The sequence below is a fragment of the Thalassophryne amazonica genome, chromosome 4 (genome assembly GCF_902500255.1).
Source record: "Thalassophryne amazonica chromosome 4, fThaAma1.1, whole genome shotgun sequence".
Classification (NCBI taxonomy): domain Eukaryota; kingdom Metazoa; phylum Chordata; class Actinopteri; order Batrachoidiformes; family Batrachoididae; genus Thalassophryne; species Thalassophryne amazonica.
The window spans coordinates 73,120,693-73,262,733 of record NC_047106.1 but is presented as its reverse complement, the minus strand read 5'-3'; the positions used below and the strand labels follow the sequence as shown (position 1 = coordinate 73,262,733).

At 42.3% G+C, this 142,041-nt stretch overlaps 2 protein-coding genes across 3 annotated transcripts; both read left to right on the top strand.

Annotated features, from left to right (window-relative positions):
- Positions 1 to 32,531: 32,531 nt before the first annotated feature.
- Positions 32,532 to 108,656, top strand: serpini1 (serpin peptidase inhibitor, clade I (neuroserpin), member 1). 2 transcript variants are annotated; one of them, XM_034168120.1, is made up of 9 exons: positions 32,532 to 32,629; positions 76,349 to 76,637; positions 88,558 to 88,788; positions 88,940 to 89,134; positions 100,296 to 100,500; positions 103,291 to 103,388; positions 103,880 to 103,966; positions 107,675 to 107,764; positions 107,856 to 107,932. In XM_034168120.1, the coding sequence occupies exons 2-9, from the start codon at positions 76,370 to 76,372 to the stop codon at positions 107,930 to 107,932; spliced, it is 1,251 nt and encodes a 416-aa protein (XP_034024011.1). In that variant the 5' UTR covers positions 32,532 to 32,629; positions 76,349 to 76,369. The 2 variants fall into 2 exon arrangements, with proteins under 2 accessions (XP_034024011.1, XP_034024010.1); XM_034168119.1 differs by lacking the exon at positions 32,532 to 32,629 and having other exon boundaries at positions 76,315 to 76,637; positions 107,856 to 108,656.
- A 3,083-nt stretch (positions 108,657 to 111,739) lies between these two features.
- On the top strand, positions 111,740 to 132,875 carry LOC117508367. Its single transcript, XM_034168117.1, has 7 exons — positions 111,740 to 111,831; positions 112,205 to 112,334; positions 114,734 to 114,827; positions 128,747 to 128,877; positions 129,850 to 129,992; positions 132,398 to 132,595; positions 132,684 to 132,875. Exons 1-7 carry the CDS (start codon positions 111,821 to 111,823, stop codon positions 132,799 to 132,801), a joined length of 825 nt encoding a protein of 274 aa, XP_034024008.1. The 5' UTR covers positions 111,740 to 111,820; the 3' UTR covers positions 132,802 to 132,875.
- The last annotated feature ends 9,166 nt before the right edge of the window (positions 132,876 to 142,041 follow it).

The following is a 142,041-nucleotide window of genomic DNA, read 5'->3' as shown; positions in this document are numbered from 1 at the left end:
GGAAATGTATTACACTGTCTGCCGGTTTGCTGGCTAACAGCCAACTTTTACGTGTCAAGACAATACTGAGTAATTGAGTGCATGTTTTACAAATTGTGGCCACGTTTAAGTAGATCGTGCCCTTGTTTTACTCAAACGATGCTTAAAACATGCACACAATATAATAAAACATGCGCACAATATAATAAAATGTACACACATTCTCTCCACATGCAAAACATTTTGCGATGACACTTCCAGGGCTCTGTACATTATCTTGTCCTAAAAGGTATAAAAATCAAAGCGATTTGAGAAGATAAAAAAAAATTCAATTTCATAACCCCTTACGTTTTCCAACACCTTGATTTGTTGACAGGATTTTGCAGGATCAGATTTCACCTTGGCACTTTGGGAAATCAACAGCTTTTCTGTTCATTCAGATTTTTCAAACTAAGTGTATGAATAATGACCACATACCTTTTTCCTGCACAGCAGTGAACAGAAGGGAATAAAGAAATGAAGAAATATCGACTCAAGTCTCTGATAAAAGAACATAAAAGAGAGTTTAAAATCACTACCAATTACTGTCACGCTGATTTGCTTTGAACCTCAAACTACCTGATCTTCCCTTAAAGCCAAAGACGCACAGTATGAATAATACAGCCCCAAATAATGAATTGTCTGTACAGTCTCAGATCACCTCTCCTCTATTAAAACCGTCTTCTTTCGCCATCCGCAGCATGCATTTGAACGCCTGTAATATCGTGTTGCTTTGGCGGGGGAGACGCTTGGCACTGACAAACTAGTTTATCGCTCTGGAAACAACCGTGACAACGACACAAGGACACAAATGCCAATCATGCAGCAAAGAAACCAAGGCAACAATATTCAGATTGATCCAGGAAACACATTGATCTGCTTGGAAGGAAGAATGTCGGTCTGCTGAGAACACAAGCAGCCTGTTCCAAGGCAAATGGGTCAAGAGAATTATGTGGTAACAGTGGATTTGCTAGAAGAGGATCAACCACAGCCATGTATGCAAATGCATGTGTGTGGATTTGTCACGGCATAGTTGTTGAACGTGCGAGTGGGTGCAAAAGAGCAGATTTTAAAAAATCAGGTGAAGAAACATACAACATGAATCAGCATAAAAACACTGGGCTGCATGCAAGAACAACTTCTCACTGATTAGTTCATACAGTTGTATGTAAAGGTTGGGAACACCTGATGATTTCCGTGATTTTCCTTTATAAATCATTGGTTGGATCAGCAATTTCAGTTAAATATATCATATAGCAGATGAACACAGTGATATTTGAGAAGTGAAATGAAGTTCATAGGATTTACAGAAAGTGGGCAATAGTCTTTAAACAAAATTAGGCAGGTGCATAAATTTGGGCACCCCAACAGAAAAATACATCAATATTTATCCTCCTTTTGCAGAAATAACAGCCTCTAAATGCTTCCTATAGCTTCCAGTGAGGTCTGGATTCTGGTTGAAGGTATTTTTGGACCATTCTTCTTGACAAAATATCTCAGGTTTCTTGGTTTCCAAGCATGGACAGCCCGCTTAAAATCACACCACAGATTTTCATAATATTCAGGTCTGGGGACTGAGATGGCCATTCCAGAACATTGTACTTGTTCCTCTGCAAGAATGCCTTATGCTGCATTTCCACATAACGACGGCACGTCAAGAATGCACGAAGTATACATTCTTGGCCGCTGATCACGAATGTGATGATTTGAGGCAGAGGCGTCAGATGTCGTCAGGAACTGCTGCAACCTGTTACCACTCGTTATGATTAATGGCACGTGTTGCTGGAGAATTAGCAAGAACCATTACACACGGTCAAAAATTAATGTTCCGCGTTGTTGTGCGCTCGTAACATCGCATCGTTAAGTTCTGTCACATTGTGAATGAGGCGAATTGTCTCCACACACACCCATATTCATCCAACCATCAGCTGCTGAACAATTCAGATCGCTCCAGGTTTTCCTCAACAGCCACAGCAGAAGAACTTTGTGACTGCATGCTTCATTGGGGTTTGTGCCATGGAGTGGCACAGAGAGGAGGAGGAGACTGAGAGCCACATGCAGCAGGTGGAAGACCAGCAGGAGCACGCTGAGGAGCACTGGAACGAGACTTTTAGCTGACTTGGCGTCACTGTCCTTCTGCATACTGCAGCAATGAAACTGAATGTGGTGCAGCAGAGTTTAATTGTGCACACACCAGATAGAATGCTGTCACACTCTATTAAGGATCACCATTAATCAAGATGGAACAATGCGTCCTCCACGACATGAGGCAAAATGAGGGTGGTGCGTGACATTTGTGGAAGATTTTTTGACAGCCCAAATACATGCTCCACGAAAATCACAAATACACATTAAGTCACATTAAGAATGTCAGGAATGTGCCAAGAATGATGCAAATATGACATTCGGAACGCGTCTTGCTTATGTGTAAATGCAGCTTTAGTAAATTTTGAGCAGTGTTTAAGGTCGTTGTCTTGTTGAAAGATCCAGCCCCGGCGCAACTTCAACTTTGTCCCTGATTCATGAACATTGTTCTCAAGAATCTGCTGATATTGACTGGAATCCATGTGACCCTCAACTTTAACAAGATTCCCAGTACCTGCACTGGCCACACAGCCCCATAGCATGATGGAACCACCTCCAAATTTTACTGTAGGTAGCAAGTGTTTTTCTTGGATAATTCTTCAGCCGTGCATACCGCCCCTTGTTATGTCCAAATAACTCCATTTTAGTTTCATCAGTCCACTGTTGTATGGCTGGGGGGGCCTGGCTGCCTTTTTGTTTCTGTCTTTTGGTTTTCCTTCCAGGTGGCTTGCATTTGGGACTGAGTGGCTGTGTTGCTGAGGTTATCAGGACCTCACCCTGATCACCTGCGGCTCGTCAGGACTCACAGCTGTGGTGCATCTATATGGATTGGAACATGGTGGCATTTAAGACTGGAGTATACAGTGTGTATTTGCCAGAGACTCGACCTTGTGACCAGACGGGTGAGATCGTCGTCTCGGGAGCCATCTCATCATCAGTGGATGCAGAGAACGTCCAGGATTTGATGCACGGTCTGTGAAAGAGGAGGGGGTGAGGTCTCACGCTCGTCAGCACACTTCCTGAGGTACGTTAGATTTTGTGACTAACGTTTATACAGTCAGTAAATGTGGTGTCCCTCACACCTTATTATATTGAGCTGTACGTTAGTCATGTATCGGCTTCCACTGCAGTGGAGTTTTGTGAACTGGATGTTCCATGACTGCAGGTTGGGAAGCTGATTAGTAATTAAGCCAGGAAGTGTTTGCTGTTTATGTACACCTTTGAGTGGTCTCTCTGTGTGTAGAGTGTGGACTCACATAATGGTTCCTTCTTTCACAGACTCGGTTTGTTGCGGCCACCTGGGGGGTGTCGGCGGGGTCCTTGGGTCCGAACGGCTTCTGGCTCCGGACCGTTAGCGCTGCTGGGAGCGGACCGTATCACCACCACGCCAGACCGCACACTCTTTTGTTGTTTTGTATCACATCACTGTTATGTATTAAATTCAGTAGCCTTTGTACCGTGCTCTGCTTATTTCATACTGGGTCCTTCAACGCTGGTCGGTTCTCCGAGCTGCGTCCGACACATAACATCCACAGCACCTTATTCCAAACTGAAACTGGCTTGTCCAAATGTGTTTAGCATACCTCAAGCAACTCTGTTTGTGGCATGTAGACAGAAAAGGCTTCTTCTGCATTACAGCATCTCCTTGTGCAAAGTGCGCTGTATAGTTGAATGATGCACAGAGACACTATCTGCAACAAGATCATGTTGTAGGTCTTTGGAGCGGGTCTGTGGGTTGACTATGACTGTTCTCACCATCCTTCGCTTCAGCTTATCTGAGATTTTTCTCAGATAAGCTATTAACTAGTACAATGCCTGTGGTCTTCCATTTCCTCACTATGTTCCTCACAGTGGAAACTGACAGCTGAAATCTCTGAGATAGCTTTTTGTATCCTTCCCCTAAAGCATGATGTTGAACAGTCTTTGTTTTCAGGTCATTTGAAAGTTGTTAGAGGCTACCATGTTGCCACTCATTAGAACTGATGCAAAGAGGAGAAACATTTGCAAATGTCCACTTTAAAAGCCCTTTCGCATGGTTGGATTCACGTGTGTAAGGAGGTCAAGGGTCAATGGCACCAAATCCAATCAATTTTGTGTACCAAATCAATTTTGTGTTCCAATAATTAGTGCTAAATGTACTCAAATCAATAAAGTGACAAATTTATGCACCTGCCCGATTTTGTTTAAATGATTATTGCACACTTTCTGTAAATACTAGAAACTTCATTTCACTTCTCAAATATCAGTGTGTTTGTCTGATATATGATATTTTAACTTAAATTTCTGATCCAGACAACCAATTATTTATAAAGGAAAATCATGAAAATTATTAGGAGGGCCCAAACTTTTGCATACAACTGTAAATGGTGTGTTTGAGTTCATTAAGAGAATGTTAGGCAATCACAAATTTTCCTGGATTTTGCCAACAAAATTGATAAGTGGTCTAGACTGGTCATAGGAGTTGTGCAATTATGCTGTCATCCAAACCAATGTTTTCAGCAACTGCAGTTTGAACATCACACATAAATTACCCATCATAATTCATTTAGTATTCATCAGTATGTCTGGTATTTATATTGCAAAGTGTTTTTCTTTTTTGATACTGTGTGTGCTTCTTACCCTGTGTGCTGCTATACAATGCTGCTGGAACCCCAATTTCCAATTTTTAGGGATCAATAAAGTTCTATCTAATCTAATCTTTAATTATACCTCCGCCAAGGAGGTTATGTTTTCGGTCGTGTCCATTTGTTTGTTGGTTGGTTGGTTGGTTGGTTGGTTGGTTTGTTAGCAGGATACTCAAAAATCCTCAACGGATTTCAATGAAATTTTTACCAGGGGTGTATCTTGGCCTAACTTAGAAGTCATTAAATTGTGGTAATGATCTGGAACACGATCCGGATCCAGTAATGTTTTTAAGGATTCTTTATCATTGCAGGATAAGTCCAATTTCAACATTTTTGCATCTATCTTCATGAGGACAGGTCACAAAGGCTGAACAAAAATTAAGTTACGACACAACAATAATTTAGCATTTGTTTCTCCTCATCGAATAAACTTGTTATTATAAAATTAAAAAAAACTTGTGTAGTTCATGCAGTTTCTCTTTATAAATACATTTGCTGAAGAACTAAGGGTTGAACCACTGAATCTGAAACATGACGGTAGATGCATGAAACGACGTGGAATAAGTCTCTTTGCCAAAGGGTATTCCATACGACATTAGTGACCCTATGGCCTTGGCGGAGGTTTGCGCTCTCCGAGTGCTTCTAGTTATAATTTAACATACGATATTCCTTTAATAGTCTCACAAAAAACAACAATGGGTAAGCGGCCAAAGCCCAGGACATGGCTGGAAGGGCAGGTGTGTGTGTGGGGGGGGGCTGTCATGCACATACATTAAAATAACTCCTTGCCTCCCAAAGGTGTCCAAGAATGAACAGGTTGTAGTCCAATCCATCCCAGAAGGAAGAGTAACACACCAAAGTTTTTATCTGGGTTACTTCAAATAAATATGAACATCTCAAATCACAAAATCACTTATGACACATACATCCATGGTGGAGACTTACCTTCCTGGCTCCTATATCAGGCCCAGGACACTTTACTCTCTCAAGATTTTTTTTTTGTTATTTTTTAAGTCACTTGCATGTCGAACCACATATGCCACAATATGCCACTCTGTGTACTCCTGAGCCAATTACATCTCAGAAGTGAAACAGAGTAGTTCCTGATTAGTACTTGTCTGGGAGACCACTTCTGAAGACCAGGGGCTGTGTGTGTTTCTCCACGCGGAACTGGACTTGCGTCAGGAAAGTCATCTGGTTCTAAACCTAGGTTAAACCTTTGCCAAACCCCAAAGGAGATCTGTGCTGGATTTGCTGTGGGGACCCTGAGAAACTGGGAGCAGCTGAGGGACAAACATCAGCATGTCAAACCACATTACTTCCTAATTTCAGTGACTGATTCCGACCCAAAATGATGAAACAGTGTGAAAGTCCACCATTACTTATTTCCATTCTCTGGCTTCAGCCTGTGCACTGTCTATGATGTTCAGCATAACAGACTTTTTGTGTGTGAATGCATGCGTGCGTGCGTGTGTGCGTGGAAGATGTCAGTCTTCAAACTTGTGACGTTTTCTTGTTGCTGGTCTGCGCATCATGTTATTTTTCATTTTTACAGCATGTTTTTTGATTGAGGGAGAAAACCGGAGTTCCCTGAAGAAACCCACACAGATATAGGAAGAACACACAGCCAGGAAGTGATCCCAGGACCTTCTTGCTGTGAAGCAACAGAACTAACCACTAAGCCACTGTGCCGCCCATGTTATATTTCTTTAATGGAATTATTATTCAGTATCTGTGTGAAGTCAAGGAAGTAGCTTAGTGGAATAAGGACTTGGGCTACTGTAGTCCTGGATTTGATTCCAGGCCTACCTATCTGTGTCCTTGGACAAGACACTTCATCTACATTGCTCCAATTCACCCTGCTGTAAATAGGTACCAACCTTGGCTAGAGAGGTAACTGGTGAACCCAGCAGGAGAAGGCGTCGACCATAGAATCAGAGAATTAGCTCTGACACTGTTGGCTTCGGGACCTATAGACTTATGATTTGTGTGAACACTCCTCGGGTTTACACAGAAATGGAATTCAAGAATTACACACATTAATTCCACAATAGTCTGGACTACATGAATATTTCCTGAATATGGCATTGCTTCTTGTTGTTGTTCTTCCACCCATAACACGGAACGGAATCATCGGCACGCCGAACTGAAAAAATGTTAACTACTCCATTCCTTGTGGTTGTGAGCTAATGCCTGGGTTTCCATTTAACACTTTCATATGAGGTTCAAGAAATTTCAAAGAAGTCTATGAAAATATACATGGACCACAATGAAACAACAATGTTCACATCTTTCAAGCTCTTGTGATTAAATAAGTCCTATATAGGCCTTGGGGGCTCATTGGTGTCAGTGCTTATTGCTAAATTCCACAACGTGAAGCAAGCGAGAGTCTATACTCTCTCTGGACAGTACACCAGTCTGAGGTAGGTTACTTCCCCAGGCAAGGCCGGTGTCGCTGACCGAACGGTCCCCTCTAAAAATTGGTCCGCCCTGCCTTCACTGCGCATGCGTCATTTTGGAGTGTCGGCAGCAATTCACAGATTATCCCCTTATCCAGTGTACTACCTGCTCTGCACTTAACCTGTCCTAAACTCTTCCTGCACCCAAACAATAAATACACCAACTGGCTCCACATACTTTAGACAAACAGTCTTTTTGTTGTTTTTTTGATCCTGTCTGTGTTTCAGCCAAGCTGCTGTATTTGGAGACAGTACGGCCTGATTAGTACACTGTGCATTTATAACACTAAATAACAAAGACAGTTCTGGTCTAAACAGCGTTCTCATCATTCGCCTGTAATCGAATGAAGCTCATGATTCTCTCATCCTGCTCGTCTCTCTCAGTCTTTTCTTTGGCAAACGTCATTTCACCTTCAGCCACCCAGCCCCCCACTCTTGAAATCTGCTGTCTCATAACTTCTTTTTTTATTCCGTGGGTAAAGAAAACCGAACAGCTTTCACTTTCTTTCTTGAATGTGTGCAATTCAGTGGCCATGAATAGAAAATGGACCATACTTGTCTGCAGCATCAAAATCACCATCTGTGTCTGTGACGCAGGTTTTTTTCTTCAGATTTTTAAAAACTCCACCCAGGAGTTATGCTTTCCATATTTTTACTCTGTCAAACATTCATTTCCAAAAATCAAAAGGTTAAAAAGTTTACTTTTTCTATCTCAATATAAGCTCCAGCAAATTACTTGTAAACAAAACAGTGTTGTTTTTGTTGTATATAGCTACTCTAACAAACAGCAACTAATTATTAATTGATAATGAGTTATTTGCACCAAACAGATTAACTGAACAATCTGATTTTCTAAGAAAGGAATTACAGGACTTAGTGACTGAAATTAATGCAGTTTTACATGTGATAAATCGCACAACACACTGATTTCAATCTTTAATGAGATTTTCATTTATGTTTATAGGTTTGGTTGTAGAATTAGACAAAAACTAATGAACCACTTTAGCAATAATAATAATAATAAATTATTATTGTCCACTTCTCTAACATTTTCATCATTGTTTCAAAGGTTACTGAATATTTTCATTATTTTTGAAAGTTTATTTGAAAGTGATTATTTTCAGGTAGCTAGTTAGTGCACAGTACATTATTACCAATCAAAGACTGAAGTGTAAAACATGGATGCACCAGTCCAGTAGTACTGATACAAAAATCAAGGCATTTTTAACTTGGCTAAATAGTGTTTCTTTAAGCCTTTATAACTACATATGTGAGGTGTAACCATAAACCAGTTCTTAATGCCTTAACTCTTACTTTTTTTAATGAAAAATGTATATATTTGGGCATGAAATAGAGATAATTGCATCTATAAACAACATTATTCTGTTTAGTAACATTTCTTTCCCAATAGCCACCTAATTTTTGTATGTACAATGCATTCGGAAAGTATTCACAGCCTTCACTTTTCCCACATTTTGTTGTGTTACAGCCTTATTCCAAAAATGGGTGAATTTTTTTCCCTCAAAATTCTAAGACCAACACCCCATAATGACATTCTGATTTTTTTTTTTTTTTTTTTTTTTGCAAATTTATTAAAAAAATTTAAAAAGCCTAAGAAATCACACATACATAAATATTCACAGTCTTTGCCATGAAGCTCAAAATTGAGTTCAGCTGCATCCTGTTTCCACTGATCATCCTTGAGATGTTTCTACAGCTTAATTGGAGTCCACCTGGGGTAAATTTAGCTGATTGGACATGAATTTGAAAGACACACACCTGTTACATATAAGGTCCCACAGTTGACAGTGCATGTCAGAGCACAAACCAAGTATGAAGTCAAAGGAATTGTCTGTAGACCTCTGAGACAGGATTGTCTCAAGGCACAAATCTGGGGAAGGGTACAGAAACATTTCTGCTGCTTTGAAGGTCCTAATGAGCACAGTGGACAACATCATCCTTAATGGAAGACATTCAGATCCACCAGGACTCTTCCTAGAGTTGGCCACCAGTCAAAACTGAGTCATCAGGGAAGAACGGCCTGAGTCAGGGAGGCGACAAAGAACACAATGGTCACTCTGTCAGAGCTCCAGCAAGAGGAGAACCTTCTAGTGTTGTGAAGGTGTAGTGACACGGACCCACAACAGGGGGCGGTAATGAACGGACAATGGATGAGCCAAAAAGTAACAATTTAATGTTGTGAATTGCACAACGGAATACAGACAATTGCAGTTGAGGAGTACAGTCAATCATACACAAGGTGACATGTGGGCAGGCTCGAGGATAGAAGACGTCTGTCCAGAGAAGAGCCGGATCCCACACGGCTTCCACTGCCAATGGATCTGAAGAACACCGGAGCCGCCAAGTCCTGGGTCCCAGGTGGCCACCGTCTTCAGCTGTCAGACCAGGTACTGCTGGCAGAAACAGAAACAGTTAATGGTGGGTGTGTGAAGATACACCCAGTAATTGTGCAGGAACACGGCTGCACACAGACCACTGTTAAGGTACAATAATAATCACCGCAGAGAAAAATTACCTTGTTCGGTAGCTGATTTCTCGGCGAGGAGGTGGAGTTGCAGTCCGGCCTTTAAAGTGATGGTGATGAGTGACAGCTGGTGCTGATAAGTGACAGCTGTTACTTCCAGCAGCTCCAACGCCCTCTTGTGCTTGGAGCCCGCACTCCAAGCAGGGCGCCATCTGGTGGTGGTGGGCCAGCAGTACCTCCTCTTCAGCGGCCCACACAACATCTAGAAGGACAACAATCTCTACAGCAATCCATCAATCAGGCCTTTATGGTAGACTGACCAGACAGAAGCCACTCCTTAGTAAACAGCCCATGGTAGCCCAGCTGGAGTTTGCCAAAAGGTACCTGAAAGCCTCTCAGACCATGAGAAACAAAATTCTCTGGCCTGATGAGGAAAAAAATTCTTTTGCATGAATGCCAGGCATCATGTTTGGAAGAAACCAGGCACCATCCCTACAGTGAAGCATGGTGGTGTCAGCATCATGCTACGGGGATGAACAGAGACATCCTGGTTGAAAACCTGCTCCAGAGTGCTCCTGACCTCAGATTAGGGCGACGGTTCATCTTTCAGCAGGGCAATGACCCTAAGCACACAGCCAAGACATCAAAGGAGTGGTTTCAGGACAACTCTGTGAATGTCCTTGAGTGGCCCAGCCAGAGCCCAGACCTGAATCTGATTGAACATTTCAGGAGAGATCTGAAAATGCCTGTGCATTGACACTCCCCATCCAACCTGATGGAGCTTCAGAGGTGCTGCAAAGAGGAATGGGCAAACTGCCCAAAGATAGGTGCACCAAACTTGTGGCATCATATTCAAGAAGACTTGAGATTGTAATTGCTGCCAAAGGTGCATCAACAAAGTATTGAGCAAAGGGTGTGAATGATATAGTACATGTGATTTCTTAGGTTTTTATATTTTTAATAAATTTGCAGAAAATTCAAAATAAAACTTCTTTCATGTTGTCATTATGGGGTGTTGTGAGTAGAATTTTTAGGGGAAAATGAATTTACTTGATTTTGGAATAAGGCTGTAAACTAACAAAATGTGGAAAAGTGAATTTCTGTGAATACTGTATAGATGCACTATCAATAAACCCCCCCCCCCCCAAAAAAAAACCAATAGAACGCACCAGTTACATTCTCCACACATTTCTAGAACATCTCATTAATGAAGAGTACTCCTTTGACAAATGTGCACTATTGTAGTTACATAGAAACATAATATCAATGAAGAGAAATACAACAAAATCATGAAAACAACAAAAAGAGTTGTGAGGGAAGATCAGGTCCAGATGTCATCCTCATTAATGAGACGGCAGGCATATCCAGTTCCTGAAGATGAAGGACCTGAGTGAGAGTCAGCAACCCGTGCTTTGCGTCACTGACCTAACATGCCACAAATCTCACGGTCAAGAGACAAAGCGAGGAGGATGGAGAGAGAGTGTGGGTGGTTTGGGAAATGACACTGTTTGGTAGAAGAGAAAAAGAACAAAAAGTGGTTGTGCAACAGCATTAAGCATTTTAATAGCCTCATCTGCAAGACACTGTTCTTTAGTAATACATCTTAAAAACAGGATAATATTCTTATTAATAAACAAGAAGTGGTGGATTGTTGGCCACCAGACGTTTTGGAAATGAAAGGAAACTGACAATCAAGCGCATGTCAAACTATATGTAACTTCAAAACCACACGAGTCTAAAAAGACAGAGAGAGAAAGAATAAGTACATTTGTAAAAACCTTTCTTCTGGATTTTGTGGAGGTATGACTGTTATCTAAATTTGAGAACACTGCCGCTATCAATCATTTCTATGTTTAAACAGTTTGTCCGTGTCATAACCAGGCCTGCTCTTGCTGGACCATCTCCTTTGACGTCTTTCTCTTGCAGCTAAATTCACACACCTGCTTTCTTTTAAACATCGTTTCTGTAGAGTAGATAGCTCAGTGGGATAAGGAGTTGGGCTACCAATATGTGGACATGAGTTTGATTTGTTGTTTGTGTTGGGAAGGTGTCGTAGCACGGACCCACAACAGGGGGCGCAAATGAACGGACAGTGAATAAGCCAAAAAGGTAACAATTTAATGTTGTGATAATACACAACGAAACGTACAGTAATTTGCACAGTTAAAGTAACTCCAGGTGACGTGTGGACAGGCTCGAAGATAGGAGACCCCCGACGAGAGAGAAGCCGCGTCCCACACGGCTTCCACCACCAACGGTCTGAAGAACACCGGAGCCGCCAAGTCCCGAATCCCCAGGTGGCCTCTGTCTTCGGCTGTCGACCCTGGTACTGCTGGCAGAAAGCAGAAATATGATGAGTGAGTGTGAGTCCGCACACTCAGTAATTCTCAGTCCGAACACAGTTAGGAGGGAGCACCTCCACCTCCAAATCACACACACTTGTGCAGCTCCTGGTCAACCACTTATCTGAGATGGGGTGTGAGGCGAAGCCGTCGCTGTCACACCAAACGCCAATCCTCTAGATAAGGCAACACTCCAGGAAAACGGCTGCAATAGAAGTTCAAGTTATTACACACACAGTGTTAGTCAGCAGAGAAATTACCTTGGTAATGGTAGTCGATTTCTCGGCGGGGAGGTGGAGTTGCAGTCCGGCTTTTATGGTGGTGATGATGAACGAGTGACAGCTGGTGCAGAGGATGAGTGACAGCTGTCACTTCTTCTGGGTCTGGTGCCCTCTCGTGCTTGGAGCCCGCACTCCAGCAGGGCGCCCTCTGGTGGTGGTGGGCCAGCAGTACCTCCTCTTCAGCGGCCCACACAACAGTTTTTCTTTTCTTGTGTTCTTCAACAAGACACTTAAGTTTGATTTGTTGTTTGATTTCTTTTCTTGTGTTCTTCAACAAGACAATTTACATTGGCCCAGTCCACCCAGCTATAAGTGGGTTCCACCCTCTGCTGGAGAAGTAACCTGTGATGGACTGGCATCCCCTCTGGAGGAAGTGGTGGACCCTTATGTGCTTCACTCTACAAAAATTAGGAGATAAGCACCAGCACCATCAAGCTTCCGGACATATAGGATTTCTTCTTCCTTCTTTTAATAAACTGGACGGGATAGACTCATCTATGTATCGAGCTAGATAGATGGATAAGGTGCATGCCTAGGCTGCATAGCTATGATTCACAGGTAACTCCTTCAGTTACGTCAAGGAAAACATTCTTTTTCACCAAGCTGCAAACTATGCTTTTTATTTTTTCATTTTAATTTAGCATTAGAGTCTGACACTAATCATCATTCCATTCCTGCTATTTCAAATAACAACTGAGCAAGATTGCAGAAGCCATCTATGAGGCTGGAAGTTACATCAGGAGGGAAAATATTGACTTTGATGAGGATAGTGACTGTTGTTTCATGTGAACCAATTCTCTGTCTTTTGGTTCTCTAGTTTTTGTTCATCCGATCAGTGTATTCCTGCTTGAAAATGTGAGTGTATGGAGTGTATCTGCTGATACACTCCCAAAAAAATAACATAAAATGAATCACTACCTTTCATCTGACTTTACAATTTGTGCATCTGCGATTAAAAAAAAAAAGGGGGTTGGCAAAAGAATAATAGCCACAGCTTTGCATGAACTAATGTAAAATCAGTGCCACGACTGCAGAACTAAGACAGAGGAATGCAAGAATGCCCTTTATTTCAAGTTTATTTCAGAATTTTCTTTGCAAAGTTTAGCATCCGACTACGTGTTCCACTGGACTTGAAGCCCATGTTTCTGGGACTTCCCAACACTGCCACCTAGTGGTCACATCGATGCCTACACTATGATACGAATTGCAGAAGCATTTAAAGTCATTTAGAAATGCATGGGTGCTCTTTGCTGAATGAAGTTGAACATTATCATCCAGAAGGAAGCTTTGTGTCTTTAATTTGAATTTGTACTGTTTCATGTTTGACGCATCGTGATCCATAAACACATCCCCTTTCATGTCAAGTTAAAATAGCTGTATCTCCACTGAGGGTGCCTTTCCTGTCACTGATCTCATCTGGTATGGAGCTGAGACTGTCACAGAGACTGCAGCCTATCATTCAGCTCCTGCACCACTGCTTCTCGCTTGTCAATCAAGAGCTCTGAAAGCGTCATGATGAAGAGAAAAGCACACGTCCCACGCTTAGTGACAGGCACGTCAACACACGTGCAAATAGCTGCACGGGACACCGGACAGGAGCAATTAATAATAGTATCACGTCTACAAAACTCATCTGCACATTTACAGTGCACATGCATGTGTGCAAGTGTGGCAAGTGGGTGCACGGCCATCAAAGTGACAGCAATGTTTGTTATGTGAAGACAGGATTAAGGTAGAAGTTGGGTCTTGCCATGCAGGAGGTCCATTTAAAATTCATCCAAAGAGTACGTATGCATGTATGAATTCATTACCACCATCAATCACTGTACTAGGCGCAAGGAATTCAATTACACACCAAAATGAAGGAACCTTCCCAACAAGATGGAAAGCACAGAGTATTTGTGGATGAACAGCGCCCCCCAGTGATCAACTGGGCTGGTTGGAGCATCACAGTATAAATCGATCTGTTGATCATCCAGTAGGCTGAAGTGTCCTTGAGCAATGCAATTAGGGTTGTAAATGTCCTTCATTCTGGAGGACAGAAGGTAAAATAATTCATTCATGCTCAAGTTTAACTGAAAGTGAATTTAAAAATGGGCAGTTTAATGTTGCTTTTTTTCTACTACTGTAATAAAATATCATATATATATATATATGTTATCTGGATTTGGCAGACGTTTAAGGCAGACAGAGGTGGTGTCTGACGAGACACTGCTGGCCCGCCCTCACCATGAAGGTCGTATTAGAGGTAAAGGGCCGAAACGACCTGGTGAGGTACTCTACACTGACGATCTGTCTGCGCGCTAAGCATTTCGTTTCTTCTATATGTGTGTGTGTTGCTTTTTTTCTGATACTAGTCTTTGGATGTAATAATATGAGATGAGATATACTTTATTGATCTCAAAATATATATTATTATTATAAGATTTTCCAAAAATGCACCATTTCTTTGGAATAATCTGTCTGCTGCATGATAGTTATGCAATTAGACAAATAATATGTTGTATTTTGCTTTGTATTGGGTTCAACAAATTAAAAATGTCATTATTTTTTCTTCTGGTTTATGCTTTGAAGTAGCATTTGTATATCCTATAGAATGTGGCTGAAGCAAATGTGAAGATTATACATTGACCAATAATAACAATAATAATAATAATAGTATTTTTATATGTGGTGGGTATGAGTTAGACACTTGTCTCTGCTTCTCTGAACAAAAAAATGCAACTGCACCTCCACCCACTGAGGAAACGGCACTTTTTTTTTTAGCCTTTTATGACTGTTGCTCGTTGCCTTTTATTTTGAAAGCGTCGGTCGGGGGCGAGCTTATGCTGCTGCTTCCTGCTGATAGCTGAGTTCACACAGAAAATGACACGAGGATCGAGAAAAGTACAGGCTATGCAATGCACAACAAAACAAAATGCAGAAAGACGCCAAACTTTTGAATGGACATTTTCGGTACAAAGTTCTACAGGATCAGGCCCGGATTCAGACCGGTTTGGACCGATGCAGCTGCATCGGTCAATTTTTTTTTTTTTTTTTACGCATCGTTGGTCATCAGTAAAAAAAAAAAATCTTGAATAATCTCGAATAGCCGAACGTGTCCCCACGGTGAACACAGCTTTTCGGTGGTTTTCATGTCAACCTATAGTCCGTAAATTATACGGATTTTTCCGAGTTTCAGAGTCATACGGACGTACAAATAAAGTCGGATATTCAGGGTTTGGTCTGTAATAAACTACTTCTGCAGCGCGGCTCCACTTTGAAACCATGAACCATTGAAGCACACAGTTCGAAACACTGCGCGGCTGAGACAGAGTCCGGTCGGAATTAATAACTTCAAAATGAATCGCCGCTTTAAATAAAATGACACCTCTTTCCAATTGTAATACAGACAAGAAACTACAATCGACTAAAACGTTTTTTTTTCCTCCCAAAATGAAACGTGCTGTGTTTTCTTTTCAAATTACATCCTGAAGTGAAGCACAGCAGCTCTAAGCTCAGCTCAGATATATGGAAACACATTCATGCCAATGTCTGAAAGGAAATGCTTTTGACAAAAACTACAGATTTTGTTTATTCCTATTTATGTCCAGAGATCAAGGATTCACCATGTAGAGTTCATTATGTACAAAGTTTAAGGATCCAGTGACCAAATTCTTATTTATTTACTTTAAGACTCAATAAAATGTTCAATTTCAATTCAATTTAATCGGCTTATAAAGTGCCAAATCACAACAAAATCTAAATATACTAAAACAAATACATCACAATTGTACACATATCAAATTGTGGTATGTGTACAACTGTGACGTATTTGTTTTAGTACATTTAGTCATGGACATGAATATTGTTATTTTGATATGAAACAGGATAACAAATGACCTGCCAGTGGTTTTATATTTGATTTCATTAGTGTGTTTCAGTTGAAATTTACATTTTCAAATATATGCAATGTTCATTTACATTTTCAAATAAAACTGTGCTTTTAAGCGGCTTTTGAATTCATTTTTGGGTTTCACATATACCATGCAATTAATCATGATTAATCACAGAAAGTCATTGAGTTAATGCGATTAAGATTTTTTTATGTTTGCCCACCCCTACCATAAACACATTCTAACAAACAGTTATATACCTAAAGTGTTTGTATTCAATCATGGCATTCATTTACTTCTGAAGTAGCACACTTTTGACATGTTTATTATTGTATGCATTTCTTTAACACATATAAAATCTTTTTTAAGATGAGATGTTTCACCGCAAAATCAACTAGGGTTGTGAAACTGTGGCTTTTTTTTTTTCTATTATATCATCCTTAACCAGTCAGCGTTTCTTCTTATGTACACATTTGTCCATTAATGTCAGTTTTGTCACTTTGAATCACTCACAAGGACCCAATGCAAAGAACCACAACAATGGTCAGTAAAAACTGGTTAATTTATAGCAGGCTCTAACTGGCAACATTACTTAAACAGCAGAGAAAGGGTCAGTTGCTAATACAAGCTAAGGTCAGGCACACAGGTGATCATTCCAACAGGCAACAGTCTTTCTCAGGGAGTAGCAGAAGAGTTAGCAAATCTACAAGCAGAAAGTCAATGTACAGAGTTCAATCATGACAACCAAATTAAAAAACAACAGTACTGCGCTCATAGAGTGCAAACCTCCTCCAACACTTGTTTCTAATTCCACAAATTTTACCTTGGAAGAAATTTTCAAGGTCAAAGTCCTGTTAGCAGTGGCTTTTCATAAGCTAAAACATAATACAAAATATTGATATTTTCAATGCTAAAGCTCCTTTCACACCAGGCCAACGTAGAATTGCATAATGCAGTGTACCAACTACACCGAGCTTATGCTGCCCCACACTGAGCTTATACAGCCCTATGTGGCAATACACTGAGGGATGCAAAGGGGTCTGCGAAATGGACGCAAAAAAAAATTCACCACACTGCTGCGCAGTGTTCTACGTAAGGCTACTCAACACTACACTTCTGTAACAACACTATGCTACTTTACCCCATGCCTACGCAATTGTACACTACCCTATGCCAGACCGGCAAAAAATCCTTTTAGGTTTTTTTTTTTTAGCAGTATATACTTGCATGCTAGGTTTTATTCATCCCACTGAACCTTGCTGGCAGTGAAGCTTCAAAATCACGGAAGAAGAAGAGACAGGCCAAGCTTCCCCCTGCACGCAACATTTTTTTCATGACACAGCCATTCCAGCGTACGCGATACGCGGCACAGTGCAACTCTACGGAGGCCCGGTGTGAAAGGGGCTTAAAATCAAATATCCACTCAACCCGCAATATGGATCTTACTTAGTCTATTCATTGAAAGTGCCGATGTGAGTGATTGGGGCACTTTTGATTCAGATATAATTTATATATATATTATATAATGTAATTTCAATTTATTTTCATTTATATAGTGTCAAATCACAACAGAGTTGCCTCAAAGCGCTTCACACAGGTAAGGTCTAACCTTACCAACCCCCAGAGCAACAGTGGTAAAGAAAAACTCCCTCTGAGGAAGAAACCTCAAGCAGACCAGACTCAAAGGGGTGACCCTCTGCTTGGGCCATGCTACAAACATAAATTACAGAACAATTCACAGAACAATTCATGGACAAATATACAAGAAATTCACAACAGGACTGTTGTTAAATAATGTTCAGAGTAGATACAATTAATAACCAGAAAAGTGCTAAACAGAAATAAAAGAAACATATACAACCGTGTGAAGTTCAGAGTGACGTCACAGCAACAAACAATCCGTCAGAAGCAAGTTGCCAGATCTGTGAAAATCCATTTTGTGTAATGTACACAAAATGGGCCTTTCACCTATGACCTTGAAAACTGAGGGCTGGAGCCTATCCCAGCAGTCATAGAGCGTGAGGCGGGGTACACCCAGGACAGGATGCCAGTCTGTCGCAGGGCCACAAACAGACAAACAAACACATCCACACACACACCTACAGACAATTTAAAGACTCCAATCCACCTAACCCACATGTCTTTGGATGTGGGAGGAAAGCGAAGCACCCTGAGGAAACCCACGCAAACACGGTGAGAACATGCAAACTCCACACAGAAAGGCCACGGGAATTGAACCCACGACCTTCTCGCTGTGAGGCAACAGTGCTAACCACTAATCCACCGTGCTGCCCCAGGATATGAATCTTCAGTAAAAATTTCATAACAATATATGAAAAATTGTGGGCTCAAGGCTGTTCACAAACAAACAAACAGGGGTGAAACATAACCTCCTCCAACTTCACTGTTGGAGGTAAACATGAGGAAAACACTGGTGATGCAATGCAAGAGCACAGGAACAAACTGAGACAAAGTGGGAATGAGGGAACGCTGTAAGTGTTGTGCTGCCTTTGTGTTTGCTCCCCTTCTGTTTCTGCAGGCGCCACGTCATGGAGCAGATTATCTTCACCTGTCCAGTACCTGTATAAATGCCCTGGTTCTTCTACTCCAAAATTCGTCAGAAACTCTGTATTCTCTTTCTGGTACCTGGAGCCTTGTCTAAGATTAATTGTAAGATTAATCTCTGTACTATTCTTGTGTTTTTGACTCCATTTTTGTGTACTTTGTCCCCAGCGTCACCATCCACCTGTCAGACCCATGGGAGACCACCTGTTTCCGGTTACCTGTCGTCACGCTGTTCTGGTACAGCCTATGCAAGAATAATATTAATACATGGAGAGTAATATCTGAAACAGAAAAGCTCAGGGAATGCCAAAATGTAACCCAGTGGTGTATTTAAAATGAATAAATAAATAAAAAACAATGTCAAATATTTCAGTACATTTTTATCATAAGGCCAGAAGAGGGGAAATAGAAATGTAGTGTTGGTGCATGTGTCCATACCTTTCTTTCTTTAATATTTATTTCATTCATTTAAAAGAAAAAACAAACAAACAGAAAAACAGAAACAAAGCACCACAACAATAGAATGAAAATGAGCAGAACGAAGAACAAGTCTTATGTATCTTATGTACCTGTATCAATCAAAATTGTACACATAATAACTTACAACATTTTATGAGATTTTCACCAAATTTGAAGTGGACACCCCAAAACGGTGTATCTCAAATACATTTGAAATAGAGCATAATCATGTTTCACCTAGAGCCTCTAAGGACCGCCTATTAGTGCACATGATAACAACATTCATGAGTTTTTTCCATCATATTTGAACTGGACAGCTCAAATGAATGTATCTGATATGAGTTTGAATTTATTAAGTATTGTGTTCAATTCAGTTTTATGGGCATATGCACTATTACACGTCATGTGTGTTGTGAACCCTCTTATGTTAAGTGGGCTTGAGTGTTGTGCTCTTTATCCAGTGTTCAGCAGTGCAGGAGTTTAGACTTGGTTTTTAGTAGTCAGAGGCACAAATGCTTTCTTGTGACAGACGCTATCAGTGCACCAGCTGTGTGCTCAGCCACACTGCATTTTTCATCCAAAAAGCCCAGCAAGCTGTATTATGAGTTAGAAGTGGGTGTAGTGTGTACACATGACAACAGCATGAGGAGGACACCACCATGACATTTGAGTTATGTCCTGTGCACTGGCAACATTTCCCCTTCACTCTTGGTGATATTCTTCGGTAGCAAATCACTCCTGCCACCTTTCTCCACCCACTCCACCCTGCCTGCACTCTCTTCTTCACCTCTCTACCACACTCTCCATTACTTTGAACAGTTGACCCCAAATATTTAAACTCATCTTCTTTCACCACTTCTACTCCTTGTAACTGCACTATTCCACTGGGCTCCCTCCCATTCACACACATGTACTCAGTCTTGCTTCCACTGACTTTCATTCCCCTTCTCTAGAAAGCATATCTCCACCTCTCCAGACTAGACTCAACTTGCTCTCTACTCTCACTACAGATCACAGTGTCATCTGCAAACATCATAGTCGATGGGGACTCCTGTCTGATCTCATCCGTCAACCTGTCCATAACCACTGCAAACAAGGAAGGACTCAGAGCTGATCCTTGGTGTAATCCCACCTCCACCTTGAATGAGTCTGTTATTCCGACTGCGCATCGCACCGCTGTCACACTATTCTTGTACATGTCCTGCACTATCCTAACATACTTCTCTGCCACTCCAGACTTCCTCATACAATACCACAGCTCTTCTCTTGGCACCCTGTCATAAGCTTTTTCTAAGTCCACAAACACACAATGTAACTCTTTCTGGCCTTCTCTGTACTTCTCCAACAGTATTCTCAGAGCAAACATTGCATCTGTAGTGCTCTTTCTCGGCATGAAACCATATTGCTGCTCACAGATCTTCACCAGTTTTCTAAGCCTAACTTCTACTACTCTTTCCCATAACTTCATGCTGTGGCTGATCAACTTTATGCCTCTGTAGTTACTGCAGCTCTGCACATCACCCTTGTTCTTGAAAATAGGAACCAGCACACTTTGTCTCCACTCCTCAGGCATCTTCTCACTTTCCAAGATTTTATTAAACAATCTGGTTAGAAACTCTACTGCCATCTCTCCTAGACATTTCCATGCCTCCACTGGAGTGTCATCTGGACCAACTGCCTTTCCACTTTTCATCCTCTTCATAGCAGCCCTCACTTCTTCCTTACTAATCTCTTGTACTTCCTGATTTACTCTCACCACATCATCCAGCCTTTTCTCTTGCTCATTTTCTTTATTCATCAGCTCTTCAAAGTATTCCCTCCACCTTCTCAGCACACACTCCTCACTTGTCAGCACATTACCATGTGTATCTTTTACCACCCTAACCTGCTGCACATCCTTTCCAGCTCTGTCCCTTTGTCTGGCCAATCGGTACAAGTCCTTTTCTCCTTCCTTACTACAACGATATGGAAATTCGATTCTTAGTCTGCATAGTTGGGTTGGCTTGTTTTACGCCGGATGCCCTTCCTGATGCAACCCTCCTCATTTATCCGGGCTGGGGACCGGCACTCAGAATGTACTGGCTGCACACCCCATGTGGCTGACTTTTTTATATATGTATATATATAGATAGATAGATAGATACAACCCCTGGCAAAAATTATGGGATCACCAGCATCGGAGGATGTTCATTCAGTTGTTTAATTTTGTAGAAAAAAAGCAGATCACAGACATGACACAAAACTAAAGTCATTTCAAGTGGCATTTCTGGCTTTAAGAAACACTATAAGAAATCAGGAAAAAAAATTGTGGCAGTCAGTAATGGTTACTTTTTTACACCAAGCAGAGGGGAAAAAAATATGGAATCACTCAATTCTGAGGAAAAATATGGAATCATGAAAAACAAAAGAACGCTCCAACACATCACTAGTATTTTGTTGCACCACCTCAGGCTTTTATAACAACTTGCAGTCTCTGAGGCATGGACTTAATGAGTGACAAACAGTATTCTTCATCAATCTGGCTCCAACTTTCTCTGATTGCTGTTGCCAGATCAGCTTTGCAGGTTGGAGCCTTGTCATGGACCATTTTCTTCAACTTCCACCAAAGATTTTCAACTGGATTAAGATCTATTTGCAGGCCATGACATTGACCCTATGTGTCTTTTTGCAAGGAATGTTTTCACAGTTTTTGCTCTATGGCAAGATGCATTATCATCTTGAAAAATGATTTCATCATCCCCAAACATCCTCTCAATTGATGGGATAAGAAAAGTGTCCAAAATATCAACGTAAACGTGTGCATTTATTGATGATGTAATGACAGCCATCTCCCCAGTGCCTTTACCTGACATGCAGCCCCATATCATCAATGACTGTGGAAATTTACATGTTCTCTTCAGGCAGTCATCTTTATAAATCTCATTGGAACGGCACCAAACAAACGTTCCAGCATCATCACCTTGCCCAATGCAGAGTCGAGATTCATCACTGAATATGACTTTCATCCAGTCATCCACAGTCCACGATTGCTTTTCCTTAGCCCATTGTAACCTTGTTTTTTTCTGTTTAGGTGTTAATGATGGCTATCGTTTAGCTTTTCTGTATGTAAATCCCATTTCCTTTAGGCGGTTTCTTACAGTTCGGTCACAGACGTTGACTCCAGTTTCCTCCCATTTGTTCCTCATTTGTTTTGTTGTGCATTTTCGATTTTTGAGACATATTGCTTTAGGTTTTCTTGACGCTTTGATGTCTTCCTTGGTCTACCAGTATGTTTGCCTTTAACAACCTTCCCATGTTGTTTGTATTTGGTCCAGAGTTTAGACACAGCTGACTGTGAACAACCAACATCTTTTGCAACATTGTGTGATGATTTACCCTCTTTTAAGAGTTTGATAATCCTCTCCTTTGTTTCAATTGACATCTCTTGTGTTGGAGCCATGATTCATGTCAGTCCACTTGGTGTACTTTTTAGATGCAGACTAACGAGCAGATCTGATTTGATGCAGGTGTTAGTTTTGGGGATGAAAATTTACAGGGTGATTCCATAATTTATTCCTCAGAATTGAGTGAGTCCATATTTTTTTCCCTTTGCTTGGTCAAAAAAGTAACCGTTACTGACTGCCACAATTTTTTTTCTTGATTTCTTATAGTGTTTCTTAAAGCCAGAAAGTTGCCATTTGAAATGACTTTAGTTTTGTGTCATGCCTGTGATCTGCTTTTTTTTTTTTTTTAGAAAATTAAACAACTGATTGAACATCCTCCGAGGCCGGTGATTCCATAATTATTGCCAGGGGTTGTTGTATATAAAACACCACATAAAAATATTCACAATAATAAATACAATCATTAATTGTTTTACCAGTATGTTAATTTTAATTACCTTTTGCTTGAAATATATTAAATAGGCAAAACTAACCAGCTTTTCCACTAATCCGATGCACAAACATTAACCATATTTTAACCACTTTATCCAAGTTATATGATCATTTGATATGGAAAGTAAGAAGGTGGTGGTATTTATTGTTTTTGAGTTATCACCCTAACAAGCTGAATAATTTTATTTCATTAATAGGTTTATCTCAGAATTTTCCCCTTAAAGAATTTTTCTTTTCACCCTGGACACTCGCACACATACGACAACAACAGACATCCGCCGTACATTTATCAAAGTCGTTAGTAATAATGCAGATTCTTAAAGAGCCAGTGTTACAGTCTTTCCTTATAAACAGCTGTTTGTCCGTCACACTGAGTTAGTCAATTTCACACTAAAACCCCACAATGCACAATATCCATAGGGTCCCTGACCCCTAGACCAGGCAGAATCTTAATTCTTCCTTTTTAATTCTCTCTTTTATTTTCAACACCATAAAATCACACAATTATATTTACAGCAATTACAGATGATAATATTTTTGTTAGATTATAAAGTTTAATAGTTTGCCTTTTTAAATGTAATTCCTGTACAACACACACTCAGAGATAATGAAATTTTGCCTTTATTATATTTTAAAACCATATATTTACACCTAGCGGGGCAGATTCTAAGTCTTCCTCCCCAATTTAGGAGGCTCTAACCTCAAAGGGACTGAAATCCCTGACTTCACGGCCCCAGGCCACGGTGGGATATTTTGCCTAATATCCTCAGGATCCCTTTTTATACCAGTATTTTTCTCTTCTCAAAATAGGAAAATACGATATACGCATATAAACCCTCCGATTTACGCCATAAACCCTGTGGTCCCAGACTGCTGTGGAACTTCGAAACAGAACTCAGTTTTTCTATTCTACAAGTATACCGCCTACTGCGGTGTGGTCCTAGACCACAGTGGAACTTATAAAATAAGAACTCAGTACTCCTTTTTATCACTCTTTTATCGTTAAATTCCTTAAACTTCTCTTAATTTGTCTCCCCACTTATTCTATTTTAACGCCATGACATTTGCCTAACTTTCAGACATCAGTTTTTTTTTTTTTTTTTGAATGTCCAAAATGCATGATTTTATTTAAAAGGCTTGTGCTTGCCTTTTACAGATAGGGTCCTTTTGATGTCTGGAAGGACTCAATGTCTTTTCCCGTGGCTGAATTGCCGTCGTCAATACTGTCCGTATTGATCCGTCAGAGGTCTCCTCACGAACTGGGAAAAAGACAAAATTTCATTAAATAATGTTTCAAATTAGTTTTCATTAGCTGCTTTTAATCACGTCGGGGTCACCAATTGTTGTGATTTGGGGGACTCCTGTGACCTTACCTTGCCCCGTAACCTTATCTTGCGCATCCATTTGATTAAAAGAAGGATTTGACCAGTTATTTAAAATTACACACAATTGCCCTGGTAGATAGAGCTCTCCACGGAGATTTATTAAACAGAATTTAAATATAACAGAATGAGTAGGGTGAGTTTACCATACACAAAGCTTTGCAGGTCTGTTCAGCAGTCTGTCCCTGAAGTAGCCTTAGCAGGTCATCAGCGAAAGATTATCAGCCGAAGAGACTGAAACTGTCTTTCCCAGGACCCCATTTTTATACACATCTGACTCCTATGCTAATGTAATGATTTATGCTAAGCTTGGGTGCTGTACTTATTTGGCCACTTCTCCCTCTACTCTGGTATAGGGCCGACCCACAGGCACAGTGCAGTCTTCTTACTTCCTCTTTTTCCTGAAATGACACCTGTGCCTAGACTGATGAGGAATTGTTTGGGAAAAAAAAAACTGCTAACTGAAGGTCTGTCAGCAAGTCTTATCACCACGGTTACACCACACGAGATATTTTGACATTTCAAGGTTGCACATCATTCTGACAAACAAGTCTAATCATACCCACGTAACGAGTTTAATCTCCTTGTCTTGCTGACAGAGGTCCTGTACTGAGTGACATCCTGTTGCATGTTGCATGATGCATGTTTCTCAACATATCTTACTGGGCCTCAGCAAAAGGTCACCCGCGTAAAAGGTCACATCAAGTTTACAGCACCTTGAAAATGATTATATGAGTAAAACATTTTAAAACAGCATATCAAGAAAATAAACCAATAGTTTTAGCAGAAGCAAATATAATCATAAACATAACGTGCCTTCAGTTTGGCGTTCACAAGACACAGTTCAAAAGTATACAGGCATACAATTCAAAAGTATTTGAACATATAGATATCATGTTGTTAACCTTAGCTATTGATTACATGATTAATAAACACTGATAAATGTCAATTACTATGCGCATATAAGTAATATATCCGTCATTGGACATCATTTACGAGTACATCACCCATACAAGCCACTTAAATATGATACTAGTTCCCTAAAACTATCACACAGCTGTGTCGTCAGCGCTCTGCACAAGTGGAGCAGTGCGCTCACTCTAATTCAATTAATCATCAGTATTGTTGAACACTTTGATGAAAAAGTCATGACCAATAAAGTAGGAAATATTGCAGTCACAATATGATAAATGTATGATTTTATAATTGTATTTCTGTAGTTAGCAAAGGTTATTGAACAAACGCATTGCAAAGTGTATTTAAGATGTATTAGCAGTTCAAATAAGTATAAAATATAAAGGTGGTGTAGCCCTCTGATGTAGCCCCTGATGATGAACAATTTTCATTTTATATACTGTTTCCATTAATTTGCATCATTGGAACTCTCCTGTTCTTGACATTTTACTTCATTCACAGGCCACGAATCAGTATTTGAAGAAATGCAGTGAAATCTGGGAAGCTCTAAAAGAATAGTTTATGCATGTATTCATAAACCATGAATCATAATTTATAAAATAATGTTTTTATGATTTTTTTTTTTAAGAAATTACTTTTGGGGATGCTCCTTTTATACCCAATCATGAGTGTCCTCAGTTCCCAAACATTCATTGATTGTTGTTAGAAGGATAGGTGATGTAACACAGTGGTAAACATATGACTGTCCCAGCTTTTTTGAAGCATATTGCAGGCATCTATTTCAAAATGAGCAAATATTTGCACAAAAACAATAAAGTTCATCAGTTTGAACATTAAATATCTTGTCTTTGTGGTGTATTCAATTGGATATAGGTTGAAGAGGATTTGCAAATCATTGTATTCTGTTTTTATTTACATTATACACGTCCCAACGTTCCACTTCACCTCCACCTCTCAATCACAGTCACACAGGAACCAAAACGTGCAGCGTCTGAAAGACTACTTATCCGAGGAGCGAAGACGTTGCCTCCTCCCAGCCTCCAGCTGCTGACCAGTCAAACAGGTACGTCTGCAAATGTTCAGAAAATTGTATGACACCAAAACCACGGCTGACTGTTTACCTGATAGGTAGACGATTTCTCGGCAGTGAGGTGAAGATGCTGCCCGGCCTTTATGGAGATGTGGATAGTGGTGATGATGAGTGACAGCTGGTGCTTGTTGATGAGTGACAGCTGCCACTCCCGGTTGCTCCGGCGCCCTCTCGTGCCTGAAGCCCGCACTTCAGGCAGGGCGCCCTCTGGTGGTGGGCCAGCAGTACATCCTCTTCAGCGGCCCACACAACAGACTGTTAGAGCTGAACTTTAATTTGTACTTCTGCACATCTGACTGCTCTGGGTTTTTAATGGAAATACATTGCAGTCGGACAGGACAGTATATCTGATGTGAGCGATATGTATGTAATGGATTAGTTACAGTTAGGAGGCGCTGAACATCTACAGGGAATCCTGAATTGGGACATGCACCTCATTTAATGACTGAGTCAGAATTTCCTCTGAAAATTTTTTTCTGCCAAGTGTATTTGATCCATTATCAAAATGTAATCAGTGTGCGCACTGGAAAAAACTATTATAATATGTTGGCAGATGAAGCAGTGAAAGCGGCAAAGTGTCAAATCACAGCCTTATTGCTGTGTCTGATTTAACAGGTGCACGTCACGCTACAGCTCCAAATCTGAGCACGGCGTGAAAAAAAAAAATGGTCAGGCTTTTAATCACGGAAATGACTCCGGTCCCACATGGGAGGGGTTTAATATAAATACATTGGAATTGGACAGGACATTTTATCCGATGTGAGCGAAAATCTGTTGTCCAAAATCTGTTATATATGGTGTTTATAACATGGAAAACAATACAAAAACTTTGGGACTTTTTTGTCCGGTGCCTATGAATATCTGACAGTTTAGCTGAGTTTTATTGTACATGGCACTGACCAATAAATTTACCTCTCAAAGCTTTGACGATGATGTCGCTTCCATCCCACACAGCTGACTTCATTTTCCCAAATTTTTCTTCTATTCGGATCTGAAGGGAACCTGTACATCTTGAAGCCCTTGCTTTGTCAATAATAAGGCAACAGCCACGTAAAAAGAAATGCTGTTGTCCTCGCTTCATTATACTGCAACACACCTCCCAGAGACAAATCTTACATCTTCTGAATGTGGTCCATTATCATTACACCAAATTAATCAAACTTTCTTTCTCTTGCAGCATTATCCATACTTGCTACACGTGCATCCAAATGCACAGCAACCCGTCATTTTCAGCAAGTAATTAAATAAAATAGCTGGATTTACATGCAGAGAGATTACAGCGAACGCCATTTTGAACCCAAAATGGCACCATGAGTCACATGACCGATTTTTTCGACTCGTCATGTCGCCACTCTCTCAATAAGGCACACTAGATGATTTTCCTTTAGAAATCATTGGTTGTTTGGATCAGCAATTTCAGTTAAATATATTATATCCTCCTGAGAACCGAGGCTTAAACAGTATCTTTTGTCCACTGCAGAGGACATAATGAATGGGATGGGTCTCAGGAGGATATAGCAGACAAACACAGTGATATTTGAGAAGTGAAATTAAGTTTATAGGATTTACAGAAAATGTGCAATAATTCTTTAAACAAAATTCGGCAGGCACATAAATTTGGGCACCCCAACAGAAAAAATACAGCTCATCAGTATTTAGTAGATCCTCCTTTTGCAGAAATAACAGCCTCTAAATGCCTCCTATAGCTTCCAATCAGAATCTGGATTCTGGTTGAAGGTATTTTGGACGATTCTTCTTTACAAAACATCGCAGGTTTGTTGGTTTCTGAGCATGGACAGCCCACTTAAAAATTACACCACAGATTTTCAATAATATTCAGGTCTGGGGACTGAGATGGTCATTCCAGAATGTTCTCCTTGTTCCTCTGCATGAATGCTTCAGTAGATTTTGAGCAGTGTTTAGGGTCATTGTCTTGTTCAAAGATCCAGCCCCGGCGCAACTTCAACTTTGTCACTGATTCATGAACATTGTTCTCATGAATCTGTTGATATTGACTGGAATCCATGTGACCCTCAACTTCAACAAGATTCCCAGTACCTGCACTGGCCACACAGCCACACAGCATGATGGAACCACCTCCAAATTTTACTGTAGGTAGCAAGTGTTTTTCTTGGAATGCTGTGTTCTTTTTCAGCCATGCATACCACCCCTTCTTATGCCCAAATAACTCAGTTTCATCAGTCCAGAGCACCTTATTCCAAATGAAGCTGGCTTGTCCAAATGTGCTTTAGCATACCTCAAGCGACTCTGTTTGTGGCATGTATGTAGAAAAGGTTTCCTCTGCATTACAGCATTGCAGCATCATACAGCATTTCTTTGTGCAAAGTGTGCTGTGTAGTTGAACGATGCACAGAGACACTATCTGCAGCAAGATCATGCTGTAGGTCTTTGGAGCAGGTCTGTGAGTTGACTATGACTGTTCTCACCATCCTTCGCTTCAGCTTATCTGAGATTTTTCTTGGCCTGCCACTTCGGGCCTTAACTAGGACTGTGCCTCTGGTCTTCCATTTCCTCACTATGTTCTTCACAGTGGAAACTGACAGCTGAAATCTCTGAGATAGCTTTTTATATCCTTCACCTAAACCACGATGTTGAACAATCTTTCTTTTCAGGTAATTTGAGAGTTGTTCAGAGGCTCCCATGTTGCCACTCATTAGAAGAGATGCAAAGAGGGGAAACATTTGCAAATGGACACCTTAAATGCCCTTTCTCATGATTGGATTCACCTGTGTAAGGAGGTCAAGGGTCATTGAGCTTACCAAACCAATTCTGTGTTCCAGTAATTTGTGCTAAATAATAAAATGACAAGGGTGCCCAAATTTATACATCTGCCTAATTTTTGTTTAAATAAGTATTGCACACTTTCTGTAAATACTAGAAACTTAATTTCACTTCTCAAATATCAGTGTGTTTGTCTGCTATATGATATATTTAACTGACACTTCTGATCCAGACAACCAATTATTTATAAAGGAAAATCATGAAAATTATCAGGGGTGCCCAAACTTTTGCATACAACTGTATGTGCTGTTATCACCAAAAGTAAAACCTGTATATGTATTCTTAGTAACCCTCACAAGTGTCTGTGCATGTGTCAGTCACATCAGCTTGAGCATATGATAATTTTAATAATATAATTTTGGAATTTTCACCAAATTTTAACTGGGCATCCTAAATCAGTATATCTCAGACAAGTTCAAATTTTGGACAGCCAACTTTAGTGAACAGAGTATTGATTAGTTGATTCTTGTGTGTGTGTGTGTGTGTGTGTGTGTGTGTGTGTGTGTGTGTGTGTGTGTGTGTGTGTGTGTGTGTGTGTGTGTGTGTGTGTGTGTGTGTCAGTATCAGTTGCCTATTTTTTTATACCCTTTCCAAACAAATCACCCACAAAAGATATCAGTATTTGGTCTGCATAAATTATGAACATTTCTGCTTGAAATATTGAAAGCAGAACTGCAAGTATTCCACTTTCTCTCCTCCTGATGTGATAGTGTGGTAAGGTCAGCAATACAGCTGGCTGTTTTTAATTTTCATGCATTTCCAAAATTTTATTTTCCTCATGTTTGCATGCCAACTAAGAAAGATTGTCAAGGCAGGCAATAAATCCTCTGGAGAGCAGTAGCTTTAATGACTGTCATATTTAATCAGTCCAACGCTGCACAGAAACAACGGTTCAGTGACTCCGAAATTATTCAGTCTATCAGAAGACTCGATGGGTTAAAGAAAATACTTTATTACAGAAGAGATCAGATACAACTTTATTAATCCCTTGGGAAGACTCCTTCAGGGAAATTGAGGTTCCAGTAGTATTGTATAGAAGCACACAGGGTAAGAAACACACAGAGTATCAAATGTCAAAGCAAAAAAAACAAAAAAACAATTTGGAAATGTAAATATAAATACCAGACATACTGATCGCTGCTGGTTTACTGACTACTACTGTTGCTCTCATTCCCATCCTCTGTCTTCCTGTTACTCCCCCCCCCCCCCCCCCCCCCCCAGTGAGGAGTTTTACAGTCTGATGGCCTGAAGGACAAAGGAGTTTTTCAGTCTCTTGGTCCTGCACTTGGAAAGGAGCCATCTGTGGCTGAAGAGGCTCCTCTGGTTCCTGATGACGGTGTGCAGAGGATGACTGCCATCGTCCATAATGTCCAGCAGTTTGTCCAGTGTTCTCTTCTCTGCTACCGTCACCAGAGAGTCCAGTTTCATGCCAAACATGGAGCCAGCCCACCTGATCAGTTTGTCCAGTCTGGAGGTGTCCTTCTTGGATGCAATGCTCCCCCCAGCACACCACGGTGTAAAAGGCGTCACTGGCTACTGGGGACTGGTAGAACATCCACATAAGTTTCCTGCAGATGTTAAATGACCGCAACCTCCTCAGGAAGTACAGCCTGCTCTGTTCCTTCCTGTACAGGTGGTTGGGGTGGATTGTCCAGTCCAGTTTGTTGCCCAGCCACAGCCTGAGGTATTTGTAGGAATCCACAGCCTCCACCTCAGCTCTCTCGATCAGAACTGATCGCAGTCTTGGTCTGGACATTCCAAAGTCAATGACCAGCTCCTTAGTCTTCGAGGTGTTGAGCTGTAGATGGTTTGTGTCACGCAAGGCAGCAAAGTCCTTCACTCGGCTCCTGTACTCCTCCTCTCTATCATCTGTGATACATTCAACAATGGCTGTGTCATCTGTGAACTTCTGGATGTGACACAGCTCAGAGTTGTAGCAGAAGTCAGAGGTGTACAGGGTGAAGAGAAGAGGGTCTAGCACCATGCCCTGTGGTGCTCCAGTGCTGCTGATCACAGTGTCAGACATGGTGTCACTCAGCTTGACATACTACGGCTTGTTCATAAGGTAGCTGGAGATCCAAGTGACCAGACAGAGGTCCACTAGCATCTTGTTCAGTTTGTCCTGAAGCACAAGGGGCTGGATGGTGTTGAAGGCACTCAAGAAGTCCAGGAAGAGAATCCTCACTATGGCGTTTCCTTTATCTAGTTGTGAGTGGATTCGGTGTAGCAGGCAGAGGATGGCATCCTCTACACCAGCACCTGCCCGATATGCAAACTGCAGAGTGTTCTGGGCGTGTTGCACCTGGGGTTTGAGGAAGAGCCGCACCAACGTCTTCATCAGGTGTGAAGTGAGCATCAAGTGGAGAACTGAAGAGCAGCAAGATGTGACTGGGCAGTGAAGCTTTTAAAGGATGTGCACGTGTCCTCTTGGCTTCTGGTGATAATTAATGGTGGCATCTGTTTTGGATTATGTACATGGCTGGAGTCAATTAGCTGACTGTGAGAGATGCTGAATTGTGGGTCTTCTGGCAGCATTTACACTGCTCTACGTTTCCCAACAGCAGAACGCAGAATACATGTTTCAGTCTATATTCCCTTAATTCATCTGCCATAGTGATTATGTCAACAAATATCAAAATGGCTGTATTTCCCGCATTTTCAATCCAATATTTTTATTTATCCCCACCACAGGCCACACTACAAACACATCTTGATTGTTTTGTTTGAATGTCATTTGAATGTTTTGTTTGAATTGTGGTGTTGCTCAGAGTTGAAAAAAAAAAAATTGTGTCACTGCCCAAATAATTATGGACTTGACTGTAGCTGTCTTAAAACATGTATTGACATTTGTTTCAAAAGATGTTTTAAAAAAGTATATAGCCATTGTGTTCTTTCTGTATCTTTTGCATTAAACAGATTGGGGCTGTTGCTTGGCACGCTCCTTCTCTCTGGTCATTTCTGTTACATATGTCACAAAAGTACAAAAACAAGGTCTTTCAGGCGTAAATTGTGTTTGACAGTACAGTAAATAACTAATAGGATGTTGAAAAAAATATGACCCCTTTAAGCATAAAATGGTCTGAAGTCAGCAAAGTGTTTCTGTGTAACGTGTGGACTGACAAAGTATGACAGTTTTTAAAGCGACTGCTCTCCAGAGAAATTCAATTTGATATAATGTGCATTCTTTACAAAAGCAATATTCACATACATTTTACCAACAGTGAGTTTATTCCCACACTGACACTCTGTGTCCGGCGTTCATTGGACCAATAGAGGTGGAGGGGGCGTGGTCTGAGGCTGATGAACAGGCAGTGAGCTGCAGAGCAGCAGATACACACACGGCACACAATTATCCACAACACCTTTTAAACGGTAAGAGCCTCTTTACTCCGTCATTAAAACCCTCTACTCGTGAAAAAAAAAAAACTATACAAACAATAATTTTTCAACAGTAACATTTTTTTCATCTCCATATAAGGATTTGCAGGCTGTTTTCATGAAGCTGTTTTAAGAAACGGTATTTTTGATGCGACGCTGAGCGTGTGTAGGATTTTTAACACTAAAGTGGGCTGGGTGTGGATGCACATTGCTCACATATGTCGGTATTCATTCCATCCGCGTGCATCAACCAGTGCTCTTTGATTTTGTTTGCTGTTGGCTTGTATGTTGCTGTTGTTTCACTTAAAGATCGCTTGCATTGTGGCTCTTGTCCTTGAAATAACGACAAAGGCGCAGTGAGTCAGTGGTCTTCTCCACCACCAACCCCACCACACACACACACACACACACACACACACACACACACACACACACACACACACACACACACACACACACACACACACACACACACACACACACACACACCCCACTTGTTATTTCTTCATGTCTGTGTGTGGTCATGCTGGAGATGAATAGTCCTATCAGGTTCGGCATGTTCTGTCAGCAGGAACAAGGAAGGGAGCTGAATTAAATTTTCCTGCAGTTATAAATATATTAATTCCATGTATTTGTCTTTGATACCTACCTATATAAAGTGGGTTGCACACTGACCCCGAAGGGCTATGGAAGTAATTTTACTCATGAGTAAGTTGTTTCAGCTTCTCTGTTTTTTTGCCATAGGAGATCAGATACGGATATGCATGTTGATTTGGCACACGTTTTTCACCAAATGCCCTTCCTGATGCAACTCCACATTACATGGAGAATAGCCATAGGTAGTCTTGACCTGGGAATCTCCTGTTTTGGAAGGAAGTGCACTAACCATGCTTACCAACTAGTTTTACTCATTAAAACAATAAAACTGTTCCTTAGTTCATCTTTTTCCAACCTTGGTCATATCACATCTTTGGCACACTCAGCCACGTTTCCACAACTTCTGCAAAAAACAAAGCTCAGACTGTGAAGAACCTGCACAACCTGTTACGAAGGCAATAGAAATTGTTGAGTATGGAGCATGAAAAATGAATTAAATCTAAATAAGTACATGAATGTATAAACACATTTGTTTTTAACATTTATTTGTATATCCATTTGTACTTTAATACATGTGTTTATACATTTAAATATTTATTTATACTTATATGATTAGATTTAGGCATTTTTTTAAACTTTAATACATATATCAGGGTTCTAGCTAGCACAAACTTGCGTTACGACCCATTATGCTATAATTTTGGACCGTTACGCTTATTTTCTATACAGCGTCTGTAATCAGCCGTTTCTGCAGCACGACTCCAGTTTGAAACGTGAATCGAAGCAATGCTTCTCTGCTTCTCTGCTCTCTGCTGAGACAGAGTCCGCTTGGAATTAATAACTTTAAAATGAATTGCCACTTTAAATAAAATGACACCTCTTACAATTGTTGCAATACAGACAAACTACAATCGATGAAAACGTTTTTTTCTCCCAAAATGAGACATCCTGCATTCTTTATAAACCTGACCTGCAGCAGAGCTGCAAGAGCTCAGCTCAGAGGTATGGAAAGACATTCATGCCAATAATAATGTCTGAAAGGAAATGCTTTTGACAAAAACTGACAGATTTTATTTCTGTTTATGTCCAGAGATCAAGGATCCACCATGTAGAGTTTATTAGGTCCAGAGTTTAAGGATCCAGTAACCAATTTCATATTTATTTATTTTAAGACTCAATAAAATGTTGTTCAATTTCAATTTAATCAGCTTATAAAGAGCCAAATTACAACAAAAGCTGTCTCAAGGTGCCTCACACACAACAGTTCAACATAAAAAAAATCAAAATAAATAAAAATAAAAATTTCAAATACCTAATTAAAAACAGAAGTAAAAGAATAAAACATAACAAAGGAAAAACTCCTCATAAGAAAGAGAATAAAAATAGGCTTTAAGTCTTGACTTAAAAATGTCCACGGACTCCGACTGCCTCACTGAGGGCCATGTACTGGCAAACCCAGAATGAGATTGCCTACTCAACAAACTTCCCCAGCCTTCTGGACATGATAAAGGGACTTGGGCTATCGTACCTGGCTTTTCCCCTTTGGGTACCCCTAGAATGGCCAATTTTTAGCTTCAATTTTCAAAAGCTTCCCCCCTTCCGCACCATTACCCCCCTCGGTCGCTTCGCTCCTCGACATTACCACTATGCTAAAATTTTATCCTAGCTAGAACCCTGTATATTCGTGCATTTATTTGTACTTTATGACCCCTATATATGCATTTAGACATTTATTTACACTTTCATACAACCCGAATTCCAATGAAGTTGGGACGTTGTGCAAAATGTAAATAAAAACAGAATACAATGATTTACAATTCCTCTTCAACCTATATTCAATTGAATACACCACAAAGACAAGATGTTTATTGTTCAAACTGATAAACTTTATTGTTTTTGTGCAATTATTTGCTCATTTTGAAATGGATGTCTGCAACACATTTCAAAAAAGCTGGGACAGTGGAATGTTTACCACCGTGTTACATCACCTTTCCTTCGAACAACACTCAATAAGCATTTGGGAACTTCATAATGCGCCACACATTTTCAATGGGTGACAGGTCTGGACTGCAGGCAGGCCAGTCTAGTACCTGCACTCTTTTACTACGAAGTCACACTGTTGTAACACGTGCAGAATGTGGCTTGGCATTGTCTTGCTGAAATAAGCAGGGATGTCTTTGAAAAAGACATTGCTTGGATGGCAGCATGTGTTGCTCCAAAACCTGGATGTACCTTTCAGCATTGATGGTGCATCACAGATGTGTAAGTTGCCCATGCCATGGGCACTAACACACCCCCATACCTTCACAGATGCTGGTTTTTGAACTTTGCACTTGTAACAATATGGATGGCCTTTTTCCTCTTTTGTCCGGAGAACATGATGTCTGTGATTTCCAAAAACAATGTGAAATGTGGGCTCATCAGACCACAGCACACGTTTCCCCTTTGCATCTGTACATTTCAAATGAGCTTGGGCCCAGAGAAGGTGGTGGCCTTTCTGGATGTTGTTGATGTATGGCTTTCGCTTTGCATCTAAGAGTTTTAACTTGTACTTGTAGATGTAGCGATGAACTATGTTAACTGACAATGGTTTTCTGAAGTGTTCCTGAGCTCATGCGGTAAGATCTTTACAAATTGATGTCGGTTTTTAATGCAGTGCCTGAGGGATCGAAGGTCACCGGCCTTCAGTGTTGTTTTTGGCCTTGCCGCTTACGTGTAGAACATTCTTCAGATTCTCTGAAGCTTCTGATTATATTATGGACTGTAGATGATGGAATCCCTAAATTCTTTGCAGTTGAATGTTGAGAAACATTGTTCTTAAACTGTTGGACTATTTTTTTCACACAGTTGTTCACAAAGTGGTGATCCTCACTCCAACTTTGCTTGTGAACGGCTGAGACTTTTGAGGATACTCATTTTACTTGTATACCCATTCATAACACTCACAGTTAGTGTCCTCAGTTCCCAAAAGCTTATTGAGTGTTGTTAGAAGGAAAGGTGATGTAACACAGTGGTAAACATACCACTGTCCCAACTTTTTTTTGAAACGTGTTGCAGGCATCCATTTCAAAATGAGCAAATATTTGCACAAAAACAAAGTTTATCAGTTTGAACATTAAATATCTTGTCTTTGTGGTGTATTCAGTTGAACATAGGTTGAAGAGGATTTGCAAATCATTATATTCTGTTTTTATTTACATTTTACACAATGTCCCAACTTCATTGGAACTGGGCTTGTACTTGTATCCATTTATTTATTCACACATTTATCCTTTTGTTTAGTCTTAATTCATGTTTGGTCGCCGAAGGATAAGTAAAATAAATAAATAAATACATAAATGTACAAAGTGGGCTGTCCATTTTTTTTCTCAGACAGTGGGATAATTAACAAAAAAGTGGCATTTTTATGCACTTCCTGCTCCCCATGGAAAATACATTTCAGTTAAACGTGCTATATATACACTCAACAAAAATATAAACGCAACACTTTTGGTTTTGCTCCCATTTTGTATGAGATTAACTCAACGATCTAAAACTTTTTCCACATACACAATATCACCATTTCCCTTAAATACTGTGCACAAACCAGTCTAAATCTGTGATAGTGAGCACTTCTCCTTTGCTGAGATAATCCATCCCACCTCACAGGTGTGCCATATCAAGATGCTGATTAGACACCATGATTAGTGCACAGGTGTGCCTTAGACTGCCCACAATAAAAGGCCACTCTGAAAGGTGCAGTTTTATCACACAGCACAATGCCACAGATGTCGCAAGATTTGAGGGAGCGTGCAATTGGCATGCTGACAGCAGGAATGTCAACCAGAACTGTTGCTCGTGTATTGAATGTTCATTTCTCTACCATAAGCCGTCTCCAAAGGCGTTTCAGAGAATTTGGCAGTACATCCAACCAGCCTCACAACCGCAGACCACGTGTAACCACACCAGCCCAGGACCTCCACATCCAGCATGTTCACCTCCAAGATCGTCTTAGACCAGCCACTCGGACAGCTGCTGGAACAATCGGTTTGCATAACCAAAGAATTTCTGCACAAACTGTCAGAAACTGTCTCAGGGAAGCTCATCTGCATGCTCGTCGTCCTCATCGGGGTCTCGACCTGACTCCAGTTCGTCGTCGTAACCGATTTGAGTGGGCAAATGCTCACATTCGCTGCTGTTTGGCACTTTGGAGAGGTGTTCTCTTCACGGATGATGCGAAGGAGATGTGTTGCACTGCATGAGGCAAATGGTGGTCACACCAGATACTGACTGGTATCCCCCCCAATAAAACAAAACTGCACCTTTCAGAGTGGCCTTTTATTGTGGGCAGTCTAAGGCACACCTGTGCACTAATCATGGTGTCTAATCAGCATCTTGGTATGGCACACCTGTGAGGTGGGATGGATTATCTCAGCAAAGGAGAAGTGCTCACTATCACAGATTTAGACTGGTTTGTGCACAGTATTTGAGGGAAATGGTGATATTGTGTATGTGGAAAAAGTTTTAGATCGTTGAGTTAATCTCATACAAAATGGGAGCAAAACCAAAAGTGTTGCGTTTATATTTTTGTTGAGTGTATATATATATATATATATATATATATATATATATATATATATATATATATATATATATATATATAATATTTAAAGACAGTAACACACACCTGTGTGTTAAAATGTTCTTAACTGATTAAAACAGCCTACAAATGAACCTGAAATGTCACTCTGGCTATGGAAAGATGGAATGCTGTACATATGATAGCCCCAGCTTTGCGGTAATGTGTCTGTTCCATAATATAGACATTGTTATTTTAATACTACACTCTATTTTGATTTTCCACATAGCACAATAATTGAATTAGTCATCCAGTTTTTACATGGATCAAAGCTGGGAATCAGATTTTTTTTGGAATCAATAATTTTATCTCATTATCAGCTTGGGACTCCGAGGGCGGTCGCATCTCCTCCACTCTCCCTTATCTCTGCTCTCTGCTTTAACCTTCAAGTCCCTACTTCACCAGACTGTGAATTCCTCAAATTATGTTGGATACTGGATCTATTGGACTACTATTGAATTAACCATGGAATTGATCAGCTGGTCTCTGAACACTATTGACACCATCTTTTCTAGAAGAAGGTCAGGACCGGGGGATCCTACCTGCCCAGATGGAACGTATCCTGCGGGCTATGTTCTCGACTCCTGGGGGTCGTGGCATGTGGCATGCTTTGCGCCTGTCTCTGTTGAGGACGTTGAGGATTTATTCATATTTGGTCTTATGGTAGCAGGGCTGGTACTTTGTGGCTTATGTGCTGCCCTGATCAAAAACCACGGACCCTCGCTTGTCCGTCATGAGGAACAAGGTGGGCAAGGCTGTGCATTCTCAGACTGCGATGACGCTTGAACTTAGACGCAAATTTGATGACATCTTGGAGCAGATGCGCGCCTTGCAGATGAAGGTGAAGATTTCGAAGGCCGGGGAATATTCTTAATTCATAATTGGGAGTATTCTTAATTCATAATTGAGATTTGGTTGTTCAAGGGAAGCTGTAAAAAGTGTTTTTCACTGCTCAACCACAACACGGCAGGCTTATCAGGCCTGAAGGACAAATTGCCTTACTGTTTTCCTCCAGAGGAATGTCTGGCCTTAGTGAACATTCGGCTGTTTTCTTATCTCAACTCACAAAGGGATTAAACTGTTTCACAGGACTGAAGCATGTTCCATTCCCTCTCCCCACCCCATCACACACCTCCTACTCCGGCTTCTGCTCACGTCATCCCTTCCCTTCTGAGGGGGCGGCGTGGTTTTAGCTGCAGCTGCCCCCCCCCCCCCCAAGCTGACGGTGACGCAACTCGGGGCTGCTGCGTGACCTTCACCCACTTGCCTCAATTCGGATAACAGACTTCTTTAAATCTTGTGCACATAAACAATGTCAAATGTGTATGTGCTGTCTTTAATTCTGATGTGTGCCATTATTACAGTAAACAAGTAATAATTGTAGACTAATTGCTGTCTGAGGTAACTGGAGTGTAAACATAATTTCTCCACTGTGAGATCTATAAAATATATCTCATCTCTCATCTCAAAAATGATCAATAAATGAGAAAAATGCAGTATTTCTATATCCACCCCGCAAAAGTCAAAATAATGGGCGCAGGTTAAATAGTAAGTCCATCAGCTTCTCCCTATTTTCACTTGGGGTAGCAACAACAGATCCAAGATGGATCTACTTGTTGTTTTACATCAGATACACTTCCTGTCACAACCTCATATTACATAGAGAATGGTCAGGGGTGACTTTGAGCTGGGAACCTTCTGATCTCGACAGAAGCACTTGACCACCACACTGCCCTAATGTCAGGCATCTGGTAAGGATGCTTCCCGGGCGCCTCCCTAGGGAGGTGTTCCAGGCATGTCCAGCTGGGAGACCCCAGGGGAGACACAGAACTAGGTGAAGAGATTATATCTCCACACTGGTTTGGGAACGCCTCAGATCCCCCTAGTCAAAGGTGGTAAATGTGTCCCGGGAAGGGGAAGTTTGGGGTCCCCTACTGGAGCTGTTGCCCCTGTGACCCAATCCGGGATAAGCGGATGAAGGTGAGTGAGTGACCATATGGCAAAGAGGGGAAAATAGACTCTGATGGGATGCAGACAACAAAAAATGGGAATTCCAACAATTTACACCGACTTTAATATTAAAAGAATAGAATAGTCTTTATTGTTATTGTATGGGGTGGAGGGGGGTACAACAAAATTGGGGGTCCTCCAACAGAGCTACTGTATACCACAAAAAAACAAGATATCTTATGCACCACAAAAATTGTTTAAATGTAAAATATGTACTGTATACTAATATCAATAGAGAGAGATTGGGTTGTTTTGTTGTCTGGGGGCATATGGGAGTGTGTGTGCGCATGTGTGCGTGCGTGCGTGCGCGTCCATGGGTATTTGCAGTATGTAACCAGACAGCAAATAGATCCGGGAGCTCCTACAGCTCCAGTTATTTGCTGCAGCTCCTGCAGCAAATAATGAAACTCCCCAAATTGGAAACGTCTCATGAAGATGTTGTGAACCCAGGGACGGCGCCGCTGGTGACGTTTGTCAGCTTTCCACAACAAATAGAGCACATCAACTCGCTCCGTGTGTGAGAGTCATAAAATGCAGGGAAGACGAAGACAACACACTGGAAATTGTTTTTTTCCTTATTTATTCCTTTATTGGTTCATTCACACAAACATCGTAAAACATTGTTTTACAATGCTTATAGCTGATAAAACTTGGATAAAGTTACTTGCACCAGTGCTAGTGCAGTATAAAAGTATGTGCACCGCTCGAATAATACGTGCACAAACTAGCACATGCATGTACTAATTCGACCCCTGCAAGGACAAGGAAAAAGCACCAACACCAATAGAGTGGACATTCATGGTGAGGGTACATTCCGTGTTCAGTCACTGTGAGTGCACCAGTAGGGGAGCAGTGCAAAGGGTGGGTCAATGTGTCCATACTATAGGTCTATAGGGATGAATCTTTGAAACACTAATTGCAACGCAAAATGGTAAATGGACTGCATTTATATAGCACTTTTCCATCTGCTTCAGACGCTCAAAGCACTTTACAATTATGCCTCACATTCACCCCGATGTCAGGGTGCTGCCATACAAGGTGCTCACTACACACTGGGAGCAATAGGGGATTAAAGGCCTTGCCCAAGGGCCCTTAGTGATTTTCCAGTCAGGCAGGGATTTGAACCCATGACCTTCTGGACTCAAGCCAAACACCTTAACCACTAGACCATTACCTCCCCCCCAAAATTTAAAATTCTAATAAATAAATAAATATAAAAAAGTCAGGAACTAAAACCCAATAATCCATGTTTCCCTGCCCCTTCAGGGAAAAGTTAAAAAGCTAAATGGCCCAGGGAACCAAGGATTTCCTCAGCCTGTCTGTTGAACATAACAGAGAGCCCAGTCTACCACTGAACAGGCTTCTCTGCTTGTTTAGTGTGCTGTGTAAGGGGTGGCGCTTATTGTCCATGATTGACAGGAGTTTGCTGAGGGTCCTTTTCTCAGCTACCAATGTTAAGGACTCCAGCTCAGTGCCAACCACAGAGCCAGCTTTTCTCACCAGTCTGTCAATATGTCCAGTGTCCCTCTTCTTGGCATTGCCGCCCCAGCATACCACAGCATAAAAGAGAACTCTGGTGATGATAGGCTGATAAAACATCAGTAGGAGTTTACTGCAGATGTTAAAGGACCCCAGCCTTCTCAGAAAATACATTTGATTCTGCCCTTTTTTGTAGAGTGCATCTGTGTTAGCTGTCCAGTCCAGTTTATTGTCCAAGTGCAGCCCCAGGTACTTATAGGTCTGAACAACTTGCACATTGACCCCCTCAATGGAGACTGGGAGTGAAGGGGATCTAGACTGCCTATAATCCACCACCATCTCCTTGGTCTTAGAAGTGTTAAATTGCAGGTGGTTTGCCCTGCACCACTCAACAAAGTCCTTCACCAGATTCCTATACTCCCCTTCCTGTCCATCCCTAATACATGCCACATAATACATTGGTGTGTGCACTGCAAAAACTTTTAAAATATGATGGGAGAGGAAGGAGTGAAAATGTAAAAGTGACAAATCACAGCCTTTTGCGGTCTGAGTCCTGTATATTTGTCTAGTGTGTCGGTAGCATGGCCTAAGCAGAGGGTCACCCCTTTCAGTCTGGTCTGCTTGAGGTTTCTTCCTCAATATCATCAGAGGGAATTTTTCCTTACCACTGTTGCCTGTGTGCTTGCTCTAGAGTCTAGGGTTTGGTAAGGTTAGATCTTACTTAAGCATTGCGCCTGAGGCAGCTTTGTTGTGATTTGGCGCTCTGTAAATAAAATAAATTCAATCAAATTAAATTATTTCCTACTACTTTTTACTCTTTATTTTACTTTGTCTTTTATCTGTTTTATTGCCTGTTGTAATTTTATTGTTATTTCTAATTCATTTATTTACAATTGGGGGTAACTTGGTTCCCAATTTTTTTAATTATGTACGAGGTCTGTCCAAAAAGTAACAGACCTTTTTATTTTTTTCAAAAACTATATGGATTTGAATCACGTGTGATTGCATCAGCCAAGCTTGAACCTTCGTGCGCATGCGTGAGTTTTTTCACGCCTGTCGGTTGCGTCATTCACATGTGGGCAGGCTTTGAGTGAGCACTGGTCCACCCCCCTCGTCGGATTTTCATTGTCAGGGAAATGTCTGAATGATTTGGAGCTTTGCTGCATCAAATTTTTCCAGAAACTGTGAGACAGCCAGGTGGACACCATTCGCTAAATTCAGATGGCTTTCAGGGACGATTTTATGGGGATCACACAGATTGAGGAGTGTTACAGCCGGTTTAAAGACCGCCCACAGCGGCTGAGAGCGCGCCGCGTTCCGAGCGGCGATCGACAGGCTCAAACGACCAGATCATTTCCAAACTGAACGCTGTGTCGATCCGGGACGTTGTCTGACTACCACAGAAATGGCAGAAGACGTGGACATCAAGACTTTTTCGGCACATTCCACTGTTACAGGAGTTTTTGTCATGGAAAGAGGAGCGGAGGAATGCGCCATCGTGCCGCGAATGGCACGGGACAAAACCACAGGAATTCGCGCGTCGGGACGGAGCCGCATGGCGCAAAGCAATGCCGTGATGAAGCCTCACAGGACATGTTCTGGCATGTCCAGCTAATGCACAATTTCTCGGATAGTCACACGACTGAAAAGCCACCGAAAGCCGTCTGAAAGCCATCCTGTGAGACCAACACGGAGGTGGTTTTGTGCCGCGCCATTCGCGGCACGATGGCGCATTCCTCCGCTCCTCTTTCCATGACAAAAACTCCTGTAACAGTGGAATGTGCCGAAAAAGTCTTGATGTCCACGTCTTCTGCCATTTCTGTGGTAGTCAGACGACGTCCCGGATCAACATAGCATTCAGTATGGAAATTATCTGGTCATTTGAGCCTGTCGATCGCCGCTCGGAACGCGGCGTGCTCTCAGCCGCTGTGGGCGGTCTTTAAACTGGCTGTAACACTCCTCAATCTGTGTGATCCCAATAAAATCGTCCCTAAAAGCCATCTCAATTTAGCGTATGGTGTCCACCTGGCTGTCTCTCACAGTTTCTGGAAAAATTTGATGCAGCAAAGCTCCAAATCATTGACATTTCCCTGACAATGAAAATCCAACGAGGGGGGTGGACCAGTGCTCACTCAAAGCCTGCCCATAGGCGAATGACGCAACCGACAGGCGTGAAAAAACTCATGCATGCGCACGAAGGTTCAAGCTTGGCTGATGCAATCACACGTGATTCAAATCATATAGTTTTTGAAAAAAATAAAAAGGTCCGTTACTTTTTGGACAGACCTCGTACAGCACCTTGGTCGACTGCTATGTTTTAAACATGCTTTAGAAATAAAGGTTGAGTTGAGTCATTTAGCAGGTGCACATCATGCTGCGGGAGAGGGTTCGCAGCCCTGCAGAGGGCTCTGATCTAAAGCATTTTGGTTCATTACACCCAGGGATTTGTGTAAAACCTAACACCAAATTACAGTGCAGGGAACAAGCAGCATTTTGCTAATTACACTATGTAACAATTTTTTATTTTTGTTTTGTTCCTGGGTACACAGTGTGTTTTCCTAACCTGTTATGCCTTAAATAAATAGAAAATAGCTGTTATTCCACAGAAACTTTGCTTCTGTGATCAGGACAATGATATTTTGAAATTTGTCTGTTTTCAAGAATATTCTCGATTCACCTTCACTACTACTGAGTAGTCTTCTAGAATATTCTTTAACTGCTAGAACTGTCCAGAATTTTCTAGAAGTTTCCAGAATTATCTAGAAATTTCAAGAAACTTTTAGAACTTTCTAGAACGTAAAAAAAAATAAAATCAAAGTTTGTGCTGAATGTAGTCATTGTTCCATAGACTTTAGACATAAGCAGTTGAAATATAACACTTAGAAGCCAGGAACAAAAATTGTGTTACATAGTGTAATCACCAGCCTTGAATTATGCCCTGCTCCATTTATGTCCCATGTCTGAGCACGGTTTGAAAAAATAAACAGCCAGGCCTTTAATCAAGGAAATGCAGTACCAACTTTCCTCGAATCAGTGAGTGTCAGTGCAGAACTTCATTTCATACCTCTGTTACTGGACATGTTCAGAATGTTTTGACCGGTATATGTGAGGGGTTTTTAATAGAAATGCATTGCGATCAGATGGAATGTTTTTCCAATGTGAGCTAAAACCCATTATGCAAAATTTTTTAAATCGATCTTTGGATGTGTGCATCGATCTGTGGGAATTAAAATGAGAAGGAATTTAAAATCAGAGAATCGATCTTTTCAACCGAGCACTATAATACACAGTGTCACATGCATTGTGAATCCAAACTGCCCTATAGTTTCTTTCGTTTTGTAGTTTTATTAAAGTTCTTAGATTAGTATATAGAGGCAAGCTGGGAGAAATGCTTATCTAAACTACTCTCACCTGTCTGGTAGTGGCTTTAATCAGTATTCCTGCATCAGTGGAAGAAGAGTATGCACTCTTCTCTGCCTCATTTTAAAGTGTGTCAAACATATTTAAGTCTGTTTAAAACTTGTTTTTAAGTGATTTTTTTTAAATGTCTTTAAATGATTAAGAGCTAAGTGCCTTAGTTGAAACTAAATTTCAATTCTACATAAGATATGGACATTAACAGAATAGCACTGAATTTTTGGAAAAGGCATTTTAAGCTGCTTTAAGCTCTGGGAAACTTCCTTTTCACTCAATCAATCAATCAATTTTTTTTATATAGCGCCAAATCACAACAAACAGTTGCCCCAAGGCGCTTTATATTGTAAGGCAAGGCCATACAATAATTATGTAAAACCCCAACGGTCAAAACGACCCCCTGTGAGCAAGCACTTGGCTACAGTGGGAAGGAAAAACTCCCTTTTAACAGGAAGAAACCTCCAGCAGAACCAGGCTCAGGGAGGGGCAGTCTTCTGCTGGGACTGGTTGGGGCTGAGGGAGAGAACCAGGAAAAAGACATGCTGTGGAGGGGAGCAGAGATCGATCACTAATGATTAAATGCAGAGTGGTGCATACAGAGCAAAAAGAGAAACAAACAGTGCATCATGGGAACCCCCCAGCAGTCTACGTCTATAGCAGCATAACTAAGGGATGGTTCAGGGTCACCTGATCCAGCCCTAACTATAAGCTTTAGCAAAAAGGAAAGTTTTAAGCCTAATCTTAAAAGTAGAGAGGGTGTCTGTCTCCCTGATCTGAATTGGGAGCTGGTTCCACAGGAGAGGAGCCTGAAAGCTGAAGGCTCTGCCTCCCATTCTACTCTTACAAACCCTAGGAACTACAAGTAAGCCTGCAGTCTGAGAGCGAAGCGCTCTATTGGGGTGATATGGTACTACGAGGTCCCTAAGATAAGATGGGACCTGATTATTCAAAACCTTATAAGTAAGAAGAAGAATTTTAAATTCTATTCTAGAATTAACAGGAAGCCAACGAAGAGAGGCCAATATGGGTGAGATATGCTCTCTCCTTCTAGTCCCCGTCAGTACTCTAGCTGCAGCATTTTGAATTAACTGAAGGCTTTTTAGGGAACTTTTAGGACAACCTGATAATAATGAATTACAATAGTCCAGCCTAGAGGAAATAAATGCATGAATTAGTTTTTCAGCATCACTCTGAGACAAGACCTTTCTGATTTTAGAGATATTGCGTAAATGCAAAAAAGCAGTCCTACATATTTGTTTAATATGCGCTTTGAATGACATATCCTGATCAAAAATGACTCCAAGATTTCTCACAGTATTACTAGAGGTCAGGGTAATGCCATCCAGAGTAAGGATCTGGTTAGACACCATGTTTCTAAGATTTGTGGGGCCAAGTACAATAACTTCAGTTTTATCTGAGTTTAAAAGCAGGAAATTAGAGGTCATCCATGTCTTTATGTCTGTAAGACAATCCTGCAGTTTAGCTAATTGGTGTGTGTCCTCTGGCTTCATGGATAGATAAAGCTGGGAATCATCTGCGTAACAATGAAAATTTAAGCAATACCGTCTAATAATACTGCCTAAGGGAAGCATGTATAAAGTGAATAAAATTGGTCCTAGCACAGAACCTTGTGGAACTCCATAATTAACTTTAGTCTGTGAAGAAGATTCCCCATTTACATGAACAAATTGTAATCTATTAGACAAATATGATTCAAACCACCGCAGCGCAGTGCCTTTAATACCTATGGCATGCTCTAATCTCTGTAATAAAATTTTATGGTCAACAGTATCAAAAGCAGCACTGAGGTCCAACAGAACAAGCACAGAGACGAGTCCACTGTCCGAGGCCATAAGAAGATCATTTGTAACCTTCACTAATGCTGTTTCTGTACTAGGATGAATTCTAAAACCTGACTGAAACTCTTCAAATAGACCATTCCTCTGCAGATGATCAGTTAGCTGTTTTACAACTACCCTTTCAAGAATTTTTGAGAGAAAAAAACTCTGATGAAACTTCTTTTCTGATGTTTTTGTAAACTAAACAAGTTGATTAATACAAATAAAATAGATGATAAATATAATTAGTGGGGCTGGGATGATAGACTTATCTCTGGATATGATGCATATCACAATATTTGGATACCAGTTCAATACATATCGTAATTCTTAAGAAATCGGTTCTATAAGTATTGTAGTTTGGAAAAATGTCATGAAAAAGTTTGGAGAATTTTTCATTGTTAAATTTTCAATAGTATCATTGTTATGACCTTTTTCTAGCCTGAGTGCTGTAGTATAGCCAGCAGGAGACATTCATGTGTGCGGTGAATTTTGTGTAACAATGACGCTATTGAAGATTGAAAAATTTTCCACAATTTTCACACTGACCTTTTTCCAAATTGAGAGCTGTAGTACAACCAGAAGGAGTTCATTGATGTGTGATTTGAGTTTGGTGGCATTACAGGCTATGAATAAAAAGTTATTGAGATTTTATTCAAATTTATTACAACAGAAAGTCTTCAAAATGATATAATGCTACATTTTTCCAATCTAAATGCTGTAGTACAACCAGAAGGAGCTCAGTGATGTGTGATGTGAGTTTGGTGGCACTACAAACCATAACTGTGATATTGAGTATTTATCAAAGTATTTCCTTTCACCGTAGTAATTTGCTGACGATTCCTAAACTTCCGTCTCGCAGCCAGCTGCACATCAAGATCAATGTAATTCACAAAAAACGGAGGACGTCTCATTTGGTGAGATGCCCTGTGCCCCTCCCTGGGGTAATTTCATATTCTTTCTGGGTGTGCAGTATATGGTTCTGAGCAAAGCAGTGGTCATTGTGGCACCTATCATAATCAGGGACAAAGAGGTGCTAACCCCCTGCTGGGCACATGAACATTCAGTAAGGTATGTCTTCTATAATACATTCCAGTTGTAAGGTAGAACTCTACTAGTGTATACTAAGGTATATCTAAAAAAAAAAAGAAGCGTAGAATACAGTAGAGCCACTTAGGTGCCTGGTCTTGGGAACCAGGGATGGTAGGCTGAAAAGCTTTTTTTATACAAATGTCAGTCTGGGTGCCCGTGCCCCTCCCTGGAGGAATTTAATTCATCCAGGAACACCTTAGGGGGAAATCCACACTTTGTGTGCAATCACAGTACACTGTCAGCGTTTACAAATCGGCTGATTTTCAGTTATGACGGGGAATTCTCATGCTTGTCTTCACTGAGGGATTGGAAGTACAAAAGCACATGAAGCTGAATTTTAAAAAAGTTAGACACCTAATCTCATAATTATGATATCAGGAGATGCCTGATCTTGCAATAACAAGATCTTGTCTCATCATTTAGGGAATAACCCTGTTGTGTCTAATGATTTGCGGACGTTCATGCTGGTTATATGGTCGCAAATTGAGCTTTTTGACTGCTGGGATAGGCTCCAGCCCCTCACGACTCTTAATTGGACTGAGCGGTTGAAGGTGTGTGTGTGTGTGTGTGTGTGTGTGTGTGTGTGTGTGTGTGTGTGTGTGTGTGTGTGTGTGTGTGTGTGTGTGTGTGTGTGTGTGTGTGTGTGTGTGTGTGATACAGGCAGTCCCTTGAGACTCAACGCCGCATTTGCAAGAGAGACCTGTGTCACATATACAAATTACATTTCCAAAAAACAGTATTACAACATTAGATAAAATATCACAAATACAACAGCATTAAATAAAATATCTAACTAAAACAACAGTTTCCTATAGACACATTCTCTAAATGTTTTAATAAAACTCTAAATTATCCCAATGCAGCCAGATTGGACAGTTTCAGGTCCTGCTGAAGTGTATTCCAGGTGGACGGGCCTGAGAAGGAAAAATCCTTTTCCCCCAGCTCTGTGCACACTGCAGGGACATTAAAAGAAACTGGGAGCAAAGGCTGCGATAGTTTGTCCTGCGTATAAAATAACATGACAAGTAAAATGGCACCAGATGGAGTATTTATAAATGAATAAATACCAGTGTAAAAGCCTGCGCATGTGCAGTGAGAGCCACTTTACCAATGAATACAGGGTGCAGCGGTGAGTAGAGAATTTTCTGTCGATGATGAATCTGAGAGCTCCATGATACACAGCATCTAACATGCACAGAGAGCTGTCAGAGGCATCCGTGTAGACAATGTCTCCATAGTCCAAAACACTCATAAAAGTAGCAGACACCAGCTGCTTTCTGGCCTGATGCGAGAAACGTAACTTGTTTCAATTAAAAAAAAATCCTAGTTTAATTTTTAACTTTTTCAAAAGGTTTTCAGTATGTCCCTTGAAGGTCAAAGCATCATCAAGGTGTACCCCTAGGTATATATAAGTTGTTACAAATTCGATGACCTGTCCTTGTTTAGATTTACAGTGGGGGAAATAAGTATTTGATCCCCTGTCTGTTTTGCAGGTTTTCCCACCTACAAAGAATAGAGAGGTCTGTAATTTTTATCGTAGATACACTTCAACTGTGAGAGACAGAATCTAAAAAAAAAAAAATCCATAAAATCACATTGTATGATTTTTAAATAATTAATTTGCATTTTATTGCATAAAATAAGTATTTGATCCCCTACCAACCAGGAAGAATTCTGGCTCTCAGACCTGTTAATTTTTCTTTAAGAAGCCCTCTTATTCTGCACTCTTTACCTGTATTAATTGCACCTGTTTGAACTTTTTACCTGTATAAAATACACCTGTTCACACACTCAATCAATCACACTCCAACCTGTCCACTATAGCCAAGGCCAAAGAGCTGTCCAAGGACACCAGGGACAGAACTGTAGACCTGCACATGGCTGGGATGGACTACAGGACAACAGGCAAGCAGCTTGGTAGAAGACAACAACTGTTATGATTATTTATTAGAAAGTGGAAGAAACACAAGATGACTGTCAATCTCCCTCAGTCTGGGATTCCATGCAAGATCTCACTTTGTGGGGTAAAGATGATTCTGAGAAAGCTCAGAACTACACAGGAGGACCTGGTCAATGACCTGAAGAGAGCTGGGCCACAGTCACAAAGATTACATTAGTAACACATGATGCTGTCATGGTTTAAAATCCTGCGGGGCAGCAAGGTCCCCCTGCACAAGAAAACCATCCCAACCGTGAAGCATGGAGGTGGAAACATCATACTCTGGGGGTGCTCTTCTGCAAAGGGGACAGGACGACTGCATCGTATTGAAGGGAGGATGGATGGGGTCATGTATTGTGAGATTTTGGCAAACAACCTCCTTCCCTCAGTAAGAGCATTGAAGGTGGGTCATGGCTGGGTCTTCCAGCATGACAGTGACCCCAAACACACAGCCAGGGCAACTAAGGAGGGGCTCCGTAAGAAGCATTTCAAGGTCCTGGAGTGGCCTCTCCAGACCTGAACTCAATAGAAAATCTTTGGAGGGAGCTGAAACTCCAAACCTGAAAGATTTGGAGAAGATCTGTATGGAGGAGTGGACCAAAATCCCTGTTGCAGTGTGTGAAAACTTGGTCAAGAACTACAGGAAATGTCTGACCTCTGTAATGGCAGACAAATGTTTCTGTACCAATTGTTAAGCTCTAATTTGGAATGACAGTATATCACAGAATCATCAGAATAAAGATGCATAGCTGCATCTTTAAGATCATGACTCAGGTTGTTTATGTAAATGTTGAACAAATTAGTTCCTAAAATTGATCCTTGGGGGACTCCTTTTGTTATATCCATATAACACAATGTATGGCCATTGTTTTCGACCAGTCAAATAGTTTAAAAACCAAAAGAAACCAATGTCCTTAAGCCTTTGACACAACTTTCCATGGATGACTGTGTCAAAAGCTCTGGACAGATCCAAAAAAGCGCTGCACAGTATTGTTCTGAATCAAGCTCTTCAACAACATAGTGTAAGCGGAGCTTTACTGGCTCCGCTTATGCGTCGCTGGCAAAAAAAATATTTGTGACTATATAACAGCATGAACATCTGCAAATCATCAGACACAAGGGGGTTATTCCCATTCTACAACCCCTGGCAAAAATTATGGAATCACCGGCATCGGAGGATGTTCATTCAGTTGTTTAATTTTGTAGAAAAAAAGCAGATCACAGACATGACACAAAACTAAAGTCATTTCAAATGGCAACTTTCTGGCTTTAAGAAACACTATAAGAAATCAAGAAAAAAAGGTTGTGGCAGTCAGTAACAGTTACTTTTTTAGACCAAGCAGAGGAAAAAAATATGGACTCACTCAATTCTGAGGAAATAATTATGGAATCGCCCTGTAAATTTTCATCCCCAAAACTAACACCTGCATCATATCAGATCTGCTCGTTAGTCTGCATCTAAAAAGGAGTGAACACACCTTGGAGAGCTGTTGCACCAAGTGGACTGACATGAATCATGGCTCCAACACGAGAGATGACAATTGAAACAAAGGAGAGGATTATCAAACTCTTAAAAGAGGGTAAATCATCACGCAATGTTGCAAAAGATGTTGGTTGTTCACAGTCAGCTCTGTCTAAACTCTGGACCAAATGCAAACATGGGAAGGTTGTTAAAGGCAAACATACTGGTAGATCAAGGAAGACATCAAAGCGTCAAGACAGAAAACTTAAAGCAATATGTCTCAAAAATCGAAAATGCACAACAAAACAAATGAGGAACGTATGGGAGGAAACTGGAGTCAACGTCTGTGACCGAACTGTAAGAAACTGCCTAAAGGAAATGGGATTTACATACAGAAAAGCTAAACGAAAGGCATCATTAACACCTAAACAGAAAAAAAACAAGGTTACAATGGGCTAAGGAAAAGCAATTGTGGACTGTGGATGACTGGATGAAAGTCATACTCAGTGATGAATCTCGAATCTGCATTGGGCAAGGTGATGATGCTGGAACGTTTGTTTGGTGCCTTTCCAATGAGATTTATAAAGATGACTGCCTGAAGAGAACATGTAAATTTCCACAGTCATTGATGATATGGGGCTGCATGTCAGGTAAAGGCACTGGGGAGATGGTTGTCATTACATCATCAATAAATGCACAAGTTTATGTTGATATTTTGGACAATTGAAAGGATGTTTGGGGATGATGAAATCATTTTTCAAGATGATAATGCATCTTGCCATAGAGCAAAAACTGCAAAAACATTCCTTGCAAAAAGACACATAGGGTCAATGTCATGGCATAGGGTCAATGTCAATGAGCAGATCTGATTTGATGCAGGTGTTAATTTGGGGGATGAAAATTTACAGGGTGATTCCATAATTTTTTCCTCAGAATTGAGTGATTCCATATTTTTTTCCTTTGCATGGTCTAAAAAAGTAACCGTTACTGACTGCCACAATCTTTTTTTCTTGATTTCTTATAGTGTTTCTTAAAGCCAGAAAGTTGCCATTTGAAATGACTTTAGTTTTGTTGTCATTTCTGTGATCTGCTTTTTTTCTACAAAATTAAACAACTGAATGAACATCCTCTGAGGCCGGTGATTCCATAATTTTTGCCAGGGGTTGTAATCCAATTCCATCATTTGCACTGTTTATTTTTCTGTAGGTAATTCAGTCAGCAAGGCTTACCATGAGGCGGCGTTGCTCCAACAGCGGTCAGGATGCGGAGTAATCTATTAAATGTGAAAAGCCATTAAATCCATCAAATGTGAAACAGTAATTCTGTATCAGAATCCACATCAATACTTTCATATGGTAGCTTAAATTCACCCATTTTGGCGGCAGCGGTATGCGACTTTCTCTTGCTCTCATCTAACAGCTAGCAGCAATTCTGCCGAATTGTGCATATCATCGCATAAATCCACAGTTCCATGTCCTGACAATATTGCACATGCAAGGACAGGAAAGGAATGACATTCGACAGGAATGACATCTTGTCAGAACACCAGTCAGGGCACAGAGTAATACATCCAAATGTGAAACGGTCGAATATTTTGCCACAGTCTGAAATCTCACACACTTAACCAGTTAGATTTCCGAAAAAATTTAATTGGATTAGAATACGAGATCAGGGGTCTTATTATTATTTTTTTTTTATTCCAGTGAAAGCAATGCAATTCCGTAAGCTGCATTTTCTTCTTTTTTTTCTTTCCTTTTCTTTGGTAAGGGGGAGGGAGGGGTGGAGCATAAGTGGTGGTGTTTGGTGAAGGAAACGTCAAATTTCATGGTTAGCTAACCAGGTGCAGAGGTGGCAGGAGTTCACGCACAAATACAAAACCACACACTCTCGCTCACACACAAACAACAGAGACACACATGCAACATTGGTGTTTTTCAGCTGTAGACATTACTTTCCCCTCATTGAGATAAAAGGCAAGAATGTACATGTGAATGATTTTTTTTGATGGCCAGTCGTGTCGTATTATCAAAAATGTCTATCTATTATGTTTGATTGTTCTACTGTTATAAACATAGTAATGATAATATTTACAGTAATATATTAAATTTGATAGGTGTCTTGTCTCACATTGTCCCACAGCAATACAAAATAGTGTAGATTAGTGTACATTCTTTTCTGTTAATTATGAATTCTATTAAGTGTACATTTAATGCATTAAACTTATTTAATAGTCAGTTTTATTACAATTAATTGAACATACAGTTGAATTTAAAGTTCTATTAAAGAGGGTTGGGGCAGTGAGTTTAATTGTGCATAAATAATCAAACACTTAAAAAGCGATAGATACTTTTCCTAGTAACTACTTAATTACATAATGCTGTAACTAACTGACTAACCCAGTTATGTTTTGGGAGAAGTAACTAGCAACTATAACTAATTACTTTGTAAATTAACTTGCCCAACACTGATAATACACTTCTAAAGATTGTACATTATAAATCATATTTACAAAAAAGTTGTACATCAAATTACTTTTTTTTTTTCTTTTTTTTTTTTTTTTGAGTCCTCCCAGGACAACCGTATTGCAGATTTGGTAATTGAATAAAATATTTTTTGAATTATATCACTTCCTACATAATATCTGTTACAATAGAGACAAAAAAAAGAGCCTCATCAATGGTATTGTGAACACACTGTGGAGGAAGTTGGATATCTGGGACACTGGCCATGTAACCTGCATAGCAACGCAATTTTTATTTTGTAGTTGGTGAAAACTCAGCGAACTTTTCTGTTTCAGTTCAAGTGATATTGGAGCTTTGTCGCTGACTGTACAACCAATTTAATAAAAACAAGCAGTATTTTTCTGTTGATCACAAAGTAAAAGTGTCACCTGTTTTTAACTCCACTCGCATTTAATAGGTAAGACACTCTCACTCATAAAACACATGTAGCATAGCGCAAGTTCTACCAGGAAGACTCAGATTTCAAGCTTTCATTCAGATTTTCCGAATCAGGAGCAGCTGGATCTCTAATCAAAAGCACTGGATCCACAATTTATTTATCAGCCTTCCTCAAAGCCAATTAAAGATGTTGAACCTGACTCACCTATCTGATGATTAAAGTTGCTAACTGGGACGCTTGTCTTTTGTTGTGGGTTAGAAACAAGAATCGTCAGCTATTTTACATTGGGCAGTTTTTATTCATTCCTCGTTGACGTACTTTATTCCACCAAAGCGGCCCTCAACATTTCTCTGCCGTGGACTGGACCATTAATAACTCCTGTTTTGCCGGTTTGTCAGCTGAAGCTGTGTTGCCTCATGCAAAAGGAAAAATAATGATATCCTTCATGTGTTATTGTGAGACTTGACTGATTAAACTGCTCTCTGCCCCTTTTACCAGCGCCGCTCCTGTTGGGGCAATGACCTCCTCTGCATCACCTGTACGCCCGAACAATGAGACGCACGCTCTTCGCTTGAATCACTCCTTCTGCTCTTCTGGCCCGGTGTTCTGTTGAGATGAGCTGCACCATCAAGATGAGCTCCTCGTAGCGTAAATCGACAGTTACATGTGTCGAGATGACCTCCCCGACGAGTTGAGCTCCCTATCACGTTTCACTTTCATTCACTGAATATATGATACTTAACAAAGTTAGTTTATTTTGATGGGCAAATAAACATATAAATTGTTAATCCAAATGCAGTAATGTGTAAAATGTGCTCACTATAAAAAGATAAGTATTCTTAACCTGGAGGCTATTTTTTTATTGCGATAATCGTTCATCACAATAAAAATATTAGTTTTAGCCCACAGTAAAATGTACTGTTGTACTATTGTCATCTAATGACAATATTCTGCTTTAAAGACAGTGTGTACATGCAAATCTTTACTTTTTAAGATTGATAAGACGCTTATTGCTGTATTTTTATGGAAAGACAAAACTTGCATGGGTTTTCTTCGGTGGGGGAGCTCAACTCTATGGGTGAGTTGTTAAATTCCAGAGTAGAAAGAGTTGCGCATGCGCAGGAGTGCGGTAAAGAGAGATGGCTAAACCCGACGGGGGAGGTGTTAATGTCCGGGGTAGAGAGAACTGTGCATGCGTGCGCATGCACAACTGTGCGGTGGAGCTCCTCTTGACGTGTAGCTCATCTCGTTGAGACACCGGTTCCAAATATCCAGGTGTTTGCTTGTTTCAGGCTGTCTGTTGGGCATGTTTGAAGCCCAGTCACCTTAGAAACTCATGAACAAATACAAGCTCTCTTACTGTGAGAAAACAACAGTAATGTGATTGTGATGACATGTCTATTGCTAACTCCTCACCACTGAAATTATCCTGGTACTGGTAGCCAGTGATGCCGGTAATGCGTTACTTACTAACGCGTTACTCTAATCTGACCACTTTTTTTAGTAACGAGTAATCTAACGCGTTAATCTTTCCAAATCAGTAATCAGATTAAAGTTACTTCTCCATGTCACTGTGCGTTACTATTATTTTTCATTGTGGGTCGACAGCAGCATTAAACTTGGTCTGTGGGCAGGAGGTCGGGGTTCGACTGAACTGCACACTTTCAGCGAGCTGTGAGCTTTTCATCCACGGTTTTTTGCAGCTGCTCGACTCGTCCTCACCTCTTAAAGCGCGGTGATCAGCACACCTGCACTGAGCTTTACAAAGACATTTTTATACTTTTTCCCCTCCTTTATTTAGAATTCTGAGCTGAGCCGCTCCGTATCGTCTCGTTAAAAACAGCTGATACTTCGCGACGCGTCAACAACTAACACTATTTTCCACTCAAATGCACCTAAACTCTCTTTCTGAGGACCACATGATGTGAAAACGCAATAAAACTTTCTTACCTGTAAATCTGGTCCTGTTTTCTGCATAAATAAATGTTATCCATTCTTTGTGCTCAAACGCCAAAGCAGGGGCGAATCCAGATGGAATGGGGGCGTGGGGCAGGGATGTGCCCCCCTCCCCCACAACACCCCTAGATTAAAGGTCCAGTTTTGAAGCTGTTTTTTACTACAACTACTAATATTGCTTAAAATAATAATAATTTCGACAAGTAAAATGTTTAGAGAGTTAGAATTTAATAGTTACATTTCTTAACAATGTAGGTTTGAAATTGCAAGTTTTACTGTTACAGTGCTGTCAACAGTTAAATATGAGGTCAAGAAAGAGGTCTTTATTTTACTTTTTATAAAACAAGTATTTATTTTCATTGAAGTCAAGAAAGGGTGACTATAAAGTGAGTTGTTGTCGGCAGCTGTGGAAAGTAACTAAAAAAGTAACTAGTAATCTAACTTAGTTACTTTTACAATTGAGTAATCAGTAAAGTAACTAAGTTACTTTTTCAAGGAGTAATCAGTAAATGGATTACTTTTTCAAAGTAACTGTGGCGACACTGCTGGTAGCTGATTTTACAAGTGAAAACTCTCTATTTCTGTTGAAATTTGCAACCTCTCTTACCATGTGATAGCATGTGTGAAACACACATTTTCAGCAACTGGGAAATGGTGCCATCACACAACGATGACATTACGCCATCTTCCCCCATATTCCTGCTGAAGGTGTGTGCATTTTATTGCCGTATATTGTAAGGTACTCATTAGCTATATAGGGTTCTCATAGAAGCCAGTCCCACAAGGACCACATTCCAGTTTTAAGGAAGGGATTAAGTATTTCTAGGTGCCTTCTCTCAGTACTTTTCTGCCAGAAAAAAAAATGCTACATGGACACAGGGCCTTATCCTTACTTTTTGCACTCTGACTGCCACACCTTAACATACATTTTTATTAATGCTCAATTTTATATGCGGGGAAAGTGCAATCTCTCACTGTCTCTCATTATTTAATTTTTCTCATCTGTTTAAAACAGAGGTGACATCATTACTCAGACAAGCTCAACAACATACGTTTCACTCTCTGATGAGTGAAAGTGGTCTTGCACTAGTTCGACCACTTCTAAAAACAGAAGAATTTGAATTGCATTGACTCTGGCCCTGAAAAACCAATTCTCATATATTAAAAATAGATATTGTGATAGTGTATCTTTTTTTCACCACTAGCCAAAAAAATGCAGTAATATGTCCTGTTTCCTTCATTATTCCATCACATTGAATTCACATCATTGAATGCTGCATCTCCGTCTGTTTCTCTGACTCCCATTCTTCCCAAAAATACACACACACACACACACACACACAAACGACCAAACCACCCCCCATGGGACTAGTCGATGGTGACCTTTCTTGTGCTTTGGTGTCTCCTTGGTCTTTAGTCCAATGGAAAAAGCCTTCAGTCTTTTCACTTTTACCATTGTCCCTAAATAGAGGCCGATCCAATTACAGCACAAACCTCCTACGTTTGCTCCCACAGTGCCATGTCCTTGTGTGTATTTCAGCAATACTGTGTGTGTGTGTGTGTGTGTGTGTGTGTGTGTTACCAGATTGTGGGGTGCAGTAAACCATCTTACTATCCTATGCAGGGATCTATTAGATATCTTTTGCTTGACGTTAAGGCTCTTTCGTGCTGCAGGGGTGGATTGGCCATTGGGAGTACCGGGACTTTTCCCGGTGGTCCGATCAGTAAAGGGCCAATGGCTGCACTTTTTTGTTGTTGTTGTTGATTTTTTTTTGCTGTGCCTTGCCATGGTAACTCTCCCAGCCCAGAGAGATAAACGTGCACCAGCACCCCCCCCCCCCCCCATCCAATCACTTTTAATGATGAGCAATGGGGAGCATAGATAGTGAATGTAACATCCCCAGAGGTTTTCTCACACACCTCATTCCCGTCGCCCGGATCAGCATGGTATGTTGATGCTTTGCTTTGGTCACTAATTACATTTAGTAATTTATATAAAATATGATGTTAATGCACACTGTTTTATGAACATGGGTTTTGTTTTTGTTTAGCGCATCAGTGTGAAGTTCTGTTTGTGAAAGAAGTGTCCATTCACAAGTTGTGTGTGTGTGTGTGTGTGTTTATTACCAGATTGTGGGGTTGGGCTGTGGGTTGTAAACACATTGTTGTTGTAAAATGCTACTTACTGTTTGTAGCACTTGGTGTTATTCTCTGCTGTCATGGAGGAAAATGCAAACGCCCCTTCCCCTTTTCCAGTTGCACCTATGGGTCTAAAAGATATTGTTCACTGAGGGCTTGTGTGTTTATATACACTTCAGTGGAGGTCAGTTGGCACAGTATCTGCATGTGGATAGGGCAGCACAGTCTCGTTTGAACCCTGCATGATATCACGGGGGCCACTTATGGGGACAGCCACTTCCGCTGTGCAATATATACACAACATAACTTCACACGGGAAAATGGTGTACTGTTTTGTTTTTGGCTGCAGTCACCGAAGCAGTTGTGAAAAGTGCAGGGGTTTTTTTAGTTCCCAATGGAGAAGGGAAGATGAGGTCCTGTCGGTAAATGCTAGTCTACACAGCTAACCAAACAATTGCCTCCACAAGTTTGAGCTCCGGGTCATAAACAAACCACAACACATCCACTTTCCACTGCATCGTCACTTTTTCTTTGCATTTTTGCTTTGTTTGCATGTAATTTGCCCAAGAACTCAGAGAAAGTGCTGTGTTTCTGTCCCCGGAAGTAGAAAAATACATCATATGCGTCATATTTTACCCCTTTACCGCCCACCCTCAAACAAGTCTGCACTGGCCAATATTTATGGCACATAATCTGGGTGCAATTTGTCGTGCAGGGCCGAATTTTTGTCCCAGTCCAGCCCTGGGTGTATGTGTGCTTCGACCATCTTTTGAAACGTTTGTACAGATTTGTGTCACATCTTTTCTTCCGTATACTGACTTCTGCATCTTTCTGTGTCTCTTTGTATTAGGTTTCTGTTGTCATTGCTGGTGGCAGAAAGCCTGCCTCTGCTCTGTGTAACCACTGTTGTTGTAAGTACAGGTTAATATCAGGCTGTTAACCTGAGTTTGCTCTCTGTGGACATCAGGCAGGTTGCACAGTACATTGTCTTTTCCTAACAAGGGGTGAATGAGGATTTAGCTGTGCTGAAGCTGGGCAGCAGACAGGTAATTTTGTCTGGTACTGGACCAGAAATGATCTACTCTGCAGAAGAATTTGCAGGGGTGGTTCAACCAAATTACAAAGTAGAAGGGCGGTCTATGGGCTTGGCTAATGTTTTACAGAGAGGGAGGCAACACTTGCAAGTAGGGATGCACCAATACTGCTTTTTTCCAGACTGAGTACAAGTACGAGTACATACATTTGTGTACTCGTCGATACAGAGTACCGATACGAATAATTGATTGATACCATTACAGTTTTATGATGACTTTGAAAACATGTTTTATTCATCAGTTGTTCCTTACTTTTTGACTGTAAAGCCCGGTCACAACCCACAATGCGTTTTTTTTCGCCGTACGTTTTCTGCAGATGCCACGGCCACTACGTTTTTGTGAAAACGTACAGAGGCAGTAGTAAGTGGAGGGAGGGAGTACGTTCAGCACATCTCTAGGAGTGTAACGATAAAGAGAGTTGACAGTAAAGCAGTGTGTGTGTGTGGGGTCGCGTTTCTTTTTTATGAGCGGGACCGGAGCGGCAGGCGTTTTTCGGCGACGGCGATGCATGAGCATGTCCAGCCTGCAGCGGTCAGTTGTACGAGTGTTTACTTGCCTCGAAAAGTTACAGCTAGTTAACAGACTGAAGCTGTGGAGTGTGTGTTGCTGACATTTGGAAATAAAGTCCAAGTTCAAGTGAGAAGCTGCGTTGTGCATGCAAGTCTGTCGGCCTCCATAGTATGTGGTGAGTGCCGTAATCCGTACTGCCTACGTACGGATTTGGTTAATTCAATAGTAATTGAATGAAAATGTGCTGCTTTGAATCCGTACTGAGGCAGTACTCACAGCGTGCGTCATCTGTACTGCTGGTGATTCCGCAGCCTGACCACAGTGAAAGTTCTGCATGCACTAAAACCTCTACAGCGTTTCTGCTTTTGTCTGCGTGCTCCTAAATTCGTACTGAGGCAGTACTTACGACGTACGGATCTCCAAATTTAGCCCACGTTTTTGCAAGTAGACTGCACACACGTGCAAGTACGGCAGGTTGTGACCACGGCTTAACTGCTGCCAATATCATTAGCTTAGTTTTTATTTACAAACATTTCACTTAAATCTTGTAACATCACTTTTTGACTACAACAAATTGTCCTTTAACATTAATTGTGTGTTTCTTAACAAACATGACACTGCAGAGGTAGAGAAATCCACTGGTCCAAGGTCGTGGACCCGTAATTTTTGGCCTGTGTCTAGTAGATATTTTCCTCTGCTAGACCGATGTCTAGTTAAAAATTTTGTTGGTCTTGTCATTAAAAGTCTTCGACAAGTCCAACAATTTTTTTTTTTTTCAAACTTGTGCCTTAAATAACTGAGCCTTTCAGAGATTACAACACAGTTTTGGATAGTGTGCTGTCACCCACGTGAGCTCTGTTCCACATGACACTGTGTCTGTGCTGCGGTGTGCTGTCCAGAAGACATGCGTGTCGGGCCGGACACGACGCCAGCAGATGTGGACATAAGAGCGCCCTGCTTCTCATTCATGTCATTTCATGACTGTACATCTGTGACCGTGGGTCACAGAGGAACAGACGGTTCATACTTGTATTGCCCGCTTGATAAGAGGGATTCGATAAAATACAGTGTTTTTATATGGTGTGTGGTTGTATTTTTTTAAATACGTCCATGTCCTTATTTATATCAGGCATTTTCCCTGCACCTTTTACAGGACAGCGATGATAGCTCAGTGGTAATGTTTCTGGCTGGTAATCAGCGCTTTTGGAAATTGCAGATTCAAATCCTGTGGGTGGCATGTATTTTTTAATTTTTTTTTCACAGTAGCTGTGTGATGTGGTTACACATGTTGCAGCTGCTCGCACTGTGTTCCCACGTGCATGAAACCGTCGTAGCGGCGTCGTTCATGCCTGCCCGTTGGCTCGATGTTTCCGTGGTTCGCTCATACGAGCTCTTCCGCTGTGATTCGCCCTGAATCACGGCCCTTCTGTTGTTAGGACCCCTTCACACATAGTACAAATAAGTACTATGTGTGAAGGTGTCCTAACAACAGAAGTACACCCCAAATGTTCATACTTATTTTCATACAATAAAATATTTCTGTAATTGTTTTGCTTTCTTCTTTTGAATTTCTGAGCTTTTGAGTAGTATCACCAGGCGTAAAAAAAATTCCAGGAGGGGGCCTGGGTTTGTGTGCACTTTTATTAATTTTAGTGTATTTGTGATTGTGCAAAGATTGTGTTTTACACGTCAATGCAGTGATAATCATCTGACTAAATTTCAAATTATCTGCTGTTGCCATGGTAACCTTTGAAAAGAGTGTGTGTGTGTGTGTGTGTGTGTGTGTGTGTGTGTGTGTGTGTGTGTGTGTGTGTGTGTGTGTGTGTGTGTGTGTGTGTGTGTGTGTGTGTGTGTGTGTGTGTGTGTGTGTGTGTCTGAACCATGAATGAAAATGCCCATCTATAAAAAAAATTCCTGTGGCCTGCAAAGAATGCTGATTGAGGTGTTGGGTTTAAATGGCAGTAAGGATTACCATTTGCAGTGTGGATTTTGGTGACGTATGTTGTTAATTGTTGAAATGTCAACTGCCGATCTATTCTCTCTGAGAATTAGGATTACATAGCGAGATTAAAGGCTGGTTTTTAAAGGCCAGTGAGTTTAATTGTGCAGAATTAATCAAATTGTCAGGATTAAACTCCAGCAGCTTGAACCATATGACACAATTTGTTCTTGTAGTTATACAAGAAGACTTAATAGTTGGGCGTTGGGTTTCCCCTTTTGCGTGGGGCATGCTGAGAGCCCCAGAGAGACCAAGTTTGGCTCATACATCAAACTGGAAAACTGAAGGATCCTCTTGCAGACAGACCGGTACAACTGAAAAGGTCGGAATGGTGTCAGCATTGCACATAACATCCAGCCACCCATGGTATTACTATGACATGTGCACAAGTGTCCACACAGTGATGCAGCACACTATCTGCCTGGCTTAGCTGCATGACTGAGCTTTCCTTACAGAAGTCAGGGCGGTCTGACTCAGAAAAAGTTCAGCTCCCACAGCTCAGAAGGTCAGGAACATTACCTTCATTTACATCTCTGCCAAACACCCTCTCCTTACTCTAGACCTTTCTTTTTTGGCCTTCTCTGTCTGTGTTTTTCTCGCTCTTCGAACAATATCTGACTCACAGTGTGACACAGGAGTGAAGGGTAAAACTTTAGAAACATACCAGGCTTGATGTACATTTGAGAATATTGGCATTATTGATTTGATGGTATTACTGTGGTATTCCCTGTTCATCAGTGGGCCAACAGAAAATGAAATTTGACATGTCCAAAAGTCTGTCCTCATGCAAACACCACTCATACCAACAGACGTGTTCATCAATGGTTCATATGAGCGATTTAACAGAGCTTCCCGTATTCAGCATTTTTCTTGTGTTTTGAGTTTTCTCTTTGGTAATGACAAAATTCACATTGGAGTCATGTATAATCCCAATCTGTTTTGAATAGCTGCGTTTATTTACTTTAAAGCAGTTTTAGTTTTAAAGTCTCACATATATTACATGTCATAATTTATTTAATGTTTAATTTGCTGCCATGTTTAACTCTTCAGTATTATTAAGGTGCTTCTCATTAAAATTTGACCCTTTACTTTTTAGTGAATTTACTGAAATTGATGGCTTTATGCACTGTTTTAACAGCCATTGTGCTATTATTTTGGATCAGATAGCACCACTTAAAGCTAATAAGGTTTCCCATGGCCGATTCTGTCCTTGGATCAATGATGTGATTATGAATCAAAGGAGATTATGTCGCCAGATTGAACGTTTAGGGAAATCAACAAAATTGGAGGTCCACAGGCTACATTTAAGAGATCTAATATCCTCCTTAAATAAGATGTTAGAGGAGGCCAGGGAAAGCTATTTTTATCGGCTGATTGCCTCAAATAAGAGGAATCCCAAAGTGCTCTTTGACACAATCAGCTCTATTGTGTCACCTGCTGCTGCTGTAACTCCTGTTCTTCCTAAAACAAGTAGTGATGAGTTCCTTAATTTCTTCATTGACAAACTCAGAGTCATAAAAGATAGTTTGCCGCTCTCATTGCCCTCTTGTTGTGATTCCCGGTATTTGGGACCTCCCACTCAATGCTGGACCTCTTTTAAGCTTGTTACAATTGAGGACATTCTATCTGTCATCAACATAATGAAACCAACCTCTGGTATTTTGGATGTAGTTCCTTTTAGATTGTTTATGAATGTTTTTGACTCTATTGGGCCTTGTATTGTTAAAATTTTCAATATGTCTTTGTCGACTGGTGTGTTTCCTTGTTCTTTTAAACATGCTGTTGTGGAACCATGGCTAAAGAAAGCAGGATTGGACTCTATGGAACTGAAGAACTTTAGGCCAATATCAAGGTGGCTAGTGACATTATGATGGCCGCTGATAGTGGTAAATGTTCTGTACTGGTTTTATTGGATCTGTCATCTGCATTCGATACCGTTGACCATGGCATTTTTTATTAATAGATTGCGGGATACGGCTGGCATGTCAGGTCCTGTGTTAGAGTGGTTTAGCTCTTACTTGGTTGGTAGAACTTTTAGTGTTTCTGTGAACAATGTGATGTCTGAATCTGCTGATCTTTTGTGGGGTGTCCCGCAGGGCTCAGTCTTGGGTCCGATTTTGTTCCTGCTGTATATCCTTCCTCTTGGTAAGCTGATCCAGCAGTTCTGCGATGTGTCCTACCATTTGTATGCCGATGACTTGCAACTGTACTGTTCTTTTAAGACAACTGAAGCACAGAAAATTTGTTCTCTCATTAGTTGTCTCACTAAAATTACAGAATGGCTTACTGAAAACAGCCTGCAGTTGAATTCTAATAAGACTGAGACATTGATTGTAGCTCCAGATAGTGCTATGTCTGTCATTAAGAATCACCTTGGTAATCTGAGCAGCTCTGTTAAAGGCAGCCTGTGTAACCTGGGTGTCATTTTGGATGGAGGGATGTCTTTGGAACATCAAACCAGGCAGCTCGTTAAGAACTGTTTTTTCCAAATTCGAAACATTTCCAAATTACGCAAAATGGTGGCTTTTAATGAGCTAGAGATGATTGTGCATGCATTTGTTTCTTCACGACTTGATTATTGTAACAGTCTCTTTACATGCCTCAGTAAGAAAGAGCTGGCCCGCCTGCAGGTAGTGCAAAATTCTGCTGCACGACTTCTTACCCGCGCCCACAGGAGAATGCATATTACTCCTGTCCTCAAGTCTTTACATGGGCTCCCTGTTTTTTACAGGATAAATTACAAAATCCTTGTGCTGACCTTTAGAGCTCTACATGGGCAGACACCGGAATACATTAAGGACCTGATCCAGCCTTATGTTTCCAGCAGGAGTTTGAGGTCTTCCAATCAGAACCCGCTGATGGTTCCCCGAACTTGTTTTAAAACTCGAGGGGACAGATCTTTTAAAGCTGTGGCACCTCGCCTCTGGAATGAGCTTCCCTGTTCTCTTCGCTCACTGGATTCTGTGGATGTTTTTAGACAGCAACTAAAGACACATTCTTTTAAACTGGCATTTTAGTGTCAATTTATTTTATTGTTCTATATTTGTATGTGTTGTTTTTATTGTCTATTTATATCGTGTGAAGCACTTTGTGACCTTGGTCTGTGAAAAGTGCTATATAAATAAAGCTTACTTACTTACTTACTTACTCATTAGGGTGTTTCCAAATCTTGACATATTTTAAGAGGTTAAAAAAGTCACATTCTGTTTTACAACCCCTGGCAAAAATTATGGAATCACCGGCCTCAGAGGATGTTCATTCAGTTGTTTAATTTTGTAGAAAAAAAGCACATCACAGACATGACACAAAACTAAAGTCATTTCAAATGGCAACTTTCTGGCTTTAAGAAACACTATAAGAAATCAAGAAAAAAAGATTGTGGCAGTCAGTAACGGTTACTTTTTTAGACCAAGCAGAGGGAAAAAAATATGGACTCTCTCAATTCTGAGGAATAAATTATGGAATCACCCTGTAAATTTTCATCCCCAAAACTAACACCTGCATCAAATCAGATCTGCTCGTTAGTCTGCATCTAAAAAGGAGTGATCACACCTTGGAGAGCTGTTGCACCAAGTGGACTGACATGAATCATGGCTCCAGCACGAGAGATGTCAATTGAAACAAAGGAGAGGATTATCAAACTCCTAAAAGAGGGTAAATCATCATGCAATGTTGCAAAAGATGTTGGTTGTTCAGTCAGCTGTGTCTAACTCTGGACCAAATACAAACAACATGGGAAGGTTGTTAAAGGCAAACATACTGGTAGACCAACGAAGACATCAAAGCGTCAAGACAGAAACCTTAAAGCAATATGTCTCAAAAATAAAAAAAATGCACAACAAAACAAATGAGGAACGAATGGGAGGAAACTGGAGTCAACGTCTGTCACCGAACTGTAAGAAACCGCCTAAAGGAAATGGGATTTACATACAGAAAAGCTAAACGAAAGCCATCATTAACACCTAAACAGAAAAAAACAAGGTTACAATGGGCTAAGGAAAAGCAATCGTGGACTGTGGATGACTGGATGAAAGTAATATTCAGTGAAGAATCTCGAATCTGCATTGGGCAAGGTGATGATGCTGGAACTTTTGTTTGGTGCCGTTCCAATGGGTTTATAAAGATGACTGCCTGAAGAGAACATGTAAATTTCCACAGTCATTGATGATATGGGGCTGCATGTCAGGTAAAGGCAATGGGGAGATGGCTGTCATTACATCATCAATAAATGCACAAGTTTACGTTGATATTTTGGACAATTGAAAGGATGTTTGGGGATGATGAAATCATTTTTCAAGATGATAATGCATCTTGCCATAGAGCAAAAACTGTGAAAACATTCCTTGCAAAAAGACACATAGGGTCAATGTCATGGCATAGGGTCAATATCAACGAGCAGATGTGATTTGATGCAGGTGTTAGTTTTGGGGATGAAAATTTACAGGGTGATTCCATAATTTTTTCCTCAGAATTGAGTGATTCCATATTTTTTTCCTCTGCTTGGTCTAAAAAAGTAACAGTTACTGACTGCCACAATCTTTTTTCTTGATTTCTTATAGTGTTTCTTAAAGCCAGAAAGTTGCCATTTGAAATGACTTTAGTTTTGTGTCATGTCTGTGATCTGCTTTTTTTCTACAAAATTAAACAACTGAATGAACATCCTCCGAGGACGGTGATTCCATAATTTTTGCCGTTTCGGAGTGTTAGAGGACAAGTTTGGACATGCCTATCTCGGCTTTCAGTGCTTACCAGTCGAGTGAGTATAAGAGAACGAAACGGAAGTGTTCCTTTGTCTCTCTTCATCAGCGAATCGGTCGTGACACGCGAAGCCTCCGCGCGGCTTTCCATGACAAAATCTCTTGTTAAAGTGAAATCTGCCGGAAAATGGCTGATGTCCAGCTCTTGTGATAACCAGAGAAAGAGCACACGACGGTCTCGTATCCACAGAGCCATCAGCTTAGAAATGATCCAGTGGTTTGTGCCGCGACATCGCAGCTTGGAGTGCGGCGCACCAACCGTCCTTAAAGGGGTCCTTAAAGCTGTCGTTAAAGTCCTTATTCTCTGTGAAGCCCGTAAAATTTTCACCAAAAGCCAGATAACTTTTTCGAATGGTTTCCAGGTGCCAGTCTCTAACAGCTTCTGAAAAAATTCTGATGGAAAAAAAGTCCTTTTCATTCCGCCATTTCCAGACAATGAAAATCCGATGAGGGGGCGGGACCACTCCTTCCACAAGGCGTGCTCACAGGCGAATGACGTCACCGACAGCCGTGGAAAAACTCACGCATGCGCACGAAGGTTCAAGCATGTCTGACGTAAAAACATATGAATGAAATCCATATAGTTTTTAAAAAAATAAAAAGGACCGTTACTTTATGGACACACCACGTACAGTGGGGCCAAAAAGTATTTAGTCAGTCCTTGATTGTGTAAGTTCTCCAACTTAGAAAGATGAGAGAGGTCTGTAATTTTCAACATAGGTACACTTCAACTATGAGAGACAAAATGAGAAAAAAAAAAATCCAGAAAATCACATTGTAAGATTTTTAAAGAATTTATTTGTAAATTATGGCGGAAAATAAGTATTTGGTTAATAACAAAAGTTCAACTCAATACTTTGTAACATAATCTTTGTTGGCAATGACAGAGGTCAAACATTTCCTGTAAGTCTTCACCAGGTTTGCACACACTGTAGCTGGTATTTTGGCCCATTCCTCCATGCAGATCTCCTGTAGAGCAGTGACGTTTTGGAGCTGTCGCTGGGCAGCAAGGACTTTCAACTCCCTCCACAAATTTTCTGTGGGGTTGAGGTCTGGAGACTGGCTTGGCCACTCCAGGACCTTGAAATGCTTTTTATGGAGCCACTCCTTCGTTGCCCGAGCGGTGTGTTTGGGATCATTGTCATGCTGGAAGACCCAGCCACATTGCATCTTCAATGCTCTCGCAGAAGGAAGGAGGTTTTGGCTTAAAATCTCACAATACGTGGCCACGTTCATTCTTCCCTTAACACAGATCAGTCGTCCTGTCCCCTTTGCAGAAAAACAGCCCCAAAGCATGATGTTTCCACCCCCATCCTTCATAGTAGATATGGTGTTTTTGGGATGCAACTCAGCATTCTTCTTCCTCCAAACGTGACGAGTTGAGTTTTTACTAAAAAGTTTTATTTTGGTTTCATCTGACCACATGATATTCTCCCAATCCTCTGGATCATCCATATGCTCTCTAGCAAACTTCAGACTGGACATGTACTGGCTTAAGCAGGGAATCACGCCTGGCACTGTAGGATTTGAGTCCCTCTCTGCATAGTGTGTAGCCTTTGCTACTTTGGTCCCAGCTCTCTGCAGGTCATTCATCAGGTCCCTCCGTGGAGTTCTGGGATTTTTGCTTACTGTTTTCATGACCATTTTGACCCCACGGGATGACATCTTGTGTGGAGCCCCAGATCGGGGGAGATTATCAATGGTCTTGTATGTCTTCCATTTTCTTACAATTGCTCCCACAGTTGACTTATTCACACCAACCTGCTTAACTATTGTAGATTCACTCTTCCCAGCCTGGTGCAGGTCTACAATTTTTTTTCCTGTTGTCCTTCGACAGCTCTTTGGTCTTGGCCATGGTTGAGTTTGGAGTCAGACTGTTTGAGGCTGTGGACGGATGTCTTTTATACAGATAACAGGTAACAAGTGGAGGACAGAAGAGCCTCTTAAAGAAGAATTTTCAGGTCTGTGAGAGCCAGAAATCTTGCTTGTATGTGGGTGACCAAATACTTATTTTCCACTGTAATTTACAAATAAATTCTTTAAAAATCCTACAATGTGATTTCATGGATTTTTTTTTTTCTCATTTTGTCTCTCACAATTAAAGTGTACCTATGATGAAAATTACAGACCTCTCTCATCTTTCTAAGTAGGAGAACTTGCACAATCAGGGACTGACTAAATACTTTGTGGCCCCACTGTACACAGACACGCAAAGCCTCCTGCAGACGCTGTTAAAACATAAATATTGTTTTTGATTAACTTATTAATAGAGCAGCTTCTTGGAACATTTACAAAGTTTTTGGAAGTACACGGAGTCAGTGCACAGCATCACGGACTACGTCGCAATTTTGGACTCCAATTTAAAGTTTGTGTTGGACTGTTAAGCAGCAGTGGAACAGCAAAATGTAAGTCCCTTTTCTGTTGTTTATAAATTCTCTTCTTGGCTTGATTTCGCGAGCGAAGATCTCTTAGGGGTGTTGTCCACGTCTGGTGCAGGCTCGCTGGTGGCTGACGAGGCCAATCCTCGACAGATAGACTCGACCACAGCGACTGCAGGGGAAAGTCCAATCTGGGGTTGATGCTGTTACGTCAATTTTTCCTTCTATTTCGCTTTTCCTCAAGGGCGGCTTTGCGATTGGTCTCAAAGGAGGACACTGACTGGTTGACTATATGACGCCAAGCTTCTCGGTCTGCAGCAAGGGCTGACCACTGTTGCTGACTGATGTGGCATGCTGACAGTTATTTCTTGAGGGAGTCTTTGAATCTTTTCTTTGGTGCTCCTCTGTCACGGTGCCTGGTGGAGAGCTCCCCGTAGAGGACAATCTTAGGTGGTGGTTTTCCATTTGAGAGACATGCCCCGTCCAGCAAAGCTGTGTCTTCATGAGCATTGCCTCAATACTGGAAGCTCCCACTTGTTCAAGGACTTTGATGTTTGTGACAAAGTCGCTCCAGTGGATGATTAGGATAGAGCGTAGACAGCACTGATGGAAACACTTAAGTATTCTTATGTGATGACGGTAAATGACCCATGATTTTGAACCGTACAGGAGTGTGGCGAGTATGACTGCGCTATACACGCTGATCTTTGTACCTGTCTTCAGATGTTTGTTTTTCCACACTTGTAGAGCCTGTTGAACGGACTGTTTCCTTTTGCCAGTCTGTTGTCAACTTCCTTGTCGAGCTTGGCATCTGAAGAGATGGTACACCCTAGGTAGCTGAACTGGTGGACTGACTTCAGCTGTGACTGGCCGATGATGATATGAGGAGGGCGATACTCTTCCTGAGGTGCTGGCTGGTACAGGACTTCTGTCTTCTTCAGGCTGATTTCCAGGCTGAAGAGTTGCGCAGCATCTGCAAAGCAGGAGGTAATGCACTGCAGTGCAGCCTCTGTATGGGCAAGAAGGGCAGCGTCATCTGCGAAAAGTAGCTCTTGGATCAGTTGCTCCATTGTCTTGGTATGAACCTGCAATCGCCTCAAATTGAACAAGCTGCCGTCAGTGTGAAACCGGATGTAGATGTCGTCTTCGTCGTTGATGTCATCTAGTGCTTGCTGAAGCATCATGCTAAAGAAGATGGAGAAAAGTGTTGGAGCCAGAACGCATCCTTGCTTTACCTCGTTGGAGATGGGGAACGGCTCTGAGAGGTCACTACTGTGTCCAACTTGGCCACGCTGATACTCATGCAGCTGGATTATGATGTTGAGGACCTTTGGGGGGCAGCGGAGTCGTTCTAAAATTTGCCAGAGACCCTTTCTGCTCAAGGTGTCAAAAGCTTTTGTCAGGTCCACGAACGTTACATAGAGGCCCTTGTTCTGCTCGGGACACTTCTCCTGGAGCTATCGTAGGACAAAGACCGTGCCGGTTGTACTCCTGTTGGCTCTGAAGCCGCATTGGCTCTCTGGGAGGTGTTTGCCCGCGATGTGCAGTATCAGTCTGTTCAATAGCACCCTGGCTAGAATCTTGCCTGCATTGGAGAGTAACGGAATCCCGCGGTGGTTTGAACAGTCTGACTTCCCTCCTTTGTTTTAGTACAAGGTTATAATGACTGCATCACGGAGATCTTGTGATAATTTGCCCTGCTCCCAGCAGCAATTGAGCAGTTCGTGCAGTTTGGCATGTACCGTTGGACCCCCATGCTTCCAAATTTCTGGTGGAATTCCATCCATCCCAGCAGCCTTGCCACTCTTCAGCTGGTCTATGGCCTTTATGATCTCAACAAGGGTTAGAACTTCATCCATTTCTGTCTTAACTGGTTGTTGGGGGATGCGAAGAATTGCTGAGTCTTGTACCGTGCGTTCAGTGCTAAAGGGCATCTGAAAGTGTTGCGACGATCGACTCAAGATTGATGCCTTGTCTGTGAGAAGCGACGGACCGTCTGCACTCCGCAATGGACTCTGTACGTGGTGCGAAGGGTCATACACTGCCTTTAGGGCTTCGTAGAACCCTCTGTAGTCCCTGGTGTCAGCGCAAAACTGAGTTTTTACTGTGAGGTCTTTCCACCACTCATTCTGCATCTCTCGAAGCTTGCGCTGGAGACTGCTGCATAACAGGCGGAAGGCAGCTTTCTTCACAGGACAGGACGGTTGAGCTAGGTGGGCCTGGTGTGTAGCTCCCTTCTTCACTAGCAGTTCCCGTATTTCCTGGTTGTTCTCATCAAACCAGTCTCTGTTCTTCTTAGTAGCAAACCCCAGGACTTCTTCTGAGGACTGCCGAATTGAGATTTTCAGCTGCTCCCAGAACTGTTCAGGGGAAAGATCAGTGGGACAGTTGGGATCTTCAAGCCTAGACCGTAGGTTTGCCTGGAAGTATGCTTTCACTTCCACTGACTGTAAACCAGTGATCTTGAGTTTTCTTTGGGAAGCACCTATTCTCTACACTTGGGGTTTGAAATGGAGACTGATCTTGCAGCTAACAAGGCGGTCGTTGGTGTTACACTCTGCACTGGGTATCACTCTAGTCAGCAAGACATCTCTGTGGTCTTGTTGACGCACTAGAACATAGTCAATGAGATGTCAATGTTTGGACCGAGGATGCATCCAGGTAGTCTTCAGACTGTTTTTTTTTTCCCTGCTGGAAGATTGTGTTTGTGATGGTAAGTTCCTGCTCTGCGCAAAACTCTAACAGTAAGCACCCGTTGTCGTTGCAGTTTCCAACGCCATGCTTACCAAGGATTCCCTTCCAGGCTTCTGAATCTTGGCCCACTCTGGCGTTGAATTCACCAACGATGAAGACCTTGTCATCTACAGGAGTGCTCTGTACAAGGTTGCGCAGATCTGCGTAAAACTTTTCCTTGTCTGCAGGGTCTGCTTAAAGAGTTGGCGCGTACACGCTGAAGAAAGTGGCATGCTTCTTTGCTCGCAGTGGGAGGCGCATGGAGATGATGCGGTCAGAATGACCTACCTAGTCTGAAGTTTGGAGGCAAGGGAGTCTCTTATCATGAAGCCGACACCAGAGAGGCGTCTCTCTGATGCAGGTTTGCCTGACCAGTAGAGGGTGTATCCAGCGCCATGTTCTTTCAGACTGCCTTCCTCTGCAAAGCAGACTTCACTGAGAGCGGCAATGTCGACATTCAGTCTTGCCAGCTCGTGTGCAACTAAGGCAGAGCGACGCTCTGGACGATTACTGTCTGCTGTATCCAACATGGTTCTGATGTTCCAACATGCAAGAGTTAGTCCTTTTACACCCCTACAGCTGGGTGAATACCTTTCCTTCTTTGATGTTCTGCTACCGCTTGGGAAGATGCCCGTTGACCACGGCCAGCCAACTGGGGGTGATGGAGATGAGCTTTGGTTAGACCACCTTTTCTAGGTCCCTCTCCATCTGGAGCAAGCAGTGCTGTCCATAAAGAGGGTTGCTTGGTCATTCAGGGTGCTGCCCAGTGATGTTGTCATCCTCAGGGTCAACATCAAACAACCACTATCCTGAACTGCCTGCATGTCGGTTGCATCATTTACTTGTAAGCAGCCTTTGTGTGAGGATGGGTGGAGTCTCTCATCGTTTTTTCTTTGCAAGGAAATGGTGGAACGACTGGAGCAGCGCAACTGCATCAAATTTTGCCAGAAACTGGGCAATAGCCAGGTGGAAACCATTCGGATTATTCAGATGGCTTTTGGTGACGATCCTATGAGCATCACACAGATTAAGGAGCGGTACAACCGGTTTAAAGACGGCCGCACAACGGTGGAGAGCGAGCCACGCTCCGGGCGGCCATCAACATGCTGAAATGACCGGATCATTTCCAAAGTGAACACTGTGATGATGTGGGACCGTCGTGTGATTATCCGAGAAATTGTGGAAGAGATGAACATCAGCACTTTTTCGGCACATTCCACTGTGACAGATTTGGCCGTGAAAAGAGTTGCAGTGAAATTCATCAGCACGAAGCTGATGGCGCAGCAAAAGTGCCACCGTGTTGAAGCCTCACAGGACATGTGACATGTTCAGCTCTTCCACCATTCGGAAGATTCAGACGGCTTTCGGTGGCTTTTCAGTTGTGTGGCTATCTGAGAAATTGTGGACGAGGTGATCATGTCACAACATGTCCTGTGAGGCTTCAACATGGAGGCGCTTTTGCTGCGCCATCATCTTCGTGCTGATGAATTTCGCTGCAACTCTTTTCATGGCCAAATCTTCTCTCACAGTGGAATGTGCCGAAAAAGTGCTGATGTCCACCTCTTCCGCAATTTCTCAGATAGTCACACAACGGTCCCGCATCACCACAGCGTTCACTTTGGAATGATCTGGTCATTTCAGCATGTTGATGGCTGACCGGAGCGTGGCTCGCTCTCCACAGTTGTGCGGCCGTCTTTAAACTGGTTGTACTGCTCCTTAATTTGTGTGATGCCCATAGATCATCACTGAAAGCCGTCTGAATAATCCGAATGGTTTCCACCTGGCTGTTGCCCAGTATATGGCAAAATTTGATGCAGTCGCGCTGCTCCAGTCGTTCCGCCATTTCCTTGCAAAGAAAAAAACGACGAGAGACTACACCCATCCTCACACAAAGGCTGCTTACAAGCAAATGACGCAACCGACAGTCGCGAAAAAAATCACGCATGCGCACGAAGGTTCAAGGTTGGCTCATGCAAGCACACGTGATTCAAATCCATCAGGTTTTTGAAAAAAATAAAAAGGTTGGATACTTTTCTAACAGACCTAGTATATTTATGAATTTATTACTGCTTTGTGTTTATTCAATCTTATTTACACTGCAGATAACAAAGGAGGCAGAGACGTAAATACGTTTACAACAATTTGGCTTGAAAGCCAAATTAAAGCCATATTACATTTGGAGACAAAAAGCAACCCAGTTTGACTATGGTACTGACATAAGTCATGAAGTATGCATGAAGTGGGCTGTGTGACCTTCAGGTCGCTAAAAATCAATGGCCAAGGTTATATAACAATTCTGGATCAAAATGATTGTGAATCTATCTTGCATTTTTCAAAAACCCTGTGGTTTATTTTATTTTTCAGCTATAGCAGTGTTTGCACAAGTTGAAGACTTTAGAATCTGGTATAGAATGTTTTTAAAAATTGGTGTTGACTGGAGTGAGATGGGGGCAGCACGGTGGCTTAGTAGTTAGCACTGTTGCCTCACAGCGAGGAGGTCATGGGTTCAGTTCCCGCCTATGGCCTTTCTGTGTGGAGTTTGCATGGGTTTTCTCCAGGTGCTCCGGTTTCCACATCCAAAGATGTGTGTGTGTGTGTGTGTGTGTGTGTGAGAGAGAGAGATGTGCACTTTAAAATGACTGTAGATGTGAGTGTGTCTATATGTGGCCCCACCTGCAAAGGACAGTGGGGGTGTGGCATGATGAGATTCACACTCTGTATCAAGGTGTGCATAATTATAAGGTAGCTTCTTTACCCCAGGAAAAATAGACCAAAAGCAAGACTTAATAGACACTGAAAAGTCAAAAATGGTAAAAATGCTTTTCAGAGGGATGCAACCCTCTTGAAATAGCTAAGCTATTGATAGTGTAGCAGATAACAGAAAAGAATATTTACAGAGGAATCTTTCAAATGGTGAAACAAGCACCAAACAAACAATATCTGCATAAATTTCTGCATCAAACCAAATTCTGCATAAATACTCCTTAGACATTACTCCAAAACTGATTGGCCACTTGAATTTTCAATAGGCAGCCAGGTAGGGGTCAATTGAAGAATTTCACAGGGGTCAAAATTAAAAGGTACTCCAGTCATGTTGAAAACTATACCACATTTGTCTTGATGACAAATATAACAAAAAGGTACAGTTTGTGCTGTCTATGAATGTTATGGGGTAAAACCAGCAAGAATGGTGACAAAGGTCAATTTCAGTTTGTACAGGGTCAAAAGTTATAGTTTCTCCAATTTTGATAAAAAGTAGCCTCCATTACACACACAGTGGAGTTAAAATATAACTAAAAATGACTTCTCAACTAGTTTCAATACTTTCAATATTTTAATTCATCTTAACAAGTGAATTTTTATTTGTTGCATCAGCAGTACACCAAAGTAAAGTGTAAAAAAAATAAATAAATAAAATCTGCCAAGAGGCCTGACTGTACCTGACTGCTGGTTAAATATATTTATCAGTGTGGCTATTAGCTGCAGGTATATTTCTTAAAAGGTTTTCACCAATGTCCCTCATGCTAAATGACATTATTTTAGAAGGGACTTTTCCAACCTTCCAGCTGCCTTGTTTACATTATAGTTGCTGACACGTATTGCCACACATATACAGTAGTGACCAGTAAATTCCAGACAACATTGGATTGTTAGCAAAACCTACTGTGTACACTGTAAAAACACACCAGCATAGCCTCTCTGTGCACGCACCACTCTTTATTTGGGCATCCAAAACAATGTTGCCTGGCAACAGCAGCACCGGCGAGATAATTGTTTGTGTGTGTGTGGGGGCGGTCGGGGGTGTTTGTGTTTGAAATAATTAATTTAAAATGGTGTAGTCGGAGAGCGGTAAGAAGGTAGATGACTGTTTAGTGTGGATTGATGAAGCCATATAACATACATGTATGTGAGGAATGCAGTGTGATGGCGTGGAGAGATGGAGGGAGGAAAGGAGGTGAAAGCCTCCTCCTAATCGGTCATTCTGCACAGTCGGAGTCAGAAACTTGCAGTGAGTGGAGCAGATTTTGAAGCAAGTAGCTGATTTAACTCAAGATGATGAGAATGAATGAAATATGTATGAGCTCATTTAGCAGATGCACCCTGAACAGCAGTACTTACTGCAGTCAGCGGTACGGTTTCACTCACTGCACATTTTCTTTATTTTCCTCTGTCATATTTTCTCCATCTCATTCTGTCTGTCGTTATTTATGTCCTCCGCACATGTGCCATTTGTTCCTTCATGTGACTTATTGTCGTCTCAGACTCAAGCTTGAATTCCTGAAACATTTTTGGCAATTCCCATCAAATACCAAATATTTTTAAATGCACAATACTGGAATGATGAGCGAGCATCAATGGATTCTTCACTGCACTTTTCACAGTCTTACTTTTTTAAACAGGCTTGTCCTTTTGGATTTGATTTTCACTTTATTCATTTTATTTATTTGCAGAATAACTGACATGTTTTCTTTCTTTGTCTGGTCCTCTGTTGTTTTTGTCTTCTTTTCTCTCCTTTCCATAATCCTCTTGCCCTTCATGCTTGTTCTCTTATGCAATAATCTCTGGACCTTTATCGCGCTTTATCCTCTTCTGTATCCATCCTGGAATCTCTCTCTCCCTCTCTCTTCCCCTGACTGTCCCTCCGAACATTACGTTCACTTTATCTTCTCCACTCCTCTTTGTCTGGTCCACTTATTTCTTGTTACCATCACTTTTCTTCTTCCCAACACCTCAATCTTTCCTTTATTTTTCTTATTCCTCCTGTGTTTCTCTGTTTTCATTCCTCCAACCCCTCAGCTGTCTGGGGTCTGTGCTGCAATGTTGATCCTGGAAGTTTTGTCCCCCTTCCTTCTTCTTTCGTTCCTGTTGCCGAGCTACGGTTGCAGGGTGGCGGACATTCCAGAGGACACTACATCAGAGTTCTCTGTGAGACTGTACCACCAGCTGCAGGTGGCAGGGGAGCAGGATAACATCATCTTTTCCCCACTCAGTGTGGCTGTGGCACTGGGAATGGTGGAGCTGGGAGCCCGGGGAGCTTCACTGGAGCAGATTCGACAAGCTGTGGGATTCAGCCACATGCTACCAGGTTAGAAACCCATTCTTACACACAGGTTAGATGTCAGTGCTAAGTTACATGCTGCCTTTTTAGCAAACTCTATTGCACAACCACCAGAGCATTTATTTGGCCCAATTCTGTTGGTTGGTTTGTCATCTATTTTTCACCAGGATGAAATTATTGACCAGCTGTTTTGAACCTCAGTAGAGGTGTGGTGTCAAGAAAGAAGACAGTAAACTGTCATGTGGATTTTGGATCCAGGACGTATTTTCATTATCAGAGTTGCAAAATACAGCTTTTTTACATTTTTGTCAGTTTTTCATGAAAGGGAACATCAGCTATGACAATTTGGCCCTGTGGGACATTTGTGTGGACATGATCTCACATGCAGGTGCCTCAGTGTTGAGGACCCCAGCGGCTAGACAAGCTCAAAGATGGGCCCACGTTTAAGCTGCAGCAGATAGAGGGTGAGGATGGACCATAGTGTAGTACACTTTGTCATGTGCATTTATCTTATTTAAATAACAATCATACATAGACTTTTACATTTTAAAATCTCTGGCAGATTGGAAGATGGTGCAGATCCAGTGGACATGAGTTTAAGTCAGGTGGCTGTGGGTAGGTTATCAGTCGACAGTTTGAGGGGTTGGAATAAAGGTTGTTGTTATGTGCTTTGCTGAGAGCTCCTCAGTTGTTGAACATTCAGTGTTTTGGAACAATGTCTTGGTGTACAAATGTAAAGATTTTTTGGTGAAACACAGGTACAGTAGGAGGTTCTCAGTCTTTATTCTCAACCACATCAATGCATATTGCTTGAAACAGACCTACTGTACATGTAAAGGTGCCCTGACACTTGCACGACTTTGATCCATGCACTTGCATGCACTCTGCCGTGCAGGAGAGTAAACTCGTCGCAAACCGTTGTAAACTGTGCACGGCTTTGTGTAAGTGTGCAAAGAAATTTTGAAATCTCTGTCAAGCATTAATTACATGTACTTTTAAACAATTAAACACTGAGTGTGATTGCATCAGCACACCGCATCACAGTGCAGCTCATCTAACGATTATAACGAGATGTTAAATCTATCATAAACATAATTTTACAGCTGCTCATAAGAGGAAATGAACATTCAACTGTTTTACCAAGCGCTCTCCATCTCATGAGGTGCAGGAAAGAGAGAGAGGAAAAAGCTCCAGCTGAAATGGTCCTCTGTGATTCTGGAAGCGATTAGAGGTGTTTTGAACAGTCAAACTCTGAGAGAAAATGATTAATCTGCTACAGTAATTATTTAATGTACGCAGCGTCCAGGGCACAAAGCGCAGCATCCAGCAGAACAAAGCGCGGTATCCAGCTGGGATCACAGCGGGTGGGATTGTCACAACAAAGTGCATGAGAGTGAGGAGCCAAAATGTGTTTATCAGGGCACCCTAACATGTTTTCACCACATCCTGCACTGTTGAACTGAGCTTCTGCAAAGTACAAGATACTTAGAAATTAAATCAGATCAATACTTTTTGTTATGGTGTGTTTTTTCATCAAGGTGTCACTGCAAGGAATCACCAATGGACATTGATGAGCAGTTGAAAGATGCTGTGCTTTCTGAGATTCTAACAGTAGAAACAAACAGAAATATAATTAAGAACAACAGAATTACAAGACAGTAACACCACTAATTCTGTGCTGTGTGTGGGCACCCTGGTGGTTCATTGGTTAGCCCTCACAGCAAAAAGGTCTCAAGCTTGATTCCAACCATGCCCATTACCTTTCTGTGTGGAGTTTGCATGTTCTCCCTGTATTTGAGTTGCTGGGGACGCTGGTTTCAATTCACTTATTAAAAATACACATTAAGGTCTGCTCCTTTCTCTGACCCTGACCAAGGCAGTGTCTCTACATTTAGAGTTGATACGCAAGACCTAGGCCCACTTTCATAAAGCGGCCTAATCTTATTTAGCCAGTCAACTAAACTCACTTAGTTGACTAATCTTTTGACGTTAGCCGTTACACAAAATACTTAGGCGGCTACATTTTGCATAAAAAAAAAAATCGGTGAGATTTGATTTGATTAATTTCAATCAAAAAGACCAGGAAATGTTAAAATATCAAACAGCCAGTAACTGCTAATAATAATTTTTTTTTTTTTTTTTTACTTTGGTGGTTCAGTTACAGTCAGGATCAATAGCTCTCCACCCGCACTGTAGACAGTGTTGGTGGGGAGCTGCTTCCGCCTCCAGAGGCGTCGGACGGTTTGCCAGAATTTCTTCGAGGCCGACCGATAGTCCTCTTCAATGGCCGAACTCCTCTCAGACCCAAGTTTCTGCCTCTGCAACCGCACAGGCTGCAGCACGCTTGGCCTGCCGGTACCTGTCAGCTGCCTCTGGAGTCCCACCTGCCAACAAAGACAAGTAGGACTCCTTCTTCAACTTGACAGCATCCCTTACTTGAGGCGTCTACCACCGGGTTCGGAAATTGCCACCGCAACAAGCACCAGAGACCCTGCGACCACAGCTACGAGCGGCCACATCAACAATGGAGGTGGAGAACATAGTCCACTCGGACTCCATGTCGCCAACCTCCCCCGGGATCTGGGAGAAGCTCTCCTGGAGGTGGGAGTTAAAGACCTCGCTGACAGAGGGTTCTGCCAGTCGTTCCCAGAAGACCCTCATGATATGTTTGGGCCTCCCAGGTCTGACCGGCTTCATCTCCTCCCAGTAGATCCAACTCATCACCAGGTGGTGATCGGTTGACAGCTCAGCCCCTCTTCACCCAAGTGTTTGAGACACATGGCCGAAGGTCAGATGATATGACTACAAAGTCGATCATCGACCTCCGGCTCAGGGTGTCGTGGTCTCACGTGCACTTATGGACACCCTTATGCTCGAACATGGTGTTCGTGATGGACAAACTGTGGCTAGCACAGAAGTCCAACAACTGAACACCACTCAGGTTCAGATAGGGGAGGCCGTGCTTCCCGATCACCCCCGTGGGTGTTGAAGTCCCCCAGGAGGACAATGGAGTCCCCAGTCGGAGCACTATGTAGTACCCCTCTCAGGGACTCCAAGAAGGTCGGGTACTCTGCACTGCCGCTCGGCCCGTAGGCCGAGACAACAGTGAGAGACCTGTCCCTGACCCGAAGGCTTAGGGACACAACCCTCTCGTTCAACGGGGTGAACTCCAACACATGGTGACTGAGCTGGGGAGCAATAAGCAGTGCTACCCCAGCCCGCCGCCTCTCCCCTTGGGCAACGCCAGAAAAGTGGAGCGCCCAGCCCCTCTCCAGGAGTCGGGTACCAGAGCCCAAGCTGTGCGTGGAGGTGAACCCAACTATCTCTAGTCAGTACCTCTCAACCTCTCTCACAAGCTCAGGCTCTTTCCCCCCCAGCGAGGTGACATTCCATGTCCCGACAGCCAGATCTGTGAGCGCGGACCGGGCCACCGGCCCTCGACCGCCATCCAGTCCTCTCTGCACCCGACCCCCATGGCCCCCTCTGCAGGTGTTGAACAAACAGGAGGGCGGGCCCACGTCACTCTTTCGGGCTGGGCCCGGCTGTGCCCCGTGGGCTAAGGCCTGAGGTGGGGAGCTGTTGACCCTGACAGCGGATGTTGCGGGCGGTGGAAGGAATACTTCGAGGATCTCCTAAATCCCATCGTCACGTCTTCCAAAGAGGAAGCAGAAACGGGGGACTCGGAGGCGGACTCATCCATTACCCAGGCCGAAGTCACCGAGGTGGTCAGAAAGCTCCTCATTGGCAAGGCTCCTGGGGTGGATGAAATGAGTACCTTAAGTCTTCTGGATGTTGTGGGACTGTCTTGGTTGACACGTCTCTGCAACATCGCATGGTGGTCGCGGACAGTGCCTCTGGATTGGCAGACTGGGGTGGTGGTTCCTCTCTTTAAGAAGGGGGACCGGAGGGTGTGTTCCAACTACAGGGGATCACACTCCTCAGCCTCCCCAGTAAGGTCTATTCTAGAGTAGTGGAGAGGAGAATTCGACCGATAGTCGAACCTCGGATTCAGGAGGAGCAGTGTGGTTTTCGTCCTGGTAATGGCACACTGGAACAACGTTACACCCTCCGACGGGTGCTCAAGGGTTCATGGGAGTTCACCCAACCAGTCCACATGTGTTTTGTGGATCTGGAGAAGGCGTTCGACTGTGTCCCTCGAGGCGCCCCATGGGGGGTGCTCTGGGAGTATGGGGTCCGAGATCCTTTGTTAAGGGCTATCCGGTCCCTGTATAACCGCAGCAGGAACTTGGTCCGCATTGCCGGTAGTAAGTCAAGCCTGTTTCCAGTGCACGTTGGCCTCCGCCAGGGCTGCCCTTTGTCACCGGTTCTGTTCATTACCTTTATGGACAGAATTTCTAGGCGCAGTCAGGGTGTAGAGGGGGTCCGGTTTGGGAACCACAGAATCTCGTCTCAAATCAGAAACTTCAGCGTGCACTGGATCCGTTTGCAGCTGAGTGTGAAGCGTCTGGGATGAAAATCAGCACCTCCAAATCCGAGGCCATGGTTCTCGACCGGAAAAAGGTGCTTTGCCCTCTTCAGGTTGGTGGAGTGTCCTTGCCTCAAGTGGAGGAGTTTTAGTATCTTGGGGATTTGTTCACGAGAGAGCGACGGATGGAGCATGAGATCGACAGACGGATTGGTGCAGCGTCTGCAGTGATGCGATTGCTGTATCGGACTGTCATGGTGAAGAGAGAGCTGAGCAGGGGAGCAAAGCTCTCGATTTACCGATCGATCTACTTTCCGACCCTCACCTATGGTCATGAGATTTAGCTCATGACCGAAAGAACAAAATCATGAGTACAAGCGGCCAAGATGTTTCCTCTGCAGGGTGGCTGGGCGCTCCCTTAGAGATAGGGTGAGGAGCTCGGTCACTTAGGAGGAGCTCAGAGTTGAGCCGCTGCTCCTCCACATTGAAAGGAGACAGCTGAGGTGGCTCGGGCATCTTTTTTGGATGCTCCCTGGACGCCTCGCTGGAGAGGTGTTCCGAGCACGTCCCATCAGGAGGAGGCCCCAGGGAAGACCGAGGAGACGCTGGAGGTACTACGTCTTGCCGCTGGCTTGGGAACTCCTCTGGGTTCCCCCGGAGGAGCTGGGGGAGGTGTGTGTGGATCGGGAGGTCTGGGCGGCTTTGCTTGAGCTGCTGCCCCCACGACCCGACCTCGGATGAAGTGGAAGAAAATGGGTGGATGGTTTCAGTTACAGTCTCACTTCAATAATAACTGCAGTTGAGGATCAAATATATGGCAAATGCTCAATGCCTCAGTACTAGTGTCTTATTTTTTGCAAGTTATTTTTTTTCACATGCAAACGTAATATTTGCATATATTGTCACTATCGCAACAAAACAATATTTGTGACAGAAATGGTTGAGGGAGTGACTTTATTACAAAACATTTATCAGTAATCATTTATCATTGATCACAATATATTATTTCAAAAGATGGAACTGTACGGGATCAGAGGAGTGGCTTTGAACTGGATTAAAAATTACTTACAAAACCGGTAACAGTTTGTTAAACTCGGGGATTGCTGCTATTCGTATGTGGACATTGTTTGTGGACTTCCTCAGGGTTCTGTTTTGGGACCAAAATTGATTTATGTAAAGTTTTGGATCTGTTTAAGGCAGTTTTATTTGCAGATGATACAACCCTGTTTTGTTGAGGAGAAAATTTGCAGAAATTATTGTCCCATTTACATGCTGGAATGATAAAGTTAAAGAGATGGTTTGATATTATTAAATTATCACTAAATTTGTCTAAAACTAAAATAATGTTATTTGGGAATTACAATAAAGACATACAAATTCAGTTAAATATACAAGGGGTAATCATAGAGCGTGTCAAAGAAAATAAGTTCTTAGGTGTTATTATTGATGAAAGAATTAATTGGAAAGCTCATATTCAACATATTCAAAGGAAAGTGTCACAAAGTATTACAGTACTAAATAAGGTAAGACATGTTCTTGATTGCAAAGCACTTCATACTCTATTGTTCATTGGTTGGTTGCTCCCTGCTTGGCTTACTGTGCTGAAGTTTGGGGTAATAATTATAAAACTACACTGCAATCATTCTTCATTCTCCAAAAAAGAGCATTAAGAACAATTCACAATGTTGGTTATCGAGATCACACCAATTCATTGTTTACTAAATCTAAAATATTAAAACTTCACAATATGATTACATTTAAGACTGTGCAATTAATGTATAAAGTGAAAAATAAGCAGTTGCCCCTCAGAATTCAAGAATTTTTCAAGGATAGAGAGGGAAAATATAATTTAAGAGGCTTGTATCATTTTAAAATTGCTGGCGCTCAGACGACCAGGAAAGGTTTCTGCGTTTCTACTTGTGGCCCAAAAATATGGAATAATCTGATGAAGGAACTCAAGCGATGTCCAAATGTCAATCACTTTAAACGCCAGTAAGAGGAGCTGATGTTTTCTGAATATGTGAAAATTATCTGAATTCTCTGAAAATACAATTCATGTTGAAGGACTATATAGCTGTTAGTTAAGGTATGGACAATTATGTTATTGATTTTTGTGTGTGTGTGTGTATATATATATATATATATATATATATATATATATATACACTCAACAAAAATATAAATGCAACACTTTTGGTTTTGCTCCCATTTTGTATGAGATGAACTCAAAGATCTAAAACTTTTTCCACATACACAATATCACCATTTCCCTCAAATATTGTTCACAAACCAGTCTAAATCTGTGATAGTGAGCACTTCTCCTTTGTTGAGATAATCCATCCCACCTCACAGGTGTGCCATACCAAGATGCTGATTAGACACCATGATTAGTGCACAGCTGTGCCTTAGACTGCCCACAATAAAAGGCCAGTCTGAAAGGTGCAGTTTTGTTTTATTGGGGGGGGATACCAGTCAGTATCTGGTGTGACCACCATTTGTGTCATGCAGTGCAACACATCTCCTTCGCATCATCTGTGAAGAGAACACCTCTCCAACGTGCCAAACGCCAGCGAATGTGAGCATTTGCCCACTCAAGTCGGTTATGACGACGAACTGGAGTCAGGTTGAGACCCTGATGAGGATGACGAGCATGCAGATGAGCTTCCCTGAGATGGTTTCTGACAGTTTGTGCAGAAATTCTTTGGTTATGCATACCGATTGTTCCAGCAGCTGTCCGAGTGGCTGGTCTCAGACGATCTTGGAGGTGAACATGCTGGATGTGGAGGTCCTGGGCTGGTGTGGTTACACGTGGTCTGCGGTTGTGAGGCTGGTTGGATGTACCTCCAAATTCTCTGAAACTCCTTTGGAGATGGCTTATGGTAGAGACATGAACATTCAATACACGAGCAACAGCTCTGGTTGACATTCCTGCTGTCAGCATGCCAATTGCACACTCTCTCAAATCTTGCGACATCTGTGGCATTGTGCTGTGTGATAAAACTGCACCTTTCAGAGTGGCCTTTTATTGTGGGCAGTCTAAGGCACACCTGTGCACTAATCATGGTGTCTAATCAGCATCTTGGTATGGCACACCTGTGAGGTGGGATGGATTATCTCAGCAAAGGAGAAGTGCTCACTATCACAGATTTAGACTGGTTTGTGAACAATATTTGAGGGAAATGGTGATATTGTGTATGTGGAAAAAGTTTTAGATCTTTGAGTTCATCTCATACAAAATGGGAGCAAAACCAAAAGTGTTGCATTTATATTTTTGTTGAGTATATATGGATGGATGGATGGATTATGCGATGTGTGCCTATGATGAGGAATTTGAGTTTACTGATTATTTTTGCGGTGTCTGTGTTTTGCTGTTCTGCTCACTTTGTTTGTTTTGTGGTTTTGCGATAAGTATAAGTTGCTGATGTAAAAGGGGTAGGTGTATATAAGCTTTGCTTCTACAACCCCTGGCAATAATTATAGAATCACCGGCCTCGGAGGATGCTCATTCAGTTGTTTAATTTTGTAGAAAAAAAGCAGATCACAGACATGACACAAAACTAAAGTCATTTCAAATGGCAACTTTCTGGCTTTAAGAAACACTATAAGAAATCAGGGAAAAAAATTGTCAGTAACGGTTACTTTTTTAGACCAAGCAGAGGGAAAAAAATATGGACTCACTCAATTCTGAGGAATAAATTATGGAATCATAATCAAATCATTTTCATCCCCAAAACTAACACCTGCATCAAATCAGATCTGCTCGTTAGTCTGCATCTAAAAAGGAGTGATCACACCTTGGAGAGCTGTTGCACCAAGTGGACTGACATGAATCATGGCTCCAACACAAGAGATGTCAATTGAAACAAAGGAGAGGATTATCAAACTCTTAAAAGAGGGTAAATCATCACGCAATGTTGCAAAAGATGTTGGTTGTTCACAGTCAGCTGTGTCTAAACTCTGGACCAAATACAAACAACATGGGAAGGTTGTTAAAGGCAAACATACTGGTAGACCAAGGAAGACATCAAAGCGTCAAGACAGAAAACTTAAAGCAATATGTCTCAAAAATCGAAAATGCACAACAAAACAAATGAGGAACGAATGGGAGGAAACTGGAGTCAACGTCTGTGACCGAACTGTAAGAAACCGCCTAAAGGAAATGGGATTTACATACAGAAAAGCTAAATGAAAGCCATCATTAACACCTAAACAGAAAAAAACAAGGTTACAATGGGCTAAGGAAAAGCAATCATGGACTGTGGATGACTGGATGAAAGTCATATTTAGCGATGAATCTCGAATCTGCATTGGGCAAGGTGATGATGCTGGAACTTTTGTTTGGTGGCGTTCCAATGAGATTTATAAAGGTGACTGCCTGAAGAGAACATGTAAATTTCCACAGTCATTGATGATATGAGGCTGCATGTCAGGTAAAGGCACTGGGGAGATGGCTGTCATTACATCATTAATAAATGCACAAGTTTACGTTGATATTTTGGACACTTTTCTTATCCCATCAATTGAAAGGATGTTTTGGGGATGATGAAATCATCAAAACTGTGAAAACATTCCTTGCAAAAAGACACATAGGGTCAATGTCATGGCCTGCAAATAGTCCAGATCTTAATCCAATTGAAAATCTTTGGTGGAAGTTGAAGAAAATGGTCCATGACAAGGCTCCAACCTGCAAAGCTGATCTGGCAACAGCAATCAGAGAAAGTTGGAGCCAGATTGATGAAGAGTCCTGTTTGTCACTCATTAAGTCCATGCCTCAGAGACTGCAAGTTGTTATAAAAGCCAGAGGTGGTGCAACAAAATACTAGTGATGTGTTGGAGCGTTCTTTTGTTTTTCATGATTCCATAATTTTTTCCTCAGAATTGAGTGATTCCATATTTTTTCCCTGTGCTTGGTCTAAAAAACTAACCATTACTGACTGCCACAATTTTTTTTCCTGATTTCGTATAGTGTTTCTTAAAGCCAGAAAGTTGCCATTTGAAATTACTTTAGTTTTGTGTCATGTCTGTGATCTTCTTTTTTTCTACAAAATTAAACAACTGAATGAACATCCTCCGAGGCCGGTGATTCCATAATTTTTGCCAGGGGTTGTACCTACACCCTTTCGGTTGCATGGGTTGATTGGCTGAGAAATCAGTTTTATTTATTTTGTTTTATTTATTTGGTTTTTATTTTCGGCTGAATCACAATCAAGTTGACCAACTGTGGTGCACAAGAGGTGAAAAATGAAGTTCCTCAGATGAAGATGAAAATATTTCTAAAACAATCTATGGTATCCAGTGCTCAATGCCTGAAAATATTTTTGAAGTAACTGTTGCAAAATGACAGCGCATTGAACTAAACGTTAAATTCTGAAATCGGCTATGTATGGACACTGCATGCTATTGTAATAGCTGTCTTGTACGTGATTATATTATCAGTTTTTAGGTTGTGATTGTAGTGTCCTTTGTTTGTATTGTCAGAGATACATGTGACCATAGTTCTTGGTGTGGAATGCTATCAGCATATAAGGAATTATTCATGATTTCACATGGAAACGGCTCAAAATTTATTTTTTTATATGATCAAAAATAGAACACGACATCATTTCTGAAAAAAGTAACTTTATTGCTTAACTTGAAACATCCATCCCCAAAGTGGGAATACACATAGTAATACATATGTCAAAAGAACCTCTGTCAAAACTGTTTAATGCGACCTCTGCTGCCATATAACAGAACTGAAGTTATATACAGTGAGGAAAATAAGTATTTGAACACCCTGCGATTTTGCAAGTCCTCCCACTTAGAAATCTTGGACGGGTCTGAAATTTTCATCTTAGGTACATGTCTACTGTGAGAGACATAATCTAAAAAAAAAAAAAAACAATCCGGAAATCACAATGTATGATTTTTTTTTTTTTTAATAATTTATTTGTATGTTACTGCTACAAACACCTGTGAAAATCAATGTTAATATTTGGTACAGTAGCCTTTGTTTGCAATTAGAGGTCAAATGTTTCCTGTAGTTTTTCACCAGGTTTGCACACACTGCAGCAGGGATTTTGGTCCACTCCTCTACACAGATCTTCTCTAGATCAGCCAGGTTACTGGGCTGTCGCTGAGAAACACGGAGTTTGAGCTCCCTCCAAAGATTTTCTATTGGGTTTAGGTCTGGACACTGGCTCGGCCACTCCAGAACCTTGATATGCTTCTTACGGAGCCACTCCTTGGTTATCCTGGCTGTGTGCTTCGGGTCATTGTCATGTTGGAAGACCCATCCACGACCCATCTTCAATGCTCTAACTGAGGGAAGGAGGTTGTTCCCCACAATCTCGCAATACATGGCCCCGGTCAGCCTCTCCTTAATACAGTGCAGTCGTCCTGTCCCATGTGCAGAAAAACACCCCCAAAGCATGATGCTTCCACCCCCATGCTTTACAGTAGGGACGGTGTTTTTGGGATGGTACTCAGCATTCTTCTTCCTCCAAACACAGCGAGTGGAATTAAGACCAAAAAGTTGTATTTTGGACTCATTTGACCACATAACTTTCTCCCATGACTCCTCTGGATCATCCAAATGGTCATGGGCAAACTTAAGATGGGCCTGGACGTGTGCTGATTTAAGCAGGGGAACCTTCTGTGCCGTGCATGATTTTAATCCATGACGTCTTAGTGTATTACCCACAGTAACCTTGGAAACAGTGGTGCCAGCTCTCTTCAGGTCATTGACCAGCTCCTCCCGTGCAGTTCTGGGCTGATTCCTCACCTTTCTTAGGATCATTGATAAGCCACGAGGTGGGATCTTGCATGGAGCCCCAGTCCAAGGGAGATTGACAATCATGTTTAGCTTCTTCCATTTTCTAATAATTGCTCCAACAGTTGATCTTTTTTCACCAAGCTGCTTGGCAATTGCCCCATAGCCCTTTCCAGCCTTGTGGAGGTCAACAATTTTGTCTCTGGTGTCTTTGGACAGCTCTTTGGTTTTAGCCATGTTAGTAGTTGGAGTCTTACTGATTGTGTGGGTTGGACAGGTGTCTTTATGCACCTAACAACCTCAAATAGGTGCTTCTAATTAAGAATAATAAGTGGAATGGAGGTGAACTTTTTAGAGGCGGACTAACAAGTCTTTGAGGGCCAGAATTTATATATATATATATATATATATATATATATATATATATATATATTTTTTTTTTTTTTTTTACTTCTCACCAGTTTTATTTATTTAATATTACTTTTTGTTGTTGCAATATTGGTTCAGAATAAGCTGAATATGACATGGAATAAACACTGAATTCTTGTTTTAATAACTTCTATTCTAGTTTGAATTCTATTCGTATAAAACAGAATTTTGCTTTTTTATTGTGAATAAGAGAAAAAACAAAGTATAGTTTCCAGTGAAATGCAGTTTGTGAGCACAGCCATGCCTCCTGGGGCTACGTGTTGAGATTTTTGTTTGTTTGGGGTTTTTTTTAATGCCGCTTCATTGTGCACGCGTTTTGTGTGTCATCCTGTTCTCTGTAGGTGTTGAGTTCTCCTTGCTACAGAACCTGACAGAAGCTTTTCCAGATGATGACGCGCACTATGTGATTCGATTTGCCAACAGCCTCTTTCTGCAGGAAGGTGTAACCTTTAACCCAGAGTTTCTGCGTATGATGAGGAAGTACTTCCGGGCAGATGTGGAGACGGTAGATTTCAGCGAGTCAGTAGCAGTGGCTGAACAGATCAACAGCTGGGTCGAGAATCAGACAGAGAGTGAGTCACAAAGAAGAAAATATACAGAAACAGCCCACACATACAGTGACTGGTGTTTTGTCTCCCAGGGAGAGATGAGTGAATGAATGCATCTGAAGGCATCTGATCTTAGGCTTCTAACAGTGTGCACAGAACAATTTACTGATTCCAGGTAAGATCCGTGAGCTGCTTTCAGCTGAGGACTTCAGCAGCTTGACCCGCCTGACCCTTGTCAATGCAGTCTACTTCAGAGGCTCCTGGAAAAATCAGTTCAGGCCCGAAAACACCAGAACCTTCTCCTTCAGCAGAGATGATGGCTCTGAAGTCCAGACGCTTATGATGTACCAACAAGGAGATTTCTACTATGGTAGGGCTGAATACTGTGTGACAGTTTCTTCTTTCTTCTCTGATGCCCTTGAAAATTGGTTTGTATTTCTTGAGGATATTTCAAATGTTAATCTGAAATCCAAAATATTCATATTTGTGATGTTATTCCCTGTATGATTTCTTTTTCTCTTCCTCTGTATGATGTGCTGTTAGAACTTCCTCTTCACTGGCACAGAATTCTCGTGCTCCGTTTGTCATAGAGCACTAACAGTGCAGAGTTAATTTCAATGCAGGAATTCCTGCAGTGAAATGAAACTGATGGAAAGTTCAATCCTTGAATAGACAAGCCTCATGTGCCAGCATTTCCATCATTATGAACCAAAAACCAACAAAACTTTTTAGAGGTTCACAAATGTCATAAAGGTTGTGTTAATCTGTATTTTTTTCAAAAGATCGAATGTGAAACCTCTAATGACATCCAAAATGCACCCAGATCGGGTTGACAGTGTCACACCTAGACAGTGTGACCATCACTGTTATGGCACATTTATCTTACAGTATAATTTGAAGGACAAATGGCCATGGTATGTATCATGGTATATTCATTTATCTTAAAATAAAATATTTCTGAAAGGGTAAAACACTGCTACTGTATATCAACTGTATGCTAGCTATTTCTGTACTGTTATGGTAACTGTATTACTAACTGTATTTCATGTAATTTCATAATACAGATGTATTTTGCATTTATTATGCAAAGCTAATAAAAAAATAAAAATGGTTTAACCAACAAACATACACCATATAACACTCATAGATGTTTTGCATTTACCATTTGTGGTTGAATGTGAAGTTATAGAGGATGAAATATACAGAAATATATATATATACTCAACAAAAATATAAACGCAACACTTTTGGTTTTGCTCCCATTTTTTATGAGATGAACTCAAAGATCTAAAACTTTTTCCACATACACAATATCACCATTTCCCTCAAATATTGTTCACAAACCAGTCTAAATCTGTCATAGTGAGCACTTCTCCTTTGCTGAGATAATCCATCCCACCTCACAGGTGTGCCATATCAAGATGCTGATTAGACACCATGATTAGTGCACAGGTGTGCCTTAGACTGCCCACAATAAAAGGCCACTCTGAAAGGTGCAATTTTATCACACAGCACAATGCCACAGATGTCGCAAGATTTGAGGGAGCGTGCAATTGGCATGCTGACAGCAGGAATGTCAACCAGAGCTGTTGCTCGTGTATTGAATGTTCATTTCTCTACCATACGTCGTCTCCAAAGGCGTTTCAGAGAATTTGGCAGTACATCCAACCAGCCTCACAACCGCAGACTACGTGTAACCACACCAGCCCAGGACCTCCACATCCAGCATGTTCACCTCCAAGATCGTCTGAGACCTGCCACTCGGACAGCTGCTGAAACAATCGGTTTGCATAACCAAAGAATTTCTGCACAAACTGTCAGAAACCATCTCAGGGAAGCTCATCTGCATGCTCGTCGTCCTCATCGGGGTCTCGACCTGACTCCAGTTCGTCGTCGTAACCGACTTGAGTGGGCAAATGCTCACATTCGCTGGCGTTTGGCACGTTGGAGAGGTGTTCTCTTCACGGATGAATCCCGGTTCACACTGTCCAGGGCAGATGGCAGACAGTGTGTGTGGCGTCGTGTGGGTGAGCGGTTTTCTGATCTCAATGTTGTGGATCGAGTGGCCCATGGTGGCAGTGGGGTTATGGTATGGACAGGCGTCTGTTATGGATGAAGAACACAGGTGCATTTAATTGATGGCATTTTGAATGCACAGATACCGTGATGAGATCCTGAGGCCCATTGTTGTGCCATACATCCAAGAACATCACCTCATGTTGCAGCAGGATAATGCATGGCCCCATGTTGCAAGGATCTGTACACAATTCTTGCATGGCCGGCATACTCACCGGACATGTAACCCATTGAGCATGTTTGGGATGCTCTGGACCGGCGTATGCGACAGCGTGTACCAGTTCCTGCCAATATCCAATATCCAGCAACTTCGCACAGCCATTGAAGAGGAGTGGACCAACATTCCACAAGCCACAATTGACAACCTGATCAACTCTATGCGAAGGAGATGTGTTGCACTGCATGAGGCAAATGGTGGTCACACCAGATACTGACTGGTATTCCCCCCCCCCCCACCCAATAAAACAAAACTGCACCTTTCAGAGTGGCCATTTATTGTGGACAGTCTGAGGCACACCTGTGCACTAATTATGGTGTCTAATCAGCATCTTGATATGGCACACCTGTGAGGTGGGATGGATTATCTCAGCAAAGGAGAAGTGCTCACTATCACAGATTTAGACTGGTTTGTGAACAATATTTGAGGGAAATGGTGATATTGTGTATGTGGAAAAAGTTTTAGATCTTTGAGTTCATCTCATACAAAATGGGAGCAAAACCAAAAGTGTGTGTGTGTATATATATATATATATATATATATATATGTGTGTATATATATATATATATATGTGTGTATATATATATATATATATGTGTGTGTATATATATATATATATATATGTGTGTATATATATATATATATATATGTGTGTATATATATATATATATATGTGTGTGTATATATATATATATATATATATGTGTGTGTATATATATATATGTGTGTGTATATATATATATGTGTGTATATATATATATATATATGTGTGTGTATATATATATATATATATATATGTGTGTGTATATATATATATATATGTATATGTGTGTGTGTATATATATAGTTGTGCTCAAAAGTTTACATACCCTGGCAGAATTTTTGCTTTTTTGGCCATTTTTAAGAGATTTATTTACATTAATTACAAAGAAATACAAACAGTATGGCACTTTATGGTAAATCTGCATGGAGGAGGCAGTTCACAAAAACTGAGTGAATGTGCAAGAAGGAGAAGAGTGAGGAAAGACACCTAGACAACCCAGGAGAAGTTATGGGCTTATGTGGCTGTGATTGGAGAAATTGTGCACAGTGCAAGCTTTGCATTTTGCATCACTACTCTTAGCTTCATAGTGGAGTAGAGCAGAGGAGGATTTTCTTTCACCAAAACAGATCAAATCCAGGCTTGCATCTCAGATGTACCTTCTGGCAATTTGAAGCTAAACTTTCAGGTCTTCTTTTTTAAGAAAATCCTCCTCTATACCACTTCATCATGAAGATGGATAACTGGTGATACAAAATTGCAAAGCTTGCGCTGTGCATAATTTCTCCAATCACAGCCACGTAAGCCTATAACTTATTCTGGGTTGTCTGGGTGTCTTGGTGGCTTTCCTCACTCTTCTACTTCTTGCACAGTCACTCAGTTTTTGAGAACTGTCTACTCTATGTAGATTTACCATAAAGTGCCATATTGTTTGCATTTCTTTGTAACTAATGTAAATAATGTCCGAAACATATTCAGTGGCAGGTTTACCATCAGAGAGCCTCGTCCACAACTACCACAAAAGACTTCAAGCTGTCATTGATGTTAAAGGGGCAATACACAGTATTAAGAACAGGGGTATGTAAACTTTTGATCAGGTTCCTTTGGGTAGTTCTCTTGTCATTTTGATTTAAAAAGAGGAAACACAGTTGTTTGACAGTAAATGGCTTCACCCAACCACTAACCATGAGTGAAAAAAAGTTTTGTGTTGTCATTCATGTTTTCTTAAAAATGGCCAAAAAAGCAAAAATTCTGCCAGGGTATGTAAACTTTTGAGCACAACTGTATATATGCCATTTTTGCTGTTTGTTTGTACATACACTGTACTTATAGTATGAATCCTACAGAATGTGTTATACGTAAATGAGGCCACATATTTGATCGTGTATTCACACTTAGATTAGCTTGGCAGCAGAATCTGAATGTTTATGCAGCTTTAACTCAGTCTTCAATGTGTGCCAAAGTTCATATTGCACTCCAAGCATGACTTGTGCCACTTGGAATTGAATGCTTTCATTCATTTCTTAACCCTTGATCTCAGTTTTCTTATAGAGCTTCCAACTGGTGTGTTTCAACTGTTAGAATCCTCCTCAGTTGAAAGTTTTTTTTATGCATGTGCAAGATAGTACCTCTGCTGTGTTACTGGCAGGCACACATAGACTGTATTTGCTAACACATGGAACCAAAACTGGTTGAACAAGAAATAAATACTAAGCTCTGCAAGTCAGGGTGGTTTCATTGGGAAAATGTTTGTATTAAGCCCAAATAAATTGACAGTGGGGGAAAATATACGAGGTCTATTAGAAAAGTATCCGACCTTATTATTTTTTCAAAAACCATATGGATTTGAATCACGTGTGATTACATCAGACATGCTTGAACCCTCGTGGGCATGCGAGAGTTTTTTCATGCCTGTCGGTTACGTCATTCGCCTGTGGGCAGTCTTTGAGTGAGGAGTGGCCCACCCTCTCATCGATTTTTTTTTCATTGTTTAGGAATGGCTCAGAGACTGCTGCTTTGTTTGATAAAAAATTTTTCAAAATTGTAAGGCACAACTAAGTGGACACCATTCAATAAATTCAGCTGGTTTTCGTTGAATATTTTAACAGCTGATGAGAGATTTTGGTCTGGTAGTGTCGCTTTAAGGACGCCCCACGGTGCCTGACAGCGATCTGCGCTCTGAGGCGGCGTCATCTCGCTGTTTCAAGTTGAAAACTTCCACATTTCAGGCTCTGTTCACCCAGTAAGTCGTCAGAGAACAGAGAACTTTCAGAAGAAGTCGGCATGAGGAGTTTATTCGGACATTCCACTGTTAAAGGTCATTTTGTAATGAAAGAACGTGCGGGCAGAGTCGCATGTCGGGCCGCACCCAACCGCGGGGGGTCGCGACAGGAAAAACACCTCCGTTGGAAAACTTAATGGGCAAGTTGGAACATGCCCAGCTGTTAAACAATTTCTCAGTTGCTCACTTGTTGAAAGCCATCAAAAGCCGCCTGAATTTTACAAATGGTTTTCAACACGGAGGTGTTTTTCCTGTCGCGGCGCACACAGGTTTGCGGCGTCATCACGGAAACGACTCAGGGAATTTGCGCGCATGTTCTTTCATTACAAAATGACCTTTAACAGTGGAATGTCCGCATAAACTCCTCATGCCGGCCTCTTCTGAATCTTCTCTGTTCTCTCACGACATCCTGGGTCAACAGAGCCTTAAATTAGGATGATTTCAGCTCGAAACAGCCAGACGATGTCGCCTGGGAGCGCTGCGCGACGTCCCGCTCCGTGGGAAGTCCTTAATGCGACAGAAACACCCCATAATCTCTCATCAGCCATTAAACTTTTCACCGAAAACCATCTGAATTTCTCGAATAGTGTCCACTCGGATATCCCTCACAGGTCCTGAAAAAAGTTTGATAAAGCAACGCGCGCCGTCTCGAGCAGCGTCTCAAACAAAGGAATTCAGCCGAGAGGGCTGGACCAGTGCTCACTCAAAGCCTGCCCACAGGGAAATTACATCACCGACACGCGTGACAAAACTCACGCATGCGCACGAGGGTTCAAGCATGATTGGTGTAATCGCATGTCATTCAAATCCATAGTTTTTTTTTTTGTTTTTTTTTTAATAAAACTGCCGGTCAGTTTTATAAGATACCTCGTACATAGTAGAAAGTGACTGAATACATTTCAAAATTATTTTCAATTTGCAGTAAGTCATAAAATTCACTGACATCTCAGTTGTGAATGATCTGGTGTTTCTTAGGTCATCCTTTCAGTTTGAACTCAGCCTGTATAAATGCAATGCAAACAAAAAGTAAGTAAACAAAAAATATTGATGTTCCTATACACATACAGTTGTGCTCAAACGTTTACATACCCTGGCAGAATTGTTGTTTTTGGGCCATTTTTCAGAGAATATGAATGATAACACAAACTTTTTTTCACTCATGATTAGTGGTTGGTTGAAGCCCATCTATCCATCCATCCATCCATTTTCTTCCACTTATCCTAGGTCGGGTCACGGGGGCAGCAGCTCAAGCAAAGCCGCCCAGACCTCCCGATCCACACACATCTCCCCCAGCTCCTCCAGGGGAACCCCGAGGCGTTCCCAAGCCAGCTGAGAGACGTAGTTCCTCCAGCGTGATCTGGGTCTTCCCCAGGACCTCCTCCCAATGGAACGTGCCCGGAACACCTCTCCAGCGAGGCGTCCAGGGGCATCCGGAAAAGATGCCCGAGCCAGCTCAGCTGGCAACTTTCGACGTGGAGGAGCAGCGGCTCGACTCCAAGCTCCTCCCGAGTGACCGAGCCCCTCACCCTATCTCTAAGGGAGCGCCCAGCCACCCTGCGGAGGAAACTCATCTCGGCTGCTTGTACTCACGATCTTTGGGTCATGAGCCAAATCTCATGACTATAGGGGAGGGTCGGAACGTAGATTGATCGGTAAATTGAGAGCTTTGCCCCCCTGCTCAGCTCTCTCTTCACCAGGATGGTCCGATACAGCGACCGCATCACTGCAGATGCTGCACTGATCCATCTATCGATCTCACGCTCCATCCGTCCCTCACTCGTGAACAAGACCCCAAGATACTTAAACTCCTCCACCTGAGGCAAGGACACCCCACCAACCTGAAGAGGGCAAGGCACCTTTTTCCGGTCGAGAACCATGGCCTCGGATTTGGAGGTGCTGATTTTCATCCCGGACGCGTCACACTCGGATGCAAACCACCCCGGTGCACGCTGAAGGTCCTGGTTTGACAAAGCCAACAGGACCACATCATCCGCAACCAGCAGAGATGAGATTCTTTGGTTCCCAAAGCGGACCCCCTCTACACCCTGGCTGTGCCAAGAAATTCTGACCATAAAGGTAATGAACAGAACCAGTGACAAAGGGCAGCCCTGGCGGTGGCCAACGTGCACTGGAAACAAGTTTGACTTACTACCGGCAATGCGAGCCAAGCTCCTGCTGTGGTCGTACAGGTAATCCTCTGATAATCCTCCTGCAAGCCCTTAGCAAAGGACCCCGTACTCCCGGAGCACCCCCCACAGGGCGCCTCGAGGGACCTGGTTAAACGCCTTCTCCAGATCCACAAAGCACATGTGGACTGGTTGGGCGAACTTCCATGAACCCTCGAGCACCCGATGGACGGTATAGAGCTGGTCCAGTGTGCCGCGATCAGGACAAAAACCACACTGCTCCTCCTGAATCCGAGGTTCGACTATCGGTCGAATTCTCCTCTCCAGCACCCTGGAATAGACCTTACCGGGGAGGCTGAGGAATGTAATCCCCCTGTAGTTGGAACACACCCTCCGGTCCCCCTTCTTAAACAGAGGGACCACCACCCCGGTCTGCCAATCCAGGGGTGCTGTCCCCGACCACCACGCGGTGTTGCAGAGACGTGTCAACCAGGACAGTCCCACAACATCCAGAGATTTAAGGTACTCGGGACTGATTTCGTCCACCCCAGGAGCCTTGCCACCAAAGAGTTTTCTGACCACCTCAGTGATTTCGGCCTGGGTGATGGACGAGTCTGCCTCTGAGTCCCCAGTCTCTGCTTCCTCTTCGGAAGACGTGACAATGGGATTGAGGAGATCCTCGAAGTATTCCTTCCACCAAATTTCTTCAAGGCTAACCGATAATCCTCCTGCAAGGCCTCTCTGAACTCCTCCCAGACCCGAGTTTTTGGCACCAAAAACAGCAGGCACCAGAGACCTTGCGACCACAGCTGCAGGTGGCCGCATCGACAGTGGAGGTGGAGAACATGGTCCACTCGGACTCCATGTCTCCAACCTCCCCCGGGATCTGGGAGAAGCTCTCCCGGAGGTGGGAGTTGAAGACCTCACTGACAGAGGGTTCTGCCAGTCGTTCCCAGCAGACCCTCACGATATGTTTGGGCCTGCCAGGTCTGACTGGCTTCTTCCCCTCCCAGCGGATCCAACTCACCACCAGGTGGTGATCGGTCGACACCTCAGCCCCTCTCTTTACCCGAGTGTCCGAGACACGTGGCTGAAGGTCAGATGATACGACTACAAAGTCGATCACCATCCTCCGGCTCAGGGTGTTGTGGTACCACGTGCACTTATGGACACCCCTGTGCTTGAACATGGTGTTCATGATGGACAAAGTGTGACTAGCACAGAAGTCCAACAACTGAACACCACTCGGGTTCAGATCGGGGAGGCCGTGCTTCCCAATCACACCCCTCCAGGTCTCACTGTCGACGCCCACGTGGCCGTTGAAGTCCCACAGGAGGACAGTGGAGTCCCCAGTCGGGGCACTATCTAGTACCCCTCCCAGAGACTCCAAGAAGGTTGGGTACTCTGCACTGCTGCTTGGCCCATAGGCCGAGACAACAGTGAGAGACCTGTCCCCAACCGGAAGGCGTAGGGACACAACCCTCTCGTTCACCGGGGTGAACTCCAACACAATAAGCAATAAGCAATGCTACCCCAGCTCGCCGCCTCTCAACCTTCCGCACAGGCTCAGGCTCCTTCCCCCCCAGCAAGGTGACGTTCCACGTCCCAACAGCCAGAGGCTGTGAGCGCGGACCGGGCCACCGGGCCACCCACCCTCGACTGCCACCCAGTCCTCTCTGCACCCGACCCCCATGGCCCCCTCTGCAGGTGGTGAAGCCACAGGAGGGCAGGCCCACATCGCTCTTTCGGGCTGAGCCCGGCCAGGCCCCGAGGGCTCAGGCCCGACCACCAGGCACTCGTGCGCGAGCCCCAACCCCAGGCCTGGCTCCATGGTGGGGCCCTGGCCCCGCTATACCCGGCGACATCTCAGTCCTTGATTTCGTGTCGTCATGGGAGCTTTTGAACTGCACTTAGTCTGGTTCATCACCTAGGACCTGTTTGCCATGGGAGACCCTACCAGGGGTATGAAGACCCCGACAACGTAGTTCCTAGGATCATCCGGGAACGCAAACTCCCCCACCACGATAAGGTGGCAGTTCGAGGGGGAGTTGGTTGAAGCCATTTCCTGTTAAACAACCGTGTTTCCTCTTTTTAAATCATAATGACAACAGAAACTACCTAAATTACCCTGATCAAAAGTTTACATACCCCTGTTCTTAATACCCTGTATTAAGAACAGGGTATTATCATCACTGACAACATCATACTCTTTGTATCACATTGCAGTATTTGGTGTTTTTTGTGGTACTGTGGGGTATGAGCCCCTTTGGAATAGAGCTCTGCAGATGTTTTTACATCTTATTTATTTATTTTCCGATGCACTTGCAAAGGCATGCATCATGTTGTCACTGCAGTGCAACTACAGTTGGTGTGTTTATTTTGGTGCATTCCATTTTTGTCGAGTGAGATGGTACATTTGCATACAGCTACGAGCATTCACAAGCCACACACATATGTGCACATTCACATATTCAGGAAGTGAAGTGTGTGTATGTGCACGCACTTAAAAAGGCACAAAATAAGGACACCTCCTTGGGGAGAAGAGTGTGTTTGCATTCTTCTGAAACATATTTATATTTGTTAAGTAAAACGTTTGGGAAGCTACAGCCTGCATTAGCTGCTCTCGAAAGATAAGGCAATGAAGAATGTTAAAATAATTTGTAAAGTATAGTTTTTGGGTCCTGTGATAAATATTAGTAAGCACAATATATACTTATCTTGAAAATGAGATATAAAAGTGAGTGTTGTACTTAGAAAGACTTATAATTGGTCTTTGACACTAAGTGATGCCTGGGAAGAGCTTTGGAGTTATGAGGTCAATGGACTGATGTGTTTAGCAATGCTGATTCCTTTGCAGGAGACCAAATGTGTAAATGTTTTTGGCCCTGTTCTTTCCTGTCCAAATAACTGGATGTTTTTGGTACTATGTCTCTTCATAGGATCCTCGGCAGTGGCGGCTGCTGGTCTTTCAGAGGATCCGTTGTGTCCAAAAATAAAATTAAAATATTGCCAGGACACACAAGTGTGCTTTAGCATCCTTTGTGTGTTGTTTCGCTGTTCTAAAGACCAAATTTCCCTGTGATCTATGCAGTTTATAGACAGTATTAAAGTTGAGCAGAGTTTGTTAAAAGCATGGTGTCAGTATTGGTGCACAAAGACGTCAACTCCGCGCACCTCCTTGCTGAGAGAAGGGGGGGGACTGCTGTCTTTCTCTCTATACAGTCTATGCTTTTTCTGGCCTTTCTCCACTTCAAACGTAATCCAACTAATGAACTGAAATCATGTAAACCGGGTTTTTCCGATTATCACATTACTGAAGTGCATGTAAATGTGTCAGATCAGATTATTACAGTTATCTGATGACTAACACATATCTGATGGTGATGTAAATGTTCTCATTGTGTCTGTGCGTCATTACAAAGAGCATAAATAAATGAATAAATAAGCCCACACTACAATTTGTATCAGCACTTGTGCCAAAATGTCTGAACTTGTGTCACACAGACTCAGTAAATTGAATGAAACCTGTCACATGACCCAATGGGTGTGAGATTTCTGCAATTGGAAACTTAGTAATTGTACAAGTTCATTTACAAAAAAATAATCAGCCTTTTTTGATATGAGTTAATTACTTGTGGTGAACTTATATGAGTTCCAGGTTCTAAAATATAACTATTTTATGGTTTTCAATGTTTTATAGTATTGTGAAATGAATGTCTTGGATTTTAAACATGCATGGACATCCTAGTCATTTTAAAATTAAGAAAACTGTAATAGCCATTTTTCACTATTAGCAGATTTATTATTTTTTAAATAGAGTAAATGATTCATTACAGTAATATCATGTACAGATTAAACGATAATGAAAATGATTTCCCTGCTGGAGGAGAGAGAGATGACAGACAGTTCACACCTGTTCGACTTGGACAATGCTGACTTGTAAAAATGTAGTATGAATACAAGAAGCTTGTTTTTGCTCCAAGATTATACATTTTGTGTTTGGCTTAGTCTCCCTGTGTGAAGGCAGACATTTCTCAGACATTCACATCGGCCTTTTATATTAAACGTAGTTTTTGATGTGGCTTTACTGTGATAGAGCTACATCCAGAACAATTCAGTGGGCTTTAACAAGTGCATCAGAGAAATGAGAACACATACTGTGATCACTGTGCATGACTACTGTGTTTTAACATGCGTGTGTATGTTCCTCTTCAGGGAAAATCTGCATGTGTGCACTTGCAGATGTATGTCTCTTTTAGTGCCTACATGTAGATGTTTGCGTCTCACCAGGTGAATTTAGTGACGGCTCCCAAGAAGCCGGCGGTGTCTATCAGGTGCTGGAGATGCCTTATGAGGGAGAGGACATGTCCATGATGATTGTTTTGCCCCGGCAAGAAGTACCCCTGGCTTCTCTGGAGCCCATCATCAAAGCACCGCTGCTGGACGAGTGGGCTAGTAACGTTAAACGACAGAAGGTGGAAGTCTATCTCCCCAGGTTAGACATTGGGACACTCACTCACTCATCTTCAACTGCTTACTCCAGTTAAGGGTCACAGGGGGTTGGAACCTATCCCCGCAGTCACAGGGCATGAGGAGGGGTACACTCAGTCTCACAGCTGTTTGTGATGGCATTACAAACATTCAGTTGATCTATGGGTTTGTGATATTGTCACGAAAATGGGGTGCTTTTCGTGATGGGGGCACAGATTAATTTTGTGACGGGGCATGAAATGCGGGGTGGCAGGGTGCTGTGGGGGGGGGGGGGGGGTGGTTATGGCTAGAGTTAGGAGAAGGGGAAGGATTATAAATAGTAAAATTTGAAAACCTGTGTCATGAAAAGCACCCCATTTTCATGACTTGGGAGTGAAAAAAGCGTAAGACTGGGTTGGGTGGGGTACACCCTGAACAGGACACCAGTCTTTCGAGATTGGCACATCACACTATAATTTCATTTGAATTGTTTGTTTTGGCAAAGATCAAATTTTGGGATGTTTTTATTATTATTTTTTCCCCCTACTACTCCGTGGCCCTTTGGCCGAGTTCCACCGAACTTGATATATGGATGAGAGTCAACCCCCTGAACTGACCATAACAGGTTACTTTTGGCACATGGAAATGACAAAACATTGTAAAAAAAATCAATGGTTACATTTTTGATTTTCGCACTGGTGTCCACCAAATTTGGCACACATATGTAGGTGGGTTCTCAAATATCACAGGCAAAATCAAATTTCAGTCACTGAGGTAAACGTGATTGGGGTCAAAGGTCAAATTTGACGTTTTTCACTCCAATTTGCACCATATATGTAACTAATATGGAGGTGGGCTCCAGAATGCCCCAGCTAGGTCAGATGTGCCAAAGGTCAGTCATTGGGGTCAAGGTCATATGTCTGTCTTTTAGCATACTCCTCCCACATCCTTTATCTGATTTCTGCTGAACTTAATGAAGATTGTCCCTGAAACTGCTGTTCAGAGTCATGAAATTAGATGTTCAATCCAAGTCGGACCAAATGTGACACACATTTAGGTGGATTCCAGACGTGCCCTGTCACAATTGCCAAGAAGGCCAAGGTCAGTGGTGTCAAATGTCAGATTCCCACAGCCCTTAGTGTCTTTATGGGTAGTATTTCCCAATACAGTAAATCATGTGAAACTGCATGATATAAAATAAAAAAAAAAAAAATGGGACGTAGCATTCTGTTAGACAGATGGCCTGATGATGGTCAGTCTTTTGTACTGTTGCTGTGCTACATCAGCCTGTAATACTTCCATCCATCCATCCATTTTCTTCCGCTTTATCCGGAGTTGCTGTCGCGGGGGCAGCAGCTCAAGCAAAGCCACCCAGACCTCCCGATCCACACACACCTCCCCCAGCTCCTCCGGGGGAACCCCAAGGCGTTCCCAAGCCAGCCGAGAGATGTAGTCCCTCCAGCGTGTCCTGGGTCTTCCCCGGGGCCTCCTCCCAATGGGACGTGCTCGGAACACCTCTCCAGCGAGGCGTCCAGGGGGCATGTGGAAAAGATGCCCGAGCCACCTCAACTGACTCCTTTCGACGTGGAGGAGCAGTGGCTCGACTCTGAGCTCCTCCCGAGTGACCGACCTACTCACCCTATCTCTAAGGGAGCGCCCAGCCACCCTGCGGAGGAAACTCATCTCGGCCGCTTGCACTCGCTGTAATACTTTGTAATTTTAAAAACTCCCACTGGTGTCCTCTTCAATTAAAGTTAGCAGTCAGCGCTTTCAACAGAAGGTGGCAGACATCAGAATCTGACATCTGCTGCACAGATTTTGACTCCTGTCACCAAAATGCGTGATCTGCGATTCCTTCTCAGTAACTCCTGTTTCAGACCAGACATCTGTGACATTTAATGCAAATTGTCATGAAAAAAAAATCATAAAACGTATGTTTCTTTAATGTGAGCTGCATGATGGGGTTTTTTCCGACAGCTGTTTAAGTCAGCTGCTGTGCAGCTCATAAATGAGAGCTGTTAATTTGCAGCCCCTGTGCCATGTTTGGCCCAGATGCATTTTGTGTGGACATGCTGGACTTAAACTTTAAGAAAACGGGCGTGCACATGAGATCTGTCAGGAGGGATTAAATAAATTAAAGTAAATTTGCACATTAAATGTTGCTTATAGTCAAACATATTGTGTGCGCCCATGCAGTTGGAGGTGGAAATGTTGTGATGCTGAACCTGAGTGATCCTCTTGGGGTGTTCTTTAATACGAAAAATATGGAAAATATTTGTGTATTTTTCTGTGATTTATTTATTTTTTTGCCTAGCTTTGCAGGACTGGTAGATTTACAGTGTATAAATAAAGAGTACATCACTTATGTTTTGCTTTTGTGTTTTTGAGCTCACATTTATGTAGTGCACCTTGTGTATTGAAGGGGCGTTCGCAGAGAAACACCCTGCTGCGTATTTCCCTATATATATATATATATATATATATATATATATATATATATATATATATATATATATATATATATATATATCTTTTTGTCACAAATGTGAAATGAAGATGATTTAATTCACACACAACACTGCTCCTGCTGTGTGTTATTAACACAACATCATGTTTACCTGATCAAGATGAATGGCTGAACACATCCAATTCGGCTACATTAGCTGTGGGTGGAGCAGAGGTGGGTAACATGTAGAGCAGGCATCGTCTAGGATCTGTACTAAGTAGCTCTGATCAAAAGAAACCTTATACTGAATAGTCGTGGCAGTGTTCACAACTTTTTTCACAACTCTTAAACTCTAACCTCACTGTTCAGGTTCAAGGTGCAGCAGAAAATTGATCTGAGGAACACTTTAAAAGAGCTGGGGATAAGGAATATCTTCACCAAAGATGCTGATCTCTCTGCCATGGCAGGTACCAAAACCAGTGGCACATTGAGCACAACACAGAAAGCAAGCACACAAACAGACATGAACACACAAAAAGCATACAAAATATATTCATCTTAGGAAGATTTCTGCATGAGAATGTGATGCAGCATTTCTGCTCCTTGACTGCAGTCAAGTAGCCTGTAGGACCTTCTAAGGTAACCAAGGTAACCGGCATGCGGTGGGCAGGTCATAACTGTCACATCGTGTGGTAAAAATAGCGACAGAGACAGGTGTGTGTGTGTGTGTGAGAGAGAGATGTAAAGATGGATTTTATTTTAAAAGATGAAAAAGCAAGCAAATATCTTGAACAAATTACACGTGCATTAAAAAAGTACAACGTAAGATACATTGGAGGCAAGTGATGAAACAAAAAGATCACTACGAGAAACCCATATCTAGGCTTCATAAACTGTTAACCTGCCTTGTTCTGTTTTATTAAAAAAGTCTGTGTGTGTGTGTGTGTGTATGTTCCAGATGGCAAAGACCTTTTTATTGGGAAGGCGGTGCAGAAGGCCTACTTGGAGGTGACTGAGGAGGGGGCAGAGGGAGCCGTTGGCTCAGGTAGACTTTATCTTCAAATCTTCAGCCTAATGGATCCAATCCACAGAACACTCTTCCGTCATATTCAATCCCAAATAGCAAAATTGGACCACGTTTTGAAGCATCATATTAACTTCTTGATCCATCCTTGTCTGAAATATTTGTTGTGATTTTTTTTATCATGTCTGGCCAAGTACCCAGCTTCTTTCTTTTGTTTTTGGGCAGGTTGCCAGGTCTGCACATTTTAAGCCACCCAGTTGCCAGGTTTGCACTTTATAAGCCAGCCTGTTAAGAAGCAAGCGAGATTAACCCATTTCATCCTGATTTTGGACTTTTATGAATCGTGGGTGATCGTAGTAGAACAGCGGCCTGTGGCATTGCTCTGTAATCTCTTCTGTTAGTAGCGTTGGAATCAGTAATGATGCATTAAAACAGTAACATATGCGTTTAATATAAATATTAGAATTTTTAAGACAGATACCAATTTCGATACTTGATGATTCTAAAATCAAATATGCCGATATATTAATTCGCCAAACACCACCCAGCATAAATTATTATTTTCTCTTGTTTTGTGTAGGTTTTGGAATAAATCCTCACAAACATATCATGACATAGTATCAGGCTGGATGGTCAGGAATTGCTGGACACAAATGCACAGCTCAAACAAACAGCTCTGGTTAGTAAAAGGCTTTACTGGTGAGGATTGCAGAGGTCTGTACACGAGTAGGCAGTCAAGGAAAAGCAGCAGTAGAAAAATCATCAGGCAAAAAGGCGTGGTTGTTGCAACATACTGGAGGTCAGGAACACACAAGGAGCCAGGCAGGACTATGGAACGCAGGTACAGAGCTGGAATGAAGGCCCAAGGCACAACAAACTGGTGAAGAACTAACACACCCATTGAGCTTATACGAGGGCTGTCAATAAAGTAACGGTCCTTTTTATTTTTTTCAAAAACTATGGATTTCATTCATATGTTTTTACGTCAGACATGCTTGAACCCTCATGCGCATGCGTGAGTTTTTCCACGCCTGTCGGTGACGTCATTCGCCTGTGAGCACTCCTTGTGGGAGGAGTCGTCCAGCCCCTCGTCGGAATTCCTTTGTCTGAGAAGTTGCTGAGAGAGTGGCGCGTTGTTTGATCAAAATTTTTCTAAACCTGTGAGACACATCGAAGTGGACACGGTTCGAAAAATTAAGCTGGTTTTCAGTGAAAATTTTAACGGCTGATGAGAGATTTTGAGGTGATTCTGTCGCTTTAAGGACTTCCCACGGTGCGAGACGTCGCTCAGCGCTCTCAGCCGCCGTCGTCAGCCTGTTTCAAGCTGAAAACCTCCACATTTCAGGCTCTATTGATCCAGGACGTCGTGAGAGAACAGAGAAGTTTCAGAAGAAGTCGGTTTCAGCATTTTATCCGGATATTCCACTGTTAAAGGAGATTTTTTTTAATGAAAGACGTGCGGACGGCTCGCAGCCGCCGCGACGCTCCGCCACAGGAAAAACACCTCTGTTGAAAGCCTTAAAGACAAGTTGGAACATGTCCTGCTGTTAAACAATTTCTCATATACTCACTCCACTGAAAGCCATCAAAAGCCGCCTGGATTTTACAAATGGTTATCAACACGGAGGTGTTTTTCCTGTGCCGCCGCACCGCGTCGGCTGCGTCCCGACGCGCGGACCCGTCCGCACGTCTTTCATTAAAAAAATCTCCTTTAACAGTGGAATATCCAGATAAAATGCTGAAACCGACTTCTTCTGAAACGTCTCTGTTCTGTCACGACGTCCTGTGCGGCGGCACAGGAAAAACACCTCCGTGTTGATAACCATTTGTAAAATCCAGGCGGCTTTTGATGGCTTTCAGTGGAGTGAGTATATGAGAAATTGTTTAACAGGCAGGACATGTTCCAACTTGTCCTTAAGGCTTTCAACGGAGGTGTTTTTCCTGTGGCGGAGCGTCGCGGCGGCTGCGTCCCGACGCGCGGACCCGTCCGCACGTCTTTCATTAAAAAAAATCTCCTTTAACAGTGGAATATCCGGATAAAATGCTGAAACCGACTTCTTCTGAAACGTCTCTGTTCTGTCACGACGTCCTGGATCAATAGAGCCTGAAATGTGGAGGTTTTCAGCTTGAACAGGCTGACGACGGCGGCTGAGAGCGCTGAGCGACGTCTCGCACCCTTAAAGCGACAGAATCACCTCAAAATCTCTCATCAGCCGTTAAAATTTTCACTGAAAACCAGCTTAATTTTTCGAACCGTGTCCACTTCGATGTGTCTCACAGGTTTAGAAAAAATTTTGATCAAACAACGCGCCAGTCTTTCAGCAACTTCTCAGACAAAGGAATTCCGACGAGGGGCTGGACGACTCCTCCCACAAGGAGTGCTCACAGGCGAATGACATCACCGACAGGCGTGGAAAAACTCACGCATGCGCACGAGGGTTCAAGCATGTCTGACGTAAAAACATATGAATGAAATCCATATAGTTTTTGAAAAAAATAAAAAGGACCGTTGCTTTATTGACAGACCTCGTATAATCCCAGGTGACAGTCAGCAAATCAGAAACAGGTGTGCATGGAAAGCACCAGAACAAGGGCGTGGCCAGAGAGAGGGAAACACCCATCACCAAGAAACAAGAGACAGACAAGAGAAGTAGAGACAGACAGACTCAAGCAGAAAAACCCAGCAAGAAAATCAACAAACAAAAACCAATGAACTAAGAAAATAAACAGATCAGATCAAAGAAAAAAGCAGGTAACTAAACAAACTCGAACCCTGACACATAATGCAGTTTGAAATTAAATTAGTTTTATTTATGAACAGTATTTGAACAACACTTGAAAATATATTAGTTTTGATAAATAAGACTGCCGTATATTAACACATGCTGCCAAACTACTGTAATGGAGCAAATTGTAAAAGCTCCGTGCAGTGCTCTTGCAGTGAAGAAAAAGTCTTCTCGAAACAAAATCCATACAGGTGGACTTTGCATGCTCTTCATCCTGCACGTCTGTCAAAATAGTTGTGGCTCCTACCTATCAACAGCTTCAACTCAAAGCTGAAAATATTCACTTTAAAAAACATCTTGAGTGTTGTGTTTCAGATTGACTGTGTTGACTAATCGAGGCAAAAGTGATGAAACAGGGTCATTGTCCAGTTACGTATGGACCAAAGCGAAAATTCACAAGCAAACTATATAAGGTAGAAGAGTCTTAGGTGGTTGCTTTGAATTACATTTGATTGCAGATAAGACATTCAGTCATTCATTAATTTTTTTATATTCCAATTAAGGGTCACAGGGGCTAGAGTCAATCTCAGCATTCACAGAGCGAGAGACACAGGACACCAGTATGTCACAGGGTCACATATTGACAGACAAATGCATTCACACATTCGGTCAGTTCCAAGTATCCAGTTCACCTAACTTTCATGACTTTGGAAGTGGGAGGGAGCCGGAGCACCTGAAGAGAGCCCATGCAGACATGGAGCGAACATGTGAACACAGGAAGGACCAGGTGGGAAGTGATCCCAGGACCTTCTTGCTGTGAGGCTACAGTGCTAACCACTGATCCACCCTGTCACCCCAGAAAAGACATTTCAAAATTGAAATATTAACAAAAAAAAAAAAAAAAAATCTATCTTAAAGATGTACAATTTCTGTTACTTTACTGTCAAGTGAACATTTTTCCAAATGTCACTGAATAACGGCATGCTCTCCCCCCCCCAATCAGGAATGATCGCCCTGACGAGGACTTTGGTGCTGTACCCGCAGGTCATGGCTGATCACCCGTTTTTCTTTGTCATCAGAAACAGGAGCACAGGTGTGTGCACGGACTTTTGATAAACGTGTTGTTGTGCACGTCTGTGCCAGTGCGTGCAGCTGATGTTCTTGTCTGTGCCTCTTCTCACCAGGGTCCATCCTCTTCATGGGCAGGGTCATGACGCCTGAGGTCATTGAGTCAAATGACCACGACTTTGACTCCATGTAAAGGCGGTGTGAGGTCAATCAGATCTGACGTCATACGTGCTACCTGTCCTCCGCCATTATCTTCAGCTGTGTTTTATACTCTTTATGGCGATATCGTAATAAGCTGAATATTATGATATATATATATATATATATATATATATATATATATATATATATATATATAATGACACATAATGTGACTGTGTTTTGATACTGAAAGCTTTAAACATTTGCATACAGATGGACAGAAAAAGTTGTAAATATTCTCTAGTAAAGGACAGTTTGTATATGAGTACAATATGTAATCCACGCACGACCCCTTTAAGTTCAGCAGCTTTGGATTCACTCACGACAGTTTTCTCACTTTCTTACTGCAGGTCTGTGCCCACGCTTTAATTATGCCCCTGTACATTTGACGTTGTGTTCTATACAGTATATACACTCAGTATTTATTGCAGACTAAATATGTGCAGATTTTGTCCTTATACAAAGAATCCTAGTAATATATAAATATATCTGTTCCAGACAGTATTACAGTCATTTATTTTTACACCATAGGCACATGGCTAAACTGCTGATGAACGAATATGCCTTATCACATCTGAGTGGCTGATTAAATGCCAGCTGGGCATCTCACAGGTGAGCCGAGGAGATGGCGTAACCAAGGTGGGTTGCTATAGAGATAGACTGGAGCACGCAGGCAACTCCTGCTCTGTTTCTGGTGTGCATACTGAGAAAAAATGGTAACACCAGCTGTATTCCGTCTTTGACTCAATAAAAACATGAATGTGTTCCCATTACAAATTCTGTCCTTATTTATGTGGCGACTCGTGTTCAGATGTAAGCTGTGTTTTAAAGGACATTGCAGTTTGTTATCCACAGCAGCATTTAACATTTTAACTAGCAAGAAATCAACACAGTTTTCTGTCATCAGTATGTTTAAAAAACAGGTATGCTGAGAAATCACCCATTTGTAAAATATGGTTGAGAATAAGATCCATCAACACATCCACGATTGCATTGTGTTGCAGCAGAAAGGAATATCCTTTGGCAAATTTGACCACAGCTGGAGAATTCCAGAACCCACTTCCATGTGTGTAGTGTACCAAGTTTGTCAAACTTGAATGAAAAACTTTAAATGAACCCAATGATTGTTATTTAATACATTTGATCTCATCTGAGCACTTCCTGAACCCACCTCATATGTGTACCATGTTCGGAGGACACTGGAGTGGAAAAAATAGATATATAAATTTTGACATTTGACTCCACTGACCTTGATGTTTTTCAGAACAAGCTCTTTTCAAGGGCATTTCTGGGGTCACCCTTCATCCTCACACCATGTTTGGTGGAATTCCAACCTGGGATGAGCAAGGGAATAAAACACACAGACAAATGTTTGTCAGAGTTAGTAAGATGCTTCTGACAGACAACCACCAGAGAAAAAAAAAACAATATCCTGATGGGCTCATACATGAGACAAAGACAAAAGCAGGTCAACAGAAAAATGCAAGTATGAGGTGCTGACTGGAACATTATGCCAACAATGGAACACAAAGGTGCCAGAAGTGGGTGTTGCAGCTGTAAACGTGGTTCAAGGGGAAATCAAGTGGGTGTACAGGGTGGCGCAGGTCCTGGTAATGGAATGAGACTGGAACTCTGAGGCCACCCGGTGGAAAGATGGGGTATCACAAGTTAAAAGTCAATGTGGAGCGGAATAAAACGACCTACGTGTCTGTAAAGTTATGAATAATGTTTTGGATAGTCATTAAAATACAAAACACGTATTATAAAGGTCGAATTAAACACATTTTCAGAATGTCCAGATTAGGTTGAGTAATAATAATAAGGGCCTTTATTGTCATTGTACATAGATAAATACATACAATGGAAATTGTTCTCCGCATTTAACCCATCCTAATTACAATTAGTCACAATCCAACTACTGGGAGCAGTGGGTAGCCAAAGTATGGCACCCGGGGACCAGCTACAGATGCGGAGACGCTGCCGTGGTCAAGGGCAGAGAAAGGGTCAGCCCCTAAATAAGTATGTTTTTGATAGTGGTAAGAAACTGCAGTGCATGGAGGAAACCCACAAGTCACCAAGTTTGGAAGAGCCCCTGGGGTTGGGTATATTGCTGGAACCCAATAATTCCACCTCAAGAATTACAAACAAGATCATTTTAGCACAAATTAAGCAAGATCTAATGCCACAGGGGCCATACAAGAACAAAAATATGAGCTTTCATTCTCATCAGCATTATGTCAAACCTGAGAAAGTAGACTGAAAAAAGGAAGCGGCTTAAATATGTACATCGGTTGCTCATGAACACTAACATTTTTTTGTTTTTTAATGACAAAAATAAGGAAATTGTGTTTTTGTTTTTGGACACATTCTGATCATGTGCAACTGATGTACATTTTTAAATCATGTAAATCCAACAAAGTTTTATTTTTGCGTAAATTAATAAGTGCAAGATGAGTGAAAGTCTGTGAGCATTAGTGAATGCACGTCTGTGTGTGAACAGTATAACTCGAGTTTCAATCCAAACTCATTAAATTTTGAGACTACGTTGTCCAAGATCAAAGTCACAGGCCTATGTCAATTTTTTTTCCCAATTCTAACATATACAACCCCTATTCCAATGAAGGTGTGACATGCAAAATGAAAATAAAAACAGAATACAATGATTTGCAAATCCTCTTCAACCTATATTCAACTGAATACACCACAAAGACAAGATATTTAATGTTCAAACTGATAAACTTTATTGTTTTTGTGCAAATATTTGCTTATTTTGAAATGGATGCCTGCAAGCTGGGACAGTGGTATGTTTCCCACTGTGTTACATCACCTTTCCTTCTAACAACACTCAATAAGCGTTTGGGAACTGAGGACACTAATCATTGAAGCTTTGTAGACAGAATTCGTTCCAATTCTTGCTTGATGTACGACTTCAGTTGTCTGGGGTCTTGTTGTCATATTTTGTCATATCTAGTACCCACACTCTTTCAACAAAGCCACGCTGTTGTAACACGTGCAGAATGTGGCTTGGCATTGACTTGCTGAAGTAAGCAGGGATGTTATTATAACTTATAACTTTTTAATCAAACTACGCTGTTCTTCTGAACAATGTCTTGAACGTCCCATTTTCCTCAGGCTTTCAAAGAGAAAAGCATGTTCAACAGGTGCTGGCTTCATCCTTAAATCGGGGACACCTGATTCACACCTGTTTGTTCCACAAAATTAACGAACTCACACTACTGAATGCCACACTACTATTATTGTGAACACCCCCTTTTCTACTTTTTTTTACCAATAGCCCGATTTCATAGCCTTAAGAGTGTGCATATCATGAATGCTTTGTCTTGTTGGATTTGTGAGAATCTACTGAATCTACTGGTACCTTGTTTCCCATGTAACAATAAGAAATATACTCAAAACCTGGATTAATCTTTTTAGTCACATAGCACTACTATTCTTCTGAACACTACTGTATGGCAAAATCCATCCATCCATTTTCTATACCTGCTTACTCCAGTTAAGTGTCACAGGGGGAGCCTAAAGCCACAGGCTGTGAGGCGGGATACACCCTGGACAGGACACCAGTATATCGCAAGGCTGTATGGCAAAATCATTTCCATAAATTTGCACTTTGGGAGTGATTTGTGCATCCATGTTTCCACATTTTCTGTCTCCCATGTGATACACCCGAAGGTTGTGTTGCCACGCAACAGGTGGCTTGGCGTTTGGTTGCTGTCCTGTTCATTTCACCTGCATGCATGGAACCATTGGTGTCAGTCTGCACCACTTCCTGTGGGTGTGTCCTAACGGCTCTACCAGCCTCCATGGGTAACGGCTCCGTCTCTGTCTTAGAGACCACCAGAACACACCAGAGGATCAGGACATGTCAGAAAGGTAAGCCAAAACCAGCTGTGTCTGTGTGTGCGAGACGTTGGATGACCCTCAGTAACTTTTGTAAATTCACAGCAAAATCCTGCTCAGATGCAAACCTCTACAGAATAAGTGATATCATTTATAGAAGCACTGTTGTCCAGCTTTTTACTGCATGCAGCCTCTATTATACACTAATGCTACCTGCTCAGGTGTCCAGGGTTGCCATGGCAACAAGTCCTAATCTGCATTGTAAGGCCAGTTCAGTGTAACCCTAACCGGTCAGCTGGTGGTCAGGTTTTCAGCGTGTGCACATCAGGGCCTCGCTTACAGACAGGAGTGATGATGTGCAGGTACCATCATGGTTCTTTTGTTTTCCTTCTCCTGTACCTCTCAGTTCTTCAGGTGTGAACACGCTCAGTGGCATTTTTCCTAAATCTCACTCATCCCAGTACTCTGAGCCCGGAGGTACACACACATCCCTCTCTGTGGACCAGAGTCCTGATTCTGGACTAGTATCCACTCCTGTGAGTACCATAAATCTCTCATTCTCCTCTTTTCTTTTGTGATATTATCTGAAATACTCCAGAGCTTCTCCCTAAACAATGGATGCGTCTCATAAGTCTAGGTCAGTGTGCTTTAACTTCCAATGTTATTTATCCCACAATAATTATTCTGACACAGAAACCCATGGATGAATCTCTTTTACCAGGGGCCAAGTTGTAATTACATCTTTCAGCCATTTAGTGGCACAGATGAGCATAGGAGATGTGCAGCCTCGGTGCAGTAAGAATAAATAAATAATAATAATACATTTTATTTATAGTACCCTTTTCATCAAAGATCTCAAAGGGCTGCAAGCTAAAAAGATCAAATAAAAGCAAAAAACAAGGCAAGCAGTCATATTTTAAAATGGAAAAAAAAAAAAAACATCTAAGAGGAGGGACCATAGGTTTTGTTAAAAAGAAATGTCCTTTAGACTCCTTTTAAAACAGTCGGTGGATTGTGATGCCCTCAGGGTGTCAGGGAGGGCATTCCACCGGTGTGGGGCAGCAGCACAGAAGGCCCTATATCCCATGGTCCTTAGCCTGGTTCTGGGTGTGTGGAGGAGATTTAAGTGAATGGAGTGGGAGGAATGTGTTGTGTTTTGTAGGTTGAGGAGTTCTTTGAGGTAGTGGGGGCATGTCCATAGATACATTGGTGTGTGAGGAAGGAGACTTTGTATTCAATCCTGGTGGAGACAGGAAGCCAGTGGAGTGAGTGGAGGATGGGTAATGTACTTGTGTTTGCGCACTCTCATCAGGAGCCTAGCTGCAGAGTTCTGGATGTATTGGAGCCTCTGCAGACTCTTGCTAGGGATCCTGATGAGAAGTGCATTACAATAGTCCAGTCAGGAGGAGATAAAGGCATGGACCAGCTTTATGGTATCTGAGAGGGAGAGAATGGGGTGGAATTTGGAGATGTTCGGGAGGTTATACAACCCCAATTCCAATGAAGTTGGGATGTTGAGTGAAATGTAAATAAACACAGAATACATTGATTTGCAAATCCCCTTCAACCTATATTCAACTGAATACACCACAAAGACAAGATATTTAATGTTCAAACTGATAGACCTTTTTGTTTTTGTGCAAATATTTGGTCGTTTTGAAATGGATGCCTGCAACACATTTCAAACTAGAAGCACTCAGAGAGTGCAAACCTCCACCAAGGCCATAGGGTCACTGACATTACATGGAATACCCTTTGGCAAAGAGACTTATTCCACGTCGTTTCACACGTCTACCGTCATGTTTCAGATTCAGTGGTTAAACCCTTAGATCTTTAGCAAATGTATTTATAAAGAGAAACTGCATGAAATACACAAGTTTTTTTCATTTTCTAATAAGTTTATTCAATGAGGAGAACCAAATGCTACACTATGTAACATTTTTATTTTTGTTTTGTTCCTGGGTACACAGTGTGTTTTCCTAACCTGTTATGCCTTAAATAAATAGAAAATAGCTGTTATTCCACAGAAACTTTGCTTCTGTGATCAGGACAATGATATTTTGAAATTTGTCTGTTTTCAAGAAGATTCTCGATTCGCCTTCACTACTACTGAGTAGTCTTCTAGAATATTCTTTAACTGCTAGAACTGTCCAGAATTTTCTAGAAGTTTCCAGAGTTATCTAGAAATTTCAAGAAACTTTTAGAACTTTCTAGAACGTTAAAAAAAGTAAAATCAAAGTTTGTGCTGAATGTAGTCATTTTTCCATAGACTTTAGACATAAGCAGTTGAAATATAACACTTAGAAGCCAGGAACAAAAATTGTGTTACATAGTGTTATTGTTGTGTCATAACTTAATTTTTGTTCAGCCTTTGTGACCCGTCTTCATGAAGTTAGATGCAAAAATGTTGAAACTGGCCCTATCCTGCAATGATAACGAATCCTTAAAAAAATTCTGGATCCGTATCGTGTTTCGGATCATTACCAAAATTTAATGACTTCTAAGTTAGGCTAAGATACACCCCTGGTAAAAATTTCATTGAAATCCGTTGAGGATTTTTTGAGTAATCCTGCTAACAAACCAACCAACCAACCAACCAACAAACGGACGCGACCAAAAACATAACCTCCTTGGCGAAGGACAATGAACGTGTCAACAATGAATGTGTGATATTTATTTATTTCAAATTTTTGGTATATAAGTCACACTGGTGTGCTCAAAAAAAAAATCATCATTTAAACTCACAACAGTGCTGCTTTTCTTCAATTTTTGCGCTTCAACATGTCCAAGAGACTCTTCAAGAAAAAAAATGTCGTTTTGTGATGGAGGGATGGAAAACAGCGTTGTGATTCCGCACGTTGACTGTTCAGCACAGAGACGTGTTCAGCAGCCCAGTTTGGTGCCATTCATTTTGTGATGTTATCTCATCTTCTAGCTTCCATCCAGTCGGTTCCGGTTTGTGGCGTGGCATCGCCTGGAGCAGTGTGACATCACAGGTGACCAGCTGACCTGCCCCAGGGTCAGAGAAGGTAAACCCCGCCTCTGTGGTCTGTACTCTATCAGTGAATCTTTTTCCTCAGCAACTGGAAAAATTTGCTGAAAGTATTAAGACAGGATTTTTTTTTTTCTTTTCTTTTTCAAGCAATTTGGGCAAAATGGTCAAGAGTTTGAAAACAGTGAATCTTTTTTTTGAAGAAGAAAACCTATGAGAATATATCAGGAGGGGTTTAATCATGTCTTCACCTCTCGAGCAGTAGTCATGACAAAATGAGGTCCCAGTATTTGGTGTTTTTCTGAGCCCAGAAGATTGCAGTGTCTGTTCAATAACAACAATAATAATCATTAAAACACATTGCACTTCAGTTTCCTCTGAATATTTTTTTGTTGTTGTTGTTTTTTGAATAGACAGGAAAAAAATTCAAATGCTTTATGAGGCCTCGCTTTGTTATAAAGACATAGCAGCACTTTCAGTTTGCGAAAGTCACTATGAAATTAAATGAGCATGAGCACGTGACAGTGACTTTTTTGATTTAGACGCCAAAGCCAAAGCAGATTGAGAAACTACAACCCCAATTCCATTGAAGTTGGGACGTTGTGTAAAATGTATATAAAAACAGAATACAATGATTTGCAAATCCTCTTTAACCTATATTCAATTGACTACACCACAAAGACAAGATATTTAATGTTCAAACTGATAAACTTTGTTTTTGTGCAAATATTTTCTCATTTTGAAATGGATGTTTACCACTGTGTTACATCACCTTTCCTTCTAACAACACTCAATAAGCATTTGGGAACTGAGGACACTAATTGTGAGTGTCATGATTGGGTATAAAAGGAGCATCCCCAAAAGGCTCAGCCGTTCACAAGCAAAGATGGGGCAAGGATCACCACTTTGTGAACAACTGCATGAAAAAATAGTCCAACAGTTTAAGAACAATGTTTCTCAATGTTCACTTGCAAGGAATTTAGGGATTCCATCATCTACAGTCCATAATATAATCACAAGATTCACAGAATCTGGAGAACTTTCTACACATAAGCGGCAAGGCCGAAAACCAACATTGAATGCCGGTGACTTTCGATCCCTCAAGCGACACTGCATTAACAACTGACATCATTGTGTAAAGGATCTTACCACGTGGGTTCAGGAACACTTCTGAAAACCATTGTCAGTTAACACAGTTTGTCACTACATCTACAAGTGCAAGTTAAAACTCTACCATGCAATGCAAAAACCATGCATTAACAACATCCAGAAATACTGCCACCTTCTCTGGGCTTGAGCTCATTTGAAATTGACAGACGCAAAGTGGAAATGTGTGCTGTGGTCTGATGAGTCCACATTTCAAATTGTTTTTGGAAATCATGGACGTAGTGTCCTATGGACAAAAGAGGAAAAAAGACCAGGGGTTGTACAACCCCAATTCCAATGTAGTTGGGACGTTGTGTAAAATGTAAATAAAAACACAATACAATGATTTGCAAATCCTCTTCAACCTATATTCAATTGAATATGCCACAAAGGCAAGATACTTAATGTTCAAACTGATAAACTTTATTGTTTTGTGCAAATATTTGCTCATTTTGAAATGGATGCCTGCAACACATTTCAAAAAAGTTGGGACAGTGGTATGTTTACCACTGTGTTACCACCAATGCTGAAAGGTCCATCCAGGTTTTTGGAGCAACACATGCTGCCATCCAAGCAATGTCTTTTTCAGGGACATCCCTGCTTATTTCAGCAAGACAATGCCAAGCCACATTCTGCGCATGTTACAACAGTGTGGCTTCATGGTAAAGTGTAGTGTACGAGACCGGCCTGCCTGCAGTCCAGCCCTGTCACCCATTGAAAATTTGTGGCGCATTATGAAGCACAAAATACAACAGAGACCTCAGACTGCTGAACAACTTTTTGAAACATGTTGCAGGCATCCATTTTAAAATGAGCAAATATTTCCACAAAAACAATAAAGTTTATCAGTTTGAACATTTAATATTTTATTAAAGACTTTTTGTACTTATTTCTGTGCTGCACCAGTTATTTCTTTTTTACAAATTGGTCCTGCCTGGTTGCACCAGATTTGTTTATGCTGTGTAGAAGCACGGTGAACTCTTTGTCTTTGCATTAAATATTTTGTCTTTGTGGTGTATTCAGTTGAATATAGGTTGAAGAGGATTTGCAAATCATTGTATTCTGTTTTTATTTACATTTTACACAACGTCCCAACTTCATTGGAATTGGCGTTGTAATTGACTGTGTGTGTGTGAGCATCATGTGGGGTCAGTGTGTGTGTGTGTGTGTGAGAGAGACAGCTTGACAAAGACTGCACAAGATCTCCTCTGGGCATCATTTGATCCAGAGGGCAGAGCCTCTGAAAAATCCATCCATCCATCCCTTAGCATTAGCCTCGAATCGCTGGCTGTGGATGACGGCTTTCGGACCGTGGTTAGGCAGAGGAAGTCATGTAGGGCTTGGTGCCCAGTTGCGGCATGCCGATAACACTCGCCACTGTGAACCAGTTTCTCCCTTGGATGTGCCAGTTAGTCCTTTGAGCCCACAGATGACTTCCAGTCCTATCTCCAGCCCGAAACGCTGGGCTTTAGTGATAGGGGTGTTGTGGGCTGGGGTGTTTGGCTGGCTTTGTTTTTGTTTTCTGTTTCTCCCACCAGGTGGTATGCGTTCAGGACTGAGTGGCTGATGTGGGGCTGAGTTTGAGGACCTCACCCTGATCACCTGAGGCTTGTTATCACGTGTAGTTCATTAGGACTCACAGCTGTGGTGCATCTGTCTTGATCAGGTTATGTTGCATTTAAACCTGGAATACACAGTGTGTATTTGCCAGAGACTCGACTTTGTGACCAGACGTGTGAGATCGACGTTGGGAGAACAATCTCACTACTACGGATGCAGAGACCGCTCCAGGTTTGACGCCACGGTCTGTGAAAGAGGATTGGGTGAGGTCTCACGCTCTTCAGCACACTTCCTGAGGTATTTTGGTTTTTGTGACTTTCATGAAGTAAAGTCAGTAAATTTGGTGTCCCTCACACCTTGTTATATTGAGCTGTTATGCTATGCTAATCGCCTAAATCGGCTTCTACTGCAGTGGAGTTTGAACTGAGTTGTTCCGTGCCTGCGGGGAGAGAAGCTGATTTTACATTTAGGCCAGGAAGTGTTTTGCTGATTGTGTGCACCTTTGAGTTGTCTCTCTGTGTGGAGAGTGTTGGACTCACCTTACGGTTTCTTCTTTCACAGACTCGGTTTGTCGCGGCCACCTGGGGGGGTGTCGGCGGGGTCCTTGGGTCCAGAATTGCTGTGGCTCCGGTCCTTCTGCGCTGCTGGAAGCGCGCCGTTTTTTCACCTCGCCAGACCGTTGACTTTTGGGTTATTATCACTTAATACACTATGTTAATTAAAATTTGTTTCCCTTTGAACCGTGCTCTGCTTCTTTTATGCTGGGTCCTGTCAAACGCTGGGTCGGTTCTCCACCCGCGTCCGACACATAACAAGGGGATTCTATCACCTGCAAAGTCAAATGTATTCCTGGGGCCAGAGCTCCCGACATTGCCTCTCAACTTAGGGTGCTGATGCTGCAGAAGGGTAGACAGATAAAGGAACACGGCACTAGATATAGCCACATAGTTTATCACGTCAGTGCCAATGATGTCAGGATGAAGCACTCCAAAGTCACAAAAATGGACATAAATGGCAAATGGACTGCATTTACGAGGTCTATTAGAAAAGTATCCGACCTTTTTTTTTTTTCAAAAACCATATGGATTTGAATCACATGTGATTGCGTCAGACAAGCTTGAACCCTCGTGCGCATGCGTGAGTTTTTCCACGCCTGTCAGTTGCGTCATTCGCCTGTGAGCAGGCTTTGAGTGAGGAATGGTCCACCCCCCTCGGCGGATTTCATTGTCAGGAAATGGCGGAATGATTTGGGCTTTTTTTCCATCAGAATTTTTTCAGAAACTGTTAGAGACTGGCAGCTGGAAACCATTCGAAAATTTATCTGGCTTTCGGTGAAAATTTTACAGGCTTCACAGAGAATAAGGACTGTTACTACAGCTTTAAGGACGGCTTTAAGGACGCTCGGCGCGCCGCGCTCCGTGCCACCATCGAGAGCCACAAACCTCCGGATCATTTCTAAACAGATGACTCTGTGGAGCCGGGACCGTCGTGTGCACTTTCTCTGGTTATCACAAGAGCTGGACATCAACCATTTTCCGGCAGATTTCACTTTTAACAAGAGATTTTGTCATGGAAAGCCGAGCGGAGGCTTCGCGCGTCACGATAAATTCGCTACTGGAGCGAGACAAAACCACCTCCGTTTTAGTCTCACAGGACGGCTTTGAGATGGCGTTCAGACAGCTGTTGGTGGTTTTTCCATCGAGTGATTATCCAAGAAATTGTGGATGTGCCTGGACATGCCAGAACATGTCCCGTGAGGCTTCATCACGGCATTGCTTTGCGCCATGTGGCACCGCTGCGACGCGCGGAATTCCTCCGCATGTCTGTCTCAATGTGCCGAAAAAGTGCTGATGTCCACGTCTTTTCACAATTCCTGTGCTAGACGACGTCCTGGATAAAACACAGCGTCCAGTTTGGAAATGAATGGCACATTCCACTGTTACTGGAGTTTTTGTCATGGAAAGAGGAGCGGAGGCTTCGCACGTTGCGGCGGTGCCGCATGGCACACAGCAACGCCGTGATGAAGCCTCACGGGACATGTTCTGGCATGTCCAGGCACATCCACAATTTCTCGGATAATCACTCGATGGAAAAACCACCGACAGCTGTCTGAACGCCATCTCAAAGCCATCCTGTGAGACCAAAATGGAGGTGGTTTTGTCTCTTTCCAGCAGCGAATCCATCGTACGCGCAAAGCCTCCGCTCGGCTTTCCATGACAAAATCTCTTGTTAAAAGTGAAATCTGCTGGAAAATCGTTGATGTCCAGCTCTTGTGATAACCAGAGAAAGTGCACACGACGGTCCCGGCTCCACACAGCCATCCATTTAGAAATAATCCGGTGGTTTGTGGCTCTCGATGGCGGCACGGAGCGCGACGCGCCGAGCGTCCTTAAAGCCGTCCTTAAAGCTGTAGTAACAGTCCTTATTCTCTGTGAAGCCTGTAAAATTTTCACCTTAAGCCAGATAAATTTTTCGAATGGTTTCCAGCTGCCAGTCTCTAACAGTTTCTGAAAAAATTCTGATGGAAAAAAGCCCAAATCTTTCCGCCATTTCCTGACAATGAAAATCCGCCGAGGGGGCTGGACCACTCCTCACTCAAAGCCTGCTCACAGGCAAATGACGCAACCGACAGGTGTAGAAAAACTCACGCATGCGCACGAGGGTTCAAGCTTGTCTGACGCAATCACACGTGATTCAAATCCATATGGTTTTTGAAAAAAATAATAAGGTCGGATACTTTTCTAATAGACCTCGTATGTAGCACTTTTCCATCTGCATCAGATGTTCAAAGCACTTTACAAATAATACCTCACATTCACCCCTATGTGAGGGTGCTGCCATACAAGGCGCTCACTACACACTGGGAGCAATAGGGGATTAAAGACCTTGCCCAAGGGCCCTTAGTGATTTTCCAGTCAGGCTGGGATTTGAACCGAGGATCTTCTGGTCTCAAGCCCAATGCCTTAACCATTAGACCAGCACCTCCCCTAAGACATAGAGAGGACTTGTGACCTTGCCAGAAAGATGTGTGGTGTCAATTAATAGTCTCTGGTCCCCTCCCCTCCTGGAGTAATGATAAGGCGTTTAACAGGCTGACATCGTTAAATAGGTGGCTGGCACAATTTTGTCAACAGCAATGTTTTATTGATAACTGGCCGCCATGTCTTGCTGATGCTGGATGGCCTTCACCCTACTGGGGAAGGCACCGCCATCTCTTGTCTGCGAACATAGAAAGAGCTCTACAGGACTTTACAACAAGCCACAGAGCAGGTGATTAGAGCCCCTGCAAAGCTTATGATGAATGTGGATGTGGAATCCATTATCTTAGTGGGGAAATTAGTGCAGAAAATCCACTGTGGTGATAATGCAGTTTATGTGGCAGGGAGGGAAATTCGTCTATAAAAACATAGAGGGATATGCTTTGCAAACTTAATACCCATTACTACATTGGATGACGTTTAAATTGAGGATGGCCCGCTGGCTGTTCCGGCAATATCAAATATTTTGTGTTTGCTGCCTACAAACCGCATGGAATGTCTCAAACCTAAACCAGGCATCTTATATATGTTACTCTGGAACCACCCCTCAATCCAAACAGCCCAATTATCAACCCCACTGAGGTTCTTAGTCTGGGTCTTATTAAGATAACATCACTGCCCATACTCTGAATTCTTAGATGACTTTGGTGAGTTTATCTCTAACTTGTCAACTACTGCAGATAACATTCTGATTATTGGTGACTTCAATATTCATATAAATAAGCCTTCTGATCCCATCTGCAAATCATTTTTGGAAATTATGGATGTATTAGGATTCCAGCAATACCTTCAGGATTTGATGCACATTGGTGGAAATACCCTGGATTTGGTTCTCGCACGGGGTATTGCTGTCACAAATATTGACATCATGCCTCTTGCATCAGTGGTTTCTGATAACTCACTTATTAGGTTTACAGATTTGCTGCCATGTTTAGTGGAAAACAAAACACCCTGGTGTATTGAAAAACTACAGGCCCATATCATTTTGCTCTAAAATTCTAGAATTTGCTGGGGTGGAAGGAGCCTGACCTTGTGCGGGAGGTTGAGAGATACCGACTAGAGACAGTCGGGCTCACCTCCACGCACACTTTGGGCTCTGGTACCCAACTCCTGGAGAGGGGCTGGACGCTCCACTTTTCTGGCGTTGCCCATGGGGAGAGGCGGAGAGCTGGGGTCGCATTGCTTATTGCTCCCCAGCTCAGTCGCCATGTGTTGGAGTTCACTCTTGTGAACGAGAGGGTCGCGTCCCTACGCCTTCGGGTCGGGGACAGGTCTCTCACCGTTGTCTCGGCCTACAGGCCGAGCAGCAGTGCAGAGTACCCGACCTTCTTGGAGTCCCTGGGAGGGTACTAGATAGCGCTCCGACTGGGGACTCCATTGTTGTCCTGGGGGATTTCAGTGCCCATGTGGGCGGCGACAGTGAGACCTGGAGCGGGGTGATCGGGAAGCACGGCCTTCCAGATCTGAAACCGAGTGGTGTTAAGTTGTTGGACTTCTGTGCTAGTCACAGTTTGTCCATCACAAACACCATGTTCGAGCACAAGGGTGTCCATAAGTGCACGTGGCACCAGGACACCCTGAGCCGGAGATCGATGATCGACTTTGTAGTCGTATCATATGACCTTTGGCCATGTGTCTCGGACACTCGAGTGAAGAGAGGGGCTGAGCTGTCGAACGATCAACACCTGTGGTGAGTTGGATCCGCTCCACCAGCACTGTCTACGGTGCGGGTGGGGAGCTGTTGACCCTGACTGGGGATGTTGTCGGGCGGTGGAAGGAATACTTCGAGGATCTCCTCAATCCCATCGTCACGTCTTCCGAAGAGGAAGCAGAGACTGGGGACTCATCCATTACCATCCATTATTTTATCCATTACCCAGGCCGAAGTCACCGCGGTGGTTAGAAAGCTCCTTGGTGGCAAGACTCCTGGGGTGGATGAAATCCATCCTGAGTACCATACGTCTCTGGATGTTGTGGGACTGTCTTGGCTAACATGTCTCTGCAACATCACGTGGTGGTCGGGGACAGTGCCTCTGGATTGGCAGACCGGGGTGGTGGTCCCTCTGTTTAAAAAGGGGGCCGGAGGGTGTGTTCCAACTACAGGGGGATCACACTCCTCAGTCTCCCCGGTAAGGTCTATTCCAGAGTACTGGAGAGGAGAATTTGACCGATACTCGAACCTCGGATTCAGGAGGAGCAGTGTGGTTTTCGTCCTGGTTGCGGCACACTGGAGCAGCTCTACACGCTCTATCGGGTGCTCGAGCGTTCATGGAAGTTCGCCCAACCAGTCCACACTTGCTTTGTGGATCTGGAGAAGGCATTTGACCATGTCCCTCGGGGCACCCTGTGGGGGGTGCTCCGGGAGTACGTGGTCCGGGGTCCTTTGCTAAGGGCTATCCGGTCCCTGTATGACCGCAGCAGGAGCTTGGTTCGCATTGCCGGTAGTAAGTCAAACCTGTTTCCAGTGCACGTTGGCCTCCGCCAGGGCTGCCCTTTGTCACGGCTTCTGTTCATTATCTTTATGGACAGAATTTCTAGGCGCAGCCAGGGTGTAGAGGGGGTCTGGTTTGGGAACCACAGAATCTTGTCTCTGCTGTTTGCAGACGATGTGGTTCTGTTGGCTTCGTCAAATCAGGACCTTCAGCATGCAATGGAGCCATTTGCAGCCGAGTATGAAGTATCCGGGATGAAACTCAGCACCTCCAAATCCGAGGCCATGGTTCTCGACCGGAAAAAGGCGCTTTGCCCTCTTCAGGTCGGTGGACTGTCCGTGCCTCAAGTGGAGGAGTTTATGTATCTCGGGGTCTTCTTCACGAGTGAGGGACGAATGGAGCGTCAGATCGACAGATGGATCGGTGCAGCATCTGCAGTGATGTGGTCCCTGTATCTGACCATCGTGGTGAAGAGAGAGCTGAGAAGGGGGGCAAAGCTCTCGATCTACGTTCTGATCCTCACCTATGGTCATGAGATTTGGCTCATGACCGCAAGAACGAGATTGCGAGTACAAGCGGCCGAGATGAATTTCCTCCGTAGGGTGGCTGGTTGTTCCCTTAGATTTAGGGTGAGGTGCTCAGTTACTCGGGAGGAGCTCGGAGTTGAGCCGCTGCTCCTCCACGTCGAAAGGAGCCAGTTGAGGTGGCTCGGGCATCTTTTCCAGATGCCCCCTAGACGCCTCGCTGGAGAGGTGTTCCGGGCACGTCCCATCGGGAGGAGGACACGCTGGAGGGACTGTGTCTCTTGGCTGGCTTGGGAACGCCTTGGGGTTCCCCCGGAGGAGTTGGGGGAGGTGTGTGTGGATCGAGAGGTCTGGGCGGCTTTGCTTGAGCTGCTGCCCCTGCGACCCGACTCTGGATAAAGCGGAAGAAAATGGATGGATGGATGGATTCTAGAAAAGGTGGTTTCACAGCAGCTCATGGACCACCTTACTAAGAATAATCTTTTTCACCCACTGACTGCAGTGGGTGCTTTTAGAAAATATCATTCCACAGAGACAGCTCTCACTAAAGTACTGAATGATTTTCTGCTTGCAATGGATTCAGACACCACTATAGTTCTGGTGCTGTTAGATCTTAGTGCTGCATTTGATACTGTGGCTCATTCTACTCGATAGGCTGGAGAATCATTTTGGGATTACTGAGAATGCCCTTGCATGTTTGACATCATACCTGACCAGTCATTCTCACTGTGTTTTATAGAATAACACCACCTCTAGCCTTAGTGACATGAAATTTGGGGTTCCACAGGGGTCTGTCTTAGGCTCCCTGCTTTTCTCCCTTTATATAGCACCCCTTGGGCACATATTGCGGCATTTTGGGATTACCTTTCATTGCTATGATGATGAGACTCAGTTATACATGCCGATAAATGCTGGTAATCTCATCCACATAAAATCCTTAGAAGATTGCCTTGCATCAGTGAAAAGTTGGATGTCTAGCAATTTCCTACTTTTAAACCCTGACAAGACTGAAATGATGGTTCTTGGTTCAGTGAGACATCAGCATCAATTTGACCAGCTAACGCTTAGCCTAGGCTCATGTGTCATACATCACACTGACAAAGTGAGGGACTGTGGTGTAATTTTTGATCCTACATTGTCCTTTGACCTCCACATTAGAGATAGTATGAGGACTGCTTTCTTCCACCTGTGAAATATAGCGAAGATTCGTCCCATCCTGTCTATGGCTGATGTCGAGACCCTGATTCAAGCGTTTGTCTCTTCTAGATTGGACTCCTGCAATGTTCTGTTTTCTGGTTTACCGCAGTCCAACATTCCAATTGGTTCAAAATGCTGCTGCCAGACTTTTGGCAGGAAGCAGAAAGTCTGACCTCATTACACCGATTTTGGTGTCTCTTCACTGGCTTCCTGTCCCTGTGAGATCAGATTAAGGTTTTGCTATTAATCTATAAAATTATTCAAGGACTAGCCCCTGTCTACTTAGCTGTCCTACTTAAACCCTATGTACCAGCCCGGGCTCTGCGTTGTCAGGGTGCAGGACTACTTTGTGTCCTTAGGGTGAATAAAAAATCTGCGGTTCACAAAGCTTTCTCTTATCGTGCACCTGCTTTGTGGAATGATGTCCTTGCATCAATAAAACAGTCAAATTCTACAGAAAATTTCAAGTCTAGACTTAAGAAGCACTTATTTTCCCTTTCGTATGGCTAGCGTACTGGCATAGTATGGTACTACTTGTATGCTTTCTACCCTTTAAAATTAATTTTATTAGTAAAGAGAGCAGGCCACAACCTCAACTTTATCTAAATTCTGGGTATTTTAGTGAAGCTTAAGGCTAGTGGACTGCATTTATATAGCACTTTTCCATCTGCATCAGGTGCTCAAAGTGCTTTACAATAATGCCTCACATTCACCCCGATGTGAGGGGGGGGAGCAACTAGGGGATTAAGGACCTTGCCCAAGGGCCCTTAGTGATTTTCTTGTTGCGCTAGGATTAGAACTGAGGATCCTCTGGTCTGAAGTGCATCGCTTAACCAATCACCTCCCCTTTGTATTTCTTCTGTTGTTCTTGTTGCTAAATGCTGATAAAGTATACTATATTTGTTGTCTTTCTGATGCCTGATTCTGTTTTTTCTCTCTGTTTAAGGCGCAGCTCCATCCACAAATGGGTGTGGTGTCTTCTTCTGCAGGTCTTCCATTCTGTGCACCAGCATGGACTCCTAAAATCTCCCAAAATTTTGTGTATAATTTCCTGTATTGTCTATTGTGTTGGTAGCATGGCCCAAGCACAGGCTCATACCTTTGAGTCTGGTCTGCTTGAGGTTTCTTCCTCAAATCATCAGAGGGAGTTTTTCCTTACTGTCACCTGTGTGTTTGCTCTAGGGGTTGGTAAGGTTAGACAGTACTTGTGTGAAGAGCCTTGAGGCAACTTTGTTGTGATTTGGGGCTACAGTGGTCCCTTGCTATAACGTGGTTCACCTTTCACGGCCTCGGAGTTTCGCTGATTTTTTTTTTTAAGTGCAATTTTGCATGCTTTTTTTTTAAACAGTGCATTGTGTTCTGCGTCCTTATCAGGCGGGCCGGTCACGGCACCGGTCGGCATCACCGCGATTGCTCTCACTGCCTCCGATGTGCTTACTGAGTCTGCGGGCTCGGTAAACGCAGCAGCGGGCCACTCACACCGCCTCCCTCTCTGCTGTGCGGAGCTGCGCCAAACCTGCAACAGGTCCAGTTTTGACCACAGCCGCAGAGCTCCGTGGCCACCGAGAGAGGACTTGGATTCTTTGCGGGTCCCGCATCTGTACCTCTGGAGGCAGTGAGTGAAGGGAGACCACGCGCATTGTGTTCTGCGTGTGTCTGTTTATAATCTTCTCACCCAGAAGAAAAAAGAGTGTGTTTACACAGGAGAGAAAAGTGAGAAAATGTTTATGCCTGTTTGAGAAAGTGTATAAAGTGTGTAGTGAGGGGTTTTACAGCCTTAAAACATCTATAATAATTGCAAAAAATAGCACTGACTACTTCGCGGATTTCGCTTATCGCGGGTTATTTTTAGAACGTAACTCCCGCGATAAACGAGGAACCACTGTATATAAATTAAGTTAAATTGAAAAAAAAAAATTGAAATTGTCACAACGATATATGCCAACATTCATGGCCCCATTGCGGCACATATTGTCGCCAGGGACAATATGTACCAGGGTTGTCAGGACATACAATCCATTGCACCAGCAACAATATGTGCCATGAACATTGGTACATATCGTCATGATATGACACAGCAGTTGTGTTTGTGTGTGTGAGAGAGTGGGGGAGGAGTCATTATAATTTTGTATTTTATTAATTTGTGTATATAGATGTCTTTGTAGCCATTTTTAAGTATTCCTGTTTTTTTTATTTTGTTTTTTGTCTTTGTTGTTTGTTTTTCTGTGTTGTCATGGGACCACGATGGAAATCTGTGCCTTTTCGTGCCATCCTCGGCAAGTATATATATATATATATATATATATATATATATATATATATATATATATATATAGTCATTGTTATATCATATCATGTATTTTGCTAAAGCAATCAATCAATCAAAAAGAGAGACAGCAGGAGAGATTTGCTCAAATTAAATCCACACACCTCGTGTGTAAAAGCTGGTTGGATTTGCATGAATAACTCATCCAAAATTGTCACCATGCTCATGCACAGTGCGACAGTTCAGGGTCTCCGGCACACGCCCTGTTCTGTCACCTCCATCAGTAACATAAGCAGCAGCAGCGCCGGCACTTTTATTATTACTGAGCCAATATCACCCGAGAGCTTTGAATATTTCACCAACATCTGAGTGGTAAAAGTCATGCTGAAACGATGTGGTGTTGCTGCGCAGAAGCATCTCCGCGCTATGCATCTCCAGTCAGTACAGGATGGATCAAACCATCTTCTTCAGTCCTGTGCGCACTGGTTGTGAAAAGTCCTGGCGCTGTCGAGAAGGGTTGCAAGAAAAATGTGACACCTTTCATGCGCTCACAGCGATAAAACGCCAGAACTGAACCCACTACGCATCCACGGGGTAGCCTACTTTTTAGACCTCCGTGTGCCAGCTGCCCATGTCGTGGATTAGCGGTCGACGCACCATGGTCTCTCACGATGGGGTTGCCAACAGCCTCCCGCAGGCTTCCCCCGCTGCCCTGCCTTTCTGAGAGCGTCGCAAGCACCCCTTAGGGCCACTCGCAAAATAAACCCTTTGGGCTACGACCTCGGATCAGAGGACACCACCCGCTGAATTTAAGCAGCATATTAAATAAATAAATAAATGCAGATGATTTTATTACATTCTTGCCGGACATAATGAGAGCGAGTGAGTGTGCATGTATGTGCGTGAAACAGAGGGAAAAAAATTCATAGTTAAACATCACGTTTTACTTTTTGTTGTGATGACCAGCGACGATATGTGCCTTGATTGTCAGTATATATTGTTGCTTGGGACGATATGTGCCGGCAACATTATGTGCCGGTGCCTTTGAACAGGGCGTATATCATTGTAGTGACAATATATGTATGGTGTAACAAGGGTCATTGGGGGATGGAGCCTATCACAGCAATCATAGGGCATGAGGCAGGGTACACCTTGGATACGCGGCCAGTCTCTCATAGGGCCACATGTAGACAAACACATTCACACCTGCAGTCAATTTAAAGTTCCAATTCACCTAACGCACATGTTTTTGGATGTGGGAGGAAGCCGGAGCACACAGAGAGAACTCACGCAAACACGGGGAGAACATCCAAACTCTACACAGAAAGGCCACAGGTTGGAATTGAACTCACAACCTTCTTGCTGTGAGGCAACATGTGCTAACCACTAATCCACTGTGCTGCCACCTCTGAAAAATAATTTGCAAGATCAAGATCCTGACAAAAACTGTTTGGCCCTAGGTAAAACTTGGTTCACCTCAGAAGTTTGAAGTTGGGCTTGTTTTAATTCTTACCGTGGCTATAAGGGGGCTGACTCTCCGAAACATTATGTATATCATCTTGATAAAGTGTATCAAGGAAGAATTTGGTACACAAGGTCACCTTACTAAGACCTCAGTCAAGTTCAACATAGGGCAAGTTTTTATTCTAAATGTACCCACAGGATCAGAACTTCATATGGTAGGTCAAACTTTGCTAAGGCTTTGCACAAGCTTGAGTTTGGACTTGGCAATACAAGTTAGGGTCGCTGTCGACCTTGTTTGTTTAACTTTTCTCGATAATGTCATTAAAAAGGGCCATCACACGAAGAGCTGTTTGAAAGAGAAGGGGGTGATGCATGTTTGGAGAGAGTGGAGAGAAGGAGAAGAGAGGAGGAAGGCCAAACCTGGGAGGAGAGGCTGCAAGAAAACTGGGAAAACTGTTTGGTAAGTTTCTTAAGCCTCATCACACGACATTAACGAAGCCCAAAGGAAACAAGAAATCTGGACTTACATTGACTTTCGGGGGCATCGTTTAACCATCGTCCAGCCTCATTCCTGTAGCTGGCACTTCATCAGAATTTTCAAACTGTTGAAAAATGTTTAATGAATCACAACGACAAATTCAATTCGTCCATATTCCGTTTTGCTTTCTGTCTTGACGGTTCCTCATCGTTTGCGTAGTTCCCGTACCATCAGTGTTGCGTTTGATTTTCACCCAACCTCTTGCACAAACACTGACAATCTCTGAACGTAACTCGTCCATGTGTGGGATGAAAAGCAACGTTGTCATACAGAAACAATAGCGGCAAGAATGTTTTATCAACTACTTTAACTATTTCCGCATGTTCCAGCCATTTGTGGCTGGAACGGACGTGTGCGCACATGTTGTTGTTGTGAAGACAAACCTGTTGTCAAGACAACCAGGCTGGCTGGAGACATGATCACAGGCTGGCACTCGGTCTCATACCCGTCATGTCACGTCATCATGAATGTTTTATTTTGATTTTGTTTAAAGCATCAAGGTCGCCGTTTGCGTCATTTTTCTTTTGTTTGTTTTGGTTTTGTTTCATTCCTTTATGCGCTTCTGATTTGCAGGCTTTTCTGTGATGGGAGACATGCAGGATCATTCGTCGACCTTTTCTTGACGATTTGTAACTTTGTGCCTTTTTCCTTCGTTAAGCTATGGCCGTGTGCCATGTGACCGGGCCCTTACATTCATAATTTATTTATATAGCACTTAAAATGAAGAAAAAAAAAACAATTATAAAGTGCTTAACATAACATCAGAATAACATTAAAACAAAACCCTACATCCATAAGAACAGTTAAAACTTAATATCAATCACATGATCATAAATGAAGGAGCAAAGTGGACAGAGAAGGGGACTGACTGTTCTACTAATGGTGTCCTCTCAGGAGTTAAACTTGTCCTACCAGAACCTGGGTGACCCCTTCCAGCAACAGAACTGCTTCAGGATCCTCCGCCGGTTGATACGTGTGGAGAAACTACAACTAGTTGACAACTCCCTCACCAACCTGAGTTCAATACGTCTGCCAAGGTACAACTACATTACCCACAGTGCACCTCAGCTCCAGCTGTAATGTTGCTTTCCAGAGTAGGTTGGAGGTTAGAGTTCCCTGTTGAAAATTCCAAATTCAGAAACTTTAAAACATTCCAGCGCTCCAACACCAAATGAAACCAAACAAAGGAAAAAAAAAACTGAATGGCTAAATGAGCACTATCAGTTTATTAATCAACATTTGTGCATGAAAGTAGTATTCTAAAATAAGTTAACCCTTAATTAGGTACACCTCATCAGGCCTCTGTCTATCTATCTATCTGGTCAGTAGTTGATATCTTGAGTGTGAAGATATGACACCCCAGCCAGTATAGTTCAGTATCCTTCAGGGTACCCAAACCACTTTCAAACCCATCAAAGTGTCACAGAAGGTTAAAATTATTTTGTGACTATTGTACATTTTCCAAGTATGCAACTTTTTCCCATGCCTTTTGTCAGGATTATGTTGCTGTCTCATGTGGCCAATATGATGTTGTGTTTGTCGAACATACGAGGTCTGTTAGAAAAGTATCCGACCTTTTTATTTTTTTCAAAAACCATATGGATTTGAATCACGTGTGATTGCATCAGCCAACCTTGAACCTTCGTGTGCATGCGTGAGTTTTTTCACGCCTGTCGGTTGCGTCATTCACCTGTGGGCAGGCTTTGAGTGAGCACTGGTCCACCCCCCTCGTCGTTTTTTTATTGCGAATAAGTGTCTGAACGATTTAGAGCTTTGCTGCATCAATTTTTTTCCAGAAACTGTGAGAGGAGTTTTTTTCATGGAAAGAAAAGCGGAGGGACGCGCCACGGAGCCGTTCATTACGGGGCACAAAACCACCTCCGTGTTGGTCTCACAGGACGGCTTTCAGGTGGATTTCAGACGGCTATCGGTTGCTTTTCAGTCGTGTGATTATCCGAGAAATTGAGCATGAGCTGGACATGCCCCAACATGTCCTGTGAGGCTTCATCACGGCGTTGCTTTGCGCCATGCGGCTCCACCGCGACGCGCGGAACTCCTCCGCACGTCTGTCTCAACGTGCCGAAAAAGTGCTGATGTCCACGTCTTCCGCAATTCCTGTGCTAGTCAGACAACATACCGGATCAAGACAGCATCCAGTTTAGAAATGAATGGCACATTCCACTGTTACAGGAGTTTTTTCATGGAAAGAAAAGAGGAGGGATGCGCCACGGAGCCGTTCATTACGCGGCACAAAACCACCTCCGTGTTGGTCTCACAGGACGGCTTTCAGGTGGATTTCAGACGGCTGTCGGTTGCTTTTCAGTCGTGTGATTATCCGAGAAATTGAGCATGAGCTGGACATGCCCCAACATGTCCTGTGAGGCTTCATCACGGCGTTGCTTTGCGCCATGCGACTCCACCGCGACGCACGGAACTCCTCCGCACGTCTGTCTCAGTGTGCCGAAAAAGTGCTGATGTCCACGTCTTTTCACAATTCCTGTGCTAGTCAGACAACATACCGGATCAAGACAGCGTCCAGTTTAGAAATGAACGGCACATTCCACTGTTACAGGAGTTTTTGTCATGGAAAGAGGAGCGGAGTTCCGCACGTCGCGGTGGAGCCGCATGGCGCAAAGCAACGCCGTGATGAAGCCTCACAGGACATGTTGGGCCATCGGAAATCCACCCGAAAGCCGTCCTGTGAGACCAACACGGAGGTGGTTTTGTGCCGCATAATGAACGGCTCCGTGGCGCGTCCCTCCACTTTTCTTTCCATGAAAAAACTCCTGTAACAGTGGAATGTGCCGAAAAAGTGCTGATATCCATGCCTTCTACCTTTTTGTGAAAGTCAGACGACGTCCCGGATCAATAAAGCCTTCACGTTGGAAATGATCTGGTTGTTTTAGCGGGGTTTGAGCCTGTCGATCGGCGCTTGGAGCGCGGCGCGCTCTCAGCAGTTGTGGGCGGTCTTTAAACCATCTGGATCACTCCTTAATCTGTGTAATCCCCATAAAATCATCCCTGAAAGCCATATTAATTTTCTGAACGGTGTCCACCTGGAGGTCTCTCACAGTTTCTGGAAAAAAATTGATGCCGCAAAGCTCCAAATCGTTCAGACATTTATTCGCAATAGAAAAACGAGGAGAGGGGTGGACCAGTGCTCACACAAAGCCTGCTCACAGGCGAATGACGCAACCGACAGGCATGAAAAAACTCACGCATGCGCACGAAGGTTCAAGCTTGGCTGATGCAATCATACATGATTCAAATCCATATGGTTTTTGAAAAAAATAAAAAGGTCAGATACTTTTCTAACAGACCTCGTATCCACAAATTCTAATCGCTCAAAACTCAATTTGTGACCATAAAATCCAGAATGAAGATCCACAAATCATCAGACACAACAGGATTATTCCCTCATTGAAATCATGTCTTTATGCAGGTGCACAGTGCTGAACTTGCACCATAACCACCTGGTGTGCCTGTGTCAGCTGCCTAAGCTCCCTGCTGTGGAGCACCTTTGTGTATCTGAGAATGCCATTTCCTCATTGCGAGGACTGGGAGCTCTGAGGAATAGTCCACTACGCTCCCTAAACCTGAGCCGCAACCCTGTGACCTTCACTCAGGATTACCGTGCACAGTGAGGAGATGTAGAAGTACCACAACTAAGACATTTGTCTTTGTAGACATTCCTGTTTTTTGACGTCTTTCTGTTGTCTTCTCCACAGTGTTTTTGCCTGTTTGCCAAAGTTAGAGGTCCTGGATGGAATTCCAAAGCTGCCAGAAGACTCTTTGCCCATCACACTACATTTCCCAGAAACCACCAGCATGTGCAACATTTTGTGACATTTTTACAGCAATGGATGTGTACTGACTCTGTGGCACTAAAGATTTCATAAAACTAAATAAATAAATAAAATAAAATAAAAATGTATGTAATATGGACACATAAACTGTAATTAAATATCCTCCACAGCCACGCATGTGTTTTATAATAAATAGAAAATATCCTAAAATCTTTGTGTATGGGTTTTTTGTTTTGTTTTATTTGTTTTGTTTTTTTGTTTGTTTTTTGCCAAACATGCAAGGATAGTCATTTTTCTTTGTTTTATTTAGCATTTTGCAGATACCTCCCTGGCAGCACTACAGTCCACAGCTACAGATTAACTGCTTGTGATGAATTTAGGCTTTGATGGAGGTAATGAGGCAGAAGGCAAATCAGATTCCTGGATGACCCATTCCTGCTAACCTGAGATCAGTTACCTGCATCAACATATTCACCCTCCTCCAAACAAACAGACTGCACCAAAACATACACGGTTGAAGACTGTGACTGAAGAAGAGTTTAACACATTGCACTGTTATTACAGTGTCATTGGTGTTGCTGTGCAGAAATGCAGTCAGCTTTTACAGTGAGAAATGCTGCATTTCACACCAGTTTGACTCGGGACCGTGCATCCAGAAAGTAATCACAGCGCTTCACTTTTTCCACATTTTGTTACAACCCCAATTCCAGTGAAGTTGGGACATTGTGTGAAATGTAAATAAAAACAGAATACAATGATTTGCAAATCCTCTTCAACCTATATTCAATTGAATACACCGCAAACACAAGATATTTAATATTCAAACTGATGGAATTTTTTGTGTGCAAATATTTGCTCATTTTGAAATGGATGCCTGCAACACATTTCAAAAAAGCTGGGACAGGGGCAACAAAAGACTGGGAAAGTTGATGAATGCTCAAAGAACACCTGTTTGGAACATTCCACAGGTGAACAGGTTCATTGGAAACAGGTGAGTGTCATGACTGGGTAGAAAAGGAGCTTCCCCAAAAGGCTCAGCCATTCACAAGCAAAGATGGGGCGAGGATCACCACTTTCTGAACAACTGCATGAAAAAAATCATCAAATAGTTTAAGAACAATGTTTCTCAATGTTAAATTGCAAGGAATTTAGGGATTCCATCATCTACAGTCCATAATATAATCAACAGATTATATCCTCCTGCAGGCTTCCTCCACTGCCCTGCCTTTCTGAGAGCGGCGTGAACACCCGAGGGCCACTCGCAAAAAAAAAAAAAAACACCTTTGGGCTACAACCTCGGCTCAGAGGACACCACCCGCTGAATTTAAGCAGCATATTAATAAATAAATAAATAAATGCAGATGATTTTATTACATTCATAAATTACATTTTATTCTTGCCGGATGTAATGAGAGCGAGTGTGTGTGTGTGTGTGTGTGTGTGAGAGAGAGAGAGACAAAGGAAAACAAATTCATAGTTAAACATCACGTTTTACTTTTTGCTGTGATGACCAGCGACGATATGTGCCTTGATTGTCAGTATATATTGTTGCTTGGGACGATATGTGCCGGGGACACTATGTGCCGGTGACACTATGTGCCGGTGCCTTTGAATAGGGAGTATATCATCGTGGTGACAATATACAACCCCTGGCAAAAATTATGGAATCACCGGCCTCGGAGGATGTTCATTCAGTTGTTTATTTTTGTAGAAAAAAAGCAGATCACAGACATGACACAAAACTAAAGTCATTTCAAATAGCAACTTTCTGGCTTTAAGAAACACTATAAGAAATCAGGAAAAAAAAATTGTGGCAGTCAGTAACGGTTACTTTTTTAGACCAAGCAGAAGGAAAAAAAATATGGAATCACTCAATTCTGAGGAAAAAATTACGGAATCATGAAAAACAAAAGAACGCTCCAACACATCACTAGTATTTTGTTGCACCACCTCGGGCTTTTATAACAGCTTGCAGTCTCTGAGGCATGGACTTAATGAGTGACAAACAGTACTCTTCATCAATCTGGCTCCAACTTTCTCTGATTGCCAGATCAGCTTTGCAGGTTGGAGACATTGACCCTATGTGTTTTTTTGCAAGGAATGTTTTCACAGTTTTTGCTCTATGGCAAGATGCATTATCATCTTGAAAAATTATTTCATCATCTCCAAACATCCTTTCAGTTGATGGGATAAGAAAAATGTCCAAAATATCAACGTAACTTGTGCATTTATTGATGATGTAATGACAGCCATCTCCCCAGTGCCTTTACCTGACATGCAGCCCCGTATCATCAATGACTGTGGAAATTTACATGTTCTCTTCAGGCAGTCATCTTTATAAATCTCATTGGAACGGCACCAAACAGAAGTTTCAGCATCATCACCTTGCCCAATGTAGATTCGAGATTCATCACTGAATATGACTTTCATCCAGTCATCCACAGTCCAAGATTGCTTTTCCTTAGCCCATTGTAACCTTGTTTTTTTCTGTTTAGGTGTTAATGATGGCTTTCGTTTAGCTTTTCTGTATGTAAATCCCATTTCCTTTATGCGGTTTCTTACAGTTCGGTCACAGATGTTGACTCCAGTTTCCTCCCATTCGTTCCTCATTTGTTTTGTTGTGCATTTTCGATTATTGAGACATATTGCTTTAAGTTTTCTGTCTTGACGCTTTGATGTCTTCCTTGGTCTACCAGTATGTTTGCCTTTAACAACCTTCCCATGTTGTTTGTATTTGTTCCAGAGTTTAGACACAGCTGACTGTGAACAACCAACATCTTTTGCAACATTGCGTGATGATTTACCCTCTTTTAAGAGTTGATAATCCTCTCCTTTGTTTCAATTGATATCTCTCGTGTTGGAGCCATGATTCATGTCAATCCACTTGGTGCAAAAGCTCTCCAAGGTGTGATCACTCCTTTTTAGATGCAGACTAACGAGCAGATCTGATTTGATGCAGGTGTTAGTTTTGGGGATGAAAATTTACAGGGTGATTCCATAATTTATTCCTCAGAATTGAGTGAGTCCATATTTTTTTCCCTCTGCTTGTTCTAAAAAAGTAACCGTTACTGACTGCCACAATTATTTTTCCTGATTTCTTATAGTGTTTCTTAAAGCCAGAAAGTTGCCATTTGAAATGACTTTAGTTTTGTGTCATGTCTGTGATCTGCTTTTTTTCTACAAAATTAAACAACTGAATGAACATCCTCCGAGGCCGGTGATTCCATAATTATTGCCAGGGGTTGTACAACCCCAATTCCAATGTAGTTGGGACGTTGTGTAAAATGTAAATAAAACACAATACATTGATTTGCAAATCCTCTTCAACCTATATTCACTGAATATGCCACAAAGGCAAGATACTTAATGTTCAAACTGATAAACTTTATTGTTTTTGTGCAAATATTTGCTCATTTTTGAAATGGATGCCTGCAACACATTTCAAAAAAGTTGGGACAGTGGTATGTTTACCACTGTGTTACCATCAATGCTAAAAGGTACATCCAGGTTTTGGAGCAACATATGCTGCCATCCAAGCAACATCTTTTTCAGGGACATCCCTGCTTATTTCAGCAAGACAATGCCAAGCCACATTCTGCACGTTACAACAGCGTGGCTTCATAGTAAAAGAGTATGAGACTGGCCTGCCTGCAGTCCAGACCTGTCGCCCATTGAAAATGTGTGGTGCATTATGAAGTACAAAATACAAAAATGGAGACCCCGGACTGTTGAACAACTGAAGTCACACATTAAGCAAGAATGGGAAAGAATTCCACCTACAAAGCTTCAACAATTACTCTCCTCAGTTCCCAAATGCTTACTGAGTGTTGTTAGAAGGAAAGGTGATGTAACACAGTGGTAAACATATCACTTGGAGTTGAGCCGGATACTCATTTCAGACGAGTATCCGGTATGGATAAAGCACTTTTGACGAGTACAAGCATGATACGAGTAAAACTCATCAATATCTGTGCTCGTGCTGAAGCAAAATTCTCATTGGCTAACTGACTGTCTTCACGCTCTGTGATTGGTCAGTCATACACAGCGCCCGCCCCTCCATACACAGACACGTCTCTCTGCAGCGAGATACAGACAGGATGTCTCTCTGTGCTTGGCTTGATTCGACCTCACATTGCTCTCTCAGTACTCCTTAGGTTTTCTTCAGCTCACCTCTTTTTCAGTTTGTATGATAAAGTTAATACAGGTAAAGAGTGCAGAATAAGAGGGCTTCTTAAAGAAAAATGAACAGGTCTGTGTCAGCCAGAATTCTTGCTGGTTGGTAGGGGGTCAAATACTTATTTGCAGCAGTAACATACAAATAAATTATTTAAAAATTCATACATTGTGATTTCCGGATTTTTTTTCTTTTTTTCTTTCTTTTTTTTTTTGATTATATCTCTCACAGTGGACATGCACCTAAGTTGAAAATTTCAGACCCCTCCATGATTTCTAAGTGGGAGAACTTGCAAAACCACAGGGTGTTCAAATACTTATTTTCCCTCACTGTATATGTGTGTACTTGAAACATGCTATGTCTTATGTGCAAACCATGTCAGAATAGTATCTTTGTTTCTGCAAGTTTGTATTTTAGCAGCATTGACTTGTTTACAACACCTGTTTCTTGTTTGTCACAGTCGGAATTTTCTGGGACTGCATTTGCCTGCATTTGTTGTTGTTGTTGTTGTTTGGAGATTTTTGCAAATTCATAAAAAAAAAACAAAACATAAAAAACATATGTCAATATGCCAGAAATTTTTCCATTATTACTGTGCGTGGGCATGCGCGCACGCAACTTCTCAACAGGAACCAAGTTTTGATTTTCCTCCAAATGTCAACTCTAACAGATGTGTTGCCATGTTTGGTGCTGGATCTGCAGCACGCTGCACATCTCTCACCATAGTAGCACATTTGCCTTATGAAACATTCAGTGTCCAGACTCCCCTGAGTCTGACTGACTGGATAATGACCCCTGTGCCCGATGCAGCAGGTCACAGACACACAAATGCACAACCCAGTCTCATGCCATTTCATGATGGCATCACAAAAAATAATCTATGGTTCATGATACCATCAAAAAATGTGGTTTCGTGAAGGGAGCATGAAATACGAGGTGACGCGGTGGGGGGGGGTGTCTGTGGGGGTTATGGTTCGGGGAAGGGGGAGGGTTAGAAATAGTAAAATGAAAAAAAAAAAACTTCATGAAAATGTGACTCGTGGTGATGAGAGCATGGAAAAAGCATGAGACTGGGCTGCAAGTGCAATCAATCCTCTGCATCTTGCAAAACACTTTATATCAGCTACACATGCATGTCTGGTCCATATTTACATGTGAAAAGTAGCTTTTTCTCTGTGTTTTGGCCATTCATCCACATGAAATACTGCTTTAGCTCACTGAAAACTGAGCTTTTGCAAAACTCCGGTCCTGGGAATTTCAGAAAAAGCCGGTTTCAGTGTTTACTTGTAGATAAGGGAGGGAAAAAAAAAAGAGTTTTTGTCTTTTTTTTCTTTTTTTTAAAAAGGCTTTTGATTGGCTGGTATGGCTATACAGTAATGCTGCATTCAAATGCTGACTGTAGGAAAAGCCATCATGCCATTCGTCTCAGCAGAATTACCGTAGTCTACAGCAGCTTAAGGCGTGGTCATTTTCATTGTAACCAACGCACAATGTTATTCTTCGTTGAAAGATACAAGTCTTGGTGGCATTTTGCAGAGTCTTCTATTAAAACAGATAGCAGAATAACAGTAAATGTTTTGTGAGGTTATCCATTAATTTCTCTCTGTAATATCACACAAATTATTCATATTTACTTGACTGAAATGGGGTGAGTCTGTTTAAATAATAATCCATCCTTCACTCTTTTGCTGTCTGTCTTTTCTCCTTGTTCTGTCACTTATAGCCAGTGTGAATGCAGCATTAGATTGATTTGGCATGCTCTTGACAGCGCTTTCCAATGTATGTTCCATCTTCTATGGACAGAGATGTTTTTCAAACAAAGGGTAGAAAATCCCTGTTTAAAAAACAGTCTACTGGAGTGAGTAGTAAGTTGTTAACTCCTCCCTGTGCCATTCATCGACAGTAGCTGTTACTATATCTCATTAGTTCTCCTTTTATGCTACTCAAATGTGCAATAATAACATGATTGCAACTGCTTATATGTGCAAAAACTCTTCCACTCTCAGAATATGCATAAATTGTTTCTATGTGCAATATTATGAATACTACTATGGGTAAATTTCACATTAAGTGCTAAAGAGATTTTTTAATGCTTATTTGGATATTTATCTTTTCATTTTCTTCTTTTTGGTTATTTTCATTATATTCTCCTCCTCATTTCTCTATTTGACCAGTTGTAATATAAAGGAGTTTTCTTCAGGATTAATAAAGTTTTCTGATTGATTGATTGATTGACTGATTGTACTATCAGTTATCAAGTTGTTCACCAATGAATATGGCTTTATGAAAATATTAACCGTCTGCAAAAAGGGTGTATTGCTATTTATTCTTTAGTGTTTTATCCAATCATATTGGCGTATCATTATAGGTATATGATAATACTGCATGTCCTTTTGTAAACTGCTTTGATATGCATGCATGCATGTTGTCACCGTTCTTGCTGCACACTCTACCGCCCCCTCCTGTCAGTGGAGCTGGTTTAATTCATACACTGCAAGTGTGCCTTCTAAATGGTTTCAATTTCATCCTGCATCTGAAACACAAGCCCACTTTTCCATGCGATATTAGACAACAACACAGGTATGAACATCACACACACATGCTCATGCACCACAGCATAGACACACACACACATCCAAACAAGATTCAAGCAGGCAATAATTCACCTACCAAGCATACGGCCAGTCACAAACTCCACCACCTTACATGCCTCATTGGAACCCATTTAAGTGTAGAATATTGTTTGTATGATTGCATGTTGTGTGTGTGTGTGTGGGGGGGGGGGGCGGCGATAAAGTCTCCAGCTGATGAATGAGATACATTAGTGCTGCAGTGAAGTCGTGTGATAAGCTTCACTGGCTTCAATCAGCAGCCAAGGAAAGTCGAGGGCACACTTCTGTTAGCCACGATGCTATCGACAGTATGACATCTGCAAAAATATAGTGATAAAACAGGAGAAAATGTTGAGGCTGACCATCCCCCCACCCACCCCCAATTAGCTTACAAGTAACTCCTGCACCGGTCACAGACCGAATGGTCCGCCCCTAAAAATCGGTCCGCCTTTTGCATCTGCACATGCGTCATTTCAGACCAACAGCAGCACATCTGAGACGGAGTCTCTTCACCCAAAGCAACCAAATGGATTAATGTGATTATTAACCATCAGATGATAAGGTAAAACCTCTTAAATCATTCAAAAGTCAATTTTAAGCAGAAACGAGGCCATTTTAAGAAACTCAACGAAATTCTGTGATGCTTTGAAATGCTCTGATCACTTCTGCTGCCTTTCATGATGAAATAATGGTGAATTTATTGGAAATGATTGTTGTACTAAAGCTTCAGATATCTGTCGCTGACATAGATGATGACTGGTGTGCAGTTTGACGCAGAAACGAGGTGTTAATCCGTGAACCGCATCATCAGGGGGGACCAATTTTAGGGGGACCATTCGGTCGGTGACACCGGCTTTGAAGGGAAGGATTGGTAACATCCGTCACCTATCTGCTAGTTAAAATTACTCACGGCTGCTAATTCAGCGGTGGCAGCTGTGAGGTGGAATGTGAGGGCATTATCTCGTCTGCCCGTCACTGTAAAAACTATTAGCACAGTATGAGGCACTGTTACTCTGCTCCAGCCTCCCACAATCATCAGGGGAGATCAAAGCGTCCAAAGCAGTGCAAAGATGATGACAGGAAGAGCTGGGGAGAAGTAGAGGGGGAAAAAATGGAGGGCAGGTGCAGGCATAACGATGAGGAGTGGATTAAAGGAGTCTTATAGAGGAGGAGGGATGATGTGATTGAGGAGGTGTGGTGGGGACAAATGTTCATTAGAGGTAATAGCCTTCTGCAGAAGACCCTCTCGTGTTTGATTTTCCATTTCATCTTGATTTGTTGGTACTGGTAGCTTTGGCGCTGTCTGCAGGTGCTGTTGGAAAATGAAATCTGCTTCTCCATAAAGTTGGTCAGCAGCAGGAAGCATGAAGTTGCTCTACAACTTTCTGGTAGATGCTGCGTTGACCTTGAACCTCAGAAAACACAGTGGACCAACACCAGCAGATGACATGGCACCCCAAACCATCACGGACTGTGGAAACTTTACACTGGACCTCAAGCAACATGGATACTGTGCCTCTCCTCTCTTCCTCCAGACTCTGGACCTTGATTTCCAAAGGAAATGCAAAATTGACTTTCATCAGAGAACATAACTTTGGACCACTCAGCAGCAGTCCAGCCCTTTTTGTCTTTAGACCAGGCAAGACGTCAAGTCAGCAGTCTTCCCATGATTGTGTAGCCAACAGAACTAGACTGGGACATCAGTTAAAGGCTGTTGCAGGTGTTTTGAGTTAATTAGCGTGCCACCAAGTGTCTTCAATATTGAACCTTTCACAATATTCTAATTTTCTGATACTGAATTTGGGATTTTCATTAGTTGTCAGTTACACTCATCAAAATTAAAATAAACATTTGAAATATATCCGTCTGTGTGTAATGAATGGATATAATATACAAGTTTCACATTTTGAATGGAATTACTGAAATAAATCAACTTTGTCAGGATATTTTAATTATATGACCAGCACCTGTATGCTTCCTTGCCTTCTTTTGTAGTAAGCAATATGTACAAGTGAGTCCCGTTAACTCGCACATGCGTAGTCTCATTCAGCTTAATTCGTAGTCAAGACCCCAAAATTTTGACTTTAATCATTTTTGCAATTTGACTGTTTTGCAAGGGATAGTCAGTGCAGATGATTCTGGACAATGATTTCTTCTTCCTCCTGCGGCTACTGCGGTCAGTGATGAGGGCGAACGACTATGGAAGATTCCTGATGATTCAAAGTTTCTGGACGTGACTGTTCACTCCTTACTGCCCGTTCAGATTGGGCTGAATTTAAACATGTACCTGCACACACATCCAAAAACTTCTGATGAAGCGCGCGCGCACACACACACACACACACACACACACACACACACAGAGTGATAAAGCCCTTATCTCTCACCTGCAGCAGCCGGAGGAGGAAGAAAAAGATCCCAAACCCACACCAGATGAAGAATCATCATCACCATCCAGGAAGGAATCACGTTTGAAATGGGTTAAAACTATTAT

Bases quoted from the DNA above. Each gene is read 5' to 3' on its own strand.
- serpini1 (XM_034168119.1), top strand. From the start codon at position 76,370: ATGTTGATCCTGGAAGTTTTGTCCCCCTTCCTTCTTCTTTCGTTCCTG. The intron at 76,638-88,557 runs GTTAGAAACCCA...TGTTCTCTGTAG, and splicing joins ATTCAGCCACATGCTACCAG to GTGTTGAGTTCTCCTTGCTA. The intron at 100,501-103,290 runs GTTAGACATTGG...CTCACTGTTCAG, and splicing joins GTGGAAGTCTATCTCCCCAG to GTTCAAGGTGCAGCAGAAAA.
- LOC117508367 (XM_034168117.1), top strand. The intron at 112,335-114,733 runs GTGAGTACCATA...CTCATCTTCTAG, and splicing joins CTGGACTAGTATCCACTCCT to CTTCCATCCAGTCGGTTCCG. The intron at 114,828-128,746 runs GTAAACCCCGCC...GTCATTAAAAAG, and splicing joins CTGCCCCAGGGTCAGAGAAG to GGCCATCACACGAAGAGCTG.